Raw genomic sequence first — 144,179 nt, 5'->3', positions numbered from 1 at the left:
TTTTCTTTTTGTGTAGGTAGGGACGGGCCCCCCCCAGAAGCCACCTTGACCGCCAAGGACCACAGCCAAAGGGGTATCCAGAGGAGCCAGCCCCCTAACAGGGAGAAAGCCGAAATAGGCAGAAAAACCCTGTTCCGCTGTCTTGTAGGACGCCGTACCTCTGGCAGTTGGTAAGTTGGTAATGAGGTAAGTAGAGGCGGTAGAATCAATGTAGAGCTCCGGTCCGGAGCAGGGTTCGTTGGAGAAGTGCAGTGACGATAACAGAGAATAATTATAATGAAGAGTCTTGAAATAGAAGAAAAGAAAGAAGGAGCAAAAGAGAGAGCGTAATCTAGACTAGGAAAAAAAGAACAACAGAAAAAAGGGGAACTAAGGACAATAAGTTATGCCCCCAATGGAGAGGAATGCAGTCACAAAACTGCCTATCGAAAGGAGCCGACACAAAGAAAATCCTAGGATACAAAGTATCCACACAGGAGGGACGCGCCAGTAGGAGGAACCGCAGACCGGCTCTGAAAATGAAAGTGGACAAGAAACAGAGCCGACTACGGGACCAGGGCACAAGAGGAAAAAAGGACAGAAGGGAGCCACGGAAGGTAGGGAAGAAACTAAGAAGGAGGGTGTAACACTCACCTGGCTCCTACGGAGGCACTGGTCTGGGTTGCTGTGGCCTCTTCAAGCGTGATGCGCAGAATTCGGACCACCGATTGAACAGGACCCCCAAATCTTGCTTGTCTGGCCCGTTGGAATATCCTTCTGCAGATGAAAAAGGGGATTAACTGTCTGCTGAATAGTGTGCTTGCTCCCCCTATCCCCCTTTGTTCTTCTCTGACTTCCTCCAAAATCCCCGGTTTAAGCTCACCTTATGGTTTGGAAGGATGAACTCTCCATCCTGCTTCTGGTGCAGGGGCGCGCGTTCGTCCAGTTACTTCACTGGTTTTCAGAATGGCGCTGGCAAATCCACTTGACTTTTCTGAGCGATAAGCCGTAAGTATGAAGATGCAAAAGTTCAAGTGTGAGCCTCCTTTTATGTTGTTTTTCCTAACCTGTGATCTGTCCTTTATTTCAGGTGCAGAACAAAGGCGATGAGTTGAGGGGTTAAATTGCCGGTGGTAAAATCAGGTGAATTAGTGCTGAGGACGACCCCTCTAAATGTCTTTATAATTCCCCAGTAATGTCTTTTGTCCTTTCCCCATAGGGGTCGGGGTGCGGTACCTGCCAAAGATGCGGCGCCGACCCGAGATGTGGAATGGTTCACCAAGAAAAGCCGGTAAGTAATATGGCTGAAAATTCGGCTTTCCTCTTGTGTTCCCTTGCTCACCTTTTGTCTCTTCTTCTCTCCCCTAGGTGCAGAGATGTGGCGACCGGTGCTGAGAGCCGAAATGGAGCCGGGCGGCGTCTCGGGAACAGGTGAGTGAAGCGTGGCGCTGCAGTGAGCAACGCGGTGCTTTTAAATGGAAGTCTTCCTTCAGGAATGCTGGCGTGAAGATTCCGGATGCAGGTAAGAAGGTTGAATAAGTTCTTGGTTTTCACCTTTCTCTTCTCTTCTTTCCTTACAGGTGTTCCAGGTTCGAGGCGGGCGTGGCTGGAGTCCAGGTGCAGGAGCAGACACGGTGAGCGTTCAGCTGCTGGGATGCAGAACGCGAAGCACGTGTGGCTGTCCGGGCGTGGCTTAAATAGCCTTGGAAGACGTTCCAGGTGAGTATTCTTCCACAGCCCCACCCAAGTAACAAAATAGTTCCTTCAGAAAAATAGTCCCTCCTAAGCCTCATTTGGCTTGGTTCTTCATGCAGCATGGTCTGCATCAGGTGAGTGTGCAGCATGGTCTGCTTCAGGTAAGTGCACCAAACACTTCCCCTTATGAGCCTGGCGCCTAAGGCGCCAGGACTGATGTCCAACATGAGCCTGGCGCCAACGATGCCAGGACAGAGTCCAAAGAGCCCCTACGAAGGGCTGCTGGGCTTTTACCCGGGGGCGTGATGCCTGCTCCCGGGGGTGCTGGGCCTAGCCTGGTGCTCTGGGGGTAGGCATCATGACAGCACTGGGGGCGCTGACCAGTTCCAGAGTGTATCGAGTTATTTTTTTTTTTTTTTTAAAACGTATTTTATTGATTTTGATAGAAAAAAGAAAAAGAAAACGTGCAATACAACAAGAAATCAACATTGGTTTGAACTGGGGAGGAGACGGTGAGGGGGAAACAAGGGGGGGGGAACAAACAAATCAACAACAGTCTTCATGTTGTAGCAAACTTACAGTGGACGGGTGGGTTAGGGGCAATGACCCACAGTTTCAGGAAGCAAGAGGGGTCAAACACAGAGGTGGTTCCACCAATGCCGGCATCCGAGCAGTGTCAATGCAGTGGTGTGGGACTTCAGGGGGGTTTGTAGTCAGCGCTGAAGCGTATGTCTCTGAGGAGGGCCTTCCATGATTCCAAAGTGCCACCTTCGGTTTCGCCACTGTTCGTGATTCCTTCCTGCCAGGCCCTGGTTTCAGCTGTTGTCCATCTCTCGAGTTCTTTGAGCCATCTCTCTTGCCTGGGGCCCGACGGCGTCTTCCAGGCCATCGCTATTGTTCTTTTAGCCAGGATACATGAGATGTCCATTAATTTAACAGCGTGCTTGGATTTGCTAGGTCTGGGGTAGGTCCCCAGGAGGCACTCGCCAGGAGTCCATTCGTATCTTGTCATTCCGGCGTCCATGCAGGTCTGTTTGGCCTTGGACCACAGTGCCATCGCCTTGGTGCAGGTCCAGAACATGTGAATCACATCTGCTTTATCATTCCCGCACCAGGGGCATGCAGGGGAGGATGTCTTATTGAAGGAGGCAACCCTATGTGGGGTCATGTATGTCCTGTAAAGAACGTTCAATTGGATCTGGCCAAACCTGGTGTTCCTGGATACTTTTTTGGGAAATATCAGCGCTCTTTCCCATTCTTTATCTGAAATCGGGGTCTCAAGGTCCGCCTCCCATTTTGTCCTCAGATCTTCGCATTTAGGGTTGGTTTTATCACATAGTCTGCTGTAAAGCCTGGAGACAGGTCTCCAGCCGTCCGAGAGGTCATGCATCTCTTGTAGCAGAGGGTCAGGGGAGGGCTCCTCCGGCCATCCGGTCCATTGTTTCTTAGCAGTTTGTTTGAGGCGATGGTACCAGAGGAACTGGCCCGGGGGAATTCCATCGGCAGCCTTAAGAGATTCGAAATCCCTGAATTCTCCCTCCTCATACATGTCGCTCCATGTGTAAATGCCGGCCTCTTCCCACCTCCTTGCCGTAGAGATGTCTGCAGCCGTTCGACAGGTGTCTGCTAGGATGGGATTGTCCGGAGAGTATGGGTGTCGTATTCGCCTGATGCAGCAGGACCTGGCCCATATCTTTCTTCCCAGGTCAATCACCATGGAGGGGACCGGGGGTTGCCATGTAGGGTGCCATAGGATCTCCTTGGGGATCACATTGTCCAAGGGTTGCCTCAGCAGTTCGGTCTCTGCTGAAGGCTCATCCGAGAGCCATCTCGTTATGTGACTCAGCTGGGCAGCCAGGTAGTACAACTGGAGATCCGGTAACTTTATTCCGCCTTCTTTGTGTGGGAGAGAGAGGACGGACAGCGACAGTTTATGCCTGTGTGGGCCCCAAAGGAAGTCCCTGAAGATGGCCTCCAGCTTCTTGAAGAAGGACGGTCTAATGTAATGGCAAATGTTTACGAAGAAATACAGGAATCGGGGGAGTACGATCATCTTGACAATCGCTGCCCTGCCCACCATGGCCAATGGGAGCTTGGACCAAAACTTTATAGAACTTCGGAGACTCGTGATGGCGGCCTCGGTGTTGTGTTCATGCATGAGTAGCGGGGTGTGGCTTATGTTGATCCCCAAATAACGGAACTGGACCAGTTGCCAGCTTATTCCTATCTCTGGGAGATTGTTTTCCGGAATGTTGCGTAAGCCCGCCAAGGGGAAGGCAGAGGACTTATTCCTACTAAAGCGGATCCCTGAGTACTTCGCATAGTTGTCCAGTATCTCCAACGCGGTTGGCGCGTTAACTTCGGGGGAGCTTAGGTAAAGAAGGACGTCGTCTGCATACAAGGATATTATGTGGTGTGCATTGCCCACCTTAATGCCAGCATCGAAGAGCTGCTGCCTGAAGTATAATGCAATCGGTTCCAGGCCCAGTATGTACAGCATGGGTGATAACGGGCAGCCCTGCCTTGTTCCCCTTTGTATATCCCAAGCCGCTGAAACCACTCTTCCCGTTCTTACTCTCGCCGTCGGGGAATTGTAGAGGACCTCAACCCACCTGATGAAGCCCTCTCCAAAGCCAAATCTTCTCAGGACCTCCCTGATCCACTCCCAGTATATGGAGTCGAAGGCCTTGATGGCGTCGAGCGACAACACCGCCAGGTCCTCGTCCCTGTCATATGTTTCGGCCATTACATGCTGCAGCCTCCGGAGGTTAGCAGTGGTGTTGCGCCCAGGAACGAATCCGTTCTGATCTTCGTGAACGATGGAACCCACCACCCTGGCTAGCTTGCGGGCCAATATGGATGTGAGGATCTTGGCATCGTAGTTTAGCATAGCCAGAGGGCGATAGGACTCACAGTCGGTGGGCGATTTGTGTGGCTTGAGCATGGGGACTATTATGGTTTCCTTCATGGTGTTGGGGAGAATCCCATCCGTGTGTGCCTCCTGGTAGACCTCGTGGAGAACTGGGGCAAGGATGGACTCATACGCTTTATAGAACTCAGGTGGGAGGCCGTCACTGCCAGGGGCTTTGTTGTTGGAGAGGGACCTGATTGCCCCTTGAACGTCCTCAAGAGTGATCTCGGTTTCCAGCTCCTCTCTCTGCTCGAGCGAAATGTGGGGAAGTTCTATCTCCTCGAGTGTGTCTATGATGTCTGCAGCAGGAATCTGGGTCTTGTGGGTATACAGTTCTGTGTAGAATTTAGCAAAGGCTTCATTGATCCCTAGCTGAGTCGAGTGGGATGACCCATTAGCGTCCCGTATCTCCACTGGGAGATGTTTGGGGTGTTCCCGTTTGCAGAGCCATGCTAGTAGTCTTCCCGGTTTGTCCGATTCTTTATGAGATCTGGCGGTGTGCGTGGCGAAATCAAATTTTTCCAGTCTTTCCCATGCCTGCTGACATTCTGTGCGGGCTTCCTTCAGCTTGGTCTCTGTCTCCATAGAGTTGTCGCATGTGGACTCCAGTCGGGAGATCTCAGCTTCCTGTGCTTCCAGGGTGCTCCGCAACTGCCTGCGAGTTCCGCCGGCTCTCGATATGATTTCGCCTCTGGTCACCACCTTCATTGCTTCCCATAATGTGCCCCAGGAGGGGACCGAACCGATGTTGTTCTCCAAGTATTCTTCCAATTTTTCGGCAAGGGTTTCCCTGAACTCGAGGTCCGCAAGTGCCGCGGTCGGCATCCTCCACATGGGGATCGGGGGTCTGGGGCCTCTCATTTGCCATAACATGGTCAGTGGGGAGTGGTCGGAGATCGTCCGCCCCAGGTATTCTGTGGTTGCTATGTGTGGGGTGAGTTCCTTATTGATGAACAGATAGTCAATTCTTGTGTGAACTCCATGTGGAGCTGAGTAGTGGGAGTAGGACCTGTCGGTCGGATGGTGTTCCCTCCAGATGTCCACTAAGTTGAGTTGCTCCAGAGTTTCCCTCAAGGCACCGGATGTGAGGCTGCTCGGGCGTGGGGGGGGCAGCGATCTGTCTGCACTCGTGTCAGCAACACAGTTGAAGTCCCCTCCCCATATGAAGGTGCGGTCCCGGTACCGAGTCAGCTTCGTTATCAATGTGGCGAGGTACGCCGATATCCCGTGATGAGGGAAGTAAGAGTTGATGAAGCAGACTGGGGTTTGTTCCAATGTGCCCCAAATCGCTGTGAATCTCCCTTCTTTATCTTGTTCACTTCCCTCCATCTGGAAGGGGACGTCCGGGCTTATCCATATTAGCACCCCTCTGGCGTATTTAGAGTAGGGGGACCCTCTAACAGTCCCAGCCCATCGGTCTGCAATTTTAGACATGGTCTCCGTCGTGAGGTGAGTCTCTTGAAGGAGTGCAATGGAGATTTTCTTCCTCCTGAGGTAGGACTGTATACGATTGCGCCTGAGGTATGAGCCCATGCCCCGCACATTCCAGGTCATTACAGTAAGCTGTGTCGCCATCCGGTTCGAGTTTCAGATTTGGTGTGGGACTCTGGGGTCCGACTCCACTTTAGTCTTGTTCGGGTGGGCTGCAGGGGGGATACCACTGCATTTCGTTCATCGGTGTCATGTCCCAGACCCATCTCGGTCTGCGTTGGCAAAAGAGGCATGAAGACTGTACAACTAATAAAACTAACAACAAAACTTAAACTGGTGCGCCCAGCAACTACAACATTGTCGCGGTGCTCAGGCGCTCTCGAGCCGTCGGAGCCCATCCGGGAGTCGGGCGCGAGCTGGGTCAGGCAGGTGCCCAGACCGGGTAAATACTACGCTGGGGGTGGGGCAAGGGCCTGGCGGCAGAGCCGAACGAGGCCGTTTCCAAGTGAAAAAACTGTAGTTGGATTATCTTCTGTATTCCGGTCTCACGTGCGATGTTTCTTACATGGGGGTCGCTGGGGGGTTAGGTCTCAGTCTGTGAGTTGTCCTTGCCATCCGCCAGGTTATTATCCTCAAGCCACATGTTGGCCGCATCTGGGTTCTCGAGAAACACCACTCTCTCCTTGTAGACAACCCTTAGGCGCGATGGATAAAGTAGTCTATATTTTAGGTTCAGTTGTCGGAGCCGGGCTTTTATCGGGACAAATGAGTTCCGCTCTCTTTGTACCTTCTGCGTGTAGTCCGGATAAATGGAGATTTTGGAGTCTCCTCGCTCGATGGGGCCCCCCTCCCTGGATCGCCGTAAGATAGTTTCTCTGTCCTGAAAGTTCAGTATCTTAGCGATTATGGGTCTGGGGTGCGATCCGGGGGGAGGGCGCCTCTGAAGGGATCTGTGGGCCCTTTCGACAGAGAATCCCTGGGTCAATTTGCCGGCCCCTATTTCTTGTAGCAGAAGGGTTTCGACGAAGGATGTGGTATTTACTCCCTCGTTCCCCTCCGGGACCCCCAGGATCCTGATGTTGCTCCGTCTGGCCCGACCTTCGGCCTCCTCCGCCTTTTCCTCCAAAAAGGTGACTTTCCTCTTCAGGAGGACAACTTCGGACTTTATGGCTGTGATGGCCGTGGAGGCTTCCTCTGCCGACTGTTCGACGGTCGCGACCCTCTCCGTTAAGTTGCGAGCGTCTTGGCGGATCAGTTGAATATCGACTTTGAATTCGTCGATCTTGGAGTCGATATGCGTCTTTAGCGAGGCTATAGCATCAAGTATCTGAGAGTGGTTATCGGCCGCCACCTCTTCGCTCGACTGGGCAACTTCAGAGGAGCTGGCCTTGGATTGAGTGGGGGTCTTCGCCCTGGTGGAAACAAAGGAGTCCATGGTGGCGGCTCTGGTCTTGTTCTTGGCGGCCATCTTGGGGCGATGGTTGCGGGTGTTTTAGGCCTCAAAAGTTAGTTCACTTGTGAGATCACTGGTGGGGCCCTTCACCTGGCCAAATATCGGGCCGTGAGCTGTGGTCTGCCCCCGTGTGTGATGGTGTGGTCCGTAGAGGTGGTCTCTAGAAGAGCGGAGCCTCTCCTTTGCTGCTGCCTCTCCCCGCCGGGCCCTGGAATCCGTTGGGGGAGGGGGTACCCCTCGCAGGCACCGCTATGCTGTGCGGGGCGCCATCTTGGATCCAGTAAGAACGGGAGGTGGGGAGAACCGATTCAGGGCCACCGGAGTCTCAGGGGGGTCCAATTTGGTGGGCCCAACAACTATTCAGGTGCAGGGCTGCTTCGCCCAACCGCTCGTTCCTTTTCAGAAGTCGGGGTCGCACGCGAGCCGGAGAAAAAGGATCAGGAAACGGCGTCTCGGCCGGAGCTCGGCGGATCAGCTACCGCTCGCCATCGGCGCCAAGCCACGCCCCGTGTATCGAGTTATTGTATGCATATTCAGCCACCCATAAAATATCCTTCCAATTACCCTCCGATTGGTGCAACATACATCGTAGATATTGTTCAAGGGTCTGGTTCGTTCGCTCCGTCTGACCATCGGTCTGTGGGTGGTGGCTGGTTGAGAGTCTTACGTCGATTTGTGCCAGTTGACAACACTTTTTCCAAAAATGAGAAATAAACTGGCTTCCCCGATCGGAGATTAGTATGGACGGGAATCCATGCAGACGGATGATATTTTCGAGGAATTCCTTGGCAAGAACAAAAGCTGAAGGTAATCCTTTCAACGGAATAAAATGGGCCATCTTGGAAAATAAATCCACCACAACCAGAATAGTATTGTATCCATTACAAGAGGGCAGGTCCGTGATCAAATCTAGTGACAAGGTGTGCCAAGGTGCTAGTGGAATGTCTAAGGGTTGAAGAAGACCGGCAGGTTTTGTTTTTTTACCTTTGTTTTGGGCGCAAACTCCACAGGACATCACGAAAGATTTAATATCCTTTCGCCAGGACGGCCACCAGAATTGTCGTTTAATTTTTTCCTCTGTTTTGGCAATGCCAGGATGTCCTTCCATCAGGGTATCGTGATGACGGGAAATAACCAGTTCTTGCAATTCCTTTTCTGGCAAAAATAAACGTCCTTGGAAGTAAGGTAAGCCATCATTGATTGAAAAGTCAGACCCCCTTTTGATCCAATCCTGCAAGGCTGAAGAGTCCAGGAATAGTTTTACCCGTGCTTGAATGTCTTCAAGGGTTTGTAAAGTGGTTATCCCCAAGATTCTTTGTTCGGGAATTATCGGCACAGGTTCTGAGTTTGTGTCCATTTCTCCCATTCCAATTCGAGATAGCGCGTCCGCTTTGCCATTCTTACAGCCGGGACAGTAAGTGATTACAAAATCGAACTCAGCAAAGAATAAAGCCCATCGGAGCTGTCGTGAAGACTGAGCCTTGGCAGTTTTTAAATATTGTAAATTTCGGTGATCAGTGATCACGGTGATGGTATGCCTGGCGCCAAGAAGATAATGCCGCCAAGCCTTAAAGGCGGACTTAATGGCTAATAATTCCTTATCGGTGATTGCATAATTTATCTCCGGCGGCGAGAATTTTCTGGACCAAAATGCTATGGGGTGCAGTTGGTTGGTTTCGGGGTCTCTCTGAGACAGGACAGCTCCCATGGCTAAGCTGGATGCGTCGGTTTCGACTATATATGGGAGATCAGGACGCGGGTGTTTCAAAATAGGTGCGGACGTAAATTTAGCTTTTAATTCCTGAAAGGCCTGTTCAGCTTCCTCGGTCCATTCAAAAGGTTTATTCTTCCGCAAGAGTGCAGTGATGGGTTGCACCACCCGTGAAAATTCCGGGATAAACCTGCGATAAAAATTGGCAAAACCAAGCATGCTTTGGACACCTTTCACCGAACTAGGTGATGGCCATTTGAGGATGGCATCCACTTTCCGTGAGTCCATTCGGACCCCTTTAGGTGTCAGGATGAATCCAAGAAACTCAACCTCGGTGGTATGGAAAACGCATTTTTCCAGTTTTGCAAACAGTTTGTGCTGGCGCAATTTCTCAAGGACGGCCCTGACATGTTTTCTGTGATCTGATTCCGAAGAGGAGTACACCAGAATGTCATCGATATACACGACAACACAGACATCGATGAGTTCCCAAAGGACATCGTTCATGAAGAATTGGAAGGCAGCAGGCACGTTGCACAACCCAAAAGGCATCACCTGGTATTCGAATAGTCCATATTTTGTACGGAAGGCCGTTTTCCATTCGTCGCCTTCTTTTACTCGTACCAGATGATAAACCCGCCGGAGATCTAACTTGGTGTATATGCAAGCGTCCTTCACCTGGTCAAGGAGTTCAGGGATCAAAGGCAGAGGGTAACGATTTTTAACAGTTATCTGGTTCAATGCGCGGTAATCGATACAAGTTCTAAGGTCGCCTTCTTTTTTTGGCACGAAGAACAAAGCCGAGGATGCCGGAGACTTTGACGGGCGAATGAAACCATTGGCTAGGTATTGATCTAAATATTGTCTCAAATGCAGATTCTCTGGCTCAGTAAGGGCATAAATCCTGCTACAAGGGGGTTGTGCACCGGGCACCAGATCGATTTTTGGCAATCGTACGATCTGTGAGGAGGTAACGTGTTGGCCTGTTCCTTTTGGAAGACGTCCTGAAAGTCTTGGTATTCCGGAGGTAGTTGCATGGAGACAGAGGTTACTGATGCTAGACTGATCTTCAGATTTTCTGGGTAGCAGGTTCGTGCACACTCCGGAAAGGTTATTCTCTTCGCTCGCCAATCAAATTGAGGATTATGTGTCTCTAACCAAGGGATTCCGAGAATAACCTGAAACTGTGGAGCCTTGATTACATCAAACACAACTGCCTCCCGATGGCCGTCCGGACCTACAAGTGTCACCTCAGCTGTGGAATGTGTTACCTGTCCCGAGGCAATTTCGGTACCATCAACTGTGGTGATGACATCTTTGCTGGTTTTAGGACGCAGAGGGAGGTTAATCCTGGGGACCAATTCACGATCCACGTAGTTTCCTATAGCCCCACTATCGTTGTATGCCTTTATTGCATGCAACCGCTTAGGCTGTTCCGGATCTACGAGGACCATTGGCACAATGAAATGCGAGGTCTGGAGTTCGTTTTCAAGCTCGGCAAGCGGACCCCTACGCTCGTCGGGCGGGATCGTTTCCCGATACAGAGGTTTCATGGATTTTATCAGCGGCTCCTACCACCTTCCTGGGTGGCCTTGCCGGGCAATCTCGTAGAAAGTGTCCAGAGGAACCACAATAAAGACATAAGTGCATCTGCCGTCTTCTTTCACGTTCCTTTTGAGTTAAAGGTCCTTTACCTCCTCCGATTTGCATTGGCTCAGAGGCTTCAGCCCCCTTGAGGTTAGCGTGGGTCTTGACTAACACCCGGGTCTCAAACTTGGACCGATCTGCTTTTCTGTTTTGCAGTCTGTGATCCAATTGGACCACTAAGTCTATATATTCTGAGCATTCTTGGGGCGAATTTACAACTTGGGCCAGGACATCTTTAAGTTCACCGCGTAGACCTCGATAAAATAACGTGATTCTTTTATCCTCTGGCCACCCCGTTTCCACAATTAGTCTATTAAAGGTTGCAATGTAGGAAAGGAGGTCTTGATTGCCCTGTCGCAGAGATAGAAGTTCGTCATCTAGAGCCTGCCCCTGGGAGTGACGAGCAAATAACCTTTCCATGCTTGCTTGAAATCCTTGAAAATCACGAAGAATCGGGTCATCTTGAGTTACCAGTGGAACTGACCAATCGGCAGCACTGCCGCTGAGATATGACAATACAAAGGCTACCTTGGTCTGGTCATTAGGGAAGGCCCCAGGTCTGCACAGGAAATGCAAACGACACTGATTCATGAATACGGCGAATCGTTTGGGGTCCCCAGCAAAGCGTTGGGGTGGGGCCAGCGGCATGTTTCCAGGTAGATTAATCTGCACCGGGTTACTAGAAAGCACAGGAGCGGGCTTACCTCCGGAACCGGGTAAAGGAGTTTGTCCAGCTTGACCTTGCAAAAGCTGTCTAGCCAGGTCATCAGCTCTTTCCTTTGTTACAATCACTTCCCTCCTGAGAGCATTAGTCTCTTGACGAGCGGCGTGTACTTCGGCCCGTAATTCCCCCAGTAGTTGGGCCAACTGGTCAGTCTCAGAAGTTTCCATAGCGCCTGGGTGGGAATTTGTAGGATGGCTTCGCGTTCTGTAACGCTCACCTGGCTCCCACGGAGGCACTGGTCTGGTCTGGGTTGCTGTGGCCTCTTCAAGCGTGATGCACAGAATTCGGACCACCGATTGAACAGGACCCCCAAATCTTGCTTGTCTGGCCCGTAGGAATATCCTTCTGCAGATGAGAAAGAGGATTAACTGTCTGCTGAATAGTGTGCTTGCTCCCCTCTTCCCCCCCTTCGTTCTTCTCCGACTTCCTCCAAAACCCCCGGTTTAAGCTCACCTTATGGTTTGGAAGGATGAACTCTCCATCCTGCTTCTGGTGCAGGGGCGCGCGTTCGTCCAGTTACTTCACTGGTTTTCAGAATGGCGCTGGCAAATCCACTTGACTTTTCTGAGCGATACGCCGTACGTATGAAGATGCAAAAGTTCAAGTGTGAGCCTCCTTTTATGTTGTTTTTCCTAACCTGTGATCTGTCCTTTATTTCAGGTGCAGAACAAAGGCGATGCGTTGAGGGGTTAAATTGCCGGTGGTAAAATCAGGTGAGTTAGTGCTGAGGGCGACCCCTCTAAATGTCTTTATAATTCCCCAGTAATGTCTTTTGTCCTTTCCCCATAGGGGCCGGGGTGCGTACCTGCCAAAGATGCGGCGCCGACCCGAGATGTGGAATGGTTTACCAAGAAAAGCCGGTAAGTAATATGGCTCAAAATTCGGCTTTCCTCTTGTGTTCCCTTGCTCACCTTTTGTCTCTCCTTCTCTCCCCTAGGTGCAGAGATGTGGCGACCGGTGCTGAGAGCCGCGATGGAGCCGGGCGGCGTCTCGGGAACAGGTGAGTGAAGCACGGCGCTGCAGTGAGCAACGCGGTGCTTTTAAATGGAAGTCTTCCTTCAGGAATGCTGGCGTGAAGATTCCGGATGCAGGTAAGAAGGTTGAATAAGTTCTTGGTTTTCACCTTTCTCTTCTCTTCTTTCCTTACAGGTGTTCCAGATTCGAGGCGGGCGTGGCTGGAGTCCAGGTGCAGGAGCAGACACGGTGAGCGTTCAGCTGCTGGGATGCAGAACAACGCGAAGCACGTGTGGCTGTCCGGGCGTGGCTTAAATAGCCTTGGAAGACGTTCCAGGTGAGTATTCTTCCACAGCCCCACCCAAGTAACAAAATAGTTCCTTCAGAAAAATAGTCCCTCCTAAGCCTCATTTGGCTTGGTTCTTCATGCAGCATGGTCTGCATCAGGTGAGTGTGCAGCATGGTCTGCTTCAGGTAAGTGCACCAAACACTTCCCCTTATGAGCCTGGCGCCTATGGCGCCAGGACTGATGTCCAACATGAACCTGGCGCCAACGGCGCCAGGATAGAGTCCAAAGAGCCCCTATAAAGGGCCGCTGGGCTTTTACCCGGGGGCGTGATGCCTGCTCCCGGGGGTGCTGGGCCTGGCCTGGTGCTCCGGGGGTAGGCATCATGACAGAGGGCATGCAGAATCCAAAGAGGAACAGGAACGAAATCACACAGACCAGCAGGAAAACAGCTCGAGTGTCGGTAACTGAAAAGTTGCAACGCTACGAGCAAGGGGCGTGGCTACAATATGTAAGGCTGGGCAACGGACATCTAGTCCGTTAACGAGAGGTTGAAGCAGACCTATTGCCGACCCTCCACCTTGTCCACAGCTTCCACGGTCGCATCGTGACAGCATGCCCCCTCTTCATGTGGGTACCTCCAGGTTTGCCTGGATGGCGTCTCTGGAATAGGTGGAGCAGTCTCTGGGCATGCATGTGACTTTTGGGTTCCCAAGTTCGTTCCGCAGAAGTATAGCCCTTCCAGTGGACTAGGTACTGTAAGGTTCCCCGTCTATACCGGGAATCGACCAGTCTTTCAACCTAGTATTCCTCGGGCTCTGGGTCCTTGGTTATTGAAAGGCGAGGAATTGGGCATCCTTGAGGATCAGAATGGTAAGCTTTCAGAAGTGAAGTATGAAAGACCGGGTGAATCCTCTTGAGTCTGGAAGGCAATCGTAGTCGAAAAGCTACCGGATTGACCCTGGACGTAATATGGAAAGGGCCTATATACTGGAGTGAAAATTTCCCAGGACGAACCCACCTTGGTAAGTACTTGGTAGACAACCAAACAAGTGTGCCAACTTCCCATGGGGGGTTTGGTTGTCGTTTCTTGTCTGTATAGATCTTATACCTTTTCTTTCTAGCTTCAAGGTTGCGCAGTGCTTCTCTTTGTATCTGCCTCAGGTCTTCTAGATGTTGATCTACAGTGGGCATAGATGTGGTAGTGAGCCCAAAAAGGGGTACATGTCAGGGGTGAAAACCATAGGTGTAGTAGAATGGACTAACACCGGTAGCTGAGTGTGTGGCATTGTTGTAAGTAAATTCAGCTAGTGACTGAAAGTATGCCTATTTATCTTGTTCCTAATTGCAGAAGCAAAGGATGTATTGTTCTAGGGTGGCACTGAGACATTCGGTCTGCCCGTTGCTTTGTGGATGATATCCTGAATAAAGCGCCCATCTGATACCGAGCTGACTGCACAGAGTGTACCAAAACCTTGATGTGAATTGGGACCCTCGATCCGACAGAATAGTGTGGAGAAGGCCATGTAAGCGGACCACATCCTTCAAAAACACAGAAGCGGCCTCGGGTGCACTTGGTAAGCCCGGTAGGGGGGAAAAATGTGCCATCTTACTAAGAGAATCCACAATAACCATAATAGCCGTACCCCCTTAGGACTGTGGGAGATCAACTATAAAGTCGGTAGAGATGTGTTCCCAAGGTTGCGAGGGTATCGGTTCTTGCTGGAGTAGACCTACCGGCTGTTGGGTAGAGGACTTGTTCATGGCACAAATAGGACATGACTTTACGTAAGTCTTGGTGTCCTTAGCCATTGTCGGCCACCAGAAATATCTGGTAAGTAGGTCTAACGTAGTCTTCTGACCTTTATGGCCAGCGGAAGGAAGGTTGTGGCACCAGGACAAAGCTTGTGTCTGTAGTGGTTTAGATGGAAGATACAGCAAGCCCTTATGAAAGTACAAATCCTCTCGTCTCTCCAAGCCTTGTTCTTGACCTTGAATCTCTGGTAGCTGACGGATAGAGTCCTTCACTTCCTTAAGAAAGGAGTGAATCGCCCCCCCAAGATCTTCTTTCCGGCCAATATCTCTTCAGTTCCTTGAGATTGTTCTATGTCTCCTCCCAAGCATCTGGACAATTTGTCTGCAAGAGTATTATCCTTCCCAGGTAGATATGTTATGACAAAATCATACTGTGAGAAGATGTAGGCCCAACGGGCATGGCAGGAATTACGGCATTCCATCTGCTGCAGAACCTTAAGATTCCTGTGATCGGTGCGAACCAGAAAGGGATGTGTAGCTCCTTGTAATAAATGCCTCCATTCAATGCATGCTTGGCGGATGGCTAACATTTCCCTTTCAATCACCGAGTAATTACGTTCACAGGAGGTTAAAGTCCGTGAATAATAGGCCACTGGATGTTCATTGCCGTCTTCTCCCTTCTGTAGCAAAGCTGCCCCTATGGCTCCACCAGAGGCATCAGTCTCTACAATGAATGGGCTGTGATTGATTGGGTTGAACCAGTATAGGGGCAGAGGTAAAGGCCGTCTTCAGATGTCGAAAAGCTTCATCGGCATTTTCACCCCACTCAAACTTTCTTCCCTTCTTGAGGAGGTTGGTTATAGGCAAAACAATGTCCAAAAATCCGGGAATGAACCTTCGATAAAAATTTGATAAGCCTAGGAACCTCTGCACATCTTTAGGGGACTTCGGAGTGGGCCACTGTAACACAGCCTTGACCTTATCAGGATCCATCTGGATTCCATCCTTTGAGAGGATAAAACCCAGATAGGAAACAGAGGGAGCCTCAAAGATACACTTCTCCGGTTTAACCAAGAGTTGATTGTCCCGTAATCTTTGCAATACTTCAGTGACATGTCATCGATGTTCCGTCAGTTAAGAGAAGACCAAAATATCATTGAGATATACCACTACCGAAGAAAACAACAGATCGGAGAACACTTTGTCCACAAATCGTTGAAAGACAGCGGGAGCATTAACCAGGCCAAAGGGCATTACTCTGTACTCGTAGTGCCCCAGTGGTGTTCTAAATGCTGTCTTACACTCGTCACCATTCTTGATTCTAAGCAGATAAGCCCCCCTTAAATCAAGCTTGGTGAACACTCTCGACCCTTGTACTGCCTCAAGCACATCCTTAATCAGAGGCATAGGGTAGCGATCCCTCAATGTCAAACTGTTTAAGCCACGATAGTCTATGCAAGGGCGCAACTCCGTTGTTCCTTTCTTTGGTATGAAAAACAGAGGCCCCTGCAGACAACTGAGACTCCTGAATGAGTCAATTTTGAAGGTTGGCTTTGAGATATTCTTTGAGAGCTCTTCTTTCAGGTAAGGACATGGGGTACATACGACCAAATGGTATTGCTGCTCCAGGAACCAGTTCAATAGCACAATCCTCGGGGTGATGGGGTGGCAAGACACGAGGGAGCTTGTCTTCAAAGATATCAGAGAATTGCTGGTAACATGGAGGGATAGTTTGTATGACTGTAGTGGACATGGAGACCACAGTTCCCTCGCCAGATTCTGGAGTGAGTTGTTGCAGACAGTGTAGATTACAGTAATCAGAACGAAAACAGATTGTGTTGGCCTTCCAATCTATAATAGGATTATGCCTTCGGAGTCAAGGCATAACCAAGATAATCGGGAAGTGAGCTGCCCGAAAGACGTCAAAGGTGATCTGTTCCCGATGCTGGAACAGGGTAAACATAGCGGCACAAGATTCCTGGACTATGGGCCCGGAAACTAAAGGTGACCCATCAGCCCCTTCTACCGGAAGGGGATTGCTCTTGTTACACAATGGAATATGTTGTTCTTGGGCCTACTGTATGCCCAGGAAGTTGCCTGCTGCTCCACAATCCAACATTGCCAACGCTTCCAAGGTAGATGAAGATTGGAATGTCAATTTGACCGTAAATACCATAAGTCTGTTGTCTTCAGTATCTCCATTTAGCTGAGTGACATTGCAGGGATCAGCTGCTTCTTCCCGGGAACTTCCCCTGCTTAAGTCCGGGAGGGAGCATTTCCCGATCGCCTGGGTGGTACTTCGGGACAGTTGCATAGCAGATGTTTAGAAGAACCGCAGTACATGCAGAGCCCTTGCTCCTTGCGTCTCTTGCGTTCTTCAGGCGATAGGGGGCCTCTTGCTGCACCAATCTGCATCGGTTCTTCCATCGGAACACGATTGGGTTGCACAGCTGGTGGAGTTCCAATATAAGGAGGGAACCTAGTTCTCCTTTCCTGCCTTCTCTCTGACAGTCGGTATTCAATTTGAAGAGTGAGAGTCACCAATTCCTGAAAAGATCCAGGGTGGGTTACCCTTGCCAGCTCGTCCTTTAGGTCATCATGCAACCCCCTACGGAACAAGGTTTGCTGTGCGGAGTCTGGCCAGTCTGCATCAACTGCCAACTTCATGAATGTGGAGGCATAAGTCTGTACATCATGATTTCCTTGGCAAAGGTCTAGAAGAGCCACGTACGATGAGTATTGAACCTCTGGACGGTCGAATCTGGACCGGAACCGCTGGGTGAAAAGAGAATAGTCATTCATCACGGGATCAGCCATAGTGATCAGAGGAGTTGCCCAAGCTAGGGCATTGCCCACTAAATTGGACACAAGGAACCCAACCTTGGCTCTATCCAGTTCGCAGGTCTTGGGTCGAAACGCGAAATACACCATACAGGCATCCAAAAATTCCTTGAGAGACTTTGGGTTTCCATCATATTTTCCAAAAGGGAAAGCCAGGGGAGGAAGATCACGGTGATCGTCATCTCGCTTCTAGCTTGTTGTTTTAGGGCCATGTTCTCAGCACAAAGAGATTGAACTTCCACCTGGAGTCCTTGAAGAGCAGTGATGATCTCCTGATATTGCTCCAGCGAAGCCATGTTGGATTCTTGGCATTGCAATCTGTCAGTTTCAGAGGACTCCTCCCACCGGCTTTCCTCACCTGAACTTTCTGAAGCTCTGCCTGGAAGTACAATCCTCTTCTTTCTTTTTGTCTTCTTAGAGTCGTCCTCTTCCTCCTCTTCTTTCTTCTTAGTTCTCCTCTCTCTTTCTTTTCGTGTAGGTAGGGACGGGCCCCACCAGAAGCCACCTTGACCGCCAAGGAACACAGCCAAAGGGGTATCCAGAAGAGCCAGCCCCCTAACAGGGAAAAAACCGAAATAGGCAGAAAAAACCCTGTTCCGCTGTCTTGTAGGATGCCGTACCTCTGGCAGTTGGTAATGAGGTAAGTAGAGGCGGTAGAATCAATGTAGAGCTCCGGTCCGGAGCAGGGTTTGTTGGAGAAATGCAGTGACGAAAACAGAGAATAATTATACTGAAGAGTCTTGAAATAGAAGAAAAGCAAGAAGGAGCAAAAGGCAGGACTCGAGTACCGTGAGTAAGAAGGGAACAGTAGAGTATAAAAAAGGAGTTTTTAGATGCCGGGTTGCTGCGGTAAGGACTCCGAGGAATGTGCAAGAAATAATGGGGAAAGGCTGTCAGAAAGACAAGGAAAAAAAAGAGAGGGTAAGAGAGAGAGAAAGAGAGCGAGAGAGAAAGAAAGAAAGAGAGAGAGCGCGTAATCTAGAGTAGGAGTAGGAAAAAAAGAACGACGGAAAAAAGGGGAACTAAGGACAATAAGTTATGCCCCCAATGGAGAGGAATGCAGCCACAAAACTGCCTATCGAAAGGAGCCGACACAAAGAAAATCCTAGGATACAAAGTATCCACACAGGAGGGACACGCCAGTAGGAGGAACCGCAGACCAACTCTGAAAATTAAAGTGGACAAGAAACGGAGCCGACTACGGGACCAGGGCACAAGAGGAACATAGGACAGAAGGGAGCCACGGATGGTAGGGAGGAAACTAAGGAGGGCGTGCAGAATCAAAAGAGGAACAGGAACGCAATCACACAGACCAGCGGGAAAACAGCTCGAGCGTCGGTAACTGAAAAGTTGCAGCGCTACGAGCGGGGGCGTGGCTGCAATATGTAAGGCTGGACAACGGACATCTAGTCTGTTAATGAGAGGTGGAAGGAGACCTATTGCCGACCCTCCATCTTGCCCACAGCTTCCAGGGTCGCATTGTGACAGAACCATAGTAACTGCTGTCCTTTGCGTAACCATTGGTACTGCTCACTTTACTCTTGAGATAAGTCTGGCTGCTCAGCCATCACTACCACTTTACTGTGTAGTACAGGCTTGTACCAAAGGTGAATTTGTACTGTCACTTGTAGTCTTAATTGTGTGTGGTGTTCCCGAAGGGTACTGCATATGATTATGCCTAACACGCTGCACACCAGGGAAAGTTTAAAAGAAGCTGTGGACCCTGGATTGGATAGTGATAAACGATGAAGCAAATGGATATATACTTTATAACATTGTGAAAGAAAACAGATGCAGCAGCAACATACCAGAGTATTTGAAGAAATTCCCGGATCCTCTCTATAGGGCTGACTTCACGAGGATTAGACTGAAGCTGCTTCGAACAACAGACATTGTTAGCTAGAGATGCGACAGGTTCCACCTCAGTGTGCTGTAAATTTTGTAAAATCACTGGCTCAGTTGAAAACCTACCCCACCTGTTCACTAGATGCACGATCAATCAGGACAAGTCACTTCAGGCGATTCCTCAAAGGATATGTTAACACTGGTATCTGGTCTTTCAATTGAATGGCAAACCATATAACACCAAACCATCGAATTTTATCCATCGAAATTTAGATTCCATAGAATGGCCATTTCGTTGCATAAAATTCAATGGATCCATCAAAATGTAATGTTAAGATTAGGGGTTAGGTTAGGGTTAGATTAAGGGTTATATTAGGGTTAGGGTTGGGGCTAGAGTTAGTTTAAGGGTTACATTACGGTTAGGGTTAGAGTTGGGGCTAGGGCTAGATTAAGAGTTACATTAGGGTTAAGGTTAGAGTTGGGGCTAGGGTTAACTTAAGGGTTACATTAGGGTTAGGGTTGGGGCTAGGGTTAGATTAAGGGTTACATTAGGGTTAGGGTTGGATTAAGGTTTACATTAGGGTTATGGTTGGGGCTAGGGTTAGATTAAGGGTTAAATTAGGGTTAGGGTTGGAACTAGGGTTGGATTAAGGGTTATGTTAGGGTTAGAGGGGTGTGGGGGAGGAACCACCCCCCCCCCCCCCCAATATATAAAAAAAAAAATTAAACGTTACAAGGAGCTGGCCAGTGCCGGAATTTCAGCACTGGACAGTTCCATGTAACATTTTAAAGTTATAGAACAAAGCATTGAAATGCTATCTTTTACATGTAAAAGTGCATTTCCATTGAAACCAGTCCATTTATATTTTCGATGGACTGGTTTCGATGGAAAGGCACCTTTACATGTAAAAGATAGCCTGTCGATGCTTTGGCATTAGATGTTTTGTATTCAATGGTTTGGTATGTCGACCCTTTATTTTCGATGCAATCACTATAAACCGTTAACACTATCGGCAGCGGAGTGGTGGTCTTTGCTACTGGGAGGAGAGAAGTCCGCTCTGAACATTACAACAGTGAAATTCATAAGGGAATGTTTTTACATATTGGGTTGTAGTGAACTGATGGGGGTGTCACTAAATTTGATCTTTTTTAAGGAGCTTGTGTGGATCGCAGGAAGAAGTCTTGTTCTTTTTACAAATGTTTTGGATTAAACTAATAGGCAAATAAAAAATGTTTTACATGAGGAGCTCCAGAAACCATGAAGACACTCAAGTAGGTTGTATGTTGAAAATTACAATAGAAGTTTGTTCTTATAGGTCAAGCCAACCTAAATTTACAGCGTGCCAATTCTTCTGCCCAAATTATAAGGTAAGGAAATCAGAATGCAATTGAAACAAAAAGGGACATGTTCCAGGTCAGTGGGAGCTGGTGAATTATTTGAAAATGGAGGGGCGTAAATGGTTCGCGTGAATATGCAAGAGGGACAGAGTATAGCAAGGAAGCCTGAACTAACCAAGCTAGGTTCGGAGGTCAGGGGAATCTACCCCCTATCCCCGAAAATTATTTTAAAATATTAGGTTAAAATGTTGCATTTTACAGTACATTTTCTGTGAATAATTGGTAAAAAGCCCGTTTTTAATAGGTTTTGTAGTGTAATGCAAGTCACCAGGAGCGCGCAGGAGCATTTTAACACATTTTCCTGAGGTCTTACCCACAATATATACCGGCTAAAAAACATTTTCATGCTGGCTGTGCCCATGCAGGCTCCACCAATACTTGCAAGTAATAACATATAATAAAATACTCCTGTTGGCTTTCCAGTAAAAAAAAAACCAAAATATATATATCTATATATATATATATCCCTCCGTAAGTAAACAAACTGGCTGCATGAATGTGGGCCAATATGGCCACATATGAAAACTCATGTTGGCTTTACCCTCGATGCCAGTAAACCATGCCATGCCACAATAAGAAAATATATAGGAGACTGGCTGCACCAATGTTGGCCAGTTTCACCACGTAAGAAGACTCAATACGTTTACTTCACCCTTTGCCAAGTAAAAAAATGCCATGCCAAAATAAGAGAATCTACCCAGACTGGTTGAACCGTAGTCCTAGAATAACACTTATGTTTGCTTACCCTTCATGCCTAGAAATATATGTCATTCCACTGTAAATCTATAGCCATACTGGTTGCACCACTGTAGGCCAGTCTAGGCTTGTATTGACACTATCAAGTCTGCTTTACCCTGGATTTGCAGAATTAAATGCAATACCACCAGTAGCGCACCCTAAAATTATAGGCCTGCGCCTTGACCCTTCCCACACACAAGCACACACATTCATACAGCACACACTCCTTCACAAAGTATTCCGACAACCCCTTGCATGCACAAAAACAAATATACATACACATGCAGACAACCCCCTTGCATGCATGTGTAAACACCATTTCCTGTGGGGTTTCAGCATGTATAGGGCTAAATGTCTTGGTATAGACACAGGTTGGGGATTTCCTAGTCCTTCCTCTATGGCCGCACCCCTCGCCACGGTGTGTGGTTTGGGCATCCAAAAAATGTGAGGACCCGAGATAGTAGGCTCCACCAGCAGGGGGAGCCGGGCCGCCGCGGAGGTGATTCCATCTCAGGTGCTGAGGGAGCTCCCCTGCTGGTGGGCGAGAATGCAAGAGCCGAGTGGGGATATTAGCCCAAGGAGGTATCGCAGAGGGAGAAGCAGGAGAGGAGGAAGACAGGGCGGAGGTCAAGGCATCTCCGGAGGGCACCGAGGCCCTCTTTCGAGCTGGGGACTCCCCCCAACCCCCATTCTCCCATCGACCAAAGGCCAACCACCTATCGGTGGCTGACAGATCTCCCTCTACCCCTCTCCAGACCTCCTGGGGTTGAGAGTGAGCAAGCCAGACAGCACTTGGCTGAGACGGCTGCCAAGGCCGTCCAGGTAGGAGAGAAGTTCAGTGAGGACACCCAGTGCCCGCATGTGACACTGTAGTTAACCAGCGGGCTGTGGTTTGTCTTGAAAAGTACTTGGGAGACTTAGCCACCGTTCCGAGCTGGCGTCTCCTGGTCGGTTCACGCAGTTGGCACAGAAATAGGGGGCCCAGAGCAAGAAGTCCCCATTGGCGCCCTTAAGCCTGCTCACTGGAGTAGTGCCACCGGGCTATTGTGTTCCTCAATCTCACCTCGACCTATTAGGTCCTGTGGTATATTTCTGGTTTTGTTTAGCGGCATTGTAGTTTGTCCTCCTCATGGGATACTGTTGATCCGAAATGTTATGCATTTGTCAAAGGTGAAAACGTTCCGTCACACTAGAAAAAGTAGCGACTGTTTATTTAGCAAATGGGAACGGGATCATCCTCAGGGAATACCTGTAACAAGAAATGTGTATTTATCAAAGTTGAAAGCGTTCTGTCACACGAGAGAGGCCAGTGACAGAACCAGTTATTTATTTAATGAATGAGAAAGTGTTCCTCCTCAGGGAATACCTGTATTAAGAAATATTGTGTATTTCTCAAAGGTGAAAGCCTTCAGTCACACGAGAGAAGCCAGTGAAAGAGAACGTTATTTATTTGGCAAATGAGAAAGTGTCCCTAGGCAGGGTATACCTGGGTCAAGAAAAGTATTTATCAAAGGTGAAAGCGTCCAGTCATAAGGGAGGCTGGTGACTGTAAAGCATATCCATTCAGCAAATAAGAGGGTGTTTATTCTCTGGGAATACTGGTGACAGGGAAAGTAATACATGTAATGAGTGAAGTAATTGTTCTCTTCAAAGGACGCCTGTAGTTGAAAAGTTTATGTACTGGTCAAATGTATAACCGCTCATCACCAAGGGATGGCTAAAGTAGCGAGGGCTCAGGTATTTACCACATGGGCCACTTTAGTTTCGCAGTGGGACCCGAGAGATTCCTTTTCGGTTTATGTGACCGTGTTATCCAATGTATGTGATGGGAGCAACTCTGTCAAGGGCCCAGTAGTGGTATACAGACTCAGTGACTGTATTCTGGGATTTAACCCTCTGCCTTTATATAAAAGCAAAAGTGAGCCTGGCTCAGCCAAAACAAATAAGTCTGTGCTTGTTTATTTGATCTTTGACACCCTGCTGCTGTGGTTGCCCAGGCACCTCCACCCCCCACTTTGAGAGCCCCATGGGGTTATCTCCCTGCTGGCAGCCATCTCACCCACTTGGGCTATTCAATATTCTGGCACGTGTGCAGTAAGGTGTTACACTCCCATATTCAGGTCTCCTACAGGTAGCTAAGCACTCACTTCAACAGAAAGAGATAAAGCCATTTGAAACCACAGGGAAAAACACCTTACACATGCAAACACATAAATAACCTCTTGACTTACCTGCTAGCACGCTCAGCACGCCTCTGATCTACAGAACAGGGTGGCCTACCCTTTGTGAGCATGGTACAATGACCAACAGGAAGCCTTTCTCCTCAGTCAGCATGGTGCTGCCATGTCTGTTAGCACAATATTGAGAGGTGGCGGGGCCTTGACTTCCAATGCTCGTAGGCCGTATTGTGCTCTACGTCTTTTTTGCTTAGCTGTAAAGAGTCTTGCATTGCAAAAGAAAACTTGCATAGCAAGTGACGGGCCCCTGCTCAGAGGCAAGCAGCACAATCCTCTGTGTAAACAAAGCCTGTGTCAACTGTGCTGCCTGTCAATGTGCTTTTGGGTGAGAGATGTATGTTTAGATTAACATTCTAAACATACATTAGAATGGCAACCTAAACATACATCTGTCAACCAAAGCAGGGGGGCTGCATCCCTCTGCTCCAACAAAGGACCCGCCACTATTCCGAGCACCAAAATCTTCAAACGCTTTCAATAGTATTTGCAATGTGTGCCAGCAAAACACATTCATTCAAAGCTTTACATTCACATTTCAGGCACAAACAAGAGATGTAATTGGTTACTCCTTTTACCAGCACCAGAAAGACAACACACTCCTTCTAGAAGTAGAGCCTGTAACTTTGGCTATGGATTGTACTTCTAATGCCATCACCAAATGTGCTGCCCCATAAGAATGCAATGGGACTAGATGGTTTAAGCGATCATTATACCCTTGTTCAAACGTGTAAGATCTTTTAAAAGGGGCCGTTGCGCATATTCATATCTACGACCAGCACTCTAACGCAACAGAAGACTCGCTACCTCACACCCGCCATGCATCTTCACACTGCCTTCGACCCCCCACATCTCCCCATCTATTGATTTTCTTTTATTTGCTATAGGCATTAAAACCAATTGGCAATTAGAAAGTTGTAGAAAAGGGCTGCCATTATATTTCCATTATCCTCAAGTTGTCTGTATCCAACAGCACAGTATTGGCTAGATAGTGAGCAATTTGTATTTATTGAGCATTTGTTAGGCACGTATACAACAGAATAGTGTTTTCAAGCTCCACAAGGCCAAATGGGGAGGGAACAAAGGGAGTAAATAACATTGGCAAGAACAGTAAATACAATCGTGGTCCTACTAGACCTTTTGGTATTTGAACGTGTAAATGCAGGTAAGAGAAGTTCAGGAAATACGGGTGGGTTGGGGGTCAGAGGGGGAAACGGACAAGTGCTGGTGGGCCGAGGGGAGGGAAGTGCCAAGGGGAGCCAGGCAGGAGGCCACCTGCTAAGTGCTAGGGCGGATGAGCCCCAGGAGGAATACGCAGCCACCAGGCAGGGAACCCGCTGGGCCAGTGCTTTGGAGTGGAGGGTGCTGGTGTAAACTGGGTAGAGGGCCCGGAACCCTGGGCGAAAAGGACCAGGCCACCAGTATCCGCGGCAGTGGGGTGATTAGCAACAAAGGGATGAAGGGAAGGAGGTAGCAAAAAGCAGAGTTTTGAGAAGTTTCTGGAACTTAAGGAAGTTCGACTCAAGTCTGAAAGGGGGCAGGAAGGCTGTTCCAATGGAAGGCACCATCCAAAGAGACAAATCTGCTCCCCCTTCTCTGCTTGAAGAAGCATTTGACCAGCGGAGAGTTGGAATTGGAGGAGCAGAGGGCTATAGGAGGGGAGTATTTAGGGAGAGAAAGTTGGAGATAGCGTGGTCCCAGAAAGCCTTGTGGATGATGCAGAGGGTCAGAAATGTTAGCCTTGTGGCCACCAGGGGCCAGTGGAAAGATTTTAGGGCAGGAGAGACATGGTCCCTGGTCTTGAGGCCAAGGATATATCTTGCAGCCCTTTCGGGATTTCCTGAAGGGGGCATAGGGAGGAAAGAGGAGACTGAGGAAGAGGCTCTTGCAATAGTCCAGCCTGGAGAGACAATGAGCTTCTAGGGGGAAGGTGATGAAAGGGAGAATGCCTCTAAAGAGGTGAAGCTGGAAGTGGGCCTTCTTGGCAAGGTCCAAGATGTGAGGGGAGAATGAGAGAGGGTGAAAGGTGAACCCAAGGTGTTTGGCCTCAAAGGATGGAGAAGGTAGAGTATCCCGGGAGGGTGGCCAGAAGGTAGCAGGAAAACAGGGCACAGGTGTCCCGATGAGAAGGCTCTCCGTCTTGCTGGCATTCATTTTATTTAATTGCCATTTATTCAGTAACATTACAAAAACTTCCAATTAACATTGTGATTGGCTCAGTGCAATTACATTTTGTGCCGTGGCCACTCAGTAAAACAGTGTCAATAGAGTGGTCACTACCAACAAAACAGAAATGTAACATAACAAAAACATTCCTCCTGCATCAGATTTAAGCTCACATATCATTATCACATATTTTGAATGGGTCAAAGAGTTAACTCCTTCCATTATTTCTCCCCCCCCCCCCCCCCAACACCCAGACCACAAATATATCTATGTTGACTACCACCCGTCCAGGGGCATCAGTTTGGGAACTTTTATTCAACTTATTGAGTTAAGTGTTATATTTTAAAGTGGAGCTTCGCTCTCGGGGGGGGGGGCTTGTCATCCGAGGGGTGGAACATGTCCCAGACCAACGCTTTCCATGACTCATATGCAGCACTGGCTAGTGCCTCTTGCTCCTGTAGCACATTGCCCCATACTTTAGTTTCGATTTCAGTCCAGAACGCAAAGTCCTTGCGCAAGCGCATATACTGTGGGCCCCCAGTAGATTTCCATGCATTGGCGATGCACCTCTTAGCTAGGACACAGGCCATGTCCATGAATTTCACTACGTGCTTGCATTTGCTGTTTCTTGGGTATGCCCCCAGCAAGCACTGACCTGAGGTCCAGTCATACCTTGTAAGTCCAGCACTCCTGCAAGCCTGCTCAATACATGCCCAGAAGCTTTGCACTTTCACACAGCTCCAGACCATGTGCATTAAGTCCGCACTCACTCCACCACACCACGGACATACCGACTGTGCCCTGTTGCTGAACTTGGGCACCCTACTTGGCATCATGTAGGTGCGATACAGCAGGTTTAGTTGAATTAGCCTAAAGCAAGAGTTTCTGGACACCTGCCTAGGGTAACCCTGCATATTATCCCATTCTCTTTCTCCAAGTTCCACCCCTAGGTCCCGTTCCCACCTAGCCTTCAGTTCAATGCTTTTAGGATTTGGCCCGTCATCCAAAAGGTTATACAATCTAGACACTGGTTTCCAGCCGTCCTCCAAGGTGTATATCAGGGTCCAGAGCGGGGTTGCCTCCCGCTCCTCAGGCCACTTCAACCATTTCCGTATTGCCATTGCCCTCAACCGCAGATACCATAAGAACTGACCCCTGGGTAACCCAGCCTGCTCAGCTAGTGACTCAATTTCCTTAAATATACCCTCTGCATACACGTCTCCCCAAGTTGAGAGCCCTCAGCCCTCCCAGAGCCTTGCCACTAGGAGTTCCTTTTTGTTCTTGCAGACATCCACCGCTATAGGGATCTCGGGCGAGTATGGGTTGTCTAACTTTTAGAAGCTTCTGTGTTCTGCGCCACACTCTATGGCCCAGAGTTACTAGCACAGGTACACTTCCAAAAACAGCCCAACGGTAGCCATATAATCTCCTTTAGACGTGCCAGGGCCACCAATTGCTGCAGCGACAGAGTTTCCGACGTGGACTCGTCAGAGAACCATTTGATGATGAAACTAAGCTGTGCTGCTAGATAGGATCTTTCATGATCTAGTAACTGCACCCCACCCGCCCTATAGGGCAGACACAGCGTCGTTAGCACGACGTGCGTCTCATTGTACCCCAAAGAAAATCTGAGCATTACGTCCAGCATGTGGAAAAAGGGAGGCTTTATGTAGTGATGTACATTCTGAAAAAAAAATACAAAAACCTCGGCAGAATTATTTTCGTAACGGCAACCCTGCCCATCAGTGGCAGCTGTAGTTTTGACCAGAATGCTATAGACCTTCTCAGTCCCTGTACCACACCCCCAGTGTTACGGTCATGCATGTTTTCTGGTGTGTGCGTAATGTGCACTCCTGGGTATCTAAAAGATTCCAGGCACCAAAGGAGCCCCATATCTGCCAAGTCGTCATTTGCTAATCCCTGCAGGCCAGCTAACGGAAACAGACAGGACTTCTCCCTACTAACGCATATTCCAGACACCCTGGCAAAATTATTGAGCACCACCAATACCAACGGTAGATGAAGCAAAACATTGTCAGCGTACAACGAGATCAAGTGACCAACACCTCCCACTCATATGCCCGCCTCCAGGAACTCCTTGCAGAGTAACATTTTTATAGGTTCAAGCACCAGCACGTATAGCATGGGTGACAACGGACATCACTGCCTTGTGCCTCTTTGTATGTCCCAAGCCACAGACACCTGCCTACCCATCTTAACACGAGCCACTGGTGATGTGTAGAGTAACCCCACCCACTTAATGTAATGATCACCAATCAATGTTGCAAATAACCACTCCCAGTACAACAAATCAAATGCTTTAATTGCGTCTAAGGACACAACCACGTATTGATCTTGGCAGTCAGCAGTCTGAGCCACGATGTATTGTAAGCGTCACAAATTTAAAGCAGTGCTGCAGCCCGGGATAAAACCATTCTGATCTCCATGCACCAATCCCCCAATCACTCTGCAGAGCGGCCCCCTAATATTGGCGTTAAAAATGTTCATATCGTAGTTGAGCATTGCCAACGGTCGGTAGGAATCACAACTATCAGTGGGTTTCCCTGGTTTGGGGATCGGGATCAGCAGTGTCTCCCTCATGCTTTTCGGGAGCTCGCCTTTTTGAATACTTTGTGCAACACCGGGGCAACCACCTCCTCATATGTTTTCTAGAACTCTGAAGGCAAACCATCACTGCCTGGGGTCTTACTGGTGGCCAACGAGCTGATTGCTTCCTTCACCTCGTCCACAGTAATGTCCGCGTCTAGTACCTCTCTCTGAACCGTTCTCAGCCTCGGAAGCCCCATCTCTTCCAGGGTGCCTGTTACTGCTGTCCAGCTCTGAGTAAAAGTCAGCAAACGCATCATTGATACCCAGCTGCGTTCTACACAGATTGCCTTCCCCGTCCCTCAGTTCTATGGTTAGGTGCTTTGAATGTTCTCCCTTGCATAGACCCAAAAGTCATTTTCTAGGTTTGTCCCCTTCCTGGTGGGCCTTGGCACACTTAACTCTATAGTCACATTTTTATAGCCTATCCCACGCTTCTCGGCAGCGACCCCAGGTTTCTGCCAAAAGTGCCTCACCAGACTTCTGTTCCGCCTCCGGTTGCACTAGCAGTCGGATTTCCTTCTCCAGTCTTTCCAGGTCCGCCCGCAGAGTCTTCTGCATAACCCCCGCTCCAGCCATTACCTCCCCCCAGACGACCACTTTCAGGGTCTCCCAAAAGTACCCCACTCCCTCATGCTTCCCATATTGTGCTCCAAGAACTCCACTAATTTTGCTTTCAACGCATCTCTGAAAATTTCATCTGTTAAGGTGTCAGTAGGCATGTGCCACATTGGGATGGTGGGACGGGGGCCTCTTCTAGTCCATTCCATCATTAACGGGGAGTGGTCAGAAATTGATCTGCCCAAGTATTGAACTGCACCCATTTCCACCATTTGGGTCCCACCCACAAAGAAATAATCTTTCCTGGTGTAGAGGCAAGGAGTAGTAAGAGTAGCATCTATCTTCCGGATGATGCAATCTCCATAGGTCCACTAGATCTAAATTTGTTAATGCTGTGTTTAGAGCCAAGGATTCAGGTCCCGCATTGCCTCTAGGTGGGATTGACCGGTCCAGGAGTGGATTCCTTGCACAGTTAAAATCCCCTCCCGATATGACAAAGCATTCCCTACGTTGTGCAATTTTAGCGCTAATCATGTTGACGTGTGATGGGATACCATGATTAGGGAAGTAGGAATTGACAAAGCACACTTCTATCTGGTCTATGTAACCCTCAGTATTAAGTATCTCCCATCTTTATCCTCCTCCATCCCCATCATATGGAACGGCACACTAGGATGGAACCATGTGAACACCCCTCTAGCGTACTTTGAGTATGCCACCCCGTATCCCTGTCCATCCCAGCTCTCCTTAACCTTTGTGAGGTCTGCAACCGACAGGTGGGTCTCTTGCAGTAATGCAATAGAGACCTTCCTATCTAAGAAGGATTTCATCTGGTTCCTGCGTAAGCACATACCCAGCCCCCTCACGTTCCACATCAGTACCTTAATCGTAGTCGCCATGTGTTCGTTTCTTCCATGTGTTGCTTCCAACCCCAACCAACACCCAACTTAGCGTCACGTCCTGCTCCATATTGTCGGGTTCCCTGCTCACCCCAAGCACATCGCCCCAGACCCCATCACCCATCTCATAATTACTAATCTGTAACCATCTGCAAGAGAGTCTTACAACCAACAACTGAGCAAACAAAACTATAAACATTCGCCCAGTGACAACGGTTTGCAGGCAGCGCTCAGGCACAACCACCCCATTAGAGCTTGTCCAGGCCAGTGCAGTTTAAAGATGCTCGCAACTAGCCAACACCCACCTCTGTGTGGGATAGGTCTTTGAACCCAAGACAGGCAGTCAACCATTGCTCCTGTCTTAATTGGTCAAGAATCAGTTTGGTGTCATCCATACTTCTCGCACATCCTCAATACTCATTATCAGTCTGGCACATGATTACCTTCCAGTGGAGATTCTGCACCTATTTACCCCCCAATCAAGTCGTTTCTCGGGTGACAGACACCCACCCCCATTTCCCAAGTTGTTATGCTCCAACCACATGTTAACCGCAGCAGGGGTTTCCAGGAGCTGCGCTCTACCTTTGGGGATAACCTTAAGCCGTGCTGGGTACATCAGAATGTATTTTATATTAAAGGTGTTGAAGCCTGGCTTTGATGGGTACAAATTAATTTCTTGCCCTCTGTACAGTGGGCAAGTAATCCGGTTAAACAGTTATTCTTGAGTTGTTGCGTTGAATCTCTCCAAGTTCAACATTTTCGCAATCATTGGGCAAGGGTGCGACCCCGGAGGGGGGATTTCTGCAGGGACCTGTGGGCCCTCTCCACCACGAATCCCTGCAACAGGTTGCCCGCTATCATTTCCTGTAGTAGTAAGTTCTCCACGAATCTGGTAGGGTTCGGACCATCCATTCCTTCCGGAATTCCTACTAAGCGCACGTTATTTTGTCAGGCCCTTCCCTCTCCGTCCTCTGACCTCAGCTCCAGTACAGGGTTTCTCCTCTCCAGTTCTTTTACTCTAGTCACCAGGTCACTTGTGGTCTCCTGCGTTTCCTTTAGGTTAGACTCAGATGTTGCCACTCTCTCCGCCAAGTTGCGGACATACTGGCAGAGTAGAGTAGTTACACATCTTTAACTTCATCTATTTTAGTTTCTAACAATGTCCTCAGCGCTGCTATTGCCGCTAGTACCATATGTTCCTTCCCCACCAAAGTCCACCATCCCCACTTTTTTCTGCGCAGCACTGTTGAGTCACTGCGCCGGCTACCTCCATTGAACGAGTCCATGATTGTTGTCTCGTTCTTCCCTTTGGAAGGGGACGTTGTCTATGGGTGAGAGGGAACCTCTTATCTGCATTAGCGGCTCATTGCCAGGTTAGCTGTGGAGTGGTCCCTTACAAGTATGTCCACCAGCTGCACTCGTCCACACCCTGGTTTTTCGACCTAGTTTGCCAGGCTGCCTTGTGTTAGTTATATTCACAAAAAAAGAGTACTGGTACGTCAAGGATTGGCCCATGACCGGTATAAATGAATTACTACCATATCGGTCCAATACCTGTATAACCTTGTTGGTTATATAAAGAACACTACACCCAATTGTATATAACAGAGTCATAAGCATTCATAATTGAAAACACATTTAATGTGGTAAATTCATACATATAATTGAACCAAACATGTAATTCACATTTTTAACAGTGGATAAAATCTTTCAAACCATATATTAACAAGTTGAACCTATAAGAAATGAAGAGAACAAAATCAAAAATTAAACCAAAAGGAGAAAGGAAGAACCCGGACCAAATCCGGATATAAACAAGAGTTCCTTGTCATTTAGGCATACCATTTTTCCTATACAAATAAGAACAGAGAAATACTCAGTGAAGTTACTCTGAAAGTCAATGCAATATTTCTAACTGCATTATTACCGTAGACTGTAAACATCAAATGTACCAAAAGGAAAATAATTTTGTTTCCAATGAATAGAATTATTAATTGAAAATGAAATCCCAAGCTCAAAGTATTGAAAAGCTGGGATTGGGTCTGCCAACGCATCCGAGGGAGAATAAGAACCCAAAACGGCTTCACCACGAAGGAGTGTCCTTGTAAATGGAGGACTGAAGACCGGGTTCTAAATCCAAACTGGATGAGGTGTATAGTGGAGGACCTCCAGTATCCTTTAATCAAAAATGCGTTTCGGCGGTGAGAACTGAGTGGAGAAAATAGAATCTTCAGAGTTGGATTGAGTGTTCTGCCTTCATCAGGGAAATAAGTAGCAGGACCCTGAGAGTGAGGGATGGAGGAGATTGTTCATCTGCAAGGAAACAAGCCATGATAGTAGATGTGGAAAGTCAAAGAGCGTTTCTGAGCCGTACCATCTTCCAACTACCAGTGGACGAGGAGAACGCCAGCCTTCGATGAACAGTCAGCAATGAAATTAGCGTTTGCGACAAAGGCATTTTACTTGCTATCAAATCACCAGAATATATTACCGCTGATTGTATCCATGCATGCAGCAGTCTAATCATGGGGACAAACTGGTGAGGTACCTCAGCACTGTCTCTGTTGTTGTTGAAGATTGCTTCATAGACGGTGCCACGGTCGGGAACGGACGGCAGCAGGTACGTGTGTTAGTTGGCTGTCCTTGTCTGATGGGCAAACACCAAGCTACGTAGCCTGTATTGCGTTACCTTATGCAATTGTAATGCTCGGTGGTCCCAACTTCAATCTTGCGTTCACTAGTCAAGCACCCAACACTGTGTCGACGCGCTCCGACTGTTCCACTGTGGGCTGCATGCCTTCTCGTCGTCCAATGTCCCATCTGTAGCCCCAGTTTAGGCGCCGTTGTGCCCATCACACACCCTTCAGTTCAATACACTGCTAGCGAAACTGGTGTTGAATGGCATCAACTTGCTATGAGCCACAGCAAGCTGTGCAACACAATGCAGTGACTGCAATGCTATCAAGGGCTTCACACTCCAATGAGCGTGGGTGATCCCAGCGTGTTGCAATGTGCCCCAGTCATCTGTGCACCCGACTGAACACCATCCGAATTTCAAACCTTGTGTGCTCACCCACTGTGTCTGGGTCTTTACTCTTAATCCAGGGGTTTAGGGGGCCGCATGCCAGTGGTGCTGTACCCCAAGTCAGAAAGTGAGGCCACTACTCAAGCATCCAGGGCTAGGTATGCAGCAGTGTTACCAACCCGGCTCTCCCAGTCTTTCTCTGCCTCGCAGTCCAGTCCGCTGCGGCCCACTAGCCCTCATATGCTCCCTTGTAGTCACTTCATGTTATGTGGAGGACAGCCGTGGCAACGGTTCCTGGGTATGCTTTTGTTGCCTCAGCACATGCTTTGTGCTAGCCAGCAGGAACTGTATGCCCCCTGGCGCGCGGATCAGCTATGCAGTTCTCACTTCAATGCCCCAAGACTGCACGCCTCTGTGTGTGCTGCTTCACAGTGGGGCCGATTACACGTACCTTTCAGGTCATTCACCCACAGTTCGCTGCTCAGACCTTCCGGGTGTGCACCGCAGTGATTCAGGACAGCCCCAGAGCCACCCGGCTTATCTGGTGCACCCAGTGCCCGCTCCCAGTCTGGCGGTACAGCTACCGGTGCTCCTGCATTAGTTCGCCTCCCGCCCTCCTTTCCTATGCTCAGTCGGGACTCAGATGCTGCTCCACAGTTTCGGCACGCACTACTGCTGCTCACAGGTGCTCCCTCCTCCTTACTCTCCGGCCTGCCACCGGACCTCCCCAACGGCTCTGGTAAATGGGGGTATACACTGATGCCCAGCCTCGCCAGTCGTCATCTGTCTCCACACACTGTGGTTGTTTCCCTGTATCCAGGGAGTCACCTTCCCCAAGAGCACAGCACGACCCGCAGCCACTGGCTCAATAGGGAATACTGCTGTCCACGGCTCCTTCTCCCTTTCATAGTCGAGCCACTGCTGCGTCCACCATTTTAATTCTGCAGGGGCTGATTCCGCAACCAACCTTTCTCCTCTAACAGCGCTCCGATTTTCTCCGGCATCCTTCGCAAGAGTTAGGGAAGCGATTCCCACGCCTGCAGATGTGCTTGGGACCATGTAAGCTCAAGCTAGAACACTGCTTCTCAAGATCTACAACAGGATCACGACGGGAGCTTCGCTCAAACACTGCCTCACTCCACGGGCTCAGGCCACGCCCCCCGTCTTGCTAGCATTAAGACAGAGATCGTTAGCTGCACACCATGCCTGGATGGCGGTCAGACAATCGGGGATGAGCGAGGAGGAAGAGGAGATGGTAGAGGGAAGTTTGAAGGAAAGCTGTGTGTCATCAGCATAACACTAGATATGAGGAGATCAGGTGAGCAAGAGGGGTTGAGATAGATAAAGAGTCATGGCAATAGGACAGAGCCCTGGGGGACACCACAGGTAGAGTGTGGTGGTGGAGAAAGGACCACGTTGCAGCTGGTAAGGGCGCTTAGTGATGACACAGGTCAGCCAATCCAGTGCCCAATCCATGATGCCATGAGTATCAGTGTCATTTTATGAGGATAGAACGGTTGACCATATCAAAGGCACAGTTAGGATTTGCGGGCATATCTTAATTGGTATTCAGGAGAGCAGTTTCCATGCCTCTGGAAGCCCGGAATCCAGATTGATGGTCATGGGGGGCAACCAACAAGTTCAGTGTGGAAAGTCAGTAGGGGGGAGGACCAACTTATCCAGGAGATTACCCAGGAAGGGGGATAGTGGAGATAGGGTGATAGTAAGCCACGCAGGAGGGGTCAGCAGAGGGCTTTTTTAAGAGGGTGCACAAGGGAGTGCTTGAGGGATAGAGGGAAAGCATTTGTGGTGAAGAAGTGGTTACAGAAGTCGGCTAGAGCCTGGGCAAGAGAGAAAATGTTGGCCTTAATATTTCTGGAAGGGCAGGGCAGCACCTGTTTGGAGGAGACCTTCATAGAGTGGACAACTTCAGAGAACTCACCCTGTGCTATGGGGAGGAGGGAGTAGAGTGTGGGTGGAAGTAGGGGAGCCAAGGGAGCAAGAGAGGAGATGAGTGTGGAGTAGAGAGAGGGCAGGATGTCCTGAGCTACAGATGTAAAATGGGAGGCCAAAATCGGTGCAGAGTGCCTGGGAAGGAAGGGGAGAGGTAGAGACTGCAGTTGGATTGGCAAGTTCTTTGCAGATTTTGAAGAGTTCAGCAGTGTTGCTACTAGCACTAGAGATACAGGCTTGGATGATAGCCCTCTTCTTGGAGCGGACAGAAGAACAACATTGCTTTTGGAGCAGGTGGCAGGCCAGTTTGTCAGAGGATGAACCTGAGATCGGCCATTTCCTTTAAGCAACTCTGCACTTTATTTCAGGGATGCTAGATCGGAATCATACCAGCTATTGCACTTGGAGGCAGGTTTTAGGTGGATCCCTTTGACAGGGGCAAGGATGTCAAGGATGTTAGAGATGGAGAGGTGCAGGTTAGCAAGGACAGCGTCTGAGTCAGAGGTTGGAGGGGGGGACGAAAGTGGAAACGAACGCAGCGACTGACACTCGCTTCATCAGTCAAATGACAGCAAAGGAGGCTGGCAGGGCTGGGGGTGGCTCAGATAGAGGGCCAAGGGGCCCCCCAAGCGGGAAGAGAGTTGTCAGACCAGGAGAGGATAGGGGTGACCAGGTTAGAAATAGGGATTTTCCCTGCGATAAGGGCATCCAGAGTGCATGCAGCTGAGTGTCAGCCCAGAAGGAAGAACAGTCCCGGGAGGATAGTTCAGCGGCAACGTGCTCGCCTTGGAAACAAGACGACACCAACACAGGTTCGATCCCCGGGCCCGTGCGTAGAAAACTGGGTATTAAGTGTGTTATAAATACGCAACTAAGACCTATTCCTGTAACAGCGCCTCGATGCCCCCGGTCTGTGTGAGCGCTTTAAAAATGCAAATAAATAAAATTAAAATAAATAGAGGAGTCAGAGGACACAGAACTGTGAAGTGGCCGATTCAAGGTAACGGTGAATGTTGGAAGTCACCAAGGAGGAGAAGTTTGCAAGAAGAGGTTGAGAGGGAGGAGGCAAGGTCGGCCCATTCAGAAAGGAAGAGAGAGAGAGAGAGATAGGCAGGGGAGTTGCTAGGTCTGGAAAAGACCTGGGGCTAAGCTGATGTCGGAACTGTTGGGACTGAGGGCTAGCTAGTCTTTTGGGTGTAGCTCCTGAGATTCTATCCGGGGCTACAACCAAAAGATCAGGGGCTATAGCCCCCTTAGCCCCCCCCTAGCAACGCCCCTGGAGATAGGGCCAGGAGGCCTGTAGATGGTAGCAAGGGTTTTAGAGTCGATGAGACCAAGAGCCAACAGATGAGGCATTCAAAAGATTGAGATGGTATGATAGTGGCAGGGACCCACTCAAGGAACATCAGGCCACTCCACCTCAGAGCCTGCTGGGTCTGGGTTTGGAGAGGATTTTGTAGCCCTCAGGAAGAGTATTAAAAGCAGTGATAGAGCTGGCATTGAACCACATCTCGGTGAGGACATCATGCTCAAAGTTTTCAAGGAGGAGACAAATGTCAGGAGTGTTTGACGAGCATTCAGGGTAGCTAAGTGAAGCAGATTACCACCTTTGAAAGATTTCCTAGGTGGAGAATGGAGGAAGTTGATGAGGGCAGGCGCTGGTCAAGGAGGAGGAAGAGTAGGTTGAAAGCCTTGGGCCATGACAGTGCCATTGTGATAAGACATTAATGATGCACCTAGAGCAGTGGTATTCAAACTTTATTGTGCTGAGGCCCCCCCCCTTTAGTAAACCTATTGTTACTGAGCCCTTCTCTTGGGTAGAAAAGAAATATTGTTTCCCGGCCCCCCGTTGATGCATATCTGCTTATATTTTCTATTGAAAGCAGACAGTTCACTCTCGCTTCGGGCCCCCCCTGGACCTCCTTTCGGTCCCCCTGGAGGGGTCAGCCCCACAGTTTGAAGACCACTGACCTAGAGGATGAGAAGTATGCCAATAGTACGTCCCATCTAGTGCCACCATTAATGGGTGAAGAGAAAGGGGAGAGAGTGAAGACCAGATGGGGGGGTCCATAGGTCAGGAGAGCGAACAGAAAAGAGGATGTCAGTTAATATTTTGCCTGGAAGTAGCATTGATGTAGGTGTCAACAATAAGTAGGCCTGGGTTAGAGCCCAGGAGAGCTCTTTTAAGCTTTTTTCTTACAGACTTCACGAGAGGGATAGGATAGGTGATAAGAGTAGCAGTTGGAATAGATGGGGGAGATCGAGCATGCCATGGGAGTAGCAAGGGAGAGAGAAGACAGACAGGGAGGCTGCACAACCTACAGCCAGGCAGATAAAGATGAAGGAGGTGCCAATGGAAGATAGTTGAAGGACAGATTTAAAAGCACAGCTACATTTGAATTTTCAAGCAAGGCACTAAAATGCAGCACAGTGCAAGTGCAGCCACCTCTTAAAGACGTTGGATATGTAGATTTTTGAGTGCCCAAAGGGATGGGTAACATTTTTTTTTAAAATACAAAAAAAATCACCACAGCGGACCCTAGAACCACAGCGTTAAGGGTGTACCAAGTTTACAAACTCAGGCCCCCAAATTATTATACATGTAAAATGGATTAATTTTTCCTTCTCTGCATTTACAATTTATGAGGAATTGGAAATAAAGAGTTTGCCTAGCCTTCGGGTATGCTGCTTTTACGATGGAGGGTCACCAGAGTGTGGTTTATTGGTACGTCTCCTCAGAATATATATGTTGATCCAGAAGAAAACAATGAGTTAATATATTAATTAGGCTCACAAGTCATTTATTTTGCATATTTGCGAGCTTTCATGGAATGTCTCGCATTATGCAAAATAATTTACTTTGGTAGCCTAATTAAGGTATTGACTCCCTTTATTGTGGATCAACATTCTATTCATCCCTTGGCAAACAAGGTACACACGTACAGAAGGGAGTCGTTTCTTACCTGTAACTCCATTTCTCCAGCATTGGCATCTTTCATGGATTCACATGCTGTGACTATTCCACAACAGACTGGGAATACCTGGTTACTTTGATTTAGTACTTTTTCCTATGGAAAAAGTGAATGTCCCATCAACGTTGTTGTGGGTGCTTTTGGTCCCCACCAATAGGACGTCAAGTGTATAGCTCTGCCCCTCAGATATTAACCGCTCCAACTGGAGGATAAACCCCCCTGTAGAGAATGTTTGCCTGGAGGGGAAGGCTGGAGGGCACATGTAAAGCCATGAAAGATATCAACGCTGGAGAAATGGAGTTACAGATAAGATACTGCTCCCTTCTCCAGCATTGGATCTTTCATGGATTCACATGCTGAGAATAGATTTTATAGCAGTATACATGTCGGGAGGAGAAAAACCAGGCAAACAAGATTAGGAACCTTTGCATTTTTTTTTTGCGCTCATGCAAGTAGTATACATACTAAGTACAAGAAAAGCACTCCGGAAGCTGCAGGGCTTGCAGTCCTGGAACAGCCCTTGAAGTACTGCTCTTCCCATCTGTACGTCTTCCGCGTGCTGTTGGTGTAGGCAGTAGTGCCTAGTGAATGTGTGAAGCACTGCCCATGTTGCTGCCTGGCAAATGTCTTTGATGGGCACTCCAGGCCAGAGACCTGCCAAGGCCACCATGGCTCTAGTAGAATGTGCCCTGGCTGTAGTTTGCAGTGGCCAGTTGGCCTTTGTGTGGCAGAAGGAAATTGCTGAGGATATCCACCTTGCGATTCCACGTTTTGTGATGACTTCCTCTTTGTTCGAGCGACTGAAGGTGATCAAGAACGGTCTCACTGCTCAAAATGATTTCGTCCGGTCCGGATAGTATTTTAACGACCTTTTTACATCCAGGGAGTGCAATGCTCCCTCAGCTGGGGAGGTGGCGTTCTATAAGAATGTAGGAAGGGTGAAAGTTGCATTCTTGTGAATTTCAGATGGTACTTTTGGGATGAAGTGAGGCTTGGAGAGGATTACATTGTCCTTCGCAAATCGGAGGTAATGAAGGTCCAACACTAAGGCTTGTAGTTCACAGATTCTTCTGGAGGACATAATGGCGATTAAGAATGCCACTTTCTAGGTCACAAACTTGATGTGTGCCAAAGATGGAGGTTCAAAAGGGGGTTTAATGAGACCGGCCAGGACTAGAGATTCAGGCTCCATACTGGTGGAATTCTTTTCTTTGGCGGAAAAGTGCGAAAAAGTCCCTTTAGGAAGTGTTTGAGCAGCCTGTCGCTGTATGTGTTCCTCTTTTTGTGGTGAACCTGGAGATTGCAGCCAGTTGTACATTTATGGAAGAGCTTGCAAGACCGTCCTTTGCCAGCTTTAATAGGTAGGGAAGAACCTGTTGCAGTCATATGGCCAGTGGTTGAAGGTTGGGCTGCTGTGTACACCATGCACAGAACCTTTTCGATTTCTGGTTGTAGGAATTGTTAGTGGAAGGTGCCCTACCTGCCGCCAGTATGCGCTGGCAGTCCTGCAGGATGTCTAGGTGGTCAAATTCGGCATGATCAGGAGCCACGCTGTCAGCTTGAGGGAGCCTGGGTCGTGATGTAGAAATGCGCTGATGTGCTGCAATAGGAGACCGGCAATGAGACCCTAGATGGATTGGATTGTCTGCCTGACAGCTGAAGGAGGTCCAAGAACCAGGTTGTCTGGGTCAGTACAATGCCACCAGCGTTATCTTGCAATTATATCTGCTTATCATCTGGATTGTCTTCTTGATTAGAGGGAATGCATATGCGAAGATGCTGGTTCATGGGAACAAGAATGTGTCCCCCCCTTGAGAGCTGGGGTGTGGAATCCTCCTTACAAACTCGTTGCATTGTGTGCTGCACTGTGTAGTGAAAAGTTCCAGAGGAGGCTGGCCCGATGCGGAGAAGATTCTGGATATTTGGTTGTTGTGCAGTTGCCATTCATGGGACTGCGCCGAGTCTTTGCTGTGGGTGTCCACTTGTTGGTGGTGTATCCCCGGGAGGTGGAACGCTTGCAACACAATGTTATGAATGGACCAGTGCCAAATGGTTTGTGCTCCCTGAGACAGGGCGTTTGACCTGGTTACGCCTTGCTTGTGTAGGTAAAACATTGTGGTGGCATCGTCCGTGAGGATTTGCACTTTCGAATTCTTGATCATGGGAAGGAAAGACTTCAGGGCCCAATGGACTCCACACAGCTCCAGGACATTTATGTGGAGGTTGGATTCTTCAGGAGTCCACAGGCCTTTGAGTTGGTGCTTGCCTAGGTGAGCTCCCCAGCCCGCCAGGGAATCATCGGATATTTCAAGAGGTTGTACACTTATTGGCCACCATTTCAGTGACTTTGAGAGAGCCGGTGTGATGTTATCTCATCTGCCAAGGAACTGTGTGTCTGGGACCATCTGGTAGCTAGAAATCATTGTACTGGTCACACGTGTAGCCTGCAATTGGGGATTAGTGGAATGCAGGATGACATGGTACCCAGTAGGGCCATGTATTTGCGCACTGCGATATGTTTGGAGTGAAGGAATTTGTTAGGGTTATATATTTTTGCACTCTGTCGGCTGAAGGCCTGATGAGGCCTTGTGCCATGAGAAATTGTGCACCCAGGAACACCAAACCTTTTGATGGAACTATGCAAGATTTGGCATAATTGATTGCAAATCCCAATTGTTGGAGAAGAGCTTATGTTTGTTTCAGTGAAATTGCGGTTTCTGGATATGTTGGACCTCAACCCAACCAGTCATCTAGGTAAGGGTAAACTTGGCACAGTTTTTGGAGTACAGCTGCCATTTGGTGAAAGTCCTGGGGGCTGATTTGAGGCCGAACGGAAGGACTCAAAACTGGTCGACCTTGATTCTGGAGGTACTGTCGGTGTCTCAGATGTATTGGGATGTAAAAGTAGGCATTTATTCAGGTCTAAAGCCGCTAGATGCTTGTGGGGTTGTACGGCCTTTATGGCATCTTGTAGTATGACCATTTTGAACTTGTTTTTTGATGTACGTTTAATTTTCTTAAGTCCAGGATTGGACGCCACGTCCCATCCGGCTTCTTTACTACAAAGTATCTTGAGTATACCCATTTTCCCACCCTCGATGGAGGACCTCTTTCTATTGCCTGTTTTTTAAACACATGGCACATTTTTTGTTAGAGAATTGGAAGGTGAGGATGTGACACAGCTATGGGAGATAAGGGCTTCTGTGCGCGTTTGAACTCCAACAGATGGCCGTGTTGGATGGCGTCTAGAACAATCTATCTTTTGTAATTCCTTGCCACCTGTCGAAATGAAACGCTGCATTTCCTCCCACCGGTGTGCTCTTGAAGCAGTCATTGCTGGGCCTTGTCCCATCTACCTCTTTGGGCGGTGGCTGATCAGTGTTTGCGTTGCCCTTGGTGGTACTCCCTGTTGCGCTTCGACGACCGATGAATTTCTTCTATATTCCTGGGAGTAGTATCCAAATTCGCCATAGTTCTTGTTGTCCATGGAGGACGAGAACCTGGATTGACCTGAGGCACCTCGAAAGGAACAAAAAGACCTTCTGCCCTGCAGGGCCGTTAGTGATCTAGCAGTTATCAGAGTCTGCTGTCATTGTCTTAAGGGCCTCATCGAACTGGTCACCAAAAACATTTCCCTCAAACGGCATGTCAACAACCTTATGCTGCACCTCCTGTCTAAAGTCGGTGCAGCGTAGCCATCTTTGCCTTCTCAGCATGACCCATTCACCAATTTGCTTGAATCCAGTCTCTGCGAGATCCACTGCAATGTTGATACTCTGGCAAATGCTCTAATATGGGAGCCAACCGATGCCACATTTCGTGGTCGTAGCGAGCCACTATAGCAAGGGCATGGGCCATTTAATTGTTGTTGCCCCGATGGGGAGCACTTTTTTACCGAAAGCATCAATTTTCCTGCCCTCATTGTCCAGGGGAGTGGCGCATTTGTGTGGTGTATACGCCTTGCGACCTGCTGCCGCTGACACTACCGACTCTGGAGAGGGCTGCGAGGTTAGACATGGTGTTGCATCCGGTGCCTTGAATGTATTGTCTAATCTCCCTTTTAGTGCCGGTTCAGAGAAAGGATGTTTCAGGGTCCGTAACCCCTCTTGCCTATACATGATCTATGATAGGTATAGAAAACAGCCTTTCTGCGCTTACCCATGTGATAAAGTCTCTTTTCCTCTGCAGAGGGTCAACCAAATTCATGGCATGCCTTTGATACCATGGTGTGGAAAGCACCAATGTCGTCTGGTGGAGAGGGTTGTGCTGGACTGTGTATGTTGGTCCAGATCATATGTATCCCATGTATTGTCTTGGTGAGGAGAGTTTGAGGAGGCAGTAGAGCTAGTGTCCCTTTGACCTGTGTCTTGTTCTGGATCCACTAGTTCCCCCTGCTCTTGCTCGCCTAGTCGCGGCTTCTCTTCTTGGAGGTGGGGGTCTAGGTGGAGATTTGGATCTGTGTGCCGAACGTGGACCTTTAGCATGGCCCCTGGATGAATGCCCTTGGATCTCCTTCTTGCTGACCTGGCGTTTCCTGGTCCTTCCTGCATAGATGGACCCTGAGGCTGGGGAGGTGGGAGCCTGGCATCGAGTTGGCCTAGTAGCATTTACAAAGTGGAAAGTACCTACAAGGAGAGTAGAGATTGCGGGTTTAAAAACGGATATGATTGGGGGCATACCTCCTGTTCCAGATGGGGTAGAGGGAAAGCCAAGTGGTACATTATGTAGTCTTGGAGGTGTTTCTTCCCCTCTTCATTGGAGGGACCGGACGACATGTCCTGCACATTGAGGTAGGTCCTACATTCATCGGAATCCGTGACCCCTGGGCACTCCTTTCTTGGAGGCTCAAAATCAGATATTCTCATGTAAGATTTCATCTGGCAGGATTCCCGTGTAGTCTATGGGAGACACCCCTAGAGGAAGTTGTCTGGGCTCCACGGGTTCCTCTGTTGGGGTTGTTGGAATTTTACCACAGGATAATACATTGTAATGTTGTTGGATAGGTTGTTCCGTATGAACCGTGGCTTGAGCCATGGTAGAAATGGTTGTGGGAACTACAGCCTCACTCCCGAAAGATTTGTGTTTTTTCATCGTCAACGAGAGGGTAATCGGCAAGTGATATCCCGATTTTGTTGTCGATTTAGTAGTCGAATTATGCATCATCTACAATTTCGTCAGAGGAGGAGGTTTCATGGACGACTCTTGTCCAGAGGAGGATCTGCAACCTTCTTTAGAAGTGGGGTTTCTATGTCGAGGACGGAGATTGGGTCTTCGTGGACGATTTGGACTTGTGTTTCTCCTTCGTTGGATAGGATTTTGTCGACGAGTGGGAGGTTGACTTAATCGACAGGCGTGAACCCTTATCCGTCTGTTTTCACAATGGCATTTGCCGATGGGATTTTCGACGACCGCATAGATACAGACCGGGAGCCTTCACTGCTAAACGGTGTCTTTTTAGTAGGAAACTGGGCATGGGCATAGGACATGGTGGGACAGGGGGGACAAATAAAAAATTTTTAAGTGGGGGAGATATAATGGCATTTATTCCCCCCCCCCCCAGAATATGTCTGTGCTGTGCACAGTGCATTGTGTCTCTGCCACTGTCTGCAGTTGCATGCAGCATGTAAAAGTGCTTCTGCAGGCTTTGCACTGCTGAAAAGTTGCCAACAAACCCCGATTCATGGAACTGTGTAAAGTGCATTTTTGGTGTGCAAAGTCAGTGCAAAGTTATTTCTGCAGTACAAAATGACTTTGCACTGCAAAAATACACTTTGCACGGTTCCATAAATCAGGCTTTGGGTCGGCAGCGCCAGTGCAAAGTCACTTTCAACCATTCAAAAATGTCCATGAATCGGGCCCAAAAGTGTGTCTTTACATGACGTTGCCGACGAGTCGGGAATTGACACTTCCCTGCTGACACAAAACTCTCTAATGAATATCGGTGCAAAATGGCACAATCCCGCCGCCGTTTCTGCCACACCCAGGAAAACTAGATATTCCTTGGAGCATATGGCATATCTGTGAGAAACTACATAGTTTGGTATGGAATTTAAACCCGAAGACTGCCAGATGGCACACCACCAACTCCTGCTGAAGATTAGGATGTATACCAGTATATGCTAAAGCCATTAACATGATAGAAAAGTGGTTTGGGAACAACCAAAGCATGCTGGGGCAGAAGACGCGCTGCACACAGGCAGGTTTTCCGAGTGCAGAGGGCAGGAGTGGCAACGCATACTCTTCTTCCACCCCAGTGTCAGCATGAAAACCAGATCAAATCATCAGTTTATCATTTTTAGATATTCTCTGAATGCATGAAGTAATCATCGGAAACATTTGCCACAGCATTTCAACTTTGTATTTATTGAAAGCTCCTTCGCAACACAACACTTGCATTGGTGTGTTTACAACAACAGGGCAGTTTCAGCTCCTGCATTTGTGCATCACTAATCCAATGCTTTGCTGGGTGCATGGTGTCATGAGAACATAGCTATTTATGTATGCATTGGGTATACCCCTCAAGTGCCAGGCTATTATGCAAGTCTATGCAAAAAGGACAAGCACAATCGTCCTTGGCACTTATGGAGAGCCTAGATAGAAAATGGTGTTTCAAGGCACCCCAAGACAAAAAAGGGAGCGGGGGACAGGGAAGAAAACACCAATGACAGTCCTACTAGGCATTGTGGTTAACAATATAGCAGCTAGAAGCTGCTGGCTGTCAGACGTCAGTGAGATAATAAGTCAGTAACTGTGGACCCTTATTCACATATCCCGATTCCTTCTCTTAAAATATCTTGGTGAAACAACTGAACATGCATGTGGTTGGGCAACCAGTTAGGCTCGAAATAGATAAGTATCCAAAGCGACCTTAATTATAAATTCGATTTAGCCTCATGGAGCCTCACCAGTCCAGAATCCAGGGTCTTTAGGTCCTTTAATCGCTGCTTACTCAGTTGAAGTTCTGTCCCATTCAGCCGCAGCACATCCCAGAATGCTACCAAAACACGCTCGCTACACCAGCTTACCCCAGCTCCCACAGATTGTAGGCACACAGCTGAGAAATGGATGTTGCGACTGCCAATGCTCTATAAGTGTAATCAAAATGGCGTAACCAGGTTCGTGCTCAGCCACTTGATTTAAAAGCACTATGTGTGTCCTTCACTGAAGTCCTGGTAAAAAACAAACATTGGCAAAGCTAGCAGTTTTGGCTTGTGAACAAGTATTAGGCATTTGCCAAGCACTGCTGTTAGATGCCCAGGTACTCGCGCCACAAGTGACTTTGCCGACACAAAAGCCCAAACTGTTGGCATTGCCAATGCATGTTATTTTTCAAATCAATTAGGATAAAATCAATAGAAGAAGATATTGTGCGAGTACATGTACTCTATTGGTGAAAGTAAGATGCAAGCACTTAGACGTGGGACTTCAAAAATAAGTTAACGGTAGAATAAACATCTGCAAAAAAAAATCCTTATAATAAAAGAAGCTTTATATATTGTGGGATAGGGGATGCAGGCATAGAAGAACCTGAGGCTGAACAGGGCAGTTCCTGTATATGTGGAGCCCTTGCAGCCCTACTTTACGTGATGCTAATGCAGGTTTTGGCTAATGGGGGCTAATGCATTCTGCTCACAGGTGTGGGCAACAAGAGGCCTGCAGTGAAAGAAATTGCATTATCCTGGACCATGTGTTTTGGTTGGATGAGCCCACTAGCACAGGAGCCGAGATTGAAACCGGTTTGGTGGTGCTCAGGCACCTCAAAGAGGAAGGGAACTTTTATTTGTATGTGGGAGAACAGCAATTGTCATTTTGTGGACACAGAATACCCTAGAAGGTCGGGACTCTGCATTTGACACCCTTCTAGGAAGGACTTAGAATGAGGGAGCCTCATGAGCTCAAGCAATGGCAAAAACACACACCTCCTCTTTGTACACATATTTCAGCGATGTCTCACATGCACTTTGACCACCTCTGAAGGTTCCACATCGTATACATCAAAAAAAGCCCCTGCATGGCAAGCCTCAGCCCCTCTTCCAGCAACCATCAATCCCAGACTCCCATGACCTTGTGTGTGATTGGTGCAATCAACTCACTCTTTCATGGATCGCCTCCTTCTTGTCCACATCACTTGGACTCGCCATTTGCACTGCATCCATCAGACAGCGATTAACACTTTCCACCACCCCATTACTTTGGGAAGGTACAGTACTGTCCTCCTGTGTTTTATACAACATTGTCCATGATACCTTTTTACCTCCTTAGTCACAATCTGTAGACAGTCGTCACACACTGCACTGGCGAGCTGGGTTGGGCTGTCACCGAAAGCAGACAGAGCTCTCACTCCAAAAGCCCGCTGCATGCCCTGCTCCGCTATACACGAGAGGGGGCTGTTTGACTTAATCCTTCCGCATGGCCTGGTGCCACACCCAATAGACACTGTGCCAGGTGAGGGATGCCCTCAGTCCTACCCCAATAGTTTGATACTAACTGCAGTATATGTTAATGGCCTCTGGTATTCAGCAAGCCATCCTTAAGGCACGGACGGCCCGATTGAATTTTTTTAACATTGGGTGTCTGCCTTAAGCCATCTCTCCAATATTTACACTACACATTAGATTAATGCACTCCTTTAGGGGATATGGATTTTTGAACAAATGCTCATGATCATCACTCACTACAAAATAATTGGCAGATCATTTTACTCTGTGGTTTGTGTCTGCAGCAAAGTCCCTGTTAAAAGGGTTGCAAAGTTTGTGAGATTTGTGGACAAGGAATGGTGGGTGGACACCCAATCTTTTTGGGACTAGCTATGCTCAGGCAATGATGCCTTTTGACCTGGGAAGTGGTAACATTTTTACGTTAACAGAGCCTTCTGAAATGAGACGCCAAATTGAAGGATTTTATATTCTGAACTGCTTTTCTTATTCTTAATTTTCTTCCGTTTTCTATTCTTCTTTTCTCTCGTTTCATACAGTGATGATATATGTAATTTAATACTTACTGCCATTTTAATTTTAGTGAAAAGTTGAGTTCTTGGACTAAAACACAATAAATTAAGTCTCCAAGGTGTCCCCTGCCCCCCCCCCAGATTTTATGTGTCTCTTATGCCCCTGAGACTGGGGGTGCAACGCCTTATCATGGCTGATCGACAATGTTGGCTCACCTGTTTGTTTCATCATAGGTCGTTCTTCCAACCTGGACCTGTGACTTGATGGCGAATGCCTGTCAGAGGGGTGGTAGCTCTTCCACTCCTTGACGAGCCTGCTTCAGACTTGGTGTATGCTATTAAGCCAACAAATCAAGCGACTGTTTCCGTCTTTGAGGGTTTTCTGGGAAAAACCCTGACAGATATCACATTCCTCCGGAGAACAGTTAGAGTAGAGGCAGTATAAGCAATCAACATGCCCATCACCTTCATAGATGTTCTTTAGGCCGCAAGTCCTACAGTGCCTGAACAAGGCTTTTTTCGGTCCAACAGTCTCCATGCTCGTAACGACACCGTAAATGAGTCATCGGTTGCTCCTGTTGGAGTATAGAAATGAAAAATATATATTGTGTGGAAAGATCATTTCTCAGTGAAGAGAAGAACTCGAGGAATCCCACCAGCTAGAAAGACGCTTGAAATCTGAGGGGAAGCTGGTGGAGAGGAGCTATACACTCGACATGCTTTTGGTGGGGACTAAGAGCACCCACAACGAAGTCGATAACCATTCTTTAACATATTTGCCTAAATTGTGTCTCAAATTAGAGACAAAAACGATAGCCTTGAGTTAAGGTTACAGGTGACTCATGAGTTACATATAAAAAAAAAGTTTTACCTATATCTAAGGTGGGTCAAAAATGAAGCACCCAAAATGCTCACATGCAATGTGATAATGGGACTAGTCTTCCCATGAGCGGGGAGTGTCTCATTACTTCATATAATTGCCTATGTGTGTGCATGCCAGTGACTGTCAAAACATGCCTCTCAATTATTTAATGTACTAAAGTGTATTGTTCAAGAATCATGCTCCCCAACAGCTAGAATGCATCAGGAATTCATCCTGTTTCATTCCAGAGGAACAGCCACTCATTGACCAATGGAGATTGGCAACACCATGCCCAACGCTATTCTCACAGCATTTAGCAATGGCTCCCTTATTTGGACACAATTGTATTGTTTGACAGTCACTGGCAAATATGTTACAGAATGGTTACTTTTGTGATTGCTTGCTGCCAACCCCAGACCTTGTTCTGGATTTCCCTTTTCTATCCATCGGTTAACATGCCATACTCATTAATTCTGAATATATATATTATATATAATCCCTTTGGAACATCCATTTGCTTTATGTTACTGACTCCGATGTGCAACTTTGCCTACTGTTATTTGCAAACATGCCAATACTGTTTTATGCGACTATTGTACGGGAACAGCCTTGAAAGAGTGGACTACATTAAAACAAGAATTCTGAAGAAGAATACTGGACAATCTCACTTATAACAATTTGTTAGGGCGAGCGTGACTAGCACAATCTGTTAGTTCTTGTATTTTGTGGGGTCATGAGTAGGACCTCACTGTACTAGTTGCGCTGCATACCCGACACCTGATTTTTAGGACTAGAGCACATCAATAGTCAGATATATAATATTATATATCACAAGCACACACAGGAGAAAATAAACTATAGTTGTGATGTTAAAAACGATTGTATAACAAAACCCTTGAAATTAATTTAAAAAAAAAAAAAACTTTAGTTAGCTTTAACTCGGCATGCTCCTGTTGATGGCATGTCCCCCATAATGCCATTTTGTATGTCATTGTCAATCCCTTCTCTTATAATGTGTGTTCTCATGTGCTTTGCAACGGGAACGCAGCGAGTTTAGCTGTTCAGGACTCCCCACATCCACTGAATTTCAAAGGTTTTGTTGCATTCATTCTGGTAAACTTAACTGCATGTTAAATAAAGTTTTTCAATTAATTTCAAGGGTTTTGTTATACAATCTTTTTATTTATTTATTTATAACAGGTCACTAGCCATGGCCTTCAGGACTTGATCACCGTACATGTTCCCGCAATATATCTTTTGGATCCACAAATGGTGGCAACTACACAACATTCTTAACTTCATTTTTTGATGAATGGTTGTCAAAATTCCCAGTTTGACAATCCCTTTGTTTAGAAAAATGTCATCTACATCCTCCCTGCAAGTCAAAAGTGATTAGCATCGCTGCTACAAAGCACCAATATCGATACAAGGCACAGGAGGCACCCTGTCTCTGTTGAATACTTTAAACACTACTGGATGGATTTACCCCAAACCAGTCAAGGAAATTAGGTCAATGCTTTGTGCCCAAATTGTTTCTTATTTGATCCAAATCTGCCAGCAGTTTTCACGCTACAGCTGTTCAAAAACTGCACTTTTTCTCTCTATGGGAAAATAAAACAGTAGGCTGAAAACCGCGTTTTTATGCTTTAATAACTTCGTTCCCAAAACGTCCAGTTTAGTTGGGCTTTTGATAAACCGTTTAACCTCCTTAATAACTTTATTTTTTTTAACAGATCTTTCCCAAAGTTCCCAGTCTGAGGGTGGTGCGTTGAGGGGGTACCATGAATACTAATTTGTTTGCAAAATGATACAAGTCAAAACTTATTCATTTATCTGGTTTCCTGTGAAACTAATACTCAACTACAGTCTTGTGCTGCCCTTGAAAGCAAGGTGACTCAAAGCAACACAAGTTCGATCCCTGGGTCCGCGCTTAGAAACCTCTGGGTATTCAGCGCGTTATAAATAACCTATCATATCATACAGTGCGCTGGTCACAGCACTATACATCTTTTTTCCAGTGAAGAAGTGTAGTTAATCGACAAGTAAGGTGAATCAGTTCAACGTTTGAAGTTTCTCAAAAAAACCTTAGTTGAAGTGACGTTAAGGTACCAGTTTAATGCAACATAATCCCTGAAATTTAGCAGGTGTTGGAAGCTACTCTGCCATAATTCAGGGCTGCCCCGTAGAGCAGCCCATGAACACAGACCTCATCATCAATGACTTTTGCTGGAAACTACAGCATAGTAATGATATCCCTGATAATGTCCGTGATGAAATTACTCATGGCATCATCAATGGCATTACTGGTAATGCCAATTACAAATGAACATGAAAGATATGCAATGTCTAAATAAAAATCCCACTAGACACTTATAATTTTAGAATTAATGTCACGTTTTATCCCGATTCCGATAGCAGATTCTAACAGTCCTCAGTCAGCAAGCAATGGGAATGCAAGTCCTAATCAAATAAATAGTATTTGTATTTAACCACTGCTTCTCGCTCACTTTTAGTTCTTCTAATTAGCACTACCAATAATGCAATGTATACCCCAAGTGCTGATATGAAAGACAGTCATGTCATCACTATGCTTTAGTTTCCATCAATTAGGTCATAAGTGATGTCAGCGTGGCCATGGGCTGCTCAATGGGGCAGCTCGGATTGAAGGTGGTATAGCTTCCAACATCTGGTCGATTAAGGGAATTTGTAGCTTTAAACTTGCACCTTGACGTCACTTAACCTTAAGTGTTTTCCCCAAATTTCATGTTGATAGAACTTAAGTGGTATGCAAAGTTACAAGTGCGTTTCTAAGCTACGCATTATGGGATTCTCAACATGTTGGCACCTTGGGCCACAGGATACATGTCCTAGGGCTTTGGCAAGTAGTTACTTTGCTTGGGACATCTTGAAAATGTAACAAGTCAAATGTTATTACAATAGAATTTTTGTAAAGTCAACCATTCTTAGGTTTCAACTTAACACGCACATCTAGTGGCAACACGACTACTTTTCCAGTGTGCCATAAATATCGATGTACATATCTGGATCGATTTTGCATTTAGTACACATGCATCCCAAGGCTGACCAGCTTCCGTTTGGTGGTTAATCAAGACAATAGCTTCCACAGGAATCAGCTGTAAAGAAGATTTATTTGTTTTCAATTCAGTAATGTGGAAGTGGGCCATAGAGCAGGAATTAGTGCGTCTGTATGTAATACCAAACTCCCCTTTACAAACAAAATACACTCGTGTGTTAGTAGTTAATGTTCCTATAGCACTTCAAATCACACAAACAAAAAAACAGAACGAAATAAGTCCCCAGTTAGTACGGAAAAAAATAAATAAAGAATAATTCTTCCAAAAGAACATGAGTAATTTGTTCGCTCCGGTTCCCCCAGAGCTAACCCGTTTGCCCGGGTACTAAGCACTTGATGTTTTGTGGCATAGTGAGAGGGAACCGTGGCGGCTCTGGCACGCAACCAGTGTCCTGGTGTTTGCAGAGCAGAGCTATGCGGGAAAAAGTCTTGGAGCAACTCCGGCACTTATACTTTTTGATGTCCGAGTGAGTCTGAAGGTGGGCTCGTAAATTGGAGCGATCAGCAAAGGCCCTACTACAGTGAGGGCAGGCAAAGGGCTTCTCACCTACAAGAAAAGGCAGAGAGACTCGTAAATGGCCAAATACAATTAGAAGGACTGTGCACTCTGAAAAGGCATAATCCATCGATTATTCATAATCTTACAATGACAGAAAAAAAAACAATATTCATACATACAAAAATAAAACTACACAAGGTCACAATGTACTCCCTTTGCTCTAGTTCCCACCACGAGAAGGCCCATTTAGGGGCATCTGGAGTATTGGGCTTTGCTTACAGATATTCCGACATACTCTCTAGTGACTGTCACAAAGTCGAGTGGAAGCAAATATTTTCACACCTTTATTGTGGTATCCTAGTGGAGAATACCAAACTTAAGTCCTTTAGTGCTAAGAACGTGCTTAAAAGTAACTATTGGTCATGGTGGTAATCTAGCAGAGTGCTATTTGTTCTCGTATTAACTCAAAGGCCAGTGTCCCTCAGTTAAGTACAAAGTGTTCAAAACAATGTTCTTCATTTCTGGCTATGCCTTGGTCCTGATTTCTCCAGGAGTATTAACCTTACAAAGTAGAAGTGAAAAGAGTGTGCAGGGTGTGCCAACAAGTCCCTAAATTATCCAAATGAAAGGTTTCAGAATTCCTCTTAAACCAAGCAAACACAAAGGATTCCAAATAAAAGATTTCTCACGATTCCCGGGTTCCCTCCTTGTCAATCTCAGTCTTTACAAATTCTCAGTCTAATATCTGGAAGTTTCAGGTTGGGACTCTTTTGTAGCGAGGATATGGTAAGAAGTCATCCTCCAAGTTATCTGGTTTGGAGTGAAATCTATTGGCGGGTTCAGTACTCAGTGTTGCCTGGAATCTGGCTTTTCTAAGGCCCTGAAGTATAGGAGGGCAGGAGCCCTCCCTGCGTGGTGTACTTGTCCCTTACCAGGCCTCGCTCAAACTCCTACAAATCCAGTCCCGCCTCGCCTTCTCACCACAAACGTATTCCTCTAACCCAGAAGTCTGTAACGTTTGCTTCTCCAGATCTTTTGGAGTACAACTCCCATCATCCCTAACAAAGACATTCACCGGTAAGGGTTCACATGTGTCATGGTCCAAAACATCTGAGAGCCATTGCCTACATACCCCGGATGTACCCTATACACATTTCCCCTTTTCAGGATTGGGTCTAGTCCCTCTCTCGACAGCACTAACTTTATCATGGTCTGACATTACTTCCTCGTCTCTGCTAGAAACACTAACCTCTTTTTCTCCTCTTTCTGCTATGTATTCACTTCATTGCCTCCTTTTGCTACCTTCTGGTAGTGTTCCTCTCCTTTTTTCTAATCCTCCTCTTCTAACCAAAGTTTGGTAATTTTCCTCTCCACCTCCTCTCTAGCGATCCCTCCCTTTACTCTCACCACCTTCTCCTTAACTAATTTGACCTAATCCTCCAGCACCCATATATCCAGTGTCAACGCCTCTTCAGCATAGGCTCCTCTGTGCACCTCATTCTTCTCCTTGGAGCAATTCACCCAATTCTCATCCACCTCTTCCTTTCTTCCCCATCCTCCTGGATTTTGCTTGCCACCAGCTTCCTGAGTCTCTCCTCCAGCATCCTGCTTTCTCCTTAGCCCTGCCCATTGGTCCCCTCCACCAGCCTCCTATCTCCCACTTACCCCAGCCCTCCTGGGTCTCCCGGGTCTCCTGCAGCCATCTCTAAATGAGCCCCTTGCAGCCTTCTGCCACATTCCCTTCCTTTTATAGGGCTTTAACCCAGCCTTCCACCCTCTCTCTACAATAAGTGATCAGTGGTTAGCTGGTGGTTCCAACCCTCAAGATGGCTTACAGTTCTGATGTGGGAGTTGGGGCCGGCTAGTTTCCCCCCCCCCCCTCCTCATCCCTGGTTGTGTGATCCTCTGTTTGCCACCCCATGGCCCTACCCTTCGGGTGAACTCCCTTAGCCTAACTGGTCCTAGGTGTAATAAGGTGACCGGGGGATTCTTCTGGTTCAGGTCCCACTCTTTCCCCTTGTAGTTTCATGAATGATTTCTCGGTCCACGCAGGGGCAGTAGAGCATACCAGCTCTGCAGGATCGCAGCTCCAATTACATTAAACGGACAGTAGCATCTAAAGCGGAAATGTGATGAGCCCCTGGCATTTGGCATGGTGAGGGTGGTGTAGGGGCAGAGGCCCCCTGCCCCCCAGTGATCCTCCCCATGGTGCCTTTGCCCCCCCCCAATCACATGACTTGTGGTGGCACATTGCCTTGTTGGTGACCCCACCATCAAGATCAGGCAGGGGACTTAGTCATACGATTTAGAAGCTCTGGAGTTTCATTTAAGAAATATCTTTTAATTCGAATCCAGTCTAAGATAGTGGCAGCCAGTATGCTCGTCTATTCTAAAGATTACACCACCCAGCATGCAACTTTGTCTCCACCACTGCAGGCCATGGATGGGTAGGATGTAGGTGATTTGACCAAATCCATGTTTTCGAAAGAGTGAAGTGACCAAATCTGGTTTACTGCGGAGGGGGGGGGGGACCAAGACCCCTGCAAGCCTGCCTCCTTCCCCCCTCCCTTTATTAATATCCCTTATCCCACATATAGTTTATTATTATTATTTTTTAATGTTTTCCTGGTAAAACATTTTTTAAAAGCCATTTGGTCACTTCTTCCTCGAAAACATTGGATTTGTTCACTTCTGCGTTATTGGGATGGTGTAGGAAGCAAAATATGTGGCTTGCAGCTGTTAGCAAGGTACAGTCAGTTTGTTTCAGTCCAACATTGGTCATTGATGGAGTGCTTCTATTGTGGTTGATTTCTATTCCTAGTTCCCTAAATTTGGCATTTGCTATTTCCGTCAGTGATATAGGTCTTTACTTCGATGCACACCCATTTGTGAGCGTCCCCATTATGGATGTTGTGAATGTGTTATTACACAGCATTAAAAAAAATACCCAGAGAGAGGGAAATATGGCAAAGGCACCAATACAGACAAGCGAAGGCCAGAGGAGGGGGGATATGCCCCCTCATCTGGATTTACTCAAGCTGAGTTGCAGCAAAGAAATCATGGGAGAAAGCTTGAGAACCCCCTCCCCCCCCCCCCACTATGATATTGATTCCATCAAAAGAATAGGCACACGATAAAATTTCCTAGAATGTGGAAAACGTTGCTTCTAGGAGGGAGAGTGGCACAAAGATGGAAGGCTCTACCTTTCCCAGGCAGGTCAGACTGCCTCCTCAAGGTTTGGGAGGTTATGATGGAGAAGTTGACGTATGTGCCCGATTATGCAGGAACGTTTATGGGTGAATGGCGGCCCTTTATGGAGATGCATAAAAAGAGCCCTTTTTTTGATTTAGGATATCAAAGAAAAAGTATTTTCCCGTTGAGAAAGGGGGGAGTGAGTGGGGGGGGGGGAGGGGTGATGTAAATACGGCAGGAGCAATAGTTGATTGCCCCTCCTCTGGCACCCCTGTAATACAGAACATACGATTAAAAGGATGAAGAGATGAGACATAGCAATGAACGGGTTACAATTGTAGTTGTACGTTTAGCTATCATTTCGAAAAAGACTACAATACACTTGAGGCCATTTCTTTGTTAAAGTGAAGTGGAATTGGCAAGAATACAGCTGATGTTAACGGTAGATTTGATGTGTAAAACCGTCATAAAAATACTTTGATAAAAAAAAGAAAAGGTTTCCTTGACCTTCCAGGCATCCTTAAGTGTCAATCCTAACTGTATCCATATTATTGGACCCCATCACTGTATCCCCCTTATGCTAGGTTTGTGCTATATAGAGACCAGGTATACATAAAGGAGTAGGAAAGGGCAATGTATGACGCCCTTTTCATAGGCAGGGACGTCATTTGAGGTTCGCTAGATACACAGCCTCAAACCCCTAGCTATCCTTTTGGTTCCCATGCCACTGCAACCCCTTGCGCAGAGGTTGCAGGGACAGTGTTCGAAATGCTGGGTTCCGCTACTTTTGTGCAGGCCATAATGACAAGCCTGCACGGCCCTAACATTGCTTCCTCTTTATCTCGAGCACAGTGAATGGATTATGAGAAAACAACATCTAAAAGGGCTTCTTGCTTACCACAGTGGTCTATTAAAAAAAAAAAAAAAAAGTATATAAAAGAAAGCTACAGAACAATAGCAGGACATGCTTGCCTCAATATGTTAGGTCTGCATAGTCCTGCAGGAAGTTTCAAAGCTAGTAAAGAGTGCATAATGAAATGGGGCCTCATAAATTGGCTGGTCCAGAAATAAAGTGCCGGCAATAACATGTACCAGCACTTCTCCAGACCGTCCAACTAGAAGTTGGCTGGTAGGGTGGAAGGGCTGGAGGTATAATCGCCATCCAAATGGCAAAAAAAAATGCCAGTATTACCGGACCGGTAATACCAGTAAATCCCCCCATGGAATCCTATGGGAATTCATGGAATCTGGATTCACCAGCGTTTCAGCCACCTGGAATCTGCCCATAATTCCAGCAGACCAAGTGGAGGAAACAGTAGTACAGTTTGACGGTATCCCGCCAGTAAAACCGGTGGGATACCGGGAAACTTAGGCGGGCCATAGCCGTGGAGACCCAGCAGAGAGGTAGGCTTGGATTTTATGTAAACTGAACTATACATGCAAACATGCCCAGGTCTTCCTTGCAATCTTGGACATGTAGGCCTTCACTTATAACGGAAAAGGCATTAAGTCCAAGAAAGCAAAGACAACCAGATGAACGGCAGCAAGCGACTTGCAAGAAACATACCCAGAATGTATCCTTGAAAGCATGGACTTACAATCGTAGAATGAACCATAAAGACAAACTGAGTAATATTTCGCCCAGTGATTTCCTAAAAGGTCAAGGTTCATGCAACATCACTTCCTGTGGCACACTCGGTTTCAAAGGTCATGAGAGATCATTTCCTGTGATGTCATTAGCTGTATGATGCCATTTCCGCTACTCCAGACAATATGGGGAGGGGTGGGGGGGGGGAATTGCTGTCCCTGTTCATAGGGACTTAAAAACGGACTCCCTTTTGGTCAGGATATTCCACAGTGCATGAGGGGCAGTTTGAGCCACTTTTCAATAAGGAAACAGAACGTCCTGAATCAAGGCATCATTGTTATGATCAGGTTGGCTGTCGGTCACTTCTCTGGACAAGTTTGGTGGTGGAGATGAAAAGAGTAGACTTTGATTGGTGTGTGTGAATGGACAACTCTCGCACAACAGCTTCTGCCAACCGAGGACATGTATTTTTTCTATTCCAGTAGATTCCAATCTTAAATTATACTGCCCATTCTCTACATTACAAGCTCAACTGGTATTCGGTCTTGAGACCGGCCTTCATGGTTTGCCTCAATAAAACAAATCAGGCATGATTAAGACCTCGAATCCATGAATGGACTAATTTGATTTCCTTTTGCTAAGCCCGATTTGAGGAGGTGCAACATAACCTGGTCTGCAAAGATGTTAGCAAAACAATATGAAAGGAAAAAGTAATATAAACTATCCATTCCTGTGACAAATTGATAAAGAGTAAACTATTCTAAATGGAAGAGTGGGCTGATGGTGCCTTTATAACTTCTCTCCATCATTCCTACTCCTCAGTATTCATCCTCACTCATCACCACTTTCCTCCTGTCCTCGCACACACTGTATGTACATTGAGAGATTACCAACTATTTCCCGCTCGCTGAACCTCCCCTCTCCCCACGACCCCCAAATGTTATCATTGGGTAATCTGGTTTTAAAATGGACGACAGTACGGTCTTGCTTACTGAAAGTCACCTCAGAGTTCCAAGATGTTATTTATAAACAAACTTGGCCTTGTTCCTCTATTTGGTCATGGAACTCCTGGGTGACTTCGATTGTCTTTATAATGAAAGATAAGGGGTACTCTATCCAATGTAGATTTCCCATAGAGCCGTCACACACTACCAAGTTTCGAGCATCACTCAATGTTAATGTCTAGGCCAAATAAGCATTCACTCCTGCTTACCGGTGTGTGTCCTGATGTGCCCCTGCAACAACCAGGGCCGCGAGAAGGCCTTGCTGCAGATTCTGCAAACGCAGGGCAGCGTGTGGGTGCGGATGTGCATTTTGAGAGCACCCAGGCTGACATATTCCTTCTCGCAGTACTTGCAACTGAAACTCTTCCTGGAGCACAGCTCACAGTGCAGCTGCCCATGCTCGTCGAGGCCAGAAAACTTAGGGTAGGACCTGTGGCAGTCAAAACACTCAAACCTTGCCAATGTCTCTGTGACAGAGTTGTTCTGTACCCCGTGTAGTCTATCAGATGTGCTCTGACTCGTCCCACGAGGGCATCCAAGCTCAGCGATTTTCTTGGGGATCACTGGAGGTGGCAAGTTGAGATTGTTCAGGGTCTCCTTTAGAGGGGTGGCAGGGGTCCGGTGATACGAGCTGTCTAGGGCGATATCTGCTGCTCTAGAGTTGCAAACCAAAGTCCCTTTGGCTTCCGTGTTCAAGGATATCCTTGTGATGACCGAACTTCTATCCCAGAGGGTTCGACTGAAGACAGGTTCTGCGTCATTCTGGCCGAATGTGGAAGCCACGAGGCCACTGAAGGAATCGTCAGCATCACCAATATCTGAGGGAAGAATGTAAGAATTAACTTTCAATCGCTTATCAATCACCCCCCCCCCCCTTGTTGACCTCCCCACACACACACTGCTGTATTCAAATATCATGGAAAAACGAGCAACGTGGCACATACCGTCCTACATGTGCCAAGTCAGCACACAAAATGGCAGACGCAATACAGTTAAGACTACTATAAAATAAGACTGCTTCACATTACAAGATTTAAGGGTCCACGCTTATGGTGTAAGCTTGCTGCCGCATGTGCAGCACACAACTGACTAATACTAGCTATCCGAGTTTCCAACCCCTCTTTCAGAGGCATAGTGACAAGCAGGAAAATCTGGAGAGCTCCTAAAAAGTTAGAAAGAGTTGAAGAACCACCAGCGGCTTTCCTGGATCACGTGGCCTGTCAATGACTAGAGTATCACAGCTCTACTGGTCTTCCGATTTCCATGGTGACCAACTGACAGAACACAAGATTTCACTCTGCTCCAATAGCATACATTCCAACATATCCCATACCATGGAGGTATCGTCGGCTCAGTCAGATTTTTTTCTCTGCATTTTGGCAACTGTGGTCCAATATTTATAATGGTAAAATCCAGCATTTATAATTCTTAGACTGCATAATAAAAACCCAGAATGAACTAGCACAGCCCAATTGGAATAGAGTATGTTGGCATGTATGTAATGACAGAATATCACTTGTTGGGATTGAATTATGACTGGTGAAATAGAAAGCGACCCCTGTAGACATGAGCGGTTATGCGCAGTACCTGTAGGTATCCAAGAAAGGGGCAAAACAATATGGTCACCCGAGCTCATGGAGCTTTCAATATAAATATAACCCGATGGGATGCTCTAGGGTGGCTGAGAACATGTATATAAACTTACAGGGCTGGGAGGATAGCTCAGTGGCAACGTGTTTGCCTTGGTAACAAGACAACACAGAGCATCACAGGTTAGAATCTTGGCCCCACGCTTCAGAGACTGGTCTCAGCTTGTGCTCGTCTGATTTGTGCTATATTCAAGCAGCAGAATCTCTGGGACACAATACTATTTGCCCTTTCTGACTTCTGATCATAAACCTTTGCCAGTGTGTCGAAACTCGGCACTACCATACATGCGCTTGGCCATGCACCCACTCCCATTTGAAACTTTAAGGAATGCTCAAAAGATGGACAAAAATGGCATCAGAATACAGGTGTACTCCAAGATTCCCATGTAGAATTCCATTGGTGGCACTAAATATCACCTACATACTATGCAAACAACCCTGGAACACCCAGGGGGCATGCCACTTGAGTGCTCCCCTTCCGATTTGTTCCCTCTTGGCACTGTGCACCTGGCCACCCTCTGTCCTCCATGCCCAGGTACCTGCTCACCCTGCCACCATCCCGCACTGCCTCCGGGCCACCCCTTGCACTGGGGGGTCTATATCAGTACCCATACAGTCCCTCCCCCCTCCTTTTTCTTCCTGCACTTATCAGACCTACCCTGTCTGCTGCCTTAAACCCAGCACTTGCCACTTGCTGGCTGCACTACCACCGTTTGTTGCCTTCATTCTTTATTATTTATCGGTTTCTCCTCTGCTCCACACTTTCCACTTCTCCCCCCTTCCATGCACTTGCGCGTTCTCAATGTCACTGGGCCTAGTAAGATTGTTTTGTTCTCCCCTGTTCCCCTCCCTTGCCTTGTCGCGCTCTGAAATGCTTGTGTACGAGCGCGATAGAAATAAAATATCAATTAGTAGTGCCTTTGATGTACCTCCATCAGCAGGTGGGGGGGTGGAAAGTACTCTAGAGCAGATCCCAAATGTTGAGACAAGAGTATAAATCTCATTAACTGGCGGGACGTTGCTTTATGGGTAGTCCCTCCATGATTGAAGACCAATTCCTTTTACGATATTTTAAGGGTTTGTCGTTGGTTGTGATGTTATGCATTTTGCTTTTATGGCAAAAAACACAATAAAGTATGTTTTTACTTTACCTCAAAAGGGAATGATTTAGGGTTGGCCCACCCAACTGTAGGAGTTGCCAATTAAAACTGCTATTAATCTTCTAATGAATCTATTAAACAATCCATCAGCTGATTAGATGCCCCAGCGCGACAGGAGAAATACATGCGCTACCCCCATGGCATGCTCCCTCCCTCAACAGGAAGCCATACGAATAGAGTTAGAAAATCCCTGCATTGTAGATTAGGGGCTCCTTCCCCACGTATTTTGAGAGCACCCCCAACAGTTTTACTAAGGGAAACCTCTAGTGCATGGGCACCCCTTACTAGAACCAACAGGCTCCAGATATCAATGCTTCTCAGGGACACAGCTTTCACGCTCAACATTCTGTGTTACTCCATTTTAATTGGCTAATTTTCCCACAGTCTCTCACTGGTCGGTCCTCACCTTATTTGACCATCACATTGCACAGCACAGGGTCTCGGGAGGATAGCTCAGGGTCTCGGGAGGATAGCTCAGGGGCAACGTGCTCGCCTTGGAAGCAAGAGGACACAGAGCACCACAGGTTCGATCCCCGGGTCTGCGCTTAGAAATCTCTGGATATTACGTGCATTATAAATAACCTATCATATCAATCCCTGAGAGGATAAACGGGTCACGGCAGTACAGACAGGCTGGCCAATTGAATATGGTAAGGCACTGCTTAAACCAGTAGAGAGAGACTTGATGTCCAGCCCAGCTCCAAGGGTACACACACAGGAACACAGACAAACGGGCTGCAGCTGAACCACAATTTGAGCAAGGAGTTATAAGACACTGGCCTGTATGATATGATATGGCATTTATAACGCGCCTATACACAAGTGTTTCAAGGCGCAACAAGGGAGGGGAACAGAGGGAAGACAGAGACAACGATCTTACTAGGCCAGGTGACTTTGAGATTGCGCAAGTGCAGCAGCGGTGGGGAAGGGGAAAAGTGCAAAGGGGATGGGGGATGGGAAGTGCAGTACATAGGATAAATAGTAAATACATAGAAACAATAAATAACAATGTATACCATGGCAGGTAGAGCCGAAGTGTTGTCATTAACGAAGATGCCTTAAAGCCACACAAAAAAGGAGAAACTAGCATTAAAAGATACAAAGGCAGTGCTATAGAAGACGTCCGTCTATGTATAGTTCCATCGACGTCTCCATTATTTCCAGAGTTTGATAGTCAGATTAGGGACCCGATTCACAGAGCGTTTTCCTATGCCATTGCACCATTACGAAACGCTTCTGTGAATCAGTCCCTAGATCATTAAAACGAACAATTGGAGTCAAACTGTTTGCCACTGAGCACCAAGAGGCCGCCATCCAAAAATCACTTCACATTGCATTTGCAAACAAGCTCAAATCCCAAGGTGCATCAATTCTGGCTCTGCTTAATGGGAGCATAAAAAATGCAAAGGTCAAGACTGGTATATGCAACCTGTGGCTCTCCAGATTGTTTTGCCCTACAACTCATTAGCCCTAAACAGTATAGTCAATAGTGAGCCTAGGAAGGGCCAAAAACAACCAGAAGAAACGGAGGCTGCCTAGCATTGAGGGGGATGAGTAGCGGGGCGGGGGGCATATACGTTGGTTTCGTTCATTTTGAGGCTTTCTTGTCAACCATAATCCACAATGCAGCAGCCATAGCTCCAAACCAAAGGAGGGGGCACCTAGGACCAAGACAGAAATCATTTTTAGCCCAAAATGACCAGTCTCCCAGTAATGGAAAACACATTTAAGTAAACATTTTAAAAAATGCTTTTACTGCTTTTACTGTAGCCAGCAAGGTTTTTTAAATCCTTATATTTAATATAAGTTCTGCACACTTGCAGTAAGTGGATGCCGCTGGATGGAGGTACTTCTAGAAGAGTAGACATTTCCAACTCCTCAGCATTGCTACGGAACCGATTAGGCAGATGATTTTTTTAGTGATCTTTCATCAAGGTTTTCTGCAGTATCTTTTCGGGAAGTTCATTTTTTAGTCAATTCTGTTACCACTTAAATAACAAATGCGGAGTCATTTTATGTTGCTGGATCAGGAAATTAAGGTGTAAAAGCAAGGGCAATGCTTTTATGCCTTCATTTAACACTGCCCACATTTTCATTTTCTTGCAAGGCGGAAAAGGGACACGAAGCGGAGTTAAGATCTTCAACGTGCTTTCCTCCTCCACCTTGAATGTCAATTGCTTTTGAACCGTCAAGACATTTTCAGGCTCGGCTACCCATGGAATTCGCCTCTATTTAGCATCTGCTAAAAAGCAGGTGGATTCTACAGGAAGCCACTGGTAAATGCCATCTGCAAAATGCAATTTGCAGGCAGCATCGACTCCTTTTTAAGGAGTAGCATAAAAGTGAGGACTAAAGGAGATTTCACCTGGTTTGACTTTTCTCTTTTGCTCACGGCCTTGCAAAAGTTGAATTTGCATGCATGGAATCCAAAAGGCATGCAAGTGCGAACACCAGCTGTCACCTGAACGCAAATTTACATTTTTGATAAAAAATGACCACCAATGCGTCTGTTACTGTTAGCAATGGTATTTTGAATAGACAAACAGAACAAAACTCAAGCACTTACAAATTAGTTTTAAAAAAATACATTTAGTGGATATTTACACAAAGCCAAGCACTTCTGCTGCTAGTCTATTTATATAGCACCAATTCAAATGGAGGACACTGAAGAAGATTCGATAAAAGGTGCAAGAGCTATACTGATTACCTTTATTTTGGGCATACAGACATTGAGCCCACGGATTTCATGTGGCAGGAATGCGGGGTGGTGTAGGAGAAATGACAGAATTAGAAGGGCACTAATCGCTCTCAAAGAGGACATATGTAAAAGCAGGACTGGGGTTAGCGATGCAGGCAGCTTTAAGTAAACGTCAAATCATTTGCCTTTTATTTAAAAGTCAGGGATGCCCCAGACTCTAGCTTATTGGAGAAATTGAAGGAGATTATTAAGATTTAAAATAATCGTGGTGGTGAATTTTTGAGAGCGATTGTGGTAATCACAAGTCTAGTATACAGTGACCCGTTACATACAGGGGGCCAATTTACATGGCAAATATGAGACGTGAAAAATAATATGGAGTACGATAAGCAATAGAACCTGGACTATCTTTAGATCATAATTCTAGTTTGGGCTATGTCAAACCATTTCCAGAGATAGGGATCCCCGCTACCTTATACTAAGGTGTTTCCTATTGAGACATGCATAGGTTTGATGGAAACATGAAGCAGTGGGAGATGGGAAGTGCAATTCAAGATTAGACGGATCAAGTACAACTCGTAGCTGTCCAACTCATCACAGTGTTTCACTGCATTTCAACGGGGGATCCCCCCCACTCCCCATCGCTCTACTGCACATGTAGAAGGGGGAAATCGGGAAAGTTTCGTCCACAATACATACGGCTGCAGAAGAGGGGGATCCGGGGTGCTTCCTCCATTACAAAAAACAGTTTAACAACTGCAATGAGTTACACACTAACTCTATCCTCCCTCAAAAGGCTTGTGATAAATTGGACACTACGAGTTGGGCTGGTACAATGTAGACTGACAGAACAAAAAGGAAGTGGAATCTAGGCACCAGAAGATGGAAGGCCAAATTTTGCAGGCTGAAAAAGGAGTTCCGCTTGGAGAGAATTTGGGACACATCTCCGGGAGGATTTAGAAAACTCTTAGAACAGTAAGTAGCATGGAAGGAAGATAGATATCTCCAGCTATGCTGATGTTAGTATGTTTGTGAGAAATCGTCATTGCGAGTTTATTATAAACATGCATCATTTGATTTAGGCGAAAGGAAAAGCTTATTGTATGAAGGTGAAACTATGGATGGTGAATAGATTTTCATGGTGAATAGATTTTCATGTAGTGTATGGTAAACACTGTAAGAGGCTTACTTTAAAACCATGGTAGCACGAATAAATGGGCCTTCACATGCCTCCAAGCTATCTGAAATGCAAAGATGAAGCAGATGTCAGAGTGTAACACTGCAGCAAGTGGTCCTCACTGTGGCTAAGGGCTAGGAGGACCCCGAAGCCCCAAACAGGAGGTATGATGAGGTGATCAGAGGACACTGGTGGGGTGCGTATCACTTTGTAAATTTCCCCACTAGGCTAAACGCTCCTCAGAGATGCACCGGTCTCCTTGTGAAATTGAATACAGGTTCATAAGGGCTTTACAACAGGTTTACTAATGAACTGCCCTTTTACACAGGGTTCTGTTGGGAAATGGTGCCATACTAGCCCGTTTAAGGCGCTGCAGTTCTGCAACACGTCACAAGCACGCCCAGCCAAGCGTGATGTGGCGCAGAGTGATGAATGGGCAGATGGAAGAGGCACAGCTACACCAGGTGCCACAGTGGAAAGGAGATGCGAGAGGGGATTCCCATTCCACTCATTACAGAGTCACTGGCACCAAAGAGGCATTGCATCGTGAAAGGTTGTTCTTCTGCAACATGAAAAACATGTCTTCAATATGCAAAGATTCACGCCTCCATCAGCCTTTTACATACTCGAGGGGAGCCGTTCATACCATCGGCTCAGTGGAAAGCCCTTTTCCAGCCATGCATAGAAACCATAGATAGAACGGAATTTGCTGCAGAGAGCAGTCTGCCCCAGTCACGAATGCCCTGGGGTCCGAAGGACAAAGCCTCGTCGCCCTAGAAGACAACCATGAAACCGGATGGACCCATGCATGATGAAGCCTTTGAGGAAGCACTGCCGAGACAGGTTTGGCGAAGTTACCAACAAAAGCAACAAAAGTTCTACACTAGGCTGGAATCGCCATCAGAGTCCAGAGCCTACGTGGTTACTGCACTCAAAAGAAACTTACGACCACATGTACCTTTAGCAACATGGCCGACTAGCTCACAAGACACCAACTCATAGTCAACTGCCATAATACCAAATTTTAGGAAGAACTGTGGGTGGGCAGAGACCCCTGCGTGAATAGCCCATCGCCATCGCCAAAACCATGGAATGCTCTCTGCGCTCAAAGAAGTCAAGCAAGCCCAAATCAAGGAAGAATTGTGTAGTCAAACGTCAATCAGATCAGGGTATATTGTCCACAGGCTGCAAAACCACTGAAGACAGCCAACACAGAAGCATTCCGTAATACAGCAGAAGGAAACAAGCATATGAGGTTTCCATGCGGCAGCCAAAACCACATTTCTAGTGATGGATATGCACAGCTACATGAAAGGAAAACATGGAGTGTCACAAGATAGGACGCTTGCATCAATGAGCAACACCAAGAAGTGCCCAACAGTAGCAGCCGTACAAGGTACCTCAGACAATAAAGAGTCAAGTAAACAACTGGGACAACTACTACTGTGCATCAAGGACGGCAAGAACCCGCAGTAAACCATTCGGTGACAATCAAAATTGACAATGTATTGCTTTATTATTTTTGCATTTATTGCATTTGTTACACGCCCAAACCCCTAGGTATCACGGCGTAGGATACTTGAAAGACTTGGCTAGTTCTAGATTACGTTAAAACATAGAAAAAAGAACTTACATACATATGCTTCATGCACAAAGCTGGCGGAATCTGCCTGGAATGAATGCCAGCATCAACCAACAGTCTTGCTGACTCAGGATCGGACAACATCTTACTGCAAGAAGAGTATTTGATGTGGTTTCAACACCACAAGAATGTACCAGCTTAGACCCTTTGGGATACAGGTGAAGCAAAGTATCATTCAAGTACTGGTCCGAAGTGGTGAAGATATATGTATCTTCAAGAACCAGCGATTCTAGGATGGGAAGAGCAGAGAAAAAAATATCAAGTTAGACCCATGTTCCACAGAAAAAGGCCTTTCTGTCCAGCACACGACCATAACGGAGCCCTCACTAGCAAAGCATCGCCGCAAGTCGACAGAAATACTCAATCAGTACTTCATCCTCAACATTATTCTAAGCTCAGGTGCCACGCCAGTCACATCCATACAAGAGGCAGATGAAAACACATCATTCAACATGTCGGCACAAAATGGGAAAAGTCACTCACATAAAGACTTCTCAATGCAGCTAAGCCTCACATACACCACGACAGGGTGGTCATCAGAGAAGCATCTGCCACCCAGCATATGTCCAAGTTGCACCAGAAATCACAGAAGATAGTATGCTCTGCAGAAGCCATTCCACCTAGAGCACTCATAGGAACCTCACGGTCTCTAGCATGTGAAGGACATGGGCAGCACGCCAACAATATGTAGGCTGCGAGAACAATATTGGTGGCAGAGAATGGATGGCAACATGGAAAGACACGTCATGTAAAGATGGTGGCAAACACCTTGCACGCACAGCTACAATGAGGTCAGTAGAATGGACAGGTGTCCCTTGGGAGAAAGCAGGAATACACTATTGATCCGCTAAAGCACATGGCCACCGAACAGAAGTACACCCTTGTTCTACTAGAATATACTGCAACAGGACTCTTTCCACTGGCCAGGGATGTGGCGCACAATAAAAACGCTTTTACTTTTATTAATTTCAGATTCTGCTTTGAGAAGGCAGCCAACCCGTCTCAACGCCCCCCAAATCCCCTTGACAAACACCCCGTGTCGCAATGGACCATGAACCAGGCCAGTGTGTAATAAAATATTTATTTTCAAATGAAAATCAAAAAGATTCAATATAGGGCAGCAATCACCAATTTGGTGATAATTACACAGCAAAATGGTAGGATACACTTAATTTAACTTTCTGACATCAGATACATCAATAGAAGCAAGATCACGTTTTGGTCATACTTTTAGATGGGACAACTGTTATGCATTCCCCCTGCAACACTCCCCCAAACCCCTGTTAACCAAGTTGTGTGGGTGGAAAGGAGTAGCAAGGAGTCAGATATAAGAGGGAAAAATCGGATTTTAAAAATTCGATCTACCAACCCAGAATGGCAGGCCAAAACAAAATTAAAACCCTTGAAAAATGAGCATCAAAAAAAAAAAATGATATATATATATAGAAGAAAATGGCACTCGAAATTCACTGGATAGTTAGAGGTCAGTTTACATGTGGGGTAGAATGGATAAGCCAGGAATTTGTGTGGCTGGGCTAAAGAGGTAAGAAAGCTTTCAAGCTACAAGGCATGGTACTAAACAACATGAATACAGGAAATCGACTTTGGAAAGGAAAGCAGTGCAGCAAAAAGAAAATCACCCGTGGCAGAATTGCAATTTCTTATTTTTCACGGGTTTAAAACAAGCAAACAGCTTAGGAAATGAGCTAAACAGCAAACATCGGAAATCGTTTTTTCTGACGAGGTACAAAAGGCACATAACGGGTACGAGAAGTGAAAGGATGACTTTTTATGGGTGACAGTAAGATTTTAGAATGGAAACAATTTCACGGGCAAACTCGGTTGTTAGAAACATGATTTGTTCTACTGCAACTGTATTTTAGTGGCTAAATTATTAAAGAAAGACACTGCACGCAAAGAGGTTAATTTGCAATGCTAACCAATTCGTGCTGCTTTCATCCTTATGGGAAATTAATTAATTTTATTCAAAAATAGTACTAAGGACTTACACAAAGGACTGAAATGATTTGAAAACAATTACGCCAACACAGAGACCAACACAGATTCTTCTTAGGACAGGATACATAGAGGATTCTGACAATTTGGGAAGTTACTTGTGTTCTTAAAGGATTGGACAGAATGCAAGGTAACAGAGCGGTGTATGCAGCTTTTCTGGTACTGGGGAGGGCAATACTTACAAAATACACTTGAGTTGGGTAGTTTGGACAGCTAACCGGGTCTCTGGGTAGCAGGACAAGGATCTGGCCACTGGGGCAGTGGCGGGCTCTCCTCTAGGGGAACAGTGGGGCAACCGGAGTATGGTCACTGTGGACAGCAGGATGCATCAGGTGGGCAAAGACAGGTCTGATCACTCGATTCTCCCAAAGGGGTCAGCAGCCTTTCCTCCTTTCTCCATGAATTATTGGGATTTTTGTAGGGTTTAGTTCTGGATAGGTGGTTTTGCGTGGATAGGAGGTTCTGGATAGGTAGTTCTGCCTGGATAGGAGGTTCTGGATAGGTGGTTCTGCCTGCATCTGGAATCTTGCAGGGTGAATTTTTGAATGTTGAATCTCTTGAATGAGTGGATGTTGCCACCTCCCTGCAGGTGGATTGGTTCCAGGGAAGAGACATCAGTTTTAGTGTGTGCATTTTATGATGTGCTTTTTTTCACCACAGTTACTTTTGCCAAAATAAGTTATGGAACAAAAACCCTTATATTTACAATCGTTATCATCCTGAAAATCAGATAGGCAGATCCCATATTTTACAAGGAATATGTCATTGCAAACGCCAAGTATGTGCGATGCTGCACTGCCCGATGCGCACCATTTCACAGTTTTTCACAGGAAACATTTTAGCTAAAATTCTACAAATGGCTACACATAAGCCTGAGTGTCCGGCATACTTTCTTCACATTTTACATCTATGTCATGTACGCTTTCCCCAGAAATGCCTCTTTGATGCCGTTCTCGTTGTCCACATCCCAGGACGACCCACAGTCTCATCTTGCTTATACAAAAATTGCATTAAAAACTGTCATAATTTAACATTACTGATTATTATATATACTGCAATAAATGTCTTAATGTAAAGTTTTAATTCAAATGGGCTGGATTTAACACCCACATTTGGGAACATGTCCAACTCCGCAGCCAAATGCCTTTCCTTGGTCAGCTTGCACAGGGGTTGCCATGACTCCTCCTTTGAAGTCCTTCAGTTTGAATGGTCGGGAACTCACACTGTGCCAATTCCCCCTTGGTCCATTGTTCCCTTGCAGCGGAAATGCCAGCCAGTCTGACAAGGTCACGAAGGTCCACACCTTGGCCCTCTCACATTCGTAAAGGGGTTTCCTTTCCCAAGGAGGCTGGATGCCTTTGAAGTGCCTGCCTTAAAAAAAAATAAAAAAAAATCTTTTTCTCTTTCTTCCCCACAACCCAAGTCCTTTTTTAAAATAAATATAATATACATTCAAACCACCCCAGCCCCACACATCATACAGTTTCTGTGCAAATATTGGGATGTTTCCCAATTGGCTTCCAAAAGAGCAATTTCCTTGCTTTTGCAAAAGCAGATTTCACACGCGTGTTGATTTCAGCTCATTTTGAGATTCTCGATGCGGTTTCTGTAGCACCCATTTTCTTTTGGCATTAACTTTCTGAAAGCTTTTCATAGCTCTGGTCAATTTCTATACACAGGGATAGGTTTGGGAAATTGGTTCTTTGAAACTGACACCAGGCAAAGGAGAGAGAGAGCTTCTTTTAAAGTGCTTTGCGTGTGTTAATAGGTTTCCAAAGTGAATGCTAGCCATGCAGACAAATTAAATTCCCTGCTCTTCACAGACTTTATTTTACAAAACAATGCCGTTCAGCGAGGGATGGCCCTCATTTGGTGTTAAACCTGAAATAGATGGACATGGCTGTGTTTTACTAGAACCAAACTGTGATGTTTAAAGATCAAAGTATCACCAGTGCAAGGTCATTTTAAAACACACTTCTGAAGGAAAAACATTTGGAATCTAAGTGCATCCCTGTACCATCCCAGTGGAAAGGAACAGATAGCAAACCAGATGATCAAGGAAGCCATACACTGGAAATGAGAAGTGGCTTAGATTGTACTGAAGCTGTGGAGAAGACCATATCGGCACACAGTGCTACAGGCAATTCAACAGGGATCACACCATTTCAATTAATGTCCCAAATGTTCCGCTGCTAACTAACATGCAGTGAATAAGCTCCTTGTCTAATCCAATACTTCAATGGTCTTGGACCATTGGATTAGTTCATAATAAGAGAATGTAATGCCAAGGGTCAAGTACTAATAATGTTAAATATCGGCGATACCCAGAGCCTAGCTAATTATTGGGGAATTAAACATTTGTTTGGGCTTGCGGATGTTAGCACATGTGCTAATTCACCTTAGAGACCCCCAGTAACTTTGCTGTATTTTGAGGACTTGATTTTTTTACCTGGAGAGAGTGTGAGCCTTTTTCCCACTCTCTCGTGTATTTTGATATGCGTTTTACCCCTGTGTTTTCTTTGGTTATGGAGTCTAACCAACTCCATAGGCATCATCTTTTAAGTGTGTCACAAAGCACCTTCAGTGCAGTGACACACAGATTTTCCAAGGTTTAAATACCTTCTCTGGGATCAACTATTGTTTCCCAGAACAGTGGAGTGAAATTGGCTTCGCTTAGTACATTTACTAAGTACATTTACTTAGTACATTTCTAGACCCAGCACACCCTATCTTACAATAGAGTACTGGAGGGGTTACTTAGTTACATGAGTAACTAGACATAGGGGATACTGTCAAATGCTACCCTTTCCTCTCAGAATGGCTGGTGGCAGTGGTTTTACAACGAACTACCATGATTTTTTCCCGACTGAACTATTCGTAGCTTCGGTAACGTTAAAATCACGGGAGCTATGTTTTTCAAGATCGCGCCCAGCCATCATTGCTAAAAACAGGTCCTGGTCTTCTTTTTTCACCATTTCTTTGTGCAAAGGTCCTTCTAGAGTTTTTCTCTGCGCGCCAAACCAGGTTTGGTCTCTTTGTTAATTCGCCTTTGGCAGGCTTCAGGAATGAAACCCGCCTCTGGCTCTAGAGTGTCTGGGGTAGTCAGGAAGTGTGGGAGGTGCCCAAAACTCCCTGTGCTTAGTCTCCTAGAAGACGCAAATGCACTCTGTGCTGATTGGCTGACTGACTCTCCGGCAAGGACAGCCACCCTGCTGGGTGAGTGGCAGCTAGGCTAGAATGAAGGAGAGAACTGAATAAAAGGCACGTCTCTTGGCTTGGAAGGCAGAATCGACCACTGGAACGACGGAACTGAAGAAGAGCTTGAAAAGGACGGCTGCTGCAACTCCTGCATCGTTGGTTTGCCCACTGAAGCCCTGCTGCAGGTCTGAATCGCCAAGTTCACATCAACAGAGAAGCCCTGCAAGGACAACTTCTCCCTTTGAGTTGGTAGGACCAATCAACTCCCAAGTAAGCCACCTGGACACCCACCTCGGAGCTGGTTGCATTTCCTCAGAGTGCTGCAGGAAACCATAGAGCCAGGGAGCGGGGCACCAGATTGTGTGCATTACTTGTAAGCTGGCCTAAAGTGTTTGGAAGATCCTCCGGACACCCATGACGTCGGACCGACCGAGCCTGACCCTCCTCAGCTAAGTGCAGGACCTCAGAAGCAATGACAGTCCACCTTGACAGCCAGGACCAGCGGTGTTACCAGTGCGGTAGCTGAAACGCGAAAAGGCCACTGAAATTGAAGTTTGCCAGTTTCAAGCTTTGACCATTCCCAGTACCTGAGTTCCCCGACATCCTCCCTCTTGTCCCCATGACTGAGGCACAGGAACAGAAGTCATCAGCTGCATCTTTTTCTTCATTGTAAGGTACTGTAAAACAAGACGGAGAACTTACCTCTCACTGTAAAAGTGCTTGAAACGTTTGCAACTCATTGGCCTAATCAGCTTGTGACCCAACATATGATTCTTCTTTTAACAAACTACTTCTAACTTGTGCAGAGACTTTTCCATTTAACTACCAGAACTGCTTTATCCTATCCAAGACTTTAGCCCATTGTCTTTGGCCTAGTCTATTGAATTGACTCTTCTGGTGAACTCCTAGTATTTGCACTAAGAATAATTGTAACCTTTCATGTTCTAATAACCTTTGCCTTTTACTCCTCTTGAAAAGTATTCTGAAACAGTATTGAAGCGTATTTGTGTGTTACTATATTGCCTCCTTCTAATGAGTGCTTTATAATTGACTGATAAATACAGTATTGTTATAGAAGAAACCTAGTGTAAGTGTATATTTGAATACCTGTAACTGTGAATCTTTGTCTAACTCCACTACTGCTCAAATTTACGCTCTTGAGATAAGCCTGGCTGCTCAACACGCTACCAAAACTGTATTACAGACTTATACCAAAGGGTGGTTTGCTTACACCTGTACTCATAGTTGTGTTCCCAAAGCAAGTTTGCCTAACAGCAGGATATCGGATTACCAAAAGCCCAAGTTCGCAAGAGCTCTTATTAAACTTGAATCAGTATTTTGTCTACAGCAATCTTGTTGAACAGATGAAGTGTCAATTCGGATAAATGTTGCTACTGCAAAGTGTGGGTGGAAAACATTGTTCATTTATTTAATATGCCAGTCTTCGCTGGACTAATGTTGTTTGAGACCCTTAGCACAGGTTATTACAGAGGGACCTCAGAGAATTGCATTGTGTCTTGACACTGACAATTAATTGGATGTGCACTCTGTGGCAAAATACCTCCATAGAGCTCGACTGAGGTAGCAAATTGTAACAAACTTGAAGTCTGGTTTTATCTATATCGGCGTACGTTCTTAACATTTCCTGCATATGTATATTTTCATTTTTTTTTTTTTAACTTTAGTTTTATTAGCATTTGACAAACTATAACATTGCCCCGAGTGGTCATGTAATTACTCTTCCAATATTCTTATAGCGACCGTTACATCTGCCCCCCCAAACCCTCCTACCCAACCCACTCCCCCGCCCCTCCGGCTGGGGTTTCCTTGAACTGAAACCCCTGGTAATAGTCAAACGATAGTGCACAAAAACGTTGGGACATCCCAGGTAACTTCATCAGCTCTGCGCGAGGACAAGGCCAAAGAGGTTTCTTAAAATGGTCTGTATTTCCACCTCCGTGATGGTGCATGGGGCCCCCTTCTTGCACCAGTCATCAGCCTGTTCTTTCTTTTTCCATATATGAGGTCCCCCTTCTCATCTCCCGGGGGATGGACAGCCATCATGTTGTCAATGAACATCCCAACCCCATGAATGTCTCACCCCCTCCCAATTCTATCGGAATGTGCTTGAGTCGTCATTAACCAATGCAGTTAATTTGTCCATAAGGAACATATTCTTTAATTTTCTCTGCCAGTCCTCCTTGGAAGAGGGCACCGGGCTCTGCCACTTCTGCGCCAAGGCAACCCTCCCTGCCCTCAGCATAGATTCCCACATCCTGGGGTATCTGTATACATCCGGCCTCTCAGTGGGGTATTTACATTTTTTGTAAGCACTGATCTGAGAAATGGATTATATTTTATGTGTATTTATGTATTGTGGACCGGTCGAAATGGTAAAAAAAACGGAAACCTTACAATTAATGAGGGCAAAAAAATTAGGCCGGGAGGACAGCTTGGGACAACGAGTTTGTCTTGGAAACAAGTCAACGCATAGTAACACAGGTTCGAATCCCAGGCTCAAACTGGGCTAGCTCTTAGAAACTGGTCCCGGACATAGTGGCTCGCGCCTTATGATGGTCTCTGCAATTGTTTGTGGAAAGAGCATCCACCACAGCCTCCCATTAGTGGTCTTGTCACCGCAGGCTCCTGCCTTGCTGCTTTCTCTTTGTTCAGGTTTGCAGTATCACAGGCGTCCCACACCGTTCTCAATCGAGTTTGAAACTATGTGTGTCCTTGTCTCTCTTTCTCGTCAGCTTTGAGGACTATCAACCTCCTCGTCCCAGTAGATTGAGAATTTTTATTTAAAGGGATATGCTAATTTCCTATAAGATAACAGGAGTCCTTGTCCCCCAAGTGGGTAGGCTCTCCCTGTGAGGTCCTACTTGCCTCAACCCCTAGGGAGGATATTGCGAGCGGGCTGACCTCCCTAGCCTCACGGTGAAGGGGATGGGACTCCCCGCTTGGGAAGAAGGGGACACATTTCTATCGATTTGTTACAGTACCTTTTAGCGAAATGAAAGTGAACACGGTTCTGAAAAAACAGACAAACCCGCAAATCATTCAAACCAACATGACTAAAGCGATAGAAGATGCAACAAATGACTAGAAAGATGGGATACAGAAGATATCTGAGGATTTACCAGACAAAGGAATGTGGCGGACTGGCTGATGAGGAAGTGGTGAATGCCCTCATAGTTATGTTACCTTGCATTTATATAGTGCCTCCTACCATATGTTCTGACATTGCATCGCTTTACCTGGAAAGAGACAAAGGAGGCATAGGGTAGCGCATGAAGTAGTAGTAGGGAGGAGCAAAGTTGGTATGAGGGCAGTGGATAGATAAGATGCTCAGGAAGGCATGAGAAGGGCAACGATGGAGGAGCCAAGCATACAATCGGATTAGATTTAATCATGGGACTCAACTGTATTTGATACGGTACAGGGTAGAATGGAGAGATTGCTGGAGAGAGGCGTTCACCACACTAGGTGCAAGTCTAGAATGTACTCACCCCATTGAGCAGGTATGTTATGTGATCAAATGTTTATAATGGGCCCATTACCACCCTAATGGTCTTATGGTGCCTGGCCTTGTCTTGCCTTGCCTGGATGGCATATTATTGACCCTACCAGGGTGTTGCCAGTCCTTAATCTGCGGAAAGGAAGGGGAGCGGGTGATGGAAAGAAGAACTAGATAATAGAATGACCAGAATCAGAAAGCAAAAGGATATGGTTGTCGAATTAGGGATGCAGGTTTCACAAATGTCAAAAGTTATTAGTAAGCATGAGTGTAATACACAGCAAAGTTGTATTGTGATGGCAAAATCTAGAAATAACAAAGCATAGAACTAGATTAAGTTTGCTGGAAAGTGGTTGTGTGATGGACTGGAGGTGCTCAAGCTGGCCCTAGTAGTATGGTGGCTTTCATCAGATTTGTTTGTAAGAAACAATCCCTTTATTAAGGGAGAGCAGTGGGTCTGCCAAGCCAGCTGACTAGAGTGTCAGCATTAAGAGTTGAACATGTATGAAGCATGCCTGGGGAGAACATAAGTTAAGTGCTAGGTGAGCGGGAAGAGGAGACGATGTACTTGTATGCAGTAGCATTAGGTTCTGTAAACTATGAGCCAAGTATAATTCATTGTAACAATGAAATAACCTTCATAACAAAATAGCTCAAGCAACCAGCTATTCAAACTAGGAAGACAATTACAGTCCTAAACAGAACCTTTAATGCCTCTTGCAGGAGGAACTCACACACTAGATACCCAACAGCAGCATCTTCCTTATCAGATAGAAAACAACCACAGGGTGAGAAAACGACCACAGGGTGAGTTGCCTTCTCATTACATGTCCAAATAACATCTATAAACTACTCCTTTAAGAAAACACAAGTTTACCCTTTGTTCTACCCAATCAATATAGTCAGTCAACCTCACCAGCAATAAGAGAGGAAGAATCGTCTGCAGACAAGATTACCTCGACCAGCATTCAGATTATGAATCCAGTCTGTATTTTATGTCATGCTTACTACAAGGATGTTATACTTGACCAGGCCCTAGGTGTGCGCTTCTGTGCAAAGTGCTTAGGAGCACAAAGCCTGTGTTTTGCTCAGCAGTGGTCAGACTTGTGAGCCTTCCACAGCCTCATAGTGAGCCCAAGCATGTTGGAGCCGGGACCAAGGAAACAAAGATGGCAACGCCCTTCTACTTACTGCCCTAGGCCCCCCCAACATTTGGTTCAGGCTTGTACGCCAGAAGTCCGTATTTGTGGAATTTGCAAAAGCTTGCCGAAAAGCAAGCAAAACAACCTCTGGTTGTTCCGTTTCCTCATTTATGTCATGGTTACCACAAGGATTATTTATATTTGCTTCTGGGCAAAGTCCTTAAGGACTGCCTTTGGGTCAGCAGTGGTGAGTCATTGGAGCCTTCGAGTATTCTGGTGAGCCGAGGCATGTTGAAACAATGTCCAAGAAATACAGCGGGCAAAGCCCTTGTACTTACTTCCCTAAGCTCGAATGGCTAGGTTCTGCAAGGATTTCGGCCACGGCTTACCCGAGAGCAGGAGGCTTGGTCTGGGCTTCCAAAGATCCAGAGTTCTGCTAGGACCTTTATGGGAATGGTTCTAGTGCGGAGGGAAGCAGGGCTCCTTTTAGGCAGAGTCTGGGTGTTTGAGTTAATTTACATAATCCAGCCTTTGACTAGCTGCCTCAATCTGGGCTGCAGTTACTGTGGCTTGTAAATATAGGGCATCATGAGAATGTTATGTCTAAACAGATTTTCAGGCCTACCGTCAGTTCCGGTTTTGTGTTTCTTTTTTTTGCTTTTTTTATTGGCGTATTTAGGCGAGTGCTACTTGCTGCCTTATGGCAGCTTCCAGATGCTCAGCAATTGGACCTTTAAAAGTAAAACAGTATAATGAAACCTCAACATAATATAACAAGACCCAACTAGCTAGTATAAAAAGGAAACTTACATTCTCCCTTCCCACCCACAAAAAAGAGTGAATTAGTGCATACAAATGCAATTTAAAAAAAACAAACTCAGGTAGGTTCTAATTAACTTTCATTTAGCTTTGGGAAAAGAACACATTGATACCAACAGTACAAAACATTAAACAACATGTTTCTAACACCCAACAGGATATGGCGTAGAATAGCAGAACACAGTGAAGCATACCAACCCTAACTAAGTGTAGCACTTCAAAACAGGCCAGAGCATAGACTATATCTATTAACGCAGGCAGATAGCACTATATGCCATCACTAAGCACAGCAAAGGTAGCGTGTACCCAGAAAGATATTAAAAATATTAGTGTGGTTTCACACACAGTCTGCTCCAGACACACTCTCTGGATTGGAAGTCTGCTGCTGCTCTTGGGGGTTGGATGCCCTTTTTCTAGGACATGGCTCTGGTTCTCAAAGGCAAGAGAACTCCACCCCTCACACTCTTTTTTAACTCTGCAGTTGGGAAAATTGCGGTTTCCTTTCATTAAGAGATGCAATTCGGCCTTTAAGACAAACTGTATTAGCATGGTAAATGGGGATAATGTAGCATCAACCAGGCCCCTTTAAAGTGCAGCTGTACTGCGCCATATCTGATGCACTTCCGTCCCTACGTGATAACGTGGCAGGGAGGAGAAATGAACAGGTGAACGGGGAGGAGCAAAGCCATGCCCTCGAGGACTGTTTATTAGGCCTTCACCAGGTACTGGTGAGACTAGTTCTACCAAATAAAGAGGTAATTCTACAACGTCTTGCCTCAGTTATAGCATGGAAATACCCCAAATAGTTTTTTTTTTTCTTACAGCAAACGCCGTTATGAGGGGTTCAGTGCCACTGAAGTGTGAAGTGGTGTGCACCAATTAAGACATTGAAGAAAGAAGGAGAGCATCAGCGCAAGATAGGCTCATAGATAGTCACAAAACCACATTTCACCTCAATGCCCTTCCATGCTCCACCCTCCCATATCTGCCCCAAACTCCAGTCCAAGGTCAAACACACCAGGCCATTCCATCCTAGGACACATTTCTGCCTTCACCCTCCCATCTACCTGAAACTCACCAGCTTCAAAATGCAAGGTGTGTTCCCCTTCATGTGCAATGGCATACGCAGACCCTCTGGCTCCAGCTTCAGGGTAATTACCAGGGAACCCATTCCACTGGTTGGGATATTAACAAAGGATTCGCCTCTGAATGCGATTGGATCGCTCTGCATCCATACAATCCTCTAAGGTCACTTCATGTGTGTGGGGAATACCCAGATTCTCACCTTGCAGGATGCTTGCGACATACACACATTATATACGTCCGATGTTCTGATTTTCGTCACATCAATGAATTGTTTGTGAACGTTATCCTATAATACAGCTGCACTGGTTTTGCTGTGGTGACCAAAACAAAGCTTGCATTGAACAATATATGGTCTAATTCCTTCTTTCTCACATTTTTATGCGAAATAAATTTCGAATAATGTTGACCTTTATTTTGCAGAATTTACAACAATGCCTGCATGTTCGATTTCCGGTTGCCCTTCGAAGACCCATGACAAATTTGAAGGCACTACAATGCATGTATTCCCCCAAGACTGTAGACCGAATAAGAGAATGGGTCACATATTTCGGATGTACACCGGCAGAGCTTGAAAGTAGAGTCAAAAAAGTCTTGAAGGACAAGCGGGGTGATCGATACTGCATCTGCAGCCTGCACTTTACCCCGAATATGTACGACACATCCTTGTACACAAAGAATCAACTGAGAACGACTCGAAAATTGCTCCCAAACGCTATTCCGACTTTATTCGTTCACATTCCGCCAAAGGCGAGTCACGCTTCCGGATTTAGCTTTAGGCCTTGCAGTAGTGTGCAGGTCACCAAATGGATTGATGGTATTTTAGGTGTAAATGTCACTTATAATACTTTGATATTTAGATGATTGTATAGCTTTTTAAATAATGACCATTTTGCTAAACAGTCCTTGTTTTTAGAACCCTCATTGAAAATTGATTTATGGGCACAGATAAGTATGCTATATTATGCATTTACATAAGCATAAATTCTCGTATTCAGTCTCCTTACATGCCAATTTTTAATATTAGCATTTCTAAATCAAATTATACGTTCCCTTTACAACTCCATGACTATCCACCAAATATGAAGCAACAAGATTCAACATCCATGTCTTGCCTGGAGTCATCAACCACTTTGAGCGCGTATCAGGTAATCTTACTTAGCTATTCTGTTCCATAATTGTTTTATGCATGGAATTTGAGATAATGTAATCATATTTACGTACCGTGTAATTCTTTTACCGAATGTTTCATTCGTGGTTTGCTATTGATATGTACCTTTGTCGTCTTTCCAAAGTGTGTGTGTTCAATTTCTAATATTTTCATCCTTATTAATGCAAGTACTGTGTTTCAGGGAGTTGCTGGAGCGTCCTCTAAAATTACATCATCCCTTGTAGTCGATCCGGAGCCAGAGATATGCGTACTGACAGTACCCTCTAATGAAAGAAAGGTCGGTCTAATTTTATGTGTAATGCAAGACTTATTTTTCTAGGGATGTACACAAGATCCGTATATTGAACGGGAGGCATGCGGATCCGAGTCGGTGCACCAGCTTGCTGATGGTGATGTTAGGGTAAAGAAGGTTTCAAAGAAAAGAAAGAAAAATAAGGTTATAAACATTTTATTTTTATTTATTTTTTGTGTTTAATTGTATTACAATTTTTACAAAATCATTCTCTTGGCTAGAGATTTGAAGGAGAACGTGGAATATTTCTGTTTTGTTTTGTGCCGTTAAAATTCTCTTCCATCTGCGTTTTCTTCTTTAAAATTAACGGTTTTCTGTTTGTTCCCAACTGATTTGTTTTCCAGCGCTAAGCTTTCAAGAAACTTGGCTGTTGCCACGGTCAGGGTGGTGGATTCTCCACTCATTAACCTGTTCCACCACTCTTCTTCTATTGTGGTAAGATGTTTTAGTCTATGTGGTCGCAGGTAAGTTCTGAATTTGTCTGTACCCGGACAGTGAAGGAGTATATGTCGCACTGTTTTGGTCTCCGAGGTATTACAGTATCTACAGTTTTATAATAAACATTCTATATTTTTAGCAATTGTTTAGTGCTGAGGCCTTCATAATGCGCTTTTTAATGTAAATTGTAGGATACTGTATGTTGGATTTACACTGAACATCCTATTTGCCTATTTGCCTATTTGTAGTTGCCTGATGGAGTACGGACTATGCAGACAGCGACACAAATGAGAGATGCTGCTTGCCAAACTGTTTCACCATGGAGGAACTATTAATTGGGGCGCAGCGTGTTCAGACTCGAGATGCCTTTGTCCAATGGCCAGAAAATGAATATAATGTGACTGGCAAATCCAGAAAAGTGTTTTTAGACCATTGCTACAATGCGACTGCTTCGCCAGATGAAACTGAATGTATAGTTTTACATTACTCGCAGAGCACTTGACACATCGACACCCGCCCCCCCAAATAAATAAAGAAAAAAAAATAATAATAACAATAATAATAATAATAATAAATCACACCCAAAAAGCGGTTGATGTTTTCTCCTATCCACGGTCAAGTAACAGATATTGAAATGACACAGACTGAAGCATCAATACAATTGACCGGCGAACTACACAAAGATATCAACTATAGTATGTACAGTCTGGGTGATATGTCCACAACGGTTCAGTCCGAAACAACAGTGATGCAGGATGACAGTCTAATGAAGGAGGCCAAATACATAGTATTTAACAGCAGCTTGATGGAGATTATAAAGATGCTGAAACGTGTGCATTCAGTGAGAGGGGAAGTATGTGGGAAGCCATTGGTGAATGTGACTCGTCTAACACAAGGCAGAAACCTCAAAATACATGCCACCTGTCAAAAGTTACATAAAACATTTTCATGGTCAGCTCAGCCGATGCTGGGGAAACTGCCAGCTGGCAATCTACTGTGTGCAGGAAGTGTGAATAAAACATTTTTATCAATGGTTGTTTCAGTGGCTCTAGTTACAGGAAGTTATCCAGTTTCTGTCAGTTTGTGGGACTCCATTTCATTTCTAAAACACAGTAATACAAATACCAACGTGACTATCTATTCCCTGCCATTAGTGAAGCTTGGAAAATTGAATTGTCTATTCAAAGTACATTCTCCGACAAACGGTTCAGGCTAGCCGGCGATGGACAGTGTGACAGCCCCGGATTTTCCGCTAAGTACTGCACATACCACTTTCAGGACATGGAAAGTAAGAAAATTGTGAGTTTGGTGGTCGTGCAGGTGTCAGAATGTAAATCCTCAGTGGCCATGGCAAAACTTGTTTTTATAAAATCACTGGAATATCTACAATCAAGGGGAATGCAAATCGACCTCATAGCCACGGACAGACACGTTTCAATAGCCAGGACAATGAGAGAGCAGTTTCCAAATATTAAACATCAATTTGATGTATGTCATGTTGCCAAATCAATCAAAAGAATCTCAGCTGCAGGGAGAAAAAAAAAGGTTTGAAAGTATTTCACAGTGGTCCCAGTCTTTCAGCAACCATCTTTGTTGGAGCTCCAAAACATGTGATGGGTCTGTGGAAATTCTACTGGAAAAATGGGGGTCACCAATACACCACTGTTCCAATGTTCTCCACTGGACAGAAAACCAACATTTCCACCAATGTGAACATGGCCCTTTGTCCCCAGAGCAGGCACCGAAGAAGAGGTTGATACCATCTTCACCTCCACTCAAAGCCCTTGAGAAGATAGATCTGAAGGGACTCACAGAATTCTGTCACACAGGAGATTTGGAGGTGCCACAATATGTGCCTAAAGTACAGGCCAAAGAGATTGCATTTCGGGGCATGAAATATAGGACATTACTAGCGGTATTAGTGCATAACGAAAACGTAGGCCGTGAACAATCTAGGACTGCAGGAAATTTAGGGATGCTTTGCTACACTATGGCCAAAAAATGGGTGGTCAAGCCAGTATGAGGAAATGGAATTCGATTTTGTTAAATATCTTATTAATGTCTTAGAGATGCATACTCATGGACTTGCACGCAAATCTGTTCAGAGCACACATACATTGCCACAAAACATTCCCAACGTGCCATGTCCACCCAAAGCAGGGCTTGTTGAACAGTTGAAATGATTACCATCTGTTTTTATTTTTGCCAAAAATGTTTAAGTGTCCAAATAAAGCATGCAATTTTTCTTTTGAAATCTATCCTTTTTTTTTAAAGGAATAAAAAAAAAATAAAAGTAGAATTATTACAATTGACATATTCTAACACTGCTTTCACAGTTAAGTCGAGCTACTGTGGGACCTTATCGCGTTAGTGCCCGATGGATAACTGTGTATAAGAATCTTTAGGTTTTGGCAGTTGCCTTGCCATACAGTTCCCCAAACAGCTGAATATCTGCTCGTCACACAAAAGGGATGAGACCTAGGCTACATAAGATACTAGGCACGCAAGAAGTACTGACTGAAAACATGCTATGTGGTAGGAGGCCGTGAGATAAGCAGATGTGGGCCTATTACTCATCAACAATTTTGGAGTATGGCGCATTCTTTCATTGGCAAGTTTCCCCTACCCCTCAGCAGCGCCACGAACAGCGAGCAGTGACAGTCCCCAATTTTTTCCTCCAGGGCCCGTGCTTCAAAATTCAAGTTCTCATGGATGCGTTGACACGGGATGTTGCAAACTAAGAATGTATGTTCATTGTGAGTGAAGGTCACCAGCTATGAATTTTTGCTTGGGAGCTGGGTAGGCCCACGCGTCGCACACAAAGTATAAGGTTCTATGGTTTTTTTTTACCTTGAGAGACAGGAACCATTCCAAAAGGGATTGAATTGAAGGAGGGGTGTAATAATGTAAGATATGATAAGGTTGTCCATTCCGAAACTGGACCTAGTTACATGTAAGTTCAGTTTAAGAAAAAAATCGCTGACACGAACTGAGTCTGCATTACGCCAAGAGAATGGAAATGCCGAATATAATCTAAGTTTCTCTTTAGACGATTTTATACCAGAACTAGTCCAAATACGAATAGCTGACAGTTATTGCTGGGTTAAATTGTACTTGTTCGTTCTGTGTGGCATATTGCAATGAAGTGCAAGTACAACCTTTGTCTGCTGGTCTTTGTACCGGGCACATGGGCAGTCCAGCATCAACACGCATGTAGACCACCACTGGTTTCCCCCTGGTTCAACGCTAATAAATCATTACATTGTGTGTGCACCTCGAATTGTTGCCTCAGTATACGCATTACGTTTAGAGCTGAACATACTCCATTGCACTACCCTCGGAAGCAAATAGCGGAGTACTTTGATATTCCACGTTGTGTTCTCTCAGTTCACATTTTGTCACCTCTGCGCTAATAAATAAAATGATTAATTGTAATAAAGATCGGCTACTGAGACACTTCTATTTTTATGTTCTGCAAACAGGTACATCCTGCCATTTGCGATTGTCATCTATACCAGACCCCAACCGACGGTTTCTTCAACCACCAGCTGCAGCTACATGTCAATCACTGGATTTATTTATTTTTTGGGGCAATCGACAAGGGCCAATATGCCCTTACGCTGTACCAGCGATTAGGAGCAACATAACCTTTACGGTGGTCTAGTGCCAAGTTGATGCACCAGCCTTGCAATTCACCCTGCGACCAAAGTGCTTCATTTACCCAAACGAACACCCTGTGTACCAAAAAGGAACAGCACGTGACCTCACGATAAACTTTTGCGGATCGAGAGCAAAGAAAAAAAGTTCCATTTTGATTGAATGTCAATCGCCGAATGTTCTCGAAACATTTAATGTGAAATAAATATACTTTACCAATTGTACAGTCTTGCTGTTTCCTTTTAAAGTACAGTTTCATATTCCGAATTGTGACGCGCTGTGTTGCGAGACGATGTGTGTTTTCCGGGTTCTGCGTCAAGTCGTGTAGGTGACGACTGGGCGCGTTTGGCTACGCTGCCCAGTAACGTCACGTAGAGAGGTGGAGAATATCAATGATTTGGCGATGTCATGCTCAGTGGCGGGTGATATGATTTAGTGCCGCAAAGGCAGGTCACCCAGGGTGATGCGGATGGCCGCACCCTGATGCCCGATTTTGCTTGTGTTCAAAAGACAAAAACTCTGATAAGGTGCATAGGAAATGTTTGTATGATTGATCGACTTATGGTTAAAAACACATGGCCGAACCACAGGGACAATAATATTTCTGACCACACCATTCCTTGAACAGCGCTCAGAGGCCTTCCAAATGCTCGTGGAGAAGAATGGAAAAGTGGTGTGAAAGAAAGCGCAAGGGTGAGGCGGCTGGGAAAATGGGAGGCAGTTGACAGCTACCTTAAGGTTAAGTTACATAGAGTAGTGGGAAAGCACTATAAAAAGGAAGACCAGAGAAATACTTAGACAAATTGTTAAAAGATCTGCCAAATGGTCTGAGTGCAGGAGCATTTAAAGGCAAAATCTGCCACGATAGCGCCCCAGTTTAGGATGCAAATATAGCGGAAAAAAAAAATTGCATCCAGGCACATGATGGGAACAGCTGCCGAATGATGTGCGCACAATACAATCATACAATCAGCCCCACCTTGGGGCTTTGTTCTGTGGCAAAATTCTAGATATAGCAATGGAGGGAGGGGGGGGAGAGTCTGCAGATCATCATGAGGCAGATGTGTTGGCCTCCGCATGGCAGTATAATGAGCAGCAACCCTCGAGGGAGCTGAAACTCTAGATGGATAGTTTGAATCAACTGCGGCAAGGACCCTGAAATTAATCTGTCCAAAGTTAGAAAAATGAGTCCAATTGAATCTATCAGATCATGATATCCTTGATTTCTGTTTTTGGAGAGTAACCATCAGAAGAGCCTTTCTTTTAGCTCTGCACACACAAGGTGCTTGAGTTTACCAGGAGTTAAAGTTTGATGTTACATTCTAAATTACACGGGGAGCAGCATTGATAGAAAGTTGACCGGTGGTCGAAACACGTGTCGGCTGATAGAATAAATTGGACTTGGACTTGATGAAAGCAAGGATATCATGATCTGATTGGACTCATTTTTATAACTTTGGAAAGATTAATTTCAGGGTCCTTAAGCAGTTCTGCAGCACAACTCATATTGATTCATATTTTCAGGACCTGGCTTAAGGGGAGCCAGGCGTGTTGTAGTTGCATCATTGGACCATGAGGGATTGATTTTTTGGGGGACTAGCACACACACACGTTACTCCCTACTCTTCAGTTCTTATTCTAGATGGATAGTTGCCTATTAGGCTGCCATGATGCAGGGCCTGGGTGATTTATTTACAAAATGAGTGTGATTCTCACTGATTGAATGGTTTATATACTGAGTGAGAAAGGGAATTATTTACAGACAGCGATTCATTTAGGAACTGAGCCAGGGAGCTTAACAGTATGCAAACAAGGTATCTAAGACAATGCAGAGTGACCTAAAAAAACATGTTTGCAGGATCTCAGGATGTATTGTTCAGGGCAGGCAGCCCTTGCCCAAGCCACCCGCCTCTCCCTTCAGTCCACACCCAGCAGATTGGCCAGTCAACCTTGTTAGAGCCCTCCCCCTTCTCCCACCTCTGATTTTGTATCCCTCTTTTAGCACTGCTTGACCGGGAGGGCCTTGGAGTGAGGTAGGGGTCGCCAGAAATACCCCTGGAATCATATCAATTGTTTAACAATTGTACAAAAAGGGGTAAGACAGTGATTGGATGGTCCTTTGTAAAATTGAACCTGCAAACCTATTACTCCATACAGGTCTTGTCTGAATTATTTTGCATCTACATCTTCAGAAGGTGGCCTGGGTAGTGCTAGCTCCACTAAGTCCCCCTCATGGAACGCCCGTCACCCAGCGAGTTTAGTGCAGGGGAGATAGCCACTCCATAACTCGCCAGATGCAAGAACGCCTCTCCTAAATAAACGTTGGAGACTCCAATAATGAGAAAAGCGTCCCAATTATCCATAAAAGAGTCAGTAATGTAGACATGCATGATAGGTTTTCTACACAACAGGTTAATAGCAACACATTTTAGAAAGTGCTTCCCGTCAGGCAACTCTAGCTTTTCAGTGTTGTGCAACACATTTTAGAAAGTGCTTCCCGTCAGGCAACTCTAGCTTTTCAGTGTTGTAATAATAGGTGGTATTAACCAAATAGTCCTCAATTTATCGATCTGCAAAGTTGAAGGACCAAATTGTCCTGCTGAGATTCAAACTGGGACTGCCGGTTTCATTACAGCTCTGTGGCAGATGGGTACATTATGTCGCTGAGCCATTAGATCCAGGGCCAATGCCTTCAACATCCACATACAATTGCTTTTATTGTAGCAACAATAACGGTGGGGTTTAAAAGTACTGCCGTTGGCAAAAAGAACCACCTGGCTAATGGCCTAAACAAAAGTTATTTGGGTGTGGACGAAGATTTGGTACCCATTATTTTGTTCTCCTCACAGAGAGGGAGCCAGATGGCTAAAACCACATTTTCTTGGCACAAAACATCAGGACTAACAAGGAGGCGATGGTGCTAATTTTTAACTGTACTCTACCAAAGTTTCTTTATGACCCGATTGACTACCTAGCCCAGTCCGTAAAGTGAAGGTTTACTAAAACAAAACGAATATGGGGCCATAAGGGAGGTTGGGTTTTAAATCTCATTTACTGATTAGGTTGCTGTCAGGATCAGGATATATTTTTATATTTGTACGGCGTTTTTCTTGTGCAGTGTGATTACTTATGGTATTGTTTTAATGGAGGAATCCGGATAAACTTTGGAAATGGAATGGAACCATCAGGCCCATCGCCTCCATCAGATATGGTGGCCAACCTTACAAAATGGTTTGACAGGACACTTTAGACATGGTAGCGCACCAGAAGCAGCTTGTATTGCATGGGGTTTAATATAGTGTCATTCATGCCCCAAAATACACTTTCTTGGTAAATTAGTGGCAGCTGGCATTTCAACAAATACACAGCATTAAAAAAGCTATAGGACCATTGAACATGCTGGACTCTCATCCGTTAGAGCTCTGGCAGTCCCTGCGCAGTCCCTGTGAGGCACAATATATGCAAACTGCAAACAGCCTGTTTGCGAATGTGATGACACCAACATAAGGGACTTCACAGGTACTTACAGGCACCATGGGAAGTGACTTCAGAATAGGTTGCCACGAGGAAGTTGAGTGTCAAATAACTGGTGTGAAACAATGACACCGTTATATCGAGCAACTATAATCGTTATACCATGAGCGAGGCTTTTTTTTTTTAATAATTGCGTATAACATAACAAAATAAGCTATGAACTAAATTACTTACAGGGACACCAGATAAGACATTGAGATAAAATGATTTACCCAGGGTCACACACTTTGGTTAGGGGTAAAAACGATAAGAGGGCCATTAAAGCAATGTACTGGATATCCTCCCAAGTTCATTTATTTATTTTTACATTTGGAGAGTGCGCTAAGCCCGGATGCATCAAGGTGCTGTTGAATGAGCTGGTTACACCAAATTACGTGTTGCACAGGTTACACATGATTACATAGGATTGCGTACTACATGGGTCAAGTGTGTTGGCCGAAGGTATTGTTGTAATGAGGCCAAGTACAGTGTTCATGAAAGAACCAGATTCAGTTATTTGCAGAAAGCCCCAGTACAATGGTTTGGCCCTCAATGTCTAGGGGAGAGCATTCCAAAGTTTAGCAGAGATGGAAGTTCGTACCTTCGGCCCTAGCCAGCATGAATTTAGGAGACATGTAGGCCATTTTGGAGTGGACTTTGACAATCTTACGTGAAAGGTAAGGTGGTGCTGAGTTCGAGAGGCACTTGTGGGCGAAAGCCAGTGCCTTGGAAGGAAACGGTGTCCAGGGCCGGTCTTACAGATTGCATCCAAGGTGGGAAGCATCGATGGCGCCGCCCCCACCCCCGACCAACAAAAAGGACAACCAAAAAATGTGTTACAAGTGTTGTCGCCCATGCACTTGCACGTTCTGAATGTCACTGGGCCTAGTAAAATGGTTGTTTTTGTTCTCCCCTGTTCCCCTCCCTTGCCTTGTCGTGCTCTGAAACACTTGTGCACGAGGGCAATATAAATAAAATATCAATAGCCATTCTGCGTATCTTTTACTAATTGATGACAGTAGAATGTGCGACTGCCCCATCCGTTCCCCTAATCGCCCCCGTTACCTATCTGATTTGCCCCCTTAATTTGGTATTCGAATAATTTAGTTCCCTAATGTTGAAGGCATTCTGTCTCTCAGATGCCTCTTCTTGCCAATCTGAGTAACCCCTCTGCCCATTGTTTTCAGTGAATGTTTTCTTTCCTTAATTCTAAGGCGCGCTTTAAGTTGGTTAACCTGCCGGAGTATTGGCTCATTCTGGATCCGCAGTGCGAAATTCTGCCCTTGATGTGTTGTAGGCCCTTGCTTATGCGACTGCCCATTATATACACACACACACACACACACAAACTGGGCAAACTGGGAATCCAGCTGCTAAATTTGGGTTTATAGGGCTCTCTGATTCATGGAAAACATTAAAAAGCCTTGCTCTTTGCAGCCAGAGCTCTCTGCACCTTGACAATCTGCTCCATTCAGTAACAAGCTTTAAGAGTGGCTTTTAGTTGGCTTTTAGTTGGCCGACTTCATGGACAATACTTGACTACCCTGGCTGAGTCCCACTGCATATGTGTGCCCCACTCACGTTGCAGGCTTAAGGGCCAATAACGAACGCCTTAACAGACTCCCCTCTCTGCCCCGTCACTCTATTGTCCTCTATTAAATCAGCACCACAGTTTTTTACATAGCCCGAGATTCTAAATGTGCTGTTTAGGAGCATTGTAAACAGGTGTTCATAACCCAACACAGTGCTAGTCAAAGGTGTTACACTTGAAGTGATATGCGTGATTGCAGCCGTCAGACTCTCATGTTGTTCCATTAATGCATTATGCAGCACCCCGGCCGAGTCACGAGACATGGTCCGGGTGCTGCTTTAATGCATCCTTGCCAACCCTACAGATTTAGGCAGTAGGCTACTGCTTTTTAAGCAGTCCTACTGCCTACAGATTTCAGTTACAGATCCTACTGCTTTTTACAGTGGCAGGTCATTTATGTGACTCTAAGGCAGGCTCCTTGACTAAGCATGCAACACATTAATTAGTCTGTGCAGTGGACTGGTAGGTGATTACTTTGATTGGACTCAAACCAATCCATTGTCCTGACAGCTACGTGACTCTGTCCTGCAGTCTTGCCGGGACAACCCCTAGATGAACCACTAGTGAAGGCAAGTGGCTGAGTGTAACACCATCACACAGCATCTGCCTATCAGACTGCGGGGGGTATCAGTCTCCATGCCATTCAGTGTTCAACTTGCAATAAATATGTACTGCCTGGACGCCAGCTACAGAGCAGTGGCAAACGTTGCCCACCAGCTCTGTGCGATTACCTTCTGTGAACTTAGGTAATTGAATTTGGTGTTAAGTTACCATTCAGAATTATACATTTTTAACATTTGAACATCTTTCCATATTGTGCTCTTTGATGGGTTGTGTATTTTAATGTTTCAATGGTGCCAACAAAGATGTAGGATTTTTGAAATTTCAAAAATAATAATTCCCATAACAATGACATCACAGGAAAATACAAAACATACAATGTTGGCACCATTGAAACATTCTAAAATACACAACCCATCAAACAGCACAATATGGAAAGATGTTCAAATGTTAGATTCAATAGTCTGACGGGCGCAATCACGCATATCACTTCAAGTGTGTACACTGTGTACACACTTGAAGTGATATGCGTGATTGCAGCCGTCAGACTCTCAGGCATGAGACGGAGTCTGCCTGCCCTGAGAGTCTGACGGCCGCAATCACGCATATCAGTATCACTTCAAGTGTATATGATTGCGCCCGTCAGACTCTGTAGTTCCGTTAATGCAACACCCGGGCCAAGCCACGAGACACGGCCCGGGTGCTGCATTAATGGAACATGCCTGAGGGAGACGGCCGCAATCACGCATATCACTTCAAGTGTGTACACTCACAGTACACACTTGAAGTGATATGCGTGATTGCGGGCCGCCGCCGTCAGACTCTCAGGCATGAGACCGAGTCTGCCTGTCCTGAGAGTCTGATGGCCGCAATCACACATCAGTATCACTTCAAGTGTACGCACTTGAAGTGATATGCGTGATTGCAGCCGTCAGACTCTGTTGTTCAGCTAATGCAGGCATTATGCAGCACCCGGGCCAAGCCACTAGACACGGCCCGGGTGCTGCATTAATGGAACAGCATGCCTGAGAGTGAAGGCCGCCCGCAATCACGCTTATCACTTGTGATATGCGTTTGCGGCCAAGTCAGACTCAGGCATGCAGCATGTTGTTCCGGACCACACAGCACCCACCACCTGGGCCGTGTCTTGTGGATTGGTGCTGCCTGCCACTCACTGCCACTACTCAGTGCTCACAATTGAAGCTGTGCCCTGGGGTCACGAATCGCAGGATCGGGATGGGATGGGGGACGGGGGGGGGGATGCGTGGTGGCGCCGACGCCTTTTGTGCTGGAGGCAGCCTGCCTGCATCTAAAAAATGTTGCATTAGTCTGTTGCCCCAAGCCCCCAAACACAGTACAGTGTACTGTCTGTACACGTACACACACACACACACACTTACCCAACCTGATAATAGTATAGTGATGCAGCATGCATCCACACTCGCTCCTGTCCTGTTTTCGCCGGAATGGGGCCCGGAGCTGACAATGCCCGGCAGCCAGCCCTCAATGCGCGCGCGGACAAAGCCTGAGGGAACGCTGCACGTGCGCCCATGGGCCTGGCTGGCGCCAGCGCCAGCGGGGCCCAGGGCATCAAAAAGCAGCAAACAAATGTTGCCAATTGCTTTATTGTGCTTTATTGCTGCTGACCTGAGGAGGGCAAAAGCTGCAGAGTGCTGTCACTGCTCCTACAGATAACACTGCCGGATCCACCACGGATGCCAAAATCAGCACCACAGCGCCCCCTAGAGGCTGACTGACGTCAGGCAGCCGCCTGAGCTGCTTGACACAAAGACCGGCCCTGCCAGTGTCTGATGGGGAGCCAGTGTGTGTTTTTCCTTGCTTTGGAGAGGTGTTCTTTATTCGGGATGTTGGGGCTGCTCTTAGTGCATTGTTTTGGATTACTTGCAATTTCTGTATGTTGCGTGTTGACATGCATGCAAAGAGGGCATTACAATAATCCAACCTGGAGCCAATGAGTTCTTGTGCAATAGTGAGACAAGTTGAGTTAATAGGTGTAGGCTGCGGAGGAGGTCTGAGGAATTTGACCATCCGTACGGCGGGTTTGCACTGGCCTGAGCTTTTAAAAGAAAATTGAAGGATGGTAGAACAACCTCAGAAAATGTGTGGGGCTAATCCGCACACAATTTCCTATGCTCACCACATGACTAAAATATAGATCTGTATACACTGGGTGGGCACAGCCTACAAGCGTCACCCCCTAGCCCTCCACCCCATTTTGTTGGAATGTGACAGCCAGGAGTACAAGAAAGCACCACAGGAGGAGGGCGAGGGCCAAACCATCCTCCGGCCATTGCCAGCCTAATTAAATATCAAAAGGCTCCATGGATACGCCCTGTTCATTGTCAGTTCTGTTGGTGGCTGGGCATACGGAGAGTTAATTGAAGCAGGACTGCAAGAGACCTGGTCACAGATCTAACAAAGGACTTGAACACCAACACTCCTTGGTGATGCATCTGTGTCAACCTGAAGCCAGCTCCCGCCCTAAAGGATCAATGACAGTGAGCCGTCATGTCTGGTATATGTGTGTATAGTAGGCAACCCCAGCAGGGAGACACTATTCCGAGGGTAGGAGTATGTGATTTGATGGAGACAGAGTCTTTTCTCGTCACAACTTCAAGAGAAACCTGCACTTTGATCAGGAACCACAGAGCCCCTTTGATCCACAACAGACAGGAAGTGGGTGGGACTTAGTAGTACATTTTTTCACCCCTTTCCCTTTCCTTTTGCAAAGCACTCTGGTTATGACCTCACACATAACAGAAGATTGTTGGAAGGGACCCAAGATTGGTTCATTAAGGTAGGATTAGCCTGCACCAATCACTGGGGCCCATTTGGCTTTAAAAAGAGGGTTGAGCCCCTCTTTTGGCAGATCTGAAGACTTCACAAGGAGTAACATGACAGACTCATTTGGACCCTTTCTGAAGTTACAATATGCCTTACAGCTTCCACCAGTGAAGAAAGGACAGGATTTCCAAGAGGGAAGCAAGATCCCTCCCCTAAACATCTCCCAGGGAACAGAGGGAGATACTGAATCCAGGGGACCCTCTAGCAGCTCCATAACTGGTACCCAGCCAGCACACAGCATGTCCTGCTAACTTCGCAAGCAACCTTCCTAATTGCGAAGTGCCAGAGGGTCTCCAAACTGAAAGAAGAACAAGGCTGTTGCCTGCAACACCCTCCTCAGATTTGGGCCATCTGACAAACGACAACAAGACCAGCGAAGAAGCTAGGAGGAATGCACTGACAAGCATCAACCAGAGTCCGCCTGAAAGTACATTTGAAACAGTCGAGCCCCTCGAGGAGCAACCGACTGCACCCCTGACTGTTGTCATGCCGCAGTCGCTCACGCCACCCGAGACACCTCGACCAGTGCTATAGACCCGCCAACCAGCACTGAGAACCATTCCTTACCAGGAGCTGCTGTGTAGGCCAGCCTGCAGCCGCCGAACTGCCTGCCGCCCGATACCCGCAGCTGGCTCCCATTGTCGCAGAAACTGCAAAGCGGCTTGAAACAGACTTGACCCTCAGCACCAAGAACTTCTACAATCACAAGGTACATTGCGGTTCCATCCCCCGGGTCCTTCTCCGAAGACCCCAAGTGACATTTTATGACCCATTGCCCCCTTTGTGCTGAAACCAAGTATCCTTGAACTATTGCGATTAATTACTTTACCGACTACCCTCCTGCCAGTATCCAGAGTGCATTCCTTTTCCTTCTTGAAGCCGTCTGTCCTCTGCATTCCTTTACAGGGTGTGTTGTATTTTGTAGGGTGGGCTGTATTTTGTAGGGTGCTAGAACTGTCCGTTGAATAATAACGAAGTAGATATTTGTATACAACCTTGACTGGACAGTCCCTTTTATCATTGGGTAAGAATTGTATTTTCGCTGTGTTGTAACTAACCAACGATCCACAGCCTTGTAGAAATAAGCCTGCCATTCCTTCCACGTTATGTTACATCTACGTTACCAAAATTAGACAAAAAGGTTTATAATTTGCTTGTTTTTCCAATCTGTTCGGATCACTTCTGGTATACTAGAGGTGTGGGGCGGATTGATGGTTTAGAAACAGATATTCATTCCTGGACCACTGGTGCCCAGGAAGTTGATTTGTCACTTGGTGCCAGGCGGTCGGATCAGTTGGAACCTTGCGCAAGTTTAGTCACCCAACAATAAAGTACTGTTGCAGGCAACATTTAGACGCTGCTAGGTATTTGTAATAAATCATGGATCTTGACATGGAGACTGTAAAAGGCATGACCAAGGATGTCCTGCGTGTCCTAGGTCAAGAGAGGGGACTTCCCCACAGCACTAAGGACAATAAACCAGAGTTGCTGACCAGCCTCCGAGCTTGGGTAGAAGTGAGGGGGTTGGGGAGAAGACCCCAGGGGATGGGGTAGGCCCTGTGCACCCAAACAGAAAAGACCTTGCAGGGGGGGGTGTGGGGGGGGTAAGGAAGACAGCATGAGCAGCGTTTCTCGCCAACCATGCCACCGGGGGGCTAGAATGGTTTCTCAACACTCTAGAGTGTCTGTGAGATCGGGGGCTAGTGCTGCATTCCGCAGGTCCCAGGCCAGAGCACTATCTCCAACTGGCCCAGTAATAGTTCTGGGTGTTAACGAGGTAGCAGCTATAAAGTTCCTGTTTGAGGAGAGTAGACTAGCGCTAGAGGAACAAACAGCGGTACAAGGCCACCATAGAGCTGCACAATCTGGCGCTTGAAGAGAAGGAGGAGGCCAACAGATCCAACACCTCTAGCGAAAGCAGCAGTAGTGGCTCAAAACGGACTGCCCAGGATAAACCCCAGCGGCACATCCCCAAAGACTTTGTGCAGGTTTACAAAGTGGGGAAGAATATTTTGACTGGTTTGAAGCACTGAAGCTGGCTTTTCAGGTACAGGAGGTGGATGAGGTACTGTGGAGTGCAGCCCTGATGAGTCGCTTACCGACATGGACTGATGCAATTTTTCTGTTAACTCCTGAGGAAAGGCCCATTAATGAAAGCATGAAGGCAGCCCTTTTGAGGAAGATCTGTAAAAACCCAGAACAGTATCTCAAGAGCTTCAGAGAGCTCAGAATTAAAAACATGGGCAGTCATTTGAAGCGTTCACACACTTGTCGTTGAAATATATTGGTGGGTGGGTGGCTGGCGTCAAAGTTGACACATTTAAAAGGGATGTACAATTTGATTGCATGTGAGCATCTATTGAATAATTGTGAGGTTGACCTACACCAGCATCTTGTGGACAAGACTATCACAGACCCTAGGGTGCGTGCAAAGGCTGCCGACAGGTTTGTGAGTACTATAGTCCAAAAAAGTTCTCAGGCGAGCACACCCAAAACGGAAGATAATTCTTGGGACAAAAAAGTAAACAAGGATGGGAAAGACAAAAGGTCCAACCCGCGCCTCTTCGAATCAGGTCCCCAAAAGAATGAAGGAAAATCCGCTGTACACACTGAAAAGAAGATCCCAGGCACCCCTAACACTAGGACTCCTGCGTTCTCACCACCCAAAGGTTGTTTTGTGTGTATGGAGCAGGGCCATAGGAAAGGGGATCCTGCTTGCAAAGGCTTACCCAGGCAAGCCATAGTGAATGTTGGACTCATGAAGAGGCCATCATTAGTGGCTCTCTTAGAGGAGGACTTCCCTCTAGGACAGGGAGTGGCCGAATGTGGATTGGTTACACCGAGTGGGAACGGTACTGGGCCTCCAGAAGAGATCCCAGTTCCCAATACGCAACTCTATTTAGAACACGTGTATATCAATGGACACAAACCTCCTGTGGTCCTAGATGCCACGGCTAGTCTCATTGATTGGCCCGATTATAGCGTCAGTGGGTTCAATGGAAAGAGTAAGCGCCCCTTGGCAATACTAGAGTTCAGCTGGCGAGGTGAAATGACCCTGCACTGTGTAGCAGTGAAAGACTCCATCCCTGCCCCATGTCTGTTGGGTAATGATCTTCCTGATCCCGAGATAGTTGGATTGGTTACCCGATCGAGGGCCAAAGAGATAGCCAGATTATGAACCCTCACTTCTAGAGGGCTTGTTGGAAGGACCAGCATGGCTGGTAGCCGTAGTCCAGTTCCACATACTGCTGAGTCGCCTACTAATGCGTGAGAGGGGCCAGTAGCCACTGAGGACCCCATTTTGGTATAAAGGGACTCAGTGAATTCAGAGTTGCCTGACGCAGCACAAGAACCTAAGGTGGAGGACCAGGTGAGTGCAGATATGAAGGGCCTGCCCAAGCCGGATGAGTTTGCATCAGATGAGGGTCCAGCTCCGCCCAGAAAGAGTGTCTGACTGTGTGGAGGAGCAAGTCAAGGGAGACGTCTCTCGGCTGTTCAAAGTGTACTGGGAGGATGGACTCCTGTACAGTGCACCAAATGGCTCGGAGGGCAAGGGCACCAGAAGGTTGGCGATTCCCCGGTGCCACAGAAAGTTCCATTTGGATTTGACTCACCAAATTCCTTTAGCGGGTCACTTGGGAGTGACCAAGGCATTGGACCGGTTGTCTGCACACTTTTACTGGCCGCAGTTCGTCGCAAAGGTTGAGGAATTTGTCTGGTCCTGCCCAACTTGTCAAGCTTCTGGCAAGTCAGGTGGTGCCACAAAGGCCCCCTTAATTTCAATACCCGTGGTTGGGCGGCCTTTTGAGAAAATAGGCATTGACAATGTGGGTCCTTTGGATCCTCAAACCAGCTCAGAGAACAGATACATCTTGGTGGTAGTAGACCACGCCACAAGTTACCCTGAGGCTGTCCCTCTGAGGAGCATCAAAGCCCCTCTGGTTGCGAAGGCTCAGATTGGGATATTCTCCTGTGTTGGATTCGCCTAGGAAGTAGTTTCTGACGGGGGATAAAACTTCCTATCCGTGTATATGAAGGCTATGTGGGAAGAGTGCGAGTCACCACCTGGTTCTCTACATCTTTCCATCCACAAACCAATGGGCTTCTTGAGCAGTTCAGCAAGACCCTGAAAGACATGAAAGGCACCCGAGGAGACAATTGGATATTCTCCTGCCATGACTTCTGTACGCCAACAGGGAGGTGCCACGGAACAGAGCAAGGTTCAGCCCCTTTGTTTGAACATCCTGTACAAGGTCTCCTCAATCTAGTGAAAGGGGGATGGGAGTGCAAACCCTCATCCCCTATGCGAGATGTGGTAGAATATGTACTTGGCCTTCGGTCTAGAATGGCGAAGTACATGGAACAGCCAAAGAGAAACCTGAAGGCCAGTCAGGAGCTGATGAAGCACTGGCATGACCAGAATGCCACAGTGACAATCTATTCTCCAGGCCAGTGGGTGTGGATTATGGAGCCTGTCAAACCCAGTGCCCTTCAGGACAAGTGGACTGGGCCTCATTGTGTGCTGGAAAAGAGCAGTGAGGTGAAAGGACCTAAACAGATGTGCAGGGTCCCTAGTCAACCAGCTAAAACCCCATTATAGCCGGGATGACTTGGTCATGGCATTAGTGATGGATGGAGAGACTGAGGAGAACGTTCCCTCACAGATCTTCTGCACACGGAAGCCACAGATGGGTCAGTTGTGTCAACCTTGCAACAGACCTGTCAGACTGTTGCTGGTTATCGGGCAGTTTGCCAGTCTGTTTTCTCTAGGTCACGCAGATTGGTGCACCCATGATGTGGATACTGGAGACAGTAAGCTGGTAAACCCTAGGATTCACCAGATGTCCGATAAGGTCAGACACCATCAAGTAGGAAGTTTCCAAGACGTTGTCCCTAGGAGTGATAGAGCCATCCCACAGCCCCTGGACTAGCCAGTGGTACTTGTCCCCAATAAGACCATTGGTGGGAAGACTGAAGTTTGCTTTTGTGTGGACTACAGGGGGCTCAATTCTGTCATGAAGACAGATGCTCACCCCATAGCTTGGGCAGATGAGCTCATTGACAAACTCTGCGCTGCCAAGTACAGAGTACCTTGACCTCACAGCAGGGTATTGGCAGGTCGGCTTGACAGATGGAGCAAGTGGGAGGTCAGCATTCTCAACCCCAGAAGGACACAAGTTCACTGATGCCCTTCGGATTGAAGAATGCCCCTGCTACTTTTCAGTGGATGGTTAACCAGGTTTTGTCTGATCTGGAAAACCTCAGTGCCGCCTATTTAGATGGCATTGCTGTATTCAGCCACACCTGGGAGATCACTTATCCCGCCTGAAACAAGTGCTTCAGGCGCTGCAGAATGAAGGACTGATTATCAAGACCAGGAAGTGCCAGATTATGCAGGGTACAGTGACTTACCTAGGCCACCTGGTTGGTGGAGGTAAGAAACAACCACTCGAAGCAAAGGTACAGGCTGTGAAGGATTGGGACATCCCCACCACACAGATGCAGGCAAGTGCCTTTCTAGGTCGGTCTCAGTGGGTAATACTGGTCATTCATCAAGGGGTATGGGCCATTGCCATGCCCCTGAACGATGCAAGTTCCAAGAAAATGCCGAAGAAGGTAACTTGGAATCCTTCCCGTCAAACCCCCCTTCAGGATTTTAAGGATGGATTGTGCAGAGTCCCAGTTCTTAATCGTCAAGAGTTCATTATTCAGACAGACGCCTGCGATTCCGGTATTGGAGCAATGTTCGGTTGATCTACCCAGTCAGGTTGATCTACCCAGTCAGAGTTCAGCTGTGACGTCACCTACATTAGCAGGCGATTGACAAAAAGGGAAAGAAACTGAGCCATCGTTGAAAAAGAGGCTCAAGTACTTGTGTGGGCTGTCAAGAAGCTGAAACCCTACATCTTTGGGTCGCACTTTACGATTCAGACAGACCACCAGCCTCTTCAGAAGTGGACTCGTCACAGGAGGCGATGGCATTGATCTGGCAAGTGAAAGTAAGTGAAAGAGTTAAGGTCTACTCCAAGGATTTCAGTCTTTTCCACGTTCGAACACTGAGCAGGGCCATCCAGGCCTGGAAGGCAGCCGAGTCAATGTCATAGTTGGCAGAGTGGGCGGGGGGGATTATTTGGGTGTCATCAGCATAGATGGTATAGGAGAGGAGCATTGAATCGAGGAGGTTGAACAGAGTTTTAGTGAAGATATTGTACAATGTTGGGGGCAGGACCCTTCGGGGAACCCACAGGATATCGGCACCGGTGGGCACTGGCATTGTCTGCAAAGACTGATTTTTCTTTCCAGAAAGGATGGATGCTTCAGTTGAAAAGTTGGCTGCTCTCGAGAGGCGTTTGCCAAGTATCCTATTATCGACCGGGTTGAACGCTCCAGAGAAGTCTAGTAGTAGGAGAAGGGCAGGTTTCCCAGTGTCCATAATCTCACTGATATGTTTTTTTTTTAAGGGGGGGGGAAATGGTGTTAACCATTTGCAACATGGTTTCAGAGTATAGGTCTGCTAGGAGGTTGGGATCCGTGAGCAGAGGGGGTTGAGCAGGAGCAGTACATGTGCTTTGGTAAGATTGTGAGCGCTATGTGGGATTGTAGGCGGCAAGGTTTGGGCGATTGTGCGACAGGGGGGTGATATTACGGCCTTGCTTAAAATAAATGCCACATAATAAACTAGCATGTCATAATAAACTAAACTTACACTATATAAATCATCATAGAAACATGTCGAAGAAAAGAGCATGCCTTCACCTAGATTTTCTCAACCCTGCATAGAAGGGCCAGACAAAGCACCAGACAAAGTAATGTGAGCCACAATAATCTCACTTGGGTTTTAAAACCACAGTCTCGTTTCACACAGTGTGCTGCATTATGTACACTCCCCATTTCTCATCACCCACATTCACATTTCAAGGGCCAAACGTCCTTGCTAATATTCGCCCTCCCTCCCATCAATGCCCAATTTCTTTTATTTTTTGTATTCTTTGTTAAAATGTATTCAACCTTAACAAAACTCAATATAAAAAAGAAAGCATTCATAAAACAAATACATACATGGAAAGGCTTCCCAGCCCCTCTCAAACTTGAGCTGGACCACCTGAAGCAGCTCAAGACCTTCCTTTTCTCCGCCACTTTCTCCCTCTCCACTGCGGACCTACCAGTCTTCTGCACCGACTGGTTGGCTGGCTACCCTCAGTGTACTGGGTACCAGGTTCCTCCATGATCAGTCTCCCCTGCGCTGCCTCCAGGCCTACCGCACACATAGGGGCGGTAACTGTTGCCCACAGTCCCCTGCCTCCGTGCATTTACCCAGAGCCGCACTCCCCATTCCCCCTGCACTTTACTCATCACACTTGCATGATCTGAATGACAATGCCCAGTAAGATTGTGTGTCTCGTCACCCGTCAGTCTAACACCCCCCCCCCTTGCCTTATCGTGCCTAGAAACACTTGTGTACAGGCGGGTTATAAATGACATAAAAAATAAAATAAATATAAAAAATAAATAAATAAAAAATGACATATAAAAGTAGAGCACTCGCTTTGACATCCGTGCAGAGCCTGCTGACGCAGGTTCAAATCCCGGCCGGGCCAAACTCAGCCTTTCATCCTTCCAAGGTCGACAAATGACCACCACACACCGTGGGCAATAAAAAACAGCGCTATATAACAAATGATTATTATAAATAATAAAATGTAATCCTAAAAAATGTTTTCCATATACAAATATTTTACATATCCTTCCCCATGAAGGTCCCTAAGGGGAAAATTCGTTTAACTTCAAACTGTTCAAAAGATTTAGCACAGATACTACAATCTATGTTTGACGTCCAGAAGCACCTTTTACCCAAAGAGAGTCTTGATCCATATAAGTACATGTATCAAAAAACTTTCAGAAACACAGGTATCTCAACCATCCAAGAATAGAGCATTCCACCAATGAATGTCTCAGAGTAAACTTTTTTCGCTTGCTTACAGAATCGACAATACACCCCATTCTCATGAATCAATTTTCGTCTTATTAATACTTCTCCTGTTAGATATAAATTCCAGCGCAAGCGTAGAAAGTCCATTCTGATATTTGCACTTGGGAATATTTCTAAATAATGGCCTATGGTACCTCTAGGCTTGTGTTCCAACTGTAAGTGGTTCAGGCTAATGTAACCATGAAAAGGTTGTACATTTTGACACCAGTCTTGTATAGCAGCACATTTTTTTTTTTTTTACCCTGGTGGCTTCATTAACCAGGTCATCATTCGAGAGACTACTCCTTCAGCAGTGACTTACAACGCTCTATATATTCCTCCAGCGTTGGAACCTGGAGTTTTCCATGACTTCAACTAAAGCACTATACAAAGTATTTTCTGGAGCTTGTGGGAAATTCCCATAGAGTGACATTTAACTTTCATAGAGTTTAAGCCAGTGGTCTAAGTGTACAAAAAGAAGTAGTGGAACTATGTTCCCTGGAGGCCTACCCCCACTCTCCACAAACCCCATTGCGGTGCCCCTCCCACACACAATCCACACCCCCAAACAAACACACCTGCTACTTAAGGGAATGTTCAGTGCAGTGCATTGAAGTGCAAGCTTCAACTTCTTCCTACACTTTTATTTTAAAACTAAACCATTCCAGAACTGGTCCTTTTTAAAATAAAAGTATAGGAACAGTGAAACTTAAGTTTAGGAGCGCCGCTCTCGACCGCTCCCGCCCACTTCGACCTCTGGTTTAAGCCCAGTTCTATAGCTGAAATTGGAACAGAATTGGGGACACTGAATACCCTTCGTCAAAATCCACCCTTCCAACAAAGTCAAATAATTCAATAACCAATCTTTAAATAACTCGATGCCATAGAATAGCTTTGGGCGTTCCTTCACCTCAAAATTATTTAATTGGGGGACAAATGAAAATTAGCAATTACGGTACTTAATACTCATCTGTGGAATTAAAAGGTCTACCTTTCCTCTCAAATAAGTAATGTGGTGTGCTTAATCTGATGAACCAGTAAACGGAAATCCCCGATAGATTTGACCCTGTTCAGAATAGCGCTGTTCAAAGATCATCATAACTTGATCTTTATTTTCCTTTTTAGCTGGGACAAAATCGGAGTTTTTTTAGGTTTCATCTTTAAACAGTTTTCCCCTCGCAAAACCTTCAAAAGCAAACAAAAAGAGTTGATGGCTGGAAGGTTTCAAATTAATCTTAACCTCGGGCATTGCTCTGGGCAACCCTCCAGACCATCTTCTTCGCCTGCCAAGCCATTACAAAAGGGAAAAGACCATATGAAAATCAGGCTTGGTCGCATCCCAAAAGGGCTAGTCCAGCCTCAAATGCTTGGTCACATCCCTTCTGCACGAGACCACCAGCATCCCCAAAAGCAACGAGTCGTCGTAACCCTATTCCTGTGCAATCAACCGAAACAAAATTGTCGGCGTATGCCAACCAACATAGACAAATTCCCAATTTGGGGGGTTAGGGGTGGGGGGAGGGACACAAAGGATGCAACTTCCAACAATTTTCCCATATCGGCCACATATAAATTGAAGACGCAGGGGGGCAAAATGCGCCCCTGCCTCAGTCCATTAATTTTGGGTATCTTTTGGGAAAGTGAAATCTCACTGTTTCATGATCACTTTTAATAATCCAACCTGTATTCTCCAGTTCAATAATTTCTGACATAGTTTTGACCTTGATACTGTGTCAAAAGCATTGGACAGGTCCACTGCTGCTAAATGAATGACCTTATACTCCACCCACCCCCGATGACTAAATCCTGATGGCAGCCCAAAATAACCCCACTCAGGTTAGTACCATGAAATTTACGAAATCCTGTTTGGTTCCTTGAAATGAAATTTTTGCCATATGCCCAAGCTTCCAGATGGTTCAAAATCAGGGTAGCAAAATCTCACAAAATCTGAATCAAAAATAGAAGTTGCTCAGTAGTTTTTAGGTTCGGTTCTACCGCCGACTTTATAAAATTGGTACAAAATAAGCTGTCTGCCTTGTGGGCAGATAAGTGGCTGTCTTCAGAATGTCGGAGGAGTTTTAGAATCCCTTTCCATTCTGGGCAATGCCACCGGGCTGCCCAAGGCAAGGCCAGGTAACTGTTGTTACATGGCAGCAGGGTTAGGAGAGGAGCAGCAGCCCTCCTACAGGGTCAGGGCCCCTCTCCTCCCCACAGATAAGGGAGACAGTAGTGTCTGGCGCATCAAAGCGCAGGAAGGGTGAGGTAATAAAAATACCTCACCCTTCCATGAGAATATATGTGTGCCTTGCACACATGAGAACCAGGCAGGGAACTACAAAGGGATGCTTCCCCCCGCCCCTGGGGGCAGAGGGAGCCCCATTAGTCAGCTGCATGGCTGGCCTGGGGGGTTGGTGCACACCCCCCCACACACACACACACACATACTACAAAGGCCCAAGGGGTGCCCTGAGTCTTACAGAATGAGCTGCTTGCAGCTCCAAAAGCACAAACTGTTTGTGGACCCTGCACAGGGACCCAAACAGGATAGGGAAGTTTGCTGTGCTACTCAGCGTCTTCCTGCTCTTTTTCTTTATTTGCTGTGCACTCAGCATCTGTGATATTCTGCAAGGTGTGTTCGCTGTATAAGCAGCGTCATGGCTAACAACTTTAATTGAAGAACCGGACTCCCCTCCCCCCCAGACATTCGCTCGGCAGGTGAATAAAGAATTGACTTGACAATTTACCCCTCCCGCTTTGCCTGAGGAGACACGGTGCTGCTTGAGGGAAGGCGAACATTTTGGCAGGTCTGGGAAGGTGTGAAGTGCACATCGAACCGGGGGAGTGAAGTTACTTTGCTACAATTCCAAGTAAGTTTCAGCCGCGCTGGGCATGCGAGCTCAAGGCTCAGACCAAGTGGGAAGTGACCGCGTTTGTTAGATAAACAAGTTAATGAAGCAGGGCGAATGCTCACACTTCAGTGAACAACAGATACTGAGGCCAGTCTCTGTGGCCCAGTCAGCAAGCGTTCAGACTTGAGCTTCAAAGGTTGGGGGTTTGTGCCAAATCCTCCAGTTGCAACATTCTGAAAGTGATTCGCAAAAATAAATATTTCAAAGTAATTCGCAAATAATTAGTTTTAAAAGCAGTCTCTGCTCGGGAACTGCCGTTTTACATAATAAGCGTTTACACAGTGCCAGGCATGCGAGCTCAAGGCTCAGAACAAGTGGGAAGCATGCAGACTCATCCCCTTAAAGTCATTGTAAGCGAACTTTATAAAAGAACCTGGAAAGCAAACATATATCCCCTCAGGTTGTAAGGCTGCATAGAAAGCACTGTGGCTAGAGCCACGCATTTTTGACATCTGTGCAGAGCCTGCCGACGCAGGTTCGGATCCCTTGTCAAGAGAAAACTCGGGATTTGATATTCACGTTGCGGGCATGTTGGCCAAATAAAAGTTGACACGCCATGGCATGGCAGGACTGGTAGCACAGCAAGTAGAGTACTTGCGTTTGACAGATGTGCGGAGACTGCCAATCCAGTTTTGAATCCCAGCAGGTCCAAACCAAGCTTTTCATCCTTAAACAAACTGCATTTAGAAATATGTTTAGCCCAATTCTGGCACATCAGGCAGAGTTAGAATGCCCCCCTTTTTGTAAATGAACAAAAACAATTGTTAAAAGCACGTATTTAGCAGGTTTAACGAACACAGGTTTTTTTTCTGTTGAAACACACCATTGTGCTAACAAACCGTTGTAAAACATGTTTGTCCTTTTATGACACAATGTCATATCGTGCATAGTGGAATGCAATGTCGAATGCAAATGACAAATATTGGCAGATCCAAGAGTCACACATCACTGGGGACGTTAGGCATATGCATGACAAGGGCAAATAATGGTTTAATATGGTACAAACTGCAGAAAGTGCACGGACGCCTATTGCAGGTGGCTGAAATCCAAACTCTTATACCGCAGATTCTCTAAACAACCTTGCAAGGCAAACTGATAATTATACAATGTATCGTGCGTGATACGATACAATTTTGAATTAATTAAAGACAAATGCTGGCAACCTACAAGTCTCACACCAGTGAGGATATTGGTAACTTGCATGACAGGGGCAGACAAAGGTTGTAGCTAATAAGTATAATAATACAAACGCTCAGTCGCCACAAATAATTTTACGACAGCCTTCAAGGCAAACTGTTACATTATACGGGGCACAGCGCCAGACAAACAAAATCTCAGCATAGAGTTGCACTGCATAAGGCAGCCACCAATATCAGGTTTGCCTAAAATATTGAACAATTTAAAGTTTTGTTTCTATACTACAAACAAGACAAATGGCTCCCAAACGAAAATCAATGGAACTCAGAAGCATCGGCTTACTGCCCGCATGACACCAAGATAAGCTAACACCACATGATGAGGGGAGGAAACAATTAGCTCGTGCAACTGTTTCAAAATACAAGCAGCCAAACAAGCTTACCACGGGCGCATCGGTCACAGATTAAGAAACATCTAACAAGCCTCTCAGAAATTAATACAGCAAAAGCTCTGAGTTACACCAGGATACGTGGTGCGGCACACTGGTTATCAGGCTGATAAGGGGCAACCAGACATGAGGGAAAATCTTCCCCGTTTTATATGCGGGGTAAAATTGTTGCAACAGTCCCCAGTTACGGAGTAGCGCAATAACCTCACTAGAAGGGGGGACAACACCGGGTACAGGGCACCCCCATCGAGAAAACTGGAAGCATGACCAATAGCAGTAACCCAACCTTCAATAAAAAAAAACAAAAAAAAAAAAAGAAATTAAAAAAAATGTAAAAATAAATCGCTAAGGGTTTGTCCAGTAACGCAACTGTTGAAGCGGAGGTCAATCAGTAACAACATTCAGCCGGCAAGACACCTCAAGACAATTGAAAGCAATTGAGGACAGTACATATCTGATATTCGAACAAGAACAATCACATCAGATCAAATTGCTTGCGCATACACTACAAAGGGGTGACCAGCCATGAACCCAGTACCCCGACTAGCAGAGCTCAGGGCACAGCAAGGTTTGAACATGCCAACCACAAACAAGGGGTAGATCATGGCCCATATATGGAGTAGCGCACAAAACCTCACTAGAGGGGGGGGCAACACCGGGTACAGTGCGTCCCCCTAAAAGAAAGCGAGAAGCATGACCAATAGCGGCAACCCAACCAGGGGGTTGTCCAATAAAGCAACAATTATAACAGGTTGCGATCAGTAGCAGCATGTGGGCGGCAAGCCACCTCAAGACAAATGAAAGCAAAAAGGACAGTACAAATCTGATTTCGAACAAGAATAAGCACATACGGAGCAGGTTCTTGCGCATACACTACAAATGGTGTAACAAGCCATATGACAGGTTTATATCTGCGACTCAGTACCCCGACACGGGGCACAGCAAGTTTGAACATGCCACTCACAAACAGGGGGGTAGATCATGGACAGCACGCAACAAGCTAAAGGTATCACAAACATGGCAGCCTTTCGAATTTCCAATGTGATGGGAAACCACCTGTACAAAAGCCGGCGTAAACCTTTTTTGCACACCCGGACAGAGCCGACTATTGCAGTTTGAAGCCGGGCAGAGCCAACATACAAGCCAATGCGTAGCTGCATCAGCCAGAAACAAAGGCCATGAAAAGGGCAACTCGTTGAAGAGATCTCCAACTACAGGCAGCTGTCCAAAATGGAGCTTGCCAAACAATTCTGTGTACGCAGAATAAACACAGAACCCTGAACGGGGTTCAAAACAATGAGCAACTACGGAAAACCTGTACTCAGGGGACCCAGTTGCAACTGCACTACGGAGGTAGTGAAGCATGCAGGACATTTGGGGCTAGCTGCAAGGAGCCAGGTAAGAAGGGGCGATGACACCAAATTCACCACAGCAAGGTAAGTAAGAGAGCGAACAGCGAGCCAGCCCCACAAACGGCTCAGAGGGCTGGAGCAAACAGTTAAGACAGGACAAACAATCAAGCAGTCAGGTAACACAGCAAGCGGAATGTTTTTTTTCGGCTTACAATCCGCACTGGAGGGTGGTTTCAGAGCCCAGTCTAGGCCATACCAACACAGCTCAACTGCCTCCATAAGTCCAAGGTCGCAACCCCCCCGCATGGCAAACCCTCACAGAAAGACAAAGCGGGCCGTTAGCACAACTAACCCCATCCGGCCACACAGTTTAAAAACTTGGCCGGATGATATCTCGGCCGCCACCTCTCACAAAGGCAATAAACCCAGTGCCACAGTTCAGGGGCAATATAAATACACATAGCCAAAGTGTGAGCCGAAGGTTTACAACATACCCAGAAACTAAAAGCCAACAAACGAGAAGTGTTCCAGACCATCAGGACCACCCGCAACATACAGGTAGTATTCGAGCGTTTGACCAGCTTCCAGCGGTTCTAGATGGCCGAGGCGGGAGAAGAAATACCATCACACAGATAACAGGGCAAACAAACACAACCAGGGGCTGAATAAAAGCCCAGGCTTACCGCAGGCCAGCTAAGGTAACAGATGATATAGTTCCAAAACTTAATCAACACGCTCCAAAACGGTATAGCTAGTCAGATAGCGAAGCAAATAGAGCGCTCATTGTGACATCAGGGCAGAGCCGGCTGATGCAGTTTCAAACCCTGGCAGGGCCAAACTCAGTCTTTCATTTTCCTCCAAGATCGATAAATGAACACCACACAATGTGGGTAGTAAGCCGCAAGCAGATGCCAGAGGGTCCGTAGCGCCATATAAATAGCAAAAGCAGAACATGCGAGGCATGCGTTTACAGAATGGAATAGAGACAGACAACAAAAGGGGTAGCGGAAGATACAAGAGAATAAGGCAGATGTTTTAAGACCCAAGGAAAGACCATTAACACACGGGTAGCATCGCAAGTCAGGCACCCAGTACACCAGGATGCCAGAGTCAGGGCGACACAGCCCACAAGGCAGCAAAATACACAGAGGAAAATACCAGCGAAAAATAGAAGACACAAAGCCGACAACCGAAGGCTGGGGCCTGAAAACTACAAGTAGCACTGAATCCAAAAACGGGTTCTACAAAAATAAGAAGCAGTGAACAAAACACAGCACAACAGGGCGAGGTCCGAGAGCGGAGGCCAGAGTGCTGCAAATAGCATGGAACATGAAAACGGGTGCAACGAAATGAGCTGCAGTGGGGAACGAACACCACACAGCACAACAGGCCGACGCCAGAAGGCCGGGGCCAGGATGCTTTACATAAGCACCAAACCTAAAAAATGGTTCCAACATAGGTAAAAAGGAGTGCGGTACAAAACACAGCACAACAGGCCAACGCAGAAGGCCGGGGTGCTTTAAATAAGCACCGAACCGGAAAAACGGTTCCAACATAAGTAAAAAGCAGTACAGATAAACACCACACAGCACAACAGGTCAACGCCCGAGAGCAGGGGGCCAGAGTGCTACAAGTAGCACGGAACGGGAAACTGGTTCAACAAAATTGGTAAGCAGGTTGGGGAAAAGCTCCACACAGCACAATGCAACAGGCCAACAAACGGCCGAGGGCCAGGGCCAGGGAGCTAAAACATAGCTCGGAACCAAAAAGGCAGGTACAATACAATAATTGGTTAACAAACAGGAGCTAACAGGGGTGGACCGTCCCTTAAAAGATCCGGTACAATCCACAAGGGTTACCGATTCTCGGGGTACAGTGGGGAGCTACCCACCCATATAAGATAGGTGCCCGGGTCATTGGATTCATTTTCCAGGGTCCGATTTGAGCAACTATACATGAGGCTACCCCACCCCTGTTCACAAATTCACTCCAGGTGAGTTAAACACAGCACAGACAAACAGAAACAAGGATAGATAATCAGGACAACGCCACAAAGGCCGGGCCAGAAAGCAGTGGGCAAATCTATGGCCAGCACAAGGTGCCGGCTCACACATAACTACAAACCAAACCCCGACAGGGGCTAATGCCGGGCACGATCAAGGGAATAGCTAAACTAAGGGGAACAGACTATGCAGCTAGGAAAGAACAACAAACCACTTTTGGGGGAGACCTGGACAGCCGGTAACCCATCCAGGTTGTGGCGGCACGGGCCAGAGGGGGTAACCTCTGGACCAGGTGCCCAAAAGTATGATATTGTTATGATATTCAATTATCGTTTATGTTCCCATAACCATATCTGTAAAAATAAAATCCTACGGCCTTTTATTGCCAACACTTGACCATATTGTTGTGGTGTAATATTTCATGGGGAGGGCAAGGGCCGTAAGACATGACGCATACACCCCACAACAACTAATGTAAGTCTGCTGCATATGGGTTCAACAGTTATCTCGGTGCACCCCTAAACAACCTGCTTGAAGTCTTAGTTGGGCCTGGTGCTCTCGATTCACTGGCTCCCATAATCACCTCTAGCACGATCTATTTCGTACGTGATGTACCACATTAACCCAACATTTTCTTAACTCTATTGTGCATACTCGCATAAGAGTGAAGCCCTGACTCCCAATAGAATGCGTGGCAGTGAGCCACCCAGTCTGTTTTGGTAACAGCATCAACTCTTCCCCCCCTTCCCTTATGTTAATCGTTCATCGCAGCCCAAAATGAGTGAATCCTTCCATCGAAGGTGGCCCAACATTTCCTCCACGTCAATGCCCAATTGTTACCGTTGTAATGCTCTGTTGACACAGCAAAGTGTAGGAGCCTCACAGACCCCGAGAGAGCTGCTCTGCTGTTATGCTGGGTTCCAACTTTCACACAAAAGTGTGAAGAGAGCTGGAAAGGCTTTCACCGGGCTGGAGCCCGATGCAAAGTCAGGACTTTTGGCATCCCGGACAGGGTGTCTGCGCAGCTTGGGACAGAAACCATCAATACGTGCAAGTCCTGCAAAATGCGGGACAGTTGGCCACCTTTCCATCTGAACAGCACTCGATGGATAGGTCATCTTATGAAGCTTTTATAATGCGCATGCAACCACCAGCCTGAAGTGCACCCTCGCCTGGGTTAGTCAGACCTTTGTCTGTAGAAAAGGTGAGTGGGAAAGAATAGGGGGCGGAAGAATAGAAATAGCAATTGGAATGATACTAAGGGGTTTACAATTAATAGTTTAAAGCTTCTGGATTAAAATTCGGAGCACCACTCCCACTTAAAATAGTGGCACAACTGGATCATTGGCATTTCAGGAAAACTTAATCGGGCATAAAGTAACAATGCATTCATGTCGGCTTTGAGAATGTCAGAGCAAACATACACTTGATTGTACAGTAGCAACCTTCCAATCAACATTCAAGCAAAATCAATTATTCTGGCGGGTCTGAAGACTGACTCGTATTCTCTATCTCGCTGATTTTATTAAATTAAAGAAGACATGCCCATCTTTCCCTATGCTATGGGATCACCTACCTAACAAAACTAAATATGGTTCTCATCAGTCGTCAGTGAAGGGTGCAAAAATATAATCTGTCCAACGTCCAAACTAACCTGTACTAACTACCACTATTAGAGCAACTAAAACCAGAAGAATGTCTCCCTTCTCCAGAACACTGGAGTTTCCAGACAGTTTACTTCAGTAGTGGATTCTTAAGTAGTTCCAGGTAACTTATCAGTTCATACAGTTCTTTTATAGTTTGGTTCAACTTTTCTCTCTCATATAGCGATTCTCCTTTTCGCTTTTGTTATTCCCTTGGCTTGTCTCATTTATATTTGTATTTTATTGAATTTATATAGCCCTTTAATCCAAAGTGCTTTACATGAGAATCCAAAGTGCTTTCCATGAGAATCCAAAGTGCTTTACATGAGATATCCGTCTATTCTTCAAAGGTAATTTTATCACTCCCCTGTGAATATCTGGCCGTTTTCATACAGTTCACAATTTCTTGTTCCCTTTTGGGTTTGACCATACCCCCTCCAATTCAAGGTTTCCTTTCGTATCTTCTTTATAGTTAGACCGTCTTATTTTAATTTTACTTTATGCTGTACATTCTGAGTTTGGGACTCATTCCCTCTGCTTTCTTGACTAGGACATGCGAGTGTCCCAATAAGGAGTCTCAATCACTTTGTTCAGGATTAATGCTGTCTCAATTATAACTAGTCCAAATGTTCCAATACTGGTACTCTTTCACTACATTTAACATTGAGGTTTTACCTTTGTTACGCCAAGCATGAACGTTCAAATAATTATGCTTTTCCACTTCATTCCATATCAATACTTTATCTCGACTATGACGAGTATGAACATTCCAATAATGGTAGGTTGCCCACCTCCCGGGTTTCCCATTCCACATTACCCGTCCGTAGTCTGGGATAACGTCGCTTGGTTTGTGGTTTGGCTGGTGCCTTCCCTCTGGTCTGTTAGAATGGCTTCTCACAATTTCTTGAATACTTTCTTTTCTGTCGCGGTCTACGTGAACTCTCCAGCTTCTCGCTCGCCGGTAACATGAGCTTCAAGTTAGGTAGAGCGGTATTAGCACTATTGGTGGTAACCCCTGGTGCACCACACTTTGTAGTCATGCCACCACTCGTTTCCTCTTCGGGATACAAATGCTTGCATCGACACTTGCTTCTGTCTCTTCTCAGCTCAGGTTCCCCCACATCGGGTATTCAATTCTGTAGTTTCCTCTTTCTCGATCATGAGATGCTGCACGTCCTCTCTCCTCTGCTTACAAGCAAGTCCGCAACTTTGTATCTCACTGGCTTACTCTTTCGCAGTCCAGTTTCTACCCCTCCTCTTTATGACAGTCATGGGATTCTCCAGATGGAATATCATGGTCCCTCCGTTTCACATTCCCTATTCCTCCATGGATCTACTTCGCCTCAGTAAAAAAATAAAATTTTTTATTTTTTTTAAAAAAAAAGAAATAAAATGGGGTTCCTCTTTTAAAAAGGAGTAGACAAAACCACACATATTGGTGGTTTCTTCCTACTTTTCTCTCCTAGAAGTGCATGAGGATGTATCACTAGGCGGTCTCTTAGGGCGTTCCTTATAGGAACGGGAGTCCTTGTCCCCAAAGGGAGTCTCTCTCCCAGTGAGGTCCCACTTACCGATCCCTAGGGCAGGTGTTGCAGGGTGGGAATCACATCCCTATCTGAACGGTGGGGGGCGGGGGATGGGGATCCCCTTGGGGAGAAGGGATGAATTCCCAGGATTCGTCACAGTATATAAATCACCCAGATTTTGTAAATAAACTGCCTATGAGATAGCGGATGAGGGGCAGATGGCACCAATATGTCTTACTGACTGCAAAAAAAAAAATCCAATAGCATTTTGGGAACAAGAATTTATAGTCGACCAATAGGTCTGCGATAGTGATGTAATGCACTCTGGGCTTAGTGCTGATTGCATTTGTCACAAAAAACACCATATTTGGAAAAGGTTTGCAAGCCACAGATGGACCACCTCAGTTTATGTTGATCAGGCTTCAGTTGTTCTGCTTGAGCAGAGGACAATATCTAATGTTCCTCAAAGCATTCATTTCATACATTGTAAATCCATTGCCCCCAGCTATTCTCAATTACTGTGAGTGACAGTCTCCGGAAGTACGCTCCCAGACGCGCGCAAAGGAGAAATCATATTGGGCGCTTATTAGCGAGTGACAGAGGGAGCTCCGGCTCAGGAGCAGTTTTTTGGAAAAACACTCAGGGTTCTGCCCCAGCCCACTTAAAGGCCCATGTCATCGGATCAGTGTAGGACTAGGTTTTAGTAAGAGGCCCACCTTGTATCCTGCCCACTGTAGTCTGCCTGCAAATAAGGCCTACTTGACCCTGACACAAACCCCAACCCGAGCAGTTAGGCATCCTAAATACACAAGAGGGGAGGAAGCTTGCACAATAAACCGACATGATTGTCCCCAAAGACGCTACCAGAGAGCATCTCTAAATCAGACTCAGGATGTTAGGCAGACCATTCCTGAACAACCCCCGGCACCTCCTCTCCCCCACCAGAGAACAACTAGTTAATAATTACCAGACTAAAAAAAAACAGCATATTCAAGACTGCATCTCCCAGGATGCATCATGTTTAGAGCTTCAAAACCCAGAATCAATTGCAGAAAAAGTCTACTAGGGATTCAGAGTCAAGATACTCTATGGGGAACCACTAGCACATCCAGAGACACCCCTTAGACAACACATGCCGATGCTTGAAGGGAAAAGCCCACCTCCTCTCATCAACTCTCACTACAACGATGCATGTAAAGGAGAACACCTTTCCCAATCCTACCTTGCTTCATATCGCCTTGCTGACCTGCAGGATACAGCACCAGCGAAAGGCCAGCGCCTAGTGCTGTGCGGGTGCACGTTATCACTTGCGCTGAAAAGGCAACTCTAGACAGGCGCCACAGTCATACTAACGTTCACGCTACTCGAAGTCTGGGGCAGGTACTCCTGATTTACTGGAGCGCATTGGGTTCATTTATGGTGATTTGGGGAGTGCAGCATGCTCAACACTTCAAAGTTTTTGGGGCAGCAGCTGGGGTTATATAGCATTCACCATACTACAAGATTTTATATCGTGTACAGCAATGATACAATGCATTAACTTTTTGGATAATATGTCGCCAGGCGCTCAAATAACGGGTTCAATTACTCCATCGATCTCAATGGCGCTCATTGGCTCAAGGGTCTAAAAAAAATGGGGAGCCAGCCCTGCCACGATTAGAAGTTGTGATGATTAGGTCCCTGTAATGGCGCCAGCCACTGCAGCACTGTACTATCCCTTGCCTTTCCATTATAAACGCATGTCTGTCTACAAGTAACAGAACGCAGAGCCAATAGCCAGAATTGGATGAGCTACCAACACGCAACAGATCACCGAATCGTTGTGTTAACCTGAAAGTGTGCAACATGGCACAGGTCCCTGCTGAGTTACAAGACGTCTTGCATGTGTGGGGAGCTGGGTGGAACTCTATTGTGCATATTCCACCAAATACTTATGTGCTCAAAGAAAGTGCCGAGTCAGAGTCCCTTCAGCCCAGACCCAGCATGGACACTTGCATTCAGAAACCTTCCAATTTCTGATAATTAGGGTTACCAGATGACTCCACGTGGAAAGGGGGCGATGCCCCAGCCCTAGGCTTTAATTTCTCCAACAATGACCTTCTGGGAGTTGTAGTATTGGCCTCAATTGAATAAAGTGAACTAAAATAAAACTAAAGCTGGGGAGTGGAAAGGGGTGTCAATGGTGACGTGGTGACGTGGAGAGTGAAGGTAACCTTACTGATAGCTTACAGCATGCATAAGAAGTGCTTGCCAGTCCATGATTCCCACTTTGGATGCTGGGACTTGTAATTGCATACATTTCATAGAAAAGTGAAACCACAAATCACAGCATACAATGTTCAACACCAGGAATGTCTCAAAGACTCACATGACATGGGTTCTCTTGGCCAATATGAGCATTTAAGAGAGTATGCTTCCCTGCAGCCTGCACGGACATGCCTTATGAATGAGCAAAGTGGGATCCCTTCGGCCTGAGGGGGTCCATGGCATAAGGTGCCTCCAAGCAGAAAACCCTTCCAGCGACGCCCAGTAGGAACCCAGACACGTGATCCTCACTTTCACTCCCATTACCTTTCTGGGTGTCCAGCTGCCCATAGTTGGGGATCTTGTGGCGGAAGGTCTTCTTGACTAGGAAGGAGCGGGGCATGGTGGGGCCTGGCTGGCGCCCCCGCTGCACCGTTGTTGGGTGTCCTTCAGTTCTGGCTCCTCGGGTAATTGGATTCTCGCGAGTCCTGCTATTCAAAAGGCTTTTGGGTCCACTCGCATTCTGGCTTACGAGGGGCTCTCTACATTTATAGCTAACGGGGCGGGCGAGGTATTCCCCCACAAATGCTCTGTATCCAGTTACGATTTCTTATGTCAGGACCAAAGGATTGGAATACCCTGAAGCGATCATAATAGCAATGCAATCCCTTTGTCGCTTCTGCTTGATGTACCATAAGGAGTCAGGCTACAAAAGAAACATTTTAACCGCTACTGTTTTTAAGATCCTGGCGCCCCACAGGGTGCCAAAGTTGTCTGTATTAGTGATGCTGCGGCCCCTTTCAGTTCTTAGGTTGCCTGGGCCCCAGCGAGCGCTTCAGTCTTTGAGGTGAAAGGCAACACTAAAGTGTCACCGTTTCCAGGGGTCTGCTTCCCCTTGTGTGCGAGTGTCCGCTGGAGTGCTGAAGCTCTCCTACTGTGCAGCCATGGGTTGCTTCCGTGCACATCAATGGCGAGATTGAGTTGGGTGGGGTGGGTTCCCCACGGTGCTCCTGCCCGGCAGCGTTGGTTCTTCTTGGGAGCTGGGGTATAGTACCACCACCTCGTGTCTTCGGGTGATGCCCTTCTCTTAAGTGCTTTCTGTGCGCGTCCTCGTCTAGGTGCGAGTGTTCGTGGCGCAGCGTCACCTCTGGCGCTGCTGTGTTTTTTGGATGACAGGGAAAGAATCGTCTTCGCTGTGCTGCTAGGTTATTACGTATTTGCTCCCCTGTGGTCTAATGGTTTTCCTGATGAACCGATACCATTTGCTGTGTTCTTGAGCGATCTTTTTGGGTGTGTCTATCACCTTGCCTGGTGTATGAGGTTAGGCTTACATAAGGGGGGTGGGGGTGTTGCCCCTTCTAACCCCCTTGATGTATTTTACTTGTGGACTGTGACCTTGCGGGAGACGGGTCGCAGGTGGGATAATGTCTCAGATTATACTATTTCTAGCGGTGCTGGCGTGCTGCTTTATCCCAGGTGACAGCCATCCCTAAGGTGTTGCTCTTTTACCGACCGAAAGGTCCATTGGGTGCAGCTGCATGCTGGGCGCGTGGGAGGCAAAATGGGCACCGCGCTCTCACCGGCAGCAGGGCTCCCAGGGGGAGTGGGAAGGGGGCTGGTACATCAGCGCTGCGCTTTTCTTAGTAAGTAGACGGCCCTGTGTGCTACATCTCCGACACGGGACCCCTGGTTTGTTGCGCAGGTCGCAGAGTTCCTAGAGCCCCAGTAAATGCACTTCCCAAAATTCCGCAAGAGCTTGTGTACTCCCCTTGAGAGACCCTCGGTATGCGTAGCTTCCTCCAAGCCCACCGGCTACTGATACACATTGCTGTGGTGGCTGGGTTTCTGCAGAGGCCCCGGCCTTGGGTGATAGGATTCCGCAGGTCACCTTAATCCGTACGATGCTGTTATTGTCCTCCACGGCCCGTGTGGCGCTTCCTTTGATCCACGGGGTGCTTCTGTAGTACCCCCCTGGTTTGCGGAAACTCCTGGCCCTGCTCGCAGCCTGAGTCTGGCGCGTGTCACGCGCTACCCAGGCTCGCGCTAGTACTGCGACCGGAATTTCTCCAAGAGCCAGGTGCAAATAAGTCTCATTTGTATTAAGTCACTAGCGGGCCAACCAGCGAGAAAGGAACAAGTGTAAGGGGCGGGGCAAAGATCTGGCCGTTTTGCCAACTTCCCCGCCTCCTCCAAGAGAGCAGGTGCAGGCGGCGCCGGACACAGCTTTAGTGAATGAACTTCATACCAAGCGCGCCAACTAACGGTGTGTCTAGCGGACTTTGAAGGCTCGCCCCGCAACAAGAGGAAACCGTCTTTCAGCCCAACAATGCGGGAGTAAGCACTGAACTAAATCCAAAGATGTGAGCGCCACCTAAACAGAAACCCTAACACAAAGCAAGGGTGCAATTAGACCAACACTTTGAAAGGGTGGCGGGCTAAACATTCAAATGGTAGGGGAGTGGCTATCTTCAGGGACTTTGTGTGGGTGGGGCAAATTTACCCGCATGGTGCCCCATTCTATTCGTCCCAAAGGAATGCTTTGGGGAATTATTGTCAAATTAGCTGCTAATTTAGCTGCTAATTTGTGTAATTTAATTGATATTGAGACAGTCACACTGTCAAAAACATAGTCAATTTTAAATACAGAATGCACATTTTGAGGATACCTAGCATCATGGTTTGCGCTAGTTGTGAAACTTGTGATGTGGCGTGTTGTTGACTTTGTCAGTTGGTAGTTAATAATGGCATATATCTAGCTGCATTCAGTGGCGCTAAAGTTGCAGTGTCTTCAAGGGGGTCAGTGGTCAATCACATGGCAAGTCCCAGGAAACTGACTGTGGGCCCCACATTTGTGCCATGGCAGTGTCAACTGACATAGCCCACCCAAGCCTTACAACACAAGTTGGACACACAATTCCAGCAGCAAACAACGCATATTACACAATGGAATGTGCACCACCTGATGACAAATGCCTACACTAAATTTCTCTAAACACCACACTAACCCACTACAGATATGCCAACACAATTCTCTATGCTCCTTAAACAAACACAACTGTGACAGACATAACAGTCACGCACACAAGCAACTCACATGAGCAGCCTGGAGCACACCACTGCTCTGGACACACCACAACATTTCTAAAACGTACACAGAACAGAGAGCCATAATGGGTATACTGTAGGGCATTTTGAGTTGTCAAGAATAGGTACCGCCCTCACCTGTGCCATCCTTACGTTAAACCTGAACTGTTGAGGTGCAAGTCTGGAGCACATGGTGTGGTGGCTGAAGCACTACTTGTGTCTGAGGAGCAGGAGGTCTCTGCAGCCCGCCACGCCTGACTACGCTGAGAATGACATCTTGCAGGTCTACCGGGCGGAGAAGAGCCTGTACTTCAAGGATTCATATGAGGATTATGATCACTCCCTAAAGGCAGCGGTGGAGATGGAGGGACAGGAATCCCCCTCCAGGTGGGCAAGCCATGGTATCAAGTACGTGTCCACAAGCATGGGCTCATGAAAGTGGACTCAGCCAAGCTAGACAAGAGAAAAGGGTTTGCGGCTACCGCAGCGGAACAGCTAAGTAGGACAGAGAAGGTGAGTGTTTTTTCTGGGACTGGTACAGGTGAGTGTGTACTTAAGGTTCCCAGGATTGGGCAGTCACTGGGGCTCAGGGCAGAATATGGGTGTAGGTGTGTGTGCCCCAGAACAAGTGAGTTGAGGGTGGGAGGCTGCAGCATCTGTCACTGTTGCTCACAGCATACGGGTGATTACAATAGGAGTGCGATGGAAGTTTGACACAGAGGTCTAAGTGAGCGTGTACTGAGTTCCACTACTACTTTTATTTTTTCCTGTTCACAGTTTCACTACTATTTAAAACTATTTACACCATTCTGGAGCAGTTATTTTTTTAAGTTAAAGCATACCTCTTAATTATTCCACCCCATAGCATTTACAGCTAAACTGTAGCCTGTGTGACATCTCAGCCTGGATGGAGTCTAGCTGGCTTCATCTTAGCAGGGACAGATGGAGGATGCCTGCTAAATACAGAAGAAATCCCTCACACGCCATTTTCCCCCGACTTTTAGAAAATGTGTCAAGTTGTCATCTCAGGTTAAATGCTTGGACGTTATAGTTGTTAAAAGTACAGGCCATTCACCAGGGATGCTATTTTAATATCAATTGGCTATGTGAGATTATTAGTTCCTTTGTTCCACTGCACACGTGTGCAGTTGTAGTAGAAGCCTCCATGACTAGTCGCTTGCGCTATTGCAATGCACTACTCAGGGGTACTGCAATTAAAATGTTTAGTAGGGTCCAGGTGGCTTAAATGTTATTGGTTTCTGAATGTGGCAAAAGTGATCATGTCCAAGCTTCTTGCAGGAACCTCCTGAGAGTTCTAGCCAAAAATTCATAGAGTATAAAGAGTTGAAAATTCAGCTTAAAATAATCTGCTTCATCTTCAAATGCATCCGTACTGCCTGATCTCTATCACCCCTTTCCTGAGCACTTTCCCCTCCCCCTTAAGCACTCTCTAGTGTACCCCCTCTTGAAGAAACCTTCAGCCGATCCCTCCAGTCCAGCAAACTTCCGCCTGATCTCAATCACCCCTTTCCTGAGCAAACTCTTGGAAATGCTGGCCATCTCCAAGCTCATCCTCCACACTGAATCTTTTGGTTGTGTCCACAATCATCAGTCTGGCTTTAGAACAGCCATAGGCACAGAAACTGCTCCCCGGAACACCCATGAAGACCTGCTCTCTAATCTCGACTCTAGCCTTCCTTCTGTCCTCATCCTCCTCGATCTTTCCTCTGCTTTTGACACAGTCAATCATGACATCCTGCTCAATCGTCTCTGTGAGAACCTCGGCATCACTGATCAGGCCCTTGCATGGGTTACCTCCTTCCTCCTGGTCCATCCCTCCTAGGTCCATCTGGGGTCCTTTCTCTCCTCCACCCCTCTCTCTACATGTGGCGTTTCCCGGGGCTCCAACCTCTCTCCTTGATTTTGCAGCTTCTACGTGGCTCCTTTGGCCCACCTCATCTCTACCTTCTCCTATAACTTTCAGCGTTCTGCAGATGAAACTCCACTCTCTTCCAGGCTCTGCACAGTCTCCTCTCCTCTCTCACTCATTCCTGATGGTCTATCTGCGATTAAGGAATGGTACGCCTTCAACGATCTCTGCCTCAATGCCAGCAAGACAGAGATCGTCCTTATTAGGACCCCTGCTCCCGCTTCCCCTCTTTCACTCTGGCCACCCTCCTTGGGCTCACTCCCTGCGCCGTCCTGTGAGGCAAAAAACCTTTGGGTTTTCTTGGACTCCACTCTCTCCTTCTCTCCTCTCTAAGAAGTCACACTACCCGCACCTCCTGAAAGGTATTCTGCCCTTTCTCACTTCCCCCAGAAGCTCAACGTATCCAGAGCCTTGGTTCTCTCTAGGATGAACTACTGGAACAGCCTCTTTCTCAACCGTCCTACTTCCGCCCTCTGCAACTAATCCAGAATAGGACTGTGAAATTTGTCCTTGGCCTCAAGCTCAGGGAATGCATCTCTTCAGCCCTGAAATCCCTCCACTGCCCCCCAGTGGCTGTAAGGATCAAGTTCAAGACCCTCTCTATTATCCACAAGGCTCTCTGAGGCCAGGGCCTGCACTATATCCAACTCTCTCTTCTTAACCATCGTCCTTCTCAAGTCCACGCTCATCTATCTCCAATTCACTGATGGTCAGACGCTTCTCCAAGAAGAGAGTGGGAGGTAGATCTGTCTCCTCTGCAGGGGTCTCTCTCTGGAATGGCCTCCCTGACCCTCTCAAACTCAAGCAGGTACACCTCAGGTTCCGATGTAGCTCAAGACCTTCCTTTTTGCTTCTGCTTTCTTTCTTTCTCTCCCCTGCTGACACACTTGTCTGCTGTGCTGACTGGTCTACTGGCTACCCTCAGAAACTAACGGGCACCAGGCTCCTCCTCTACCTGCAAGCACCTGCACTTGTGTACAGGCGCGTTATAAATGACTCTTCATATTATATCCATGGGGTTGCTCTGACCTACTTTAAAGATAGTGATACAAGAAGTGGTTAGAATTGAGGTGCACCACAAACTGCCTCTTAATGTTAGGTAAGCTGGTGTTTGACATATACGTGAGCTCAGTGAATCTTCAGAGAAAATCTTCCAATAGACGGTTTATTATCAAAGGAGGTCAGCCGACATGTGTTTCGACCTTAGTTGTCCTCAAGGCTGACAAAGCCAACATAATACCATATGTAATCACATAAAGACATTTTTTTCATGTTCATGATTATGGTAACATAATAAACATAATAGAACATTTATATGCATGAATGATACATAAAATATATAATTGCAAAGAATAAGATTTGTGAATTGTCAGACAAACCTAAGTTTGTTTATACCCGAGCCCAAACCATTAGAAACAAACTCGCCCCTTATTTTTTGGGTACAAGCAATCAAACCACAGGGCAGGGGAGCAATTGGCTTAAACCTGCACAGGGCTTTCATAAATATGGGACGTGTACAATGTGTAAACATGCCTATCGAGACTGTGTGGAATGTACTGATGCAACTGGTACTACAATCAAGATCAGAGACTTTATTACTTGAAGGACCACCTATGTGGTCTATGCAATTATCTGCGTATGTGGTAAAATCTATGTAGGCAGCAAAATCAGACAACTTCGCTTCAGGGCAAAAGAACATCTAGCCAGCATGAACAGTCGGGACCAGCAGGTGCCACTTGCTATTCACTCGCAACAGAATCATCAGCTTTCGGACAAATTAGATCTCCAATTCATTGGTCTAATGAGAGCCAAAAAAGGAAAGCAGGGAGGTGATACTAAATTGAAATTGAGACAAATGGAGAGTAAATGCATTTGTCTTTTGCGTTGTACTCAAGTGGGTCTTAATACAGACATGAGATGAATATTTTCTTATGACAATGCAATTTTGGATTTTAAAAAAAAATGAGAATATGTTTATGTTACACTGGCCTACTGACACGTGAATGATATCTAACTTTTGTTCTTTGTGATGTATTTCAGCTCAGTGAGCAGTTGTACCTTTTGAGTGAGAGATGCACCTCAACACACACTAAAAAGTAACACACCCAAATCTGTGTTTTACTTGTTTTATGCAATTATATCTATTTGCAGCTATCATTCAGACCCTGACAATGCACTATACATTCAGTATATAATGAAAAAAATGTAAATTCAGACAGGAAGAGTATACACAGGATAATGCATGATGACACATTGTCACTATTCATACCCCTGACCCCCTCAGGTATAACAGCCCACTGGCAGCAGTGGGGCTAAAGCCCTTCACACTGGCCCCAAGGGCCTTAAAACACCACCAGATACATACATGGAGTCAGTCCTGGCACCTTTGGCGCCAGGCTCATTATCAGGAATAAAGCAATACCAGTTTTGGACTTTAATCCAACATGGAGGCCTATTACACAGCTCAGTTCTTTAGAACCAAGCCATGCGGTCTAGTGTTTTGGGTGTGGCTGGGCCTGGAACTACTTTGTCTGGGCTATTTAAACACACCCAAACAGCAGAACACGTTTCGCGTTATTCTGCACTCCTGCAGCGTAACGCTCACTGTGTCCAGCTCCTGCTCATCTGCTTCTCCGACGGCCCAATCCTAAAGCCCTAGATCTGGATTCCATTAATAACCTGAAAGAACAAGAACAGCATTAGCGAGCAAGAACACTTACCTGTGAAGTAACCAGCCTTGAATCCATCCTGCGCTTCGCTTACCTCTCCCATCTCCGGAGTTCACCGCAACCTGCAAAGGTAAAGAAACAAGGACAGCATTAATTACAATTCTTACCTGGGCAAGCAGCGAGTCCTGGCAGCACCCTGCACTTCTCTTACCTCGCCCATCTCCGGGTTTCACTGCAACCTGCAAGGGAGAAGGAACAAGGTCAGCATTAACAAAGCACTTACCTGGGCAAGCTCCGGAATATCACTGCAACAAGAGAGAAGAAAACACAGGTTAGCAATTAACACCAATAAACAGCGCAGCGCTCCGCGCATCAATAACTCACCGTGGTCTTCGCCATCGGTGCGGCATCTCAGAGATCGCAACCATCCCTGTGAAAACTAAAAGAGACATTGTTAGGGAACAGCGTAGTGGAGCAAGACGCAGAGAAGACCGAGAAAACGGAGGGAAAGAAAGAGACAGAATAAAGACGGAAAAGACATTATAACTCACCTGGAAGACAGCAAGCAGAGTCGGAGTCGCAGCCGGTCTGGACCCGACATAAGGGCACACGGACCAGTGAAGCAGCTAGGTCCACGGAATGCCCGCACCAACCACGCGCCCCTACACAGAGACGCAGGACTGAGAGTTCAACGCACAAAAACCTAAGGTGAGCAATAAACCCAAAGGGAGGGGATTTGGACCAGAGGGAGGTGGGAGTCCACCCATCACAGAACCAGTATCTTAACCCTCCATTCTCCTGTTATAGGTGCTACCCAACATCTGGCACATAATCAAGCATAGAGGGGTCCGGGATAGCACTTAGACCTCCATCTAGTATCGTGTGGTGCCCCCGTGGATACCAGGTGAGTGTAACACATATCTAGAGCCAAATATTTTCTCCTAGACATCAAACAGACTTTCAGTAGTGATCAGGACTACTTTGCATACAATATATATTGCACGCGCACCATGTCATTATGTGGCACAGAACACATTTCATACTTACTCAGTCGGGATGAGGACAAGGCTACTCTTTTTGCTCCAAGGGGTAGCGCCAGCAATGCATTCAAAAGTAATTACAAAACATTGACACGCTAATACAGAAATTTATTAAACTCGAAAGATTATCAAAAAAAGAAATAAATAAGTATTGGGACGAGGCCTCACTTACAAACTATTTATACAATGGCAAAATCACTAGGGGCCTACGCATATTAATTTTTCAAAATTTTGATGACCATGAGGACAAAGACCTGCCTGATAAATGGGAGGCAAACCCCAACTAAAGTTTTGCGGGTGATGCTAGAGCTACTTGTAGTACATGCCGAAAGGGAACATACTAGAGTGGCAACACAAATTGACCAATTGAAATAAGAGTTTAAAGAAATGAACAATGCTGAAACCACTAAACAAAAGAATTATGATAAGATGCATGACATTCTTAGGCAATACCAAGACGAAATCAAACTCGTAAAGTTCAGAAAATATTTCTGGGATGACAGGATTACTGTGAGGCCAGAGTATACACTTTTCAGACTGCATTCGACGATATAGGATCCAAATCAAGAGGAAGTACAACGAACACCACTCCAGGTAGCTCTGATCCTGAATCCGAGGGGGAGATCACTAATACAACAGGGGCTAGTGAAAATACCACAGTGGCAGCAGTTTTTTAAGATCAAATCCGCTGGTACAAGAAGGGAACCCAAAGAAACACAAAACAAGTCAGATTTCAGACTCCACTAGTATCCAATACTTCAACTCAAAACATCATACCAGGGGCAGGAACCAGGGGCAGGTGGGGAGAAGCGGAAGTTCGGACGAAGATTCAGGACCAACTGGCATTTTAACCCGATCCAACACGAGGACCCAGTTAGGCAAATGATGGATGCTGCTCTAGTAGTTATGTTATGTTATATTCACTTCTAAAATGCACAGTCACCCGAAGGTATCATGGCGCTGGAGAGGGAGATCATGTTAGCCAGGTATTGAGCCACAGAGAGAAACCTAGAAGAGCGTGGTCTTAAGCACTCTTCTAAAGGCCAGATGGTTAGGATTTTTTCTCATTGAAGGTGGTAAGCCGCTCCATAGGTTGGCAGCAACTATGGAAACGGCGCGGCCACCTATGCTGGTACGGCAAAACCTCGGGACAACAAGAAGATCAGCAGTGGAAGAGCGAAGACACCGTTCAGGCTGATAGCGAAGACATTTAGCTTGAAGGAACTCTGCCCCTAGAAAGTGAATGGCCTGATGAACTATACACATAGCCTTAAATCTGATATATTGGCTAACCGGCAACCAGTGGAGAGAGCGCAGCACCATGGTAATATGAGCTCCATATGGGGTGCCTGTAGCCAACCTAGCAGCCAGGTTCTGTATACGTTGCAACCGCTGTATGAGGCCAGTCGGCTGAGCCAAATGCAACGAGTTACAATAGTCTAGGTGAGATAAAACCAATGCCGTGACCACCGGAGGACGAAGCAGTTCAGGAATTATAGGAAGGACCTTCTTCAAGACCTTAAGTTGGTAGTGGCCCACTTGACACACAGCCGCAACTTGATTTGCCATAGATAGAGAGGAAGAAAGGATGACCCCAAGATTTGTCACCTTGCCAACTGGGCAAGGGAGGGGACCAAGGGTGGAAGGCCCAAAGGCAGTGACCCACAGTGAAGGGTCAGGAGGGCACCCAACCACCAGCACCTCAGTCTTATCTCCGTTAAGCTTGAGCCAATTGTGGTCCATCCAGTCACCCACGGCCCTCAAGCAACTTAACATTTCAAGCAGAACGCTAACTGAAACAGAGCACAAAGTTCTGAACAAAGGATTATCCTTGGCACCTAGTTCCAATACTGATTTTGTCGATTTTCAAACTGACATATTCAAATTTGTGCGTAAATTGAAATTAAAGACATTTTTTGCAAATCAAGTACATACATTTGTGCCGAGACCTATACTCAACCCCTTGAGTACTCTCATCATAGGGGACATAGAAGGTACCAGTCTCTTAAAGTCTCTATATGAGGACATACACCAAGATCAGAGTACGAAATGTTCACAATTAGGAGTACAAGCCAAACATCTGAACCTAGAAGAAATTAAACCCAGATTCAAATTCACTCCTTTTCTGGGGAATAACATCATTGAAACATTTCATAGAGCGCTGACACAAGATATTCATGCACATTTAGACAAACTCTCACTAAAACAGAACAGAACAGAACAAGAAAGAACCTCAGTAACGAAGAATACAAAGCACTAGACGTACTATTAAGAGATTCCACCACTGTAATAAAGGAGGCAGACAAAGGGCGCAATGTCGTTGTACTGAACATACAGGACTATTTAGCTATGGGCGAAAAACACCTAGCCATGCCAGGTTGCTACCGAAGTCTTGCCTGCAATCCAATCAAGAGAGTTGTGCAAGACTTAGGGGCTCTACTTGAAGAATGGTATAATCTAGGATACCTCACTAATGAAGAAAATACCTTTTTGTGTATTACTGAACCTACGATGCCCACTCTATATTTTCTACCCAAGATACACAAATCCTTTACAACTCTCCCGGATGTAAGGCCAATCATGAGTGGTATAGGCAGGGCCACAGAAGGTATCACACAGTATCTGAACAACGCACTTAAATAACATCTGGTGAAAATGCCTTCTTATATTTGAAATAGTGCACAACTGTTTGAATGTTTATCTACTATACATTGGCAGAAAGGATTCCTTCTCGCGACTTTGGATGTTACTGCACTGTAGACCAGTATTGATTACGAACTAGCAATCAAAACAGTAGAATATGCTTACCTGAGTTCTTCAGCATCTTATTGCATGCACATTGAAATGCTTAAAATGTTTCCAAGGTTCACTCTAATTAATAACGCATGCTTGTTGAATGGTGTATATTATGTACAAACCAAAAGGGTGGTGATGGGGGCCAAATATGCAACATCCCTTGCAAATCTGTTTATGGCACAATTCGAGGAAACACATGTTCTTAATAATAGCATTTTCTTTAACAACATAATTTCTTGGAAACTGTATATTAACGATATTCTGATTATTTGGAATGGTACTGAAGAAAGCTTTGGCAACTTTGTATCATATACAAATAACAATAGGTTTAGCATTACACTCACAGGTCACTGCAATCCAAATAATATTGACTTTCCTGATCTTCATATTGCCATCAAGGATGGTAAGATCGAGACTAATACCTTTTAGCAAGTTGAATGAGACCAATTCCATACTTCATTCCCAAAGCTGCCATCTACAATCCACCATTGATAATATTCCTGGTGGGGAATTCTATAGGGCAAGACGCAACTGTATCAAAGACACTGATTTTGAACGTGAATGTGTTGATTTGAGCCAGAGATATCTGCAAAGGGGTTACAAACATGAAAGCACCAATAAAGCTTCACAAAAATAGAAGTCCATTGATCAATCAAGCATGCTCAATGCAGGACCTAAACGAGCCAAATCGGTAAAGGATCTGAGCATCATTATCAAATACTCACAGGATGCACCAGCTCTTTGTAGACTTGTATCAAAGCATTGGCACATTTTACGCGTAGACAATGATTTGTGCCCGTTTCTGGCAGACAAACCTAAGTTTGTTTATACCAGAGCCCAAACCATTAGAAACAAACTCAGCCCTTCTTTATTGGATATGAGCAAGCAAACCACAGGACAGGGAGGTAATTGGCTTAAACCTGCACAGGGCTTTCATAAATGTGGGACGTGTACAATGTGTAAACATGCATATCGAGACTGTGTAGAATTGACTGATCCAACTGGTACTACAATCAAGATCAGAGACTTTATTAATTGTAGGACCACCTACGTGGTCTATGCAATTATCTGCATATGTGGTCAAATCTATGTAGGAAGCACAATCAGACAACTTCGCATTAGGGCAACAGAACATCTGGCCAGCCTGAACAGTCAGGTCCAGCAGGTGCCACTTGCTTTTCACTGGCAACAGATTCATCAGTTTTCAGACAAATCAGATCTCCAATTCATTGGTCTTTTGAGAGCCAAGAGAGGTAAATGGGGAGGTGATACTAAATTGAAATGTAGACACGTGGAGAGTAAATGCATTTGTCTTTTGCGTTGTACTCAAGTGGGTCTTAATACAGACCATGAGATGAATGTTTTCTTATGACAATGCAATTTCTTTTTTTTAAATTAGAATATGTTTATGTTACACTGGCCTACTGACATGTGAATGATATCTAACTTTTGTTCTTTGTGATGTATTTCAGCTCAGTGAGCAATTGTACTTTTTGAGTGAGAGATGGACCTCAACACACACTAAAAAGTAACACACCTAAATCTGTGGGCCTCATTACGAGTATGGAGGTAATGAACAAAGGAAGGCGGAATGGCATTACCGGCATCGTTAACGGGTCCAGGCCATTACGAGCCGACAACCCGCCAATACCGCCACTGCCCATACCGTGCCCCTTCTTAGCGGCATGTGCGCGTACACGCGCCCCTTCACAGCGCCAATACCGGATGCCGCTAACAGGAGGACATCACAAGTTAGGCGGTCATGCGCTTACCAGCATCCCGAAGGCGGTAATTAGGGCCTGCACGACGGCGGCAATACAGGCATCGCGGACCACCCGCAAATAGCAACCTGCGGTGCAGACAACTGCCACAGGTGCACACAATCAACACAGGTGGAGTCAATGGAGCCTGTCCCAGTACAAAAGGAGTACACCCACACACCACACCCCTTCCTACACCAAAATGATCCAACTAGCTGTTGCAATCATGGGGCTGGAGGACATGCATGTACTGCTACAACAACAGCAACAACAGCAACATCAACAACAACTACAGCTACAACAACAGGCAGCACAGAGGAGACGCAGGAGGAGAAGGAGGGTGAGACAGGCCCAGCAAGTTCCACCAATGCAGCCAGTGGTACCACGTAGGCAGCCACCTATGCCTCGCATCAGACCCAGTCCATTCAATCTAGCCCCTGAGCATATCCACACCCTGTACCGGATGGACCGGGACACCATCACCACCATAGTGGACATGATACACAACGACATCCTCAGCCTGATTGAAATCCGCACTGCCATCCCCCCTCTACTAAAGGTGGTGTCGGTGCTCCCCTTCCTGGCCACAGGCACCTACCAGCACACAGTGGGGCAGCTGCATGGCATATCACAACCACTCTTGTCCCGCATGCTGACCCAAGTGCTTGATGCCCTCCTGAAGCATGCAAGTATCCACATTTCCCCACCACGGACGGGCCAGGAGCTTGCTGACACCAAAGTAGGCTTCCATGCACTGGCAGGCATGCCCAATTGCGTTGGTACCCTCGACTGCACCCATGTAGAATTGGTGGCCCCTCATGCCAATGAGGTGGTGTACCGCAATCGCAAGCAATACCACTCCATCAATGTGCAGATGGTTTGTGACTCCAGCAAGATCAGCACACATCGTTGCGCCCGATATCCCGGATCTACACATGATGCCATGGTGCTGTGTAACTGCACGCTACCCCGCTACATGGAGCGACATGCTGGACGACGTGCCTGGCTGCTCGGTAAATTGCCTGACTGGGCCATGGCAGTGCATCAGGGTTGTGGGGTCGGGGGGATGCATACTCCACCTGGGTGGGTTTGGGGGGGATGCATACTCCACCAGGGTGGGATGGGGGGGATCCATACTCCTCCTGGATGGCATTGGGCGGTGAGTGGACAATGCACTGCGAGCTAAACACTGTTGTCCTGAACATCCCAACCTGAACATGACACTTCAATGCCATACATAAGACCAATGCTGTACATCAATGACAACATGCAAGACGCACAAGCAGGCCACCATGGGTATGTCAAGCGATGCATGACTAAACATGATTACAACTGTGCCAATGCCGCTAGTGTTATTAAGGACAGAGTAGCATACACTGCAAATATGGGTGGCAAGACATTGTTCCGCATCCACAGTACACCCGCATCAGCATGCAAGTGAACACCCTGCATTATCTGTACAATGCAATCCTCCACACTAGCAGACCATAGTGCAGTACACAATGCATCAAATGAACCTGTGTGCATACATACAGGGACATGTGCATGTCCACACCGAATAGCTGCAGCCATGGCCGTGAATCCTAAAGGTGTTAGCTCAGATTGACTCACACATACCTCGTTGTGCTCCCATGCAGGTGATGGAGGCTATCCCTTGAAGCCGTGGCTACTTACCCCTGTGCGGAACCCACGTAAACGGCACAAAGAGGAGTACAATTGGGTTCATACCCGTACCCGTGTTGTGATTGAGCAGACCTTTGGCCTGTTGAAGGCACGGTTCCGCTGCCTAAGCAGGTCTGGTAGAGCACTCCTTTATGGCCCTGAGAAGGTGGCAAAGATCACCATGGTCTCTGTCATGCAGCACAACATGTGCATCCGCAGAAATGTACCGCTGCCACCTGACATTGACGTGCATGCACCGGGTGAGGATGATGAAGATGATGATGGAGGAGAAGCAGCACCCCTGCCAGTACGTGATGCACAAGATGGCCGTGCTGTACGACAATCACTGATTGACGATTACTTCTGAACCACAGGGACATTGATGGTTATGTGTCAGTGCTACACTGAGCACTGGGACCATGTGGACATGGACACATGGTGTGTGGGGAGTTGGGCACTGTGCGCTGTCATGAATAGAATGAACACACATGAAATGAACAATGTCCAGGCATTAAATGATTTTGAACACAACGGGTGTATTAAGAAAAATTACAACATAGTGCTTCCTCCGTCCACCACTCACATGCCCTCCCCCCGCCCACCAAGAAACCCAAACACTCCATACCCCCAAACACCCCATACCACCCCAAACACCCCATACCCCCCAATTAACACCCCCTTATTCCCCTCAACACCACCAACACCACCTCCCCCCTCACCCATTGTCATCCCACACTATTTCTGGACTTCTTTTGTGCCCGGGGGTAGCATTTCTGTCCGACTTGCACTGTGCCTCGTCATCCACACAGGGCTTGAGGGAGTGGAGCTTGCAGGTGTGGACGATGGGGTGGATGCAGATGGGATTTGCACCGCCGGTGCAGGTTGTTGCCGCTGCATGTGTTCGAGTATGCTATTTAGGAACTGTGTGACGGCCCCCAAACTGTCACAGATCATAATGGCACTTGAATTGATGGCCGCAATGGTCCCAGCATTGGCCTCCCGGATCTCACGGCGTGTTTCCTCGCCCTCGGCCACATACTGGTGCACTAGCTCGATCATCGAGTCCTGCCGTGCCTCTACCCTTGACAGGCGCACTTCCATGTCAGTGGGGGCTGTGGAGGTAGAGCGTGCTGCGGCTGGGTGGGCGGCCATTGCAGGGCTGGCCTCTGGGGTGCATGTGAGATACGGACTGTGCAGTTGAGGGCCTTTAGAGGCATGGCAGTGCAGCCTTTACCGGCATGGGGGTTCATGCGTGCTTGCGCACTCGCAATCAGCCGCTATCAGCAGCGTCAAGCGTGCACGGACGCGCTATTACCTCCATGCCGGTAATGACTCAGTTTGTAGCAGGAACCTCATAATGAGGCCCTGTGTATTATTTGTTTTATGCAATTATATATATTTGCAGCTATCATCCAGACCATGACAATGCACTAAATAATCTGTATAGAATGATTTTTTTAAAAATTCTGACAGGAATAGTATGCACAGGATAATGCATGATGACCTATCTAGAGCCAAATATGTTCTCCTAGACATTAAACAGACTTTCAGTAGTGATCAGGACTACTTCGCATGCAATATATATTAAACGCGCACCATGTCATTATGTGACACAGAACACGTTTCATATCGTTGGGGTCCATCAGATATGGGTTCAGCATCTGCCAATGTAGTGCATCTGGTTCCAAATCTAATTATACACATTCAGGTGCTCTATATACAATAGTATTTAAGCTTACATTTGTAATACACAGTGCTTGTATCTCATTTTTTACTTTTAGCATAATACTGAGTAATCCAAGCCAAGAACTGCAGCGATGCTAGTAGAAAGCATGCGCAAGTTCAATTGTAAACATTTGACGTCATGCAGGTTACGCTGCACGCACTAACATCACGGTGCACATGACGTCACATGCTCAAGATCAACATTTTAATAACAATGGTGTTAATCCGGGCACTCGTGCGCAACGCCAAAGGTAGATAGACTTAGGACTACAGCGGGACATTGGTAAGCCATACCATTCCAGCTAATGCTGTAGTTACTTGGTTCAATGAAGAAATGGGAGGGTTATCAAGTCCTGCGCTCAGACCCTATAAATTACAAAGTCCAAAGAAAAGGCAATTATTGCCAAATCATTGAGGAAATCCAAGAGTAGCAGAAGTTCTTTTTAATGTGATGGACAGCCGACACGTGTTTCGACCCCTGGTCGTTCTCAAGGCTGTATTCCATAGTGATTCATTTGTGAAGATTTACAGAGAAATGCAAATATACAACGGAAAAGGCATATAAATGATAAGGATACATTGATTCCAAAAGATGAAAAACATGTGTAGATTATTCATAAATACCTGTGTCAAATATGAATCCCAAGGTTAAGTGAACATAAATAAAAGGTTTAAAAAACATAACATATTTGATTCACACCATCGAGACAAGTTGCATCAGGTAGGTTCGGGGTGGGAGGGAAGAAAAAATGTGTAAATCTATATTAAGTAATCGTGCTTGTAATGTACCCTTTAATAGTATTCATTTATACCTACTTATATCATAATTTGATCTCCCAGTGATTCAAAATGTACCAGAGAATGTGAATCCACTCAATCACATACTAGTGTGATATAATATTATCTATTACCATCACCTCTATGTGTGATTAAAGGGTTACTAAGTACACCCGTTCTTGTTCGGTGCTTGTTTTTCATCTTTTGGAATCAATGTATCCTTATCATTCTTTGGACTTTGTAATTTATAGGGTCTGAGCGCAGGACTTGATAACCCTCCCATTTCTTCATTGAAGCAAGTATCTAATACAGAACTCTGTGGGAAGCTCTGAGGGAGGTTTTTCTGCTGCCACCCACTCTCTCTGTGTTACTTATTTTGAAGATTACATTATACCGTTGAGTTATTACAAGAGTGGTCACCAGCGCATAATTTATATACGATCCCACATCACACTAATGCTGTAGTTACTATGCTTAATCACTATGGATATTTACATGAGCAATGATTATGAGGCATACATTTGTTTCATTGTCACAGGCCATGGACACATATTGACAAGACAATTCAGGGAATTTTACCTATCTGCAACTAGAACACGCACATTATAGTAACCATAATACATTGGCATACAGTGAGAGATTTATTTATGATCCTGTTAAAAAGTGACATATATAAGATAACTTTACCATTAATAGACAAAGCATATCTAAATTAAGAAATTATCTCAATGTTTATCACAGAAAGACAAATGTTTCTGCATAATGCAATTCCAAGCAACCTACATGAAAAGTGACATATTAGAGATGCAACGGCACCCAAGAGCCAACTATGGTAGGTTTCAATTGTCATGACTACTTGGAGGTAACACTAAGAATAATTTTGGCAAAAGGACATACTCTAATTACTTATACATTTTGTACCACTAGGTCTATATATTGATTTCGGACAAAGAGTGGGTGAGTCACTAATAGACTTTACTCATAACATCACTGAATGAGGGTTAGCATAGGGTGAAATATTGTCCACGACAAGGTTGAATTGCGATAGTTGATGGGACTTATATGCAATGTACCAATTGGGTACAAGACACTTAGACTATTGAGCACCAGCACGCCACTGAGTGAACACTAAGATAAACTTCTGAGCACTCTTACATAAACAACAAATAGCTGATAGCTAAAGCACCAAGTGACTTTGATGTGGGTGAGGTGCATCACTCATTTTAGGCTTAGCTAATCAGTGCTATAATTAAAATACTACAATTGAATCATCTTTATAAAAATGTACCTTTGTTTTGTTTTTCCGCTTCTGCACTAACCCCTGTGGATGAATTATTCATGGGTATGTAACAATTTGACCCAATTTTCCAATATTTATCTCAACAATTCACAAATCTTATTCCTTGCAATTAGATATTTTATGTATCATTCATGCATATAAATGTTCTATTATGTTACCATAATCATGAAAAAAATGTCTTTATGTGATTATATATGGTATTATGTTGGCTTTGTGTGATGAACAGTATTTACCACATTCACAAGATGAACGTAAAGGCATACCAGAGAAGGGATTCTTCCAAGATGGCGCCGTGGCTTGTCCAAAGGTGCAGACTAGCGGATACAGTCAGGAAGAAAGCCCACTTCCGGAGGTGTATACCCAGGGATGGGATCCGTAGCAATTGGCGTTGCTACTCTCCAAGGAGCTCCGCGACGCTCTGTGAGTTCGTCAGCTAGAGAAACCTTTCCAAGCTTACTAACCACTTAATTCTACCTTCCGGGTTCTAATTCTCCATTTTGCTTTCCTTCAGATCTCAATCTGTTCCCTCGCGGACAGAGGTACCATTCAGCATTCAGAGCAACTCGTCTTCTGGGTTGCCAGATCCTCCCCTGCTTATCGTAGGTCCTTTCCTCTAATCTCGTGTCTTTAAACCAACTTTCCTTTTCCGTTCTATGTACGATATTTTTCCGCCTACCTTTCCTTTAGATTCAGCCTATGTTATCAAATCATCAGTCTTCTTTTTCTGACCAAACATTACAGAGGGAAGAGGGATGTCTCACATCTCTCGCGGTAAGACCATATCATTGTCTATCTTGCAGTAGACCTTAGTAACAGCGGGGGACAGATTCTAATCCTTTCTCTTCTGTATCTACCCAAAGATTCCATTCCATTCAAACCCTTTAACCATTCGCGTTTCTGCGGATCAGCAGCCTAATCTGTAAACTCCTCATTCTATCCTTGCAGGGGTAAGGAGGGAGAGGGAGGAGGAACTAATCTTTACGAAATACCAGGAAAGTGGTTGTTACCAGAATCCAATCTAATCACTGAATCTCTTGTTTACTGTAGTAAACTCCGCAAACATCTTCCAGTCCGCCAGTTCACGAATTAAGACCTCCAGTTGAACGGGAACCTGATCACAGACCAACGCACCCTAGCAGCCCTGCACAGGGTTTTCTCCCTTCGGGGTTTCCCTGGGGGTCTCTCTGTTTCCAAGCCTTGTGCAGGGAAGCCGAGGGAAAACCAGGTGAATTCCACATCGGTCCTGCTCAAGGACTTCCAGCCCGATAAAGACAGTCTATCCACATACTCAGGTGGGTGATTCACGTTGATGTACCTGCTCTTTGAAAAAATATTGAGTTTAGGTATAACACTTTGTCAGCATTGAGGACGACTGAGGTCGAAACACATGTTGGCTGACCTCCTTTGATAATAAACCATTGATTGGAAGATTTTGTCTGAAGATACATTGAACTCATTTCTATGTGAAACACCAGCTTAGCTAACTTTAAGAGGCAGAGCGCGATACACCTCAATTGCAACCACTTCTTGTATCACTATTAAATCAAGGCCTTTGTGGGTGGGCCTTGGGGAACAGGTGACACAGCTTGCCATCACACATCATGATAGTGGTCATAGCACACGTCTTAAGGATATGAACCCTTACTTATATATACTTTAAAGATAGCATATCGCAGGATGGGACATTTGGTCTATGGAGGGCTGTTTTTCAGATCAGAGGAGATAAAGACTTTCAGTGTTAGGATTCAGGTTTTTGAATAAATGTTGAAGTAGCATCTGTACAGGAAGTGTAAGGCATAGGTTCCATCAGACTTAAGATCAGCCAGCGAGTAAAGGCGATTGATTTCGCAAAGGCAATGCATAACAATTCCAAATGGCTCACTGTCAATAAAAAATGAAAAACACAAATAGGCCTCCTTCTTTTGCCCATTTGGCCCACTTGGATGTTAACTAGCCATGACCACCACCCCTGCAAATGTGTTTTGCACCATGCATCTGCCCACCGGTTCCCCGCTGGAGTCACATTTCCATGACTTTGTTTTTGGTGTGCTTCTATCCCTATTCAGCCTCCAAATGCCATATAGGGTAATGGCCGAAGGCTTGCTGTGATGCCGTGAGGAGACACTGAAACCCGAGATCCCGAAACAGATCATGCTTTCAATGCTTTGTGCCTGTGCCTAGCAGCTGATTTTCGCTGGTGAGGTGTCGGCGGGTCTGGGGCACAACCCGGCCGATTCCTGTGAAGATCAGTAACCCTGATTGGCGGATATTCGCTGAAGTTTGCAACTGAAACTGAATCCAAGATGCTGACCGCCAATGGCCTACAGGTGGCCTGAGAATGATCAAGCGGCGGGTGACACTCTGGAAGCCCTATGCCGGTGCGTTGATGTAATTATGCCCATCTGATGTCCATACCTGAAGATCGATTGGGTCTCTGGGGTTACTGGTGAGGTGCTCCACATAACAGCACTGCTGATCGTGTGTGTTGCGCAGCAGGAAGGAGAGGAGCTGTGGGGATGAGCAGCGACACCTGGCTAAGACAGCCAGTGGGCGGTGTGAAGGCATCATGAAGTAGACACAGACAACTGAATTAAAGTTTTCGGATACAAACTTTTATTTAAACAGAAAAGAGGTTGGAAAAGGCATAACTTGCCCTATGCTGAGGTGGGATTTCCCTACCTAAATAAACTAAGCATACTCTGTGTCAGGAAGTCCAAAGCAAATGTCTCTGTGTGTCCACAACCTAAACTTGCCCTCACATCTATTTGTATACAATGGGTAGGGATGTCAGCATGAACATGATAAGTGTTCAAATAAAAGTTCAGAGCTTCCTCCAGCTCTTGGGTTTTAAAGGGTTTCCCTTCCCCAAGGTTCAAATAGTTAACAGTACAAAAAGGGGCTCTCTTCCTCAAGCTTTCAAGTCTTTCAACAATTCCAAAACAACACAATTCCTTGGGATTCCCAGTTCTTCTGATGTGGTTACCTTTTACCAATTTCATAGGAGTTCCGTTCCTTAATTTTAGAACACACAAGATTTCCTTATAGTCAATCACAAGTTTCTTTCTGAGTGCTTTAAGTGGCTTTTCCATAGATGGGTTTACTCAGTCTAGGCGCAGTTGTTGGATCACAATGTCCACCCATAACAGGTCACGCAACCGACACACCTTACTCGCTCCTTCTTCATATGCGCGTTGCCACTGCCACCATTCACTTGTTGCATTTTCACATACTCCCCTGGCTCTTGCCAATGCTTGTTCAAGTTACACAGTTCCTTTATGACCCTTGCCAATGTTTGTTTCTCAAGCTGCACATCTCCTTTATATTGTGTGATTTCACAAAACTCCTTTCATTCATAACAGTATTCAACCGTACTTGCTTTCATTCAGATCGGTATTCAAAATACTGACTTTCATTCAGATTGGTATTCAATATGCTTGCTTTTGCTTTCATTAACTTTCTTATAAGTCTTAGATGCTCACCTGCCATCTCAGTGTCCCCCTTCCTAGGTTGACTCACCAGTCAGTGCTTAGAGTGTCCCATCAAGGCTACGGCTGCCACAAGCTCTCTCGCTCTCTTTTGTGAAGCGCCTCTCTCCGCCTCCTCAGCGGCTCTCCGTGGCTTCGCTCAGATCTCCAATTAGTCTTGCGCAGCTCGGGCCTCGCTCCACAGCTTCACCTGGTCACGCCGGTTCCGTATTCTGCCACAGGCCTCCAGATTTCTTTAGCCTTCCTACCTGCTGCATACACTCCACATCTTTCTGGGGTCTCTGAGCACTCCGTCTGCTATGCCGCCTTCCAGGAGAGGTCTGCTCTCACCCAGCAGTTCGTAGACCTGCTCCACAGCTGACTCTATGTTTATCGTTCTTCCTGCTTTTAAACCTCACTCATTTCTGGTTTGGGAGTTCTGCATTGCTCTTTTTTACCTCCTACTCTCGTCCCTGCACCTAAATGGTGTGGGTGTGAAAGTCAGTAAAGAGAGGATGTATGACTCTGGTTCGTTTCTTCCTCGTCCCATACCTGACTGGTGTTTACTAGTGGATGATTTATTGAAACAATAGGGAAGGGACTGGCAGTGGCCTAGAAAAGCCTGGGGATGTCGGACTCATTATGAAAGGGAAATGGGGGATACTGTGTCACACCCAAGGGTGCCTCGCCTCCACTCCCCAAGTCTCCTCCACCCATGTAGTTCTCCCTTGCATATCCACCGCCAGGGTCAGGATCTGATAGCGACAGCCTTTCCCTGGCCACCTGGGAGGGGGATATCTAGGAGAAAAGAAGATAGGACACCCTCAGAGTACTCATAGTGGACACATCGATCGAATATTTGAAAGCGCACAGAACATCACTGCTTGCTGCAGCGCAAGCAACGTACAGCTGCCACTGCGGCGATGAGCCGCATACATGGATGGCGGACACCCCCGCAGGGTTAATGATTATACGACGAGGGAACATAATAAGCATATGCTGCCGGGAGGAAAGAGAAGGCTGCTTTGGGCCCTGACCTTGATGGTGCCAAGCAGGAAGTGCTTGCCAGTTACAGGTTTAGCTGCACAGCGGCAGCGGACTGTGAATGCTGGGCTCTGCCATCTGAAGCCAACGAAACAGACTGCGGTGATTAGGGCATGAGGCCTGTTACAACTGTCAGGAGTGATTATGCTGGGATGGCCCAGTCGGATTGCCTGGGTGCCACAGTCTCCTTCGCCTCTATCATGGAGGGGAAGGTGCAACCCTAACGGATGCAAACACTGCATTAAGTGCCACAAACTGATGGCCACCTTCTCTCCATAAAAAACATTGTGCCGACACAACAGCAAAGAACAGGCCAACCATTGTAACACAATACATGCATAAGCCTCCATGAGCAGCAGAGACCACCTTTTGACTTCACGGTTGCGACCCAACATACTGTGCCCATTTCTACCATTGAAAATTCTATACCGGAAATCCCTGATGTTACATTTATCTGCTGGTGACTGCAGTGGAACTGTGATTACAGATCCTATTGATTGGAGAAAACTAACCCGGGCTGGCTCTACGCTGTCAGTGACCCACAAGAATTACCTCATACCCGACATGCCAGAGACCAAGATGAAGGGGAACCAGAAGAAGACAATTATGACCCAGAGGAGCCCAGAAGGATGCCTGCTCCCCGGGGCCTGATCGTGATCTGCAGGCAAATAGACCTTATCTGCATGAACAGGAAGATAAGGCACCAGCAGCGATTGCGTCGCTACGCACCTCCATTGAGTACAAAATAGATGAAATTAAGATTGACACAAACCTCCAACGACAGGCTGTGCGATTGCTATCCTCTTGGGTTGCAGACAGTGAAGAGCTGATCTTGACCGCAAAGGCTGACACTGAGATGCTGAAAGCGATGGAGGAAGAGTTGGTATGCAGCTTCTGGAGCAACGCGCGGAAGATGCCGATGGCAGGTCCCGCCACAATAATGTCTTGTTACAGTTGACTCTGCATGTGCGCGTGTTACTGTGTCTGACCTCTATACATGTTCTTGTGTGCATGTGAAAGTACCACTGCAAGAACATCCCTTGTTTACCCCAATACTTTTGTTTTTGTTGCCGAGAGCAAGCATTCTCATTACACCATGAGCTTTGCTTCGGTGTTAGAACTACAGTTACCAGCTTCCCTGGGACGCTCATCAAGAAACGTCATGTGCTTCAGCGCCAGCGCTTCTGTTTCAAGCTGGTCTTCGCCGGTCCGCGCCGGAGCGTGATGCAGCGACTCGGTTTTCGTGAGCTGATCAAACTTTAGCTTTTTGGGTAAGAGCAACTCACAGTGCAGTTTCCTTTGATCTGTTTTATTTAGTTAAACTCCTTTGACATGAGCTTTTCCTACGCACTGAGCCTAGTTCTGGCTGCCCAGAAAGCCAGGCGCCTAAGAATCATTGAGAAATATCTACATGAGAAATCTGGCGCACTGCCGGAACATAGTCAATGTGCTATGCCCTCTTTAACCGACTTCTCAAACGTTCCATCAGTGTCAGTGAATGACATCTCTGGTACTGTGTAGTGAATGACAGGGGTACTGTTGACACCTTTGGCTCTGACCGACGATCCCCACACTCACTAAATACACTGGACTCTATGGGGCTTCCGGTCGACACAGACTCTGCGAATACCCCCTGTCTCAAAGTCACAAGGGCTTGTTCTGACTCTTCGAGTATTGCCACCTTGGTAGAACCCACTTATGTTACAGCTGAAGATACTCTTTTAACATCACCCTTTTGGGTGCTTTTCAACCCAACAGCATAGACCTACCCTGTCCTAAGTCCTTTAAGTGTGCGCTACTGAACACTTGTTCATTAAACAAGCATGCTGTGGCTATCCACGACTATGTTCTTGAATGAGACCTAGATATCTTTTTTCTCACTGAGACTTGGATAACTGAGGCAAGTGGGCCAATGATCTCTGTAGCTGTTCCAGAAAGATACTCTATTACCTGTCAAAATCGTTCCCAAGGCCACGGGGGAGGGGTTGTGGTTATCGCAAAAAACAATTGAACTTCTTCAAATCCTCCAGTCACTGTCAGAGCTGTGAAATCCTATACCTAAAAACGACCCCCACCTCACATAGTTGTGTCAACATTATTGCCATCTACCGCCCCCCTGTTGACATGCCGGATTTCAACAAGGAAATCTTACATCTCCTCAGAGGTTTAAGCGGCCCTAACTGTTCTACTCTCCTGGTTGGCGATTTTAAACGGTGGCTCTACAACAACCATGACAAAGAAGCTGCAACCCTAGTACCTGGCTTAAATAATCTTCACTACACTGTTGTTAACAGTGACTCAAACTCAGTGAAAGGAAATACTGTAGACTGGGTCGTGGCCAGAAACTTAACAGTACAGATAACTAACACTACTCCCTGTATCTGGCCAGACCACTATCTAATTGACTTTCTCACTGAGCCTCATGTTCCTCCTTTTAAGGCCAAACCCCCCTTTAGGAAGGTTTCCAACCCCAACTATAGAAAACTGCAGTCCTCTGATCTAAAGGAATGTATGGATAACATCATGTCCTCCACTCAGAATACTGATTCCCCAGAAACTTTAGTTAACGACTTCAGCGCCACACTTAGTTGCCTGATAAATAGACTTACGCCTATGAGGACCAAAACCATTAAGGATAATATAAGCCACCATCAATGGTTTACTGCGGTCCTTAACCTGCTGAAAAAAAAAGAAAAGGAAAGCTGAGTCCATATGGCTCAAGCAACCGTCCGAATTAAACAAAAACAAATCGAAAAACTTGGAAAAAACCTACAAATCTTCAATTCTTGAAGCTAAAAAGAATTATTTCAACCGGCAGATCTCTGAGGCAAATAGCAATCCTAAAAAAATATTTGAAATTCTTAAATCTCTGGAAAAGCCAGAAGCTTTATTATCTGGCTTCACCCCTCTAATCAATACTGTACAAGGGCCCAACTGGCCTTTGAAACAAAGGTGTAAAAAGCCCTCTGACTTACCTTCCATGTCTCAACCCGTTATGGAAGAGCACTACAGATTTTCATTTTCCCCAGTCACCACCCTTGAGATGGTTAACATATTAGCCAACATACAGCCTTCTTATTTTGTTGTGTATGGTTTTTTGTAAACTGTAAAGGCAACAATAAAAAAAAACCAGCATTCTTACTGCTTAGGAAATGCTATTTCTCCAAAATGAGTGCTTGCGAACAAGGAAATATTTGCTCCCTTTCTTGTTCGTCAACTCATTTCAATGAAAACTGGTGCCCACATCTACCAAGATGGTTACTGTCACTCCCTTTGTGAAAAAAACACGTTCTATACCCCAATGACTCCAACAACCTAAGACCAATCAATAACTGCTAAATTCTGAACAAGATTGTGACTATTCAATACCAAGCATTTATCGAAAAAAAACTGGGATTCTGCACCTTAGACAATCAGGATTTAGACCTTTTCACAGTACTGAAACGACCCTCATCGACCTACAATTCCATATGCTTGACATTACAGACAAAGCCTAAATACTTTCAACTCTCTCTTCCTAAATATCTCCCTTCTCGAGCTGTTCACTCATCCGCCTCCAACTCCCTCAGGGTCAGTCGCTTCTCCAAGCACCAAGTTGGTGGTAGATCTCTTTATTCGGTTGGGGCCTCCCTCTGGAACGGCCTCCCTGCCTCTCTGAAAATTGAGGTGAACTCAAGACCTGCCTCTTAGCTTATGCTTTTTCTCCTCCTCTCCCCTGCTGAACTCCTGGCTGAAACTGAAACTGCACTGGTCACCTGGCTACCCTCTATTCTTGGGCTCAGGTCCCCTACCCGCCAGTTGCACACCTGCAGTGCCCCCTTGGCAACCCTTGCACTCTGTGGCTGTTTCTGCATCCCTACAGCCCCCTACCAGCACTTGACACCTGATGTCTGCACTTAACCTTGCACCTGCCACCAGCTGTCCGCACTTCTTATTTATTGTTCCTATTTATTGTTTCCATTTATTTACTGTTATCCTATGTACTGCACTTCCCCTCCCCCTAACCCTCACACTTGCCCCTTCCCCCCTGCACTTGTGCAATCTCAATTTCACCTGGCCTAGTAAGATCGTTGTCTCTGTCTTCCCTCTGTTCCCCTCCCTTGCCTCGTCACGCCTTGAAACACTTGTGTATAGGCGCATTATAAATGCCATATCATATCATATCATATCACAATGGAAATGCAGGCCTCCTGGTCCTATTGGACCCGTCGGCCGCCTTTGATCTCTTGGATCACGAACATCTTCTTTCCACCCAGAGAAACGTTGGTCGTTGCGGTGAAGATTCAATCACTTGGTTTCAATCGTTCTTATCCCAACATGTCTCTAGAATCTGTTGGGTTGAAGCTACTTCCTCCCTGTCGCCTATTACTTGCGGTGTTCCCCAGGGGACCTGTATGTGTCCACTTCAGGCCCTGCTGTAACGTTCTGGAAAAAAATTAGATGATCTTTACGAACTACGCTAATGACACCCAGCTCGTTCTGGAGCCTGCTGGGAACTATGAGCTAGACTCTACATGCCTCAGACACATCTACACCCAGATTGAGTTTTGGATGAACCCTCACTGGATATGCCTAAATGGCAACAAGACCAAGCTCTTGATTTTTGGGCTCCCCCATGCAAGAGGCAAGCTGCAACCGGACTACCAGTCTTTTGTGATTCACAACTGTAACATCCTAGTTGTAGAAAGAATTAAGACTTTAGGTTCCTATCTGGACTCCTCTCTTAGTGTAGATATCTGTGTTAGCCAGACCTCCAGATCCTGCTCATACCATCTTAACTACTTAGGAATATCCGTCCTTTTCTTTCAGAGGACAACTGTGCCTCTATTGCACATGCCACTATTCTCTCATGGCTGGATTATTGCAATGCATTATTACTTGGTGCTAGTAAGAAAAGCTTGGCAAAATTGCAAATCACCCAGAATGACGCTGTGCAAATTGTTAAAGGAAAGTCCAGGAAAGATCACATCTCTAGTAGTTGAAAATCCCTTCATTGGCTGCCAATCTCAGCACGTGTACAATTCAATGCAGCTATGCTTGTTCATAGATGCCTCCATGGACACGCCCCTGTATACCTTAAAAATACGGTGCTACCGCACCTCCCAGTAAGAGCTCTTTTAATCAGGCCTTAGTTCATCAACCAATCTTCAAGCGAGACAACGGCTTTGGTAAATCCTTCCCAGTTAACTCAGCCCGACTTTGGAACTCACTGCCTTTGACCTTGAGACTTGAAACAAACTGAAAAGATACCTATTTGAGTAACTTCCACCTCCTTTTTTGGTGAACTCCTGCTGACCTGTCCTATCTTTTTGTTCGTCATATTGTGTTGATGTCACCCACCCCAACCCCCATCGCCCAGCGCCCCGATGTCTGCAGGCTTTTGGCGCTATATAAATACATAAATAAAAATAAATAACATTTTAAAAAGGGACATGGGGAAGGTGAGTAGGGAACTAACACAACGTCCTATGTTGAGAACTTGCTCCTGCAGGAGATTCACTGTTGAAAGGGTGCACAGATTGCTGGCCCGCCACCCTCCTCCATGTGCACCTTCACACCCTGTTATTGCACAGATGCTTAACTTTCGGGACAGAGAGACGATACTTAAGTTCTCTAGAGATGGAGGTATAATCAAACGTAGATCGTCACTGTTGGCTATTTGTCCAGACTATAGATCTCTAGTACAAAATAAGAGGAATATGTACTCTTAAGTCCGCAATCTGGGACTTAAGTATATGTCCAGCTAAGGGTATAATAGCATGTGCTCCATAAAGGCGAATTGCTATTCTTCGAGCATCCTAGTGAGGCCAACTAATGGCTGGATGAGTGTGGTCTGGCACCGTACCTGAGAAGAGTGCAGAAGATCCTGGGAATGGCTGATCGAAATCCTGCTATACTTAGCTGGTGGGCGCAAGGTTCGCCCAGTTATAGAACTTTGGCTGAATCCATGAGCATATGCTACTATATTAATGAAGGTTAAAGATGTCTCGGGAGCTGGGCATGAAACCTCTTGGACAGAACTTGGTACACCCTGATATGGAACAAGCAGCTCATGACCCCAGGCGGATGTGCCACTGGGGGAAACCACTATGGTGGGTCCCGATGCCCGCAGGCCTCTGGAGCATATATGTTCTTGGGGGCCAGGAGGGCTTGAGCAGTGTATGAGGAGTTTGACCATCTGCACGGTGGTTGTGCGCTCAGCTGGGCTTTTTAGAAATTTTATATGAAATTGAACGATGGTAGATCAACTTCTGGAAAATGTGTGGGGCTAACCTGCACACATTTTCCTATGCTCACAGCACGACATGCACATAGACCTTTGTACTCTGGGTGGACACAGCCTACAGGCGCAGTCCTCCCTGTCATACTAAGTTGGGATCTGACAGGTGGAGCACATGATGCATCTTAATCTCAAAAGGGGGAGGGCCGAAACCTTCCTCCTGCCATGGCCAGCTTAATTAACTATCAAAGGCTCCATGCATCAGGATAAACGTGGAGAACCGTCATCCTCGAGAGAGAGAGAGAGAGAGAGAGAGAGAGAGAGAGAGAGAGAGAGAGTTTTTCACTCAACCCAAAATGGTTATGAATGAATTTAACCTGCTTGATTCCGAGCACACTGCAACGATGAGGATAACCAGCTTGTTTCACACAAGAACCACATTGAATACTGTTAGAAATACGTTGCCGCACAGGTGTGCTGAACTTAGAACCCACCGACCAGGAACCCATGGATGACATTGTATCCTAGGCAAATGCCAAAATGTTAAATGATTACATGAATGCATGCTTTGATTGTAATGATATGTACCAAACCAGAAACTGTAACATTACAAAACTGATGTAACGACTGTACTAACACAATGGGCCTCATTATGTGCATGGAGGTAATGAAAAAAGGAAGGCGGAATGGTATTACCGGCATCGATAATGGGTCAGGGCCATTACGAGCCGACAACCCGGCAATACCGCCACCGCCCGTACCGTGCCCCTTCATACCGGCATGTGTGCGTACGCGCGTTTGCGCAGGAAATACCGGGATGCCGCTAACAGGAGGACATCACAAGTAACACCCGCATGCACTTACCGGCATCCCGAAGGGGGAAATAGGGCCTGCACGAAGCCGGCAATACAGGCATCGCGGACCACCCGTAAATAGCAACCCGCAGTGTAGCCAACTGCCACAGGTGCACACAATCACCACAGATGGAGTCAATGGAGCCTGTCCCAGCACAAAAGGAGCACACCCACACACCACACCCCTTCCCACACCAAAATGATCCCACTAGCTGTTACAATCCTGGGGCTGGAGGACATGCCTCTACTGCTACAACAGCAACAACAACAACAACTACAACAACAACAACAACAACAGGCAGCACAGATGAGACGCAGGAGGAGAAGGAGGGTGAGATAGGCCCAGCAAGTCCCACCAGTGCAACCAGTGGTACCACATAGGCAGCCACCAATCCCTCGCATCAGAGCCAGTCCATTCAATCTAACCACTGAGCAGATCCACACCCTGTACCGGTTGGACTGGGACACCATCACCAACATAGTGGACATGATACATGATGACATCGCCAGCCTAATAGAAATCCACACTGCCATCCCCCCTCTACTGAATGTAGTGACTTTGCTCCACTTCCTGGCCACAAACACCTATCAGCACACAGTGGGCCAGCTGCATGGCATATCACAACCTCTCTTTTCACGCATGCTGACCCAAGTGCTGGATGCCCTCCTGAAGCACGCAGGCACCCACATATCCCTACCACAGACTGCCCAGGAGCTTGCTGACACTAAAGTAGGCTTCCACGCACTGGCAGGCATGCCCAATTGAGTTGGTGCCCTTGACTGCACCCATGTAGAATTGGTGGTCCCTCACGACATAGAGGCGGTTTACCGCAATCACAAGCAATTCCACTCCATTAAAGTACAGATGGTATGTGACTCCAGCAAGATCATCACACGTGTTGTGCCCGATATCCCAGATCCACACATGATGCCATGGTGTTGCGGAACTGCACGCTACCCCGCTACATGGAGCGACATGCTGGACGACGTGCCTGGCTGCTTGGTAAGTTGTCTGACAGGCCCATGGCAGTGCAGTGCGGAGGTGAGATGGGGGAGACGCATACTCCACCTGGATGAGATTGGGTGGGGGTGCATACTCCACCTGAATGAGATTGGGGAGGGGACGCATACTCCACCTGGGTGAGATTGGGGGGACGCATACTCCACCTGGGTGAGATTGGGGGGGCGCATACTTCACCGGGGGGAGATTGGGGGGGACGCATACTTCACCTGGGTGACATTGGGGGGGACACAGACTCCACCTGGGTGACATTGGGGGGGGAGCAAACTCCACCTGGGTGAGATTGGGTGGGGAAGCATACTCCACCTGGGTGAGATTGGGTGGTGAGTGGACAATGCACATACAGCGAAACATTGTAGCCCTGAACATCCCAACCTGACCATGACACATCAATGCCACACATAAGACCAATGCAGCACAACAATGACAATATGCCAGACGT

At 46.4% G+C, this 144,179-nt stretch overlaps 1 protein-coding gene across 1 annotated transcript; it reads right to left on the bottom strand.

Annotated features, from left to right (window-relative positions):
• Positions 1–50,724: 50,724 nt before the first annotated feature.
• On the bottom strand, positions 50,725–114,532 carry SNAI3 (snail family transcriptional repressor 3). The gene is made up of 3 exons (XM_069635966.1): positions 112,719–114,532; positions 57,181–57,789; positions 50,725–51,235 (listed from the first exon to the last, which is right to left on the bottom strand). Exons 1-3 carry the CDS (start codon positions 112,792–112,794, stop codon positions 50,994–50,996), a joined length of 927 nt encoding a protein of 308 aa, XP_069492067.1. The 5' UTR covers positions 112,795–114,532; the 3' UTR covers positions 50,725–50,993.
• Between the last annotated feature and the right edge of the window lie 29,647 nt (positions 114,533–144,179).

The sequence above is a fragment of the Ambystoma mexicanum genome, chromosome 1q (assembly GCF_040938575.1).
Source record: "Ambystoma mexicanum isolate Mex_15411 chromosome 1q, UKY_AmexF1_1, whole genome shotgun sequence".
Classification (NCBI taxonomy): domain Eukaryota; kingdom Metazoa; phylum Chordata; class Amphibia; order Caudata; family Ambystomatidae; genus Ambystoma; species Ambystoma mexicanum.
Note: the sequence above shows the minus strand (reverse complement) of the source record. Positions and strands in the feature narration are given on the sequence as shown.

What these genes read in the sequence shown, in the direction of transcription:
- SNAI3 (XM_069635966.1), bottom strand. Translation starts at nt 112,794, where the DNA reads ATGCCCCGCTCCTTCCTAGTCAAGAAGACCTTCCGCCACAAGATCCCC. An exon ending in GCAGCTGGACACCCAGAAAG is followed by an intron (nt 57,790 to 112,718) that starts GTAATGGGAGTG and finishes TTCTTCCCTCAG; the next exon opens with ATATTGGTGATGCTGACGAT. An exon ending in GCACATCAGGACACACACCG is followed by an intron (nt 51,236 to 57,180) that starts GTAAGCAGGAGT and finishes CTTTTCTTGTAG; the next exon opens with GTGAGAAGCCCTTTGCCTGC.